The sequence below is a fragment of the Cetorhinus maximus genome, chromosome 17 (genome assembly GCF_964194155.1).
Source record: "Cetorhinus maximus chromosome 17, sCetMax3.hap1.1, whole genome shotgun sequence".
In the NCBI taxonomy this organism is placed as follows: Eukaryota; Metazoa; Chordata; class Chondrichthyes; order Lamniformes; family Cetorhinidae; genus Cetorhinus; species Cetorhinus maximus.
The window spans coordinates 20,419,318-20,563,496 of record NC_135895.1 but is presented as its reverse complement, the minus strand read 5'-3'; the positions used below and the strand labels follow the sequence as shown (position 1 = coordinate 20,563,496).

The following is a 144,179-nucleotide window of genomic DNA, read 5'->3' as shown; positions in this document are numbered from 1 at the left end:
CTGTCAATGTCCTCAATTGGCCATTGACAGGTCGGTGGGCCTACAGCTGATTTTGCTGTGCCCCCACCTTCTTAAAAATTTAAATGGGCGGGATGACGTCAGGGGTTCCGCCCAACGTCATCCCGCGTCATTTTATGTGTTGGCAAAATCCAGCCTATAGTGTATAAATTGTTGCTTTCATTGGTATTCTTGTGAAGTGTCCTGAATAGTGCAACACGAAAAGCTTTGACATGTCTCTTTTTTCAGCAACACTCAAATGACAATTCAGGAAATCATTAGTTATAACTGCAGCTTCATTCAACTATTTGAAAGTCATTCATCAAAATGTTTAATTTCCCCCGGTCAGCAATTGCTTATTGAGTAAAATTTGTGCTATTCATCAGCTCTTATCAAATCCCTTCTTGATTAACTTAAAGCTTAAACATGTCAACAGCGTGAATAATTTGTGAAGCTGCAAATTTCCACAAACTCCAGCATTGCTGAAAAACGAGCCCTGCTGTTAAAGCTTTTCGCTTTGCACCCATCAGGACAGGCACAAGGGGAAAAATATTCCCCCCCTTTGGGGGGGGGTGGGGGAGAGGGCTGGAGTGGGCGCGGGTGGGCGTGCCTCCGATCGGCACCCCCGATCGCAGGCGCGCCGCCATTTTACGTGGGCGGGCCAATTAAGGCCCACCCTGCGTGACGTCCGCCAGGAAGAGCTATGCACTCCATGTGCGGGCGGGGGGCAGGATTCCCTCAGCTGGGAGTGCGCTCTTTCACGCAAACGTGCGGAAGAGCGCACAGATCTCCCTGAGGCTAAGTGCTGCCTCAGGGAGATCAGCTCCGATTTAAAACTTTCATTAAACATGTTTGAACATTTTCCCTGCCATGTCCCCTCATGTGACACTGTCACATGAGTTGGGACATGTCCATAAGTTTTATTGAAACCTTTCTTAAAGATTTAAACACCCTCATGAAACCTTATCCTGCCCGTGGATGAGGTTTCATGTTTTTTCCGAAGCTCGCCAGGGCTCTCGGCCTGCCCGCCAACCTTAAGGTTGCTCGGGCAGTTCCATTAACGACCTTAGTTACTTTTTCAATGGCCTCAATAGGCCGTTGACAAGTCAGCGGGCGCACAGCTGACTCGGCTGCGCCCCCGCCGACCTGAAAATGAAAATGACACGGGGTGACACCAGGAGTTCCACCCGATTTCATCCCGCGTCATTTTACGTGTCGGCGAGCATGCCCTGTCCCCGCTCACTGACGGGAAGATCCTGCCCAAGAATACCAAACATCACGGGGGAACAACAATTTACATTGCATGAGAAAAAGGGTGTTGATTGGCTGGCATCTCAACTCTGATTGGCCGAGATGTTGCCATGGCAAATGTACCAGGGAGTTATTGTCCCCCGTGCTTTTCTTTATTTGAAAAAAAGGCATAGGGGATAATAGTTCCCTGGTGCATTTGCCATGGCAGCATCTCAACCAATCAGAGCTGACATGCCAGCCAATCACCACCTATTTTCTCATGCAGTATAAATTGTTGTTCCCTTTGAAATTTGGCATTCTTGCATCTGTCCTGATGGGTGCAAGATGAAAAGCTTCAACAGTATGTCTCTTTTTTTCAACAATACTCAAGTTCTGTACAACCAAGTGACTATTTTTACAAACTCCGTTCGCTTCAATGCCTGCTCAATTTAGTTCTGATTTGAAAAATATTTGTGACCCTAAACTCTGAAACTCCCCCACCTAAACCTCTCTGTCTGTGTTTCCTCCTTTAAGACACCCCGTAAAACTGATCTCTTTGAGCTCATCTGCCCTAATACCTCCTGATGTGTATCAGTGTTAAATTTTGCTAAATAACAATCCTGTGAAGCACCGTGGGACATTTTATGATGTTAGAGATGGTACATAAATGCAAAGCATCATTGTCATTGTGAGTATTGATGACATCTTCAGAGGGATTGATTTAGAGGGGATATGCTTGAACTGAACCAATTTCAGAAGCCCAAGCATTAGTTGTGTAACCACAGAGATAGTTGTGTAACTATATCACTTCAAAAGCGTTTTAACTACCTGGCTACCACCTCCAACCCTTTTAAAAAATTTATTTGTTATGGGGTGGCTAGGCCAGCATTTATTGCCCACCCCTAATTGCATTTAAGAGTCAACCACATTGCTGTGGGTCTGGAGTCACATGTAGGCCAGACCAGGTAAGGGCTGCAGATTTTCTTCCTTAAAGGATATTAGTGAACCAGATGAGTTTTTATGACAATTGCTCCATGTTCATCATCAGACTTTTAACTTGAGATTTTTATTGGATTCAAATTTTGCCATCTGCTGTGGGATTTGAACGTGGGCCCCTAGGGGACTTCTCTGGGTCTCTGGAATACTAGTCCAGCCACAATACCACTGTACCACCACCTCCCCTTGTAAGATGTTGAACCAAACCATTCACAGCCTAGGTATAATATTTGACCCTGGGTTTCTGACTACACATCCATTCCATCTAGTTCCTGTCTAGTTCCACCTCCATAACATCACCTGACTCTGCCTCTGTCTCAGCTCATCTGTTGCTGAAACCCTCATTCTGCCTGTGTTACCTCCAGGCTTCATCATTCCAATGCTTTCCTGCCCAGCATCCCAACTTCCACCCTTCATTAACTTGAACTCATTCAAAACACTGCTGCCCGTATACTAAATCGCATTAAGTCCTGTTCACCCATCGATTTAAAACTCTCATCCTTGTTTTCAAATCCCCCCATAGCCCCAGCCTCCCTATCTTTGTAATCTCCTACAACCCTGCAACATTCTGAGATACCTGTTCTCCACCAATTCTGGCCTACTGCACAGCCCTGATTTTAATTGTTCCAACATTGGCGGCTATGCCTTCAGCTGTCTGGGCCCTAAGATCTGATATTCCCTCTCTAAACCTCCCTGCCTCTACCGCTCTCCCCTCCTTAAAATCTATCTCTTTGGCCATATTTTGGCCAAAGACCTAGTTATAAGGACTTGGTGTCAAATTTTGTTTGATTATGTTTCTGTGTAACGTCTTTGGATGTTTTACTACATTGAAGGTGCTATATAAATGTAAGTTGTTGTTGCGATGCTTTGTAGGCTCCTACAACCTGCATTGCAAACATAACAACCCTCATATCCTACAGCATGACAACAAAATTCATGCTATGTTGCAAGCATCCATTTCTCTTAATGCTTAGCTTGTTTCATGGCTGCATCATAAATGCTATACAAATAATTGGTAAGAATTCTTTCATATTGTTGACAGAAAGAATCTAGCTAACACACAGATTAGCGTCAGTAGTTTGTCTTAAACCAGAATTTTTTAAAAATTCATTCAAGGGATGTGGGCTTCGCTGGCTGGGCCAGCATTTATTGCCCATCCTTAATTGCCCTTGAGAAGGGTGAGCCGTCTTCTTGAACCACTGCAGTCTGTGTGGTGTAGGTACACTCACAGTGCTGTTAGGTAGGGAATTCCAGGATTTTGACCCAGTGACAGTGAAGGAACGGTGATATATTTCCAGATCAGGATGGTGAGTGACTTGGAGGGGGACTTCCAGGTGGTGATGTTCCCATGTGTCTGCTACCCTTGTCCTTCTAGATGGTAATGGTCACGGGTTAGGAAGGTGCTGCTAAGGAGCCTTGGTGAGTTTCTGCAGTGCATCTTGTAGATGGTACACACTGCTGCCTCTGTGCATCAGTGGTGGAGTGAGTGAATATTTGTGGATGGGGTGCCAATCAAGCGGGTTGCTTTGCCCTATGGTATCAAGCTTCTTGAGTATTGTAGGAGCTGCAATCATCCAGGCAAGTGAGGAGTATTCCATCACACTCCTGACTTGTGTCTTGTAGATGGTGGACAGGCTCTGGTTAGTCAGGAGGTGAGTTTCTCGCTGCAGGATTCCTAGCCTCTGACCTGCTCTTGCAACCACAGTAATTATATGGCTAGTCCAGTTCAGTTTCAGGTCAATGGTAATCCCCAGGATGTTAATAGCGGGCGATTCAGTGGTGGTAATACCATTAATGTCCAGGGGCGATGGTTAGATTCTCTCTTGTTGGGGATGGCCATTGTCTGGCACTTGTGTGGTACAAATATTTCTTGCCACGTGTCAGCCTAAGCCTGAATATTGTCCGGGTCTTGCTGCATTGGGACATGGACTGCTTCAGTATCTGAGTCGTCGCGAATGGTGCTGAACATTGTGCAATCATCAGCGAACATCCCCACTTCTAACCTTATGATGGAAAGAAGGTCATTGTTGAAGCAGCTGAAGATGGTTGGGCTTAGGACACTACCCTGAGGAACTCCTGCAGTGATGTCCTGCAAACGAGATGATTGACCTCCAACAACCACAATCATCTTCCTTTGGGCTAGGTATGACTCAAACCAGCGGAGAGTGTTCCCTCTTATTCCCGTTGACTCTAGTTTTGCTAGGGCTCCTTGATGCCAGACTCAGTCTATTGTGGCTTTGATGTCAAGGGCAGTCACTCTCATCTCAACTCGGGAGTTGATGTTTTGTCCATGTTTGAACCAAGGCTGTAATGAGTTCAGGAGCTGAGTGGCCCTGGCAGAACCCAAACTGGGTGTCAGTGAGCAGCTTATTATTAAGCAAGTGCTGTTTGATAGCACCGTTGATGATCTCTTCCATCACTTTACTGATGATCGAGAGTAGACTGATGGGGTGGTAACTGTCTAGGTTCGATTTGTCCTGCTTTTTGTGTACAGGACATACATGGGTAATTTTCCACATTGCCAGGTAGATGCCAGTGTTATAGTGGTACAAGAACAACATGGCTAGGGGCGCAACAAGTCTTCAGTACTATTGCCGGAATATTGTCAGGGCCCAGAGCTTTTGCAGTATCCACTGCCTTCTGCCGTTTCTTGATATCATGTGGAGTGAATTGAATTGACTGAAGACTGGCATCTGTGATGCTGGGGACCTCTGGAGGAGACCGAGATGGAACATCCACTCGGCATTTCTGGCTGAAGATTGTTGCAAATGCTTCAGCATTATCTTTTGCACTGCTGTGCTGGGCTCTCCCATCATAGAAGATGCAGACACTTGTGGAGCCTCCTCCTCCAGTGAGTTGTTTAATTGTCCACCACCATTCGCGGCTGGATGTGGCAGGACTGCAGAGCTTAGACCTGATTTGTTGGATATGGAATTGCTTAGCTCTGTCTATCACTTGCTGCTTATGCTGTTTAGCATGCAAGTAGTCCTGTTTTGTAGCTTCACCAGGTTGACACCTCATATTTAGGTTTGCCCGGTGCTGCTCCGGCAATGCCCTCCTGCGCTCTTCATTGAACCAGGGTTGATCCCCTGGCTTGATGGTAATGGTAGAGTGGAGGGCATGCCGGGCCATGAGGCTACAGATTGTGGTTAAGTACAATTCTGCTGCTTCTGATTACCCACAGCGCTTCATGGTTGGCACGTCTTAAGTTGCCATACCTGTTTGAAATCTAATTCTATTTAGCACGGTGGTAGTGCCACACAACTTTATCCTCTCTAGGATCCCACCACCCTTTGTCAAATTACACTGGTTCCACACACTCTAGCAAGTTAATTGCGCCTCACAATGTTAGGTTGTTAGACACAGCTTTGAACGGACTAAAATTCAATCCTTTGTTGTCTAAAAGATCCCTCAAAGATGTCAAATTACTAGTCAGCAGCTTGGTAAATGAGACCCGCTTCCTGGGAAGGGGGTGTTGCCAACTCAGCTTTAACATGCAGCAGAACTCTTGATCCATACTCTAGTCTTCTTCCTGATGTTCTTTCTTCCCCCCAGCTTATGGAAGACCACCTGCAGCCTCCCCTTGGCCAGCTGCCATTGGCAAAATACAATTTCAAAAAGAAATAAGAGCCGTTTCAACTTTGTATTTGCTGTGTGGCCATATGCTGGCTTTGTTTATTTTTAATGGAGCTTGGGTATTTAGTAAAAGTCCCCAACCACAAGCCTAGGGCAATGAATGCCTGCCCGGAATTCACTGCAAAGCCAGCAGAGGAGACAAAGAAAATTTTTGTCTGTTTGTCCTCCGGCAAAAAGAAACAGTAAAACATCTGAGGCAATGAATTTGGGGCTGAATGTATCGTGTTGTGAGTCAAAGCTCAAAGCAGTGGGCTCATTCATTGTCTGCCATTTGATGTCTCAGTCATTCTCAGAAAATTACACAATCTGGGGAGGGCAGGAGGACTGATATGTTTGAACCAACACCAAGAATTTATTCAATCAGCATCCAAAATGATAAAAATCAACTCTTCAATCGTCAAAACATCATACCTGCGCCTTTTCAGAGCCGGCCAAGAAATGATTGTCAATACTCCCACATGAACATACAATTTAGGAGCAAGAGTAGGCCATTTTGCTCCTTGATGCTGCTCTGCTACATGATTGTGGCCTCAACTCGACTTTCCTGTCTACCCCCATACCCTTTGGCTCCCTTGCCAACCAAGAATCTACCCAACTCGTCTTTAAAATATTCAATGACCCGGCCTTCACTGCTCTCTGCGGAAGAGAATTCCAGAGACTCATGACCTTCTGAGAGGAAAAAAATTCTCCTCATCTCCATTTTAAATGGGAGAGCCTTTATTTTTAAAGTGTCCTCTAGTTCTAGTCTTTCCTATAAAGGGAAACACCCTCTCAGCATCCACTCTGTCAAGCCTCCTCAGTATCTTGTAAGTTTCAGTAAGATCACCTCTCATTCTTCTAAACTCCAATAGATACTAGCCCAACCTGCCCAACATTTCCTAATAAGATAACACCGCACCCCCCATCCCAGCTATCAGTCAAGTGAACCTTCTTTGAACTGCTTCCAATGCAATTGTATCCTTTCTTAAATAAGGAGACCAAAACTGTACATGGCTCTCCAGAGTAGTGGGTCATAACAAGTCTGGATTCAGACCCTTATTCGAGGCAACAATGAATAGATGAGAAGAAATATACTAGTGAACGCAGTAACCCTGTTATTGATCACTGAGTGTATTAGCAATGCAACAGAGTTCTCACCCAAGCCTTTTGAGTTTGCCTTTGTGTGGGAGCGGATGCTGTCGGTTAGTCACTCCATTGTCGTCCCGTCTTTCCATGTCTCAGGTGACGTTGTTGGAGTTCCTGGACACTGGGGTGATCCAGGGCAAACACATATGCAGTACGTATCTGCAGCATGAGGAGCTTCGGCTCAGGGTAACAGTGATCATAATATGGTTATAGAAACATGGGCCAGGATTTTCAGCTCGGCGTGTGGACACAGGCCCAACATGCCCGAACGTGAAATAGCGTGCGGTGACATCGGGCGAGCACCACAATGTCATCGCGCATCCATGCGATATTTCGGTCAGCAGGCACACCCGGGAGCCAGCAGCGCACCCGCCAACAATTAAGGCCCTTAAGCAGCTAATTAAGCAGAATTTTTCACTGCCTGTCCAACCTTACAGTTGGCAGGCAGGCGAATAGGACAGGCGGTCTTTGCATTATTTGAAAAACCTCATCCATGGGCGGGATGAGGTTTCCAACAGTGAATAAAAAAAACCAAAATACATTTTTTGAACTCGTTTTTCACATGTCCCTCTTCATGTGACTGAGTCACATGCGGGGACATGTTCATATTATTTGTGAAATCTTCATTTTCCATTTTCGAAACTCTTCAGCTCCCCGAGGCAGCTCTGTACCTTCAGGGAGCTTTCAGTGAGCGCACCCTCATGCACGCGCAAACTTCAGCGCTCACCCTCCTCCCGCCCCCCACCCTGGCAGTGCGGGGGCTCTCAGTGTGCGTTTCACGCTAGCTGGCCACTAAGTTGCCAGCCAGTGTGAAATCGCGGTCGAGGCCCAATCGCAGGCAACAGATCGTTTCGGCTGCACCCGCCCAATGAGGGGAATATCCTGCCCATAGAAAATAGGAGCAGGAGTAGGACATTTGGCCCTTCAAGCTTGCTCCACCATTCAACATGACCATGGCTGATCCCCTATCTCAACGCCATACTCTCGCTCTCTGCCCATGCCCTTTGACGTCTTTAGTTTCTTGAAATCTATCTATTTCCTTCTTAAATATATTCAGTGACTTGGCCTTCATAGCCTTCTGTGGTAGAGAATTCTACAGGTTCACCATACTCGGAGTGAAGAAATTTCTCCTCGTCTCAGTCCGGAATGGCCTACCCCGCATCCTCAGACTGTGACCCCTTGTTTTAGACCCTCCAGCCAGTGGAAACATCATCCTGCATCCAGTCTGTCCATCCCTCTCAAAATTTTATACATTGCAATGAGATCCCCTCTCATTCTTCTAAATTCCAGTGAATACAGGCCTAGTCGACCCAATCTCTCTCATACAACAATCCTGCCACCCTAAGAATCAGTCTGGTGAACCTTCGCTGCGCTCCCTCTATGGCAAATGTATCCTTTCTTAGGTAAGGAGACCAAAACTGCACACATGGATCCAGGTGTGGTCTCACCAAGCTGCAGTAAGAGATCCTTGCTCCTATACTCAAGTCCTCTCGCAATGAAGGCCAACATACCATTTGCCTTCTTAACTGCTTGCTGCACCCACATGCTTGCTTTCAGTGATTGGTGTACAAGGGCACCCAGGTCCCTTTGTACATCAACATTTCTCAATCTATCACCATTTGAATAATACTTTGCCATTCTGCTTTTTCTACCGAAGTAGATAACTTCACACTTATCCATGTTATATTGCATCTGCCATTTATTTGCTCAATCCTCAACAGGTCTAAATTGCCTTGAAGCCTCTTAACACCCTCCTCACCGCTCATATTTCCACCTAGTTTTGTGTTGTCAAACTTGGAGATATTACATTTGGTTCCTTCATGTAAATCATTGATATATATTGTGAATAGCCGGGGTCTAAGCACTGATCCTTGCGGTACCCCACTAGTCACCATCTGCCACTCTGAAAAAGACCCATTTATTCCTACTCTCTGTTTTCTGTCTGCTAACCAATTCTCAATCCATGTCAATATATTACCCCCAATCCCATGTGCTTTAATTTTGCACATGAACCTCTTATGTGGGACTTTATTAAAAGCCTTTTGAAAACCCAAATACACCACATCCACTGGTTCTACCTTATCTATTCTACTAGTTATGTCCTCAAAAAACTCCAGCAAGTTTGTTAAACATGATTTCCCTTTCATAAATCCATGTTGACTTTGTCTGATCCCGTTGATATTTTCTAAGTATCCTGTTATCACATCCTTTATAATAGACTCTAGCATTTTCCCTACTGCTGACATTAGGCTAACCGATTTGTAATTCCCTGTTTTCTCCCCCCTTCCTTTTTTAAATAGTGGGGTTACATTTGCCACCCTCCAGTCTGCTGGGACTGTTCCAGAATCTACAGAATTTTGGAAGATGACAACCAACGCATCCACTATTTCCATGGCCACCTGCCTTTAGTACCCTGGGATGTAGATTATCAGGCCCTGGGGATTTATCAACTTTCAAACCCATTAATTTCTCCAGCACTACTTTTTAACTAATGCGAATTTCCTTCAGTTTCTCCTTCTCACTAGATGCTTGGTTCCCTAGCATTTAGAACCATAGAACCATAGAAAAGTTACAGCACAGAAGGAGGCCATTCAGCCCATCTTGTCCATGTCAGCCCGAGGACACCCAGGTGCCCTTTCTATTCCTACCTTCCTGCACCCGGCCCATAGCCCTGCAGCTTACAGCATTTAAGGTGCAGATCCAGGTACTTTTTAAAAGAGTTTAGAGTTTCTGCCTTTACCACCAACTTGGGAAGTTATTTGTGTCTTCTTCCATGAAGACAGAACTAAAGTAGTTGTTTAATTGTTCTGCCATTTCATTGTTCCCCGTCATAAATTCTCCCCTTTTGGATTGTAAGGGACATATGCCTTCACTAAATGTTTTCTTTTTACATATTATAGAAACTTTTACAGACCGCTTATATGTTCCTTGCAAATTTACTCTCATATTCTATTTTTCCCCTCTTAATCAATGAATTTCACATTGAGTTTGAGGGAAAGAGGAGTGGAGCTAAGGCAAGTGTTTTAAATAAGGGCAATTTTTGAGGGCATGAAGAGCTGATTAAATGAACTGGGAAATTAGGTTAAGGGATAGGTCAGTAGAGACGTGACAGACATTTAAGGAGATATTTCAGAATACTCAGAAAAGATACATTCCGGTGAGAAAGGAAGACTCCAAGGGAAGGACACAGCATTTTTGGCTATCTAAAGAAGTTAAGGACAGTATCAAATTTAAAGAAAAAGCAGATTATGCTGCAAAGATGAGGGCAGGTCAGAAGATTGGAGAGAATGTAAAGAACAGCAAAGAATGACTGAAAGATTAATAAGGAGGGAGAAATTAGAGTACGACAGAAAGCTAGCTAGAAATATAAAAACAGATAGTAAGAGGTTCGACAGGTATTTAAAAAGGAAAAGTGTAAGTGAAGTGATTGTTGGCCCTCTAGAGAGTGAGAGCAGAATCATCCCAGATTTGCACTAAGTGTGGTAGCGGGCAGGTAAAACATCGTTTCATTCCAAACCCGCCGCATTACTTATGCATTCCCAGGAAACACGCTGTTTCCATGGTGGACAGGTTTTCATTCACCCGCCACGCCATCACCTCGCCGCTCCATCACACCACTTTGAAAGGACAGCCACGCTCAGTGCTTCCAGCCCAGGACTGCAGCAAAGAAGACACGGCCCTGAAAGGCAAGAACGCCCCAGAGCACCGTTTGGATACCATGGAGGCCCACTGTGATGTCCTTTCCCCTCGATCTGGCCGCAGGAGGGGCAGCTACATTACCACTCCGGCTTGGCAGGTGATGGCAGTAGTCAGTGCCAATGCTGCATAAAACAGTTGGCCCTCCAATGTAATTAGAGGATGAATGATCTCACCCATGCAGCTAGTGTATGGCAACCATCTCATCACTCTAATCTCATACATTCGAGCCCATCACACATTCACTGGCATCTCACTCACTCAAGGGACATCACCACCCATTCTCACACACACACTGTCACATGTCCATCTGGCCTCATCTCCTCTGGAGACTGCCTCCTCAGCCCTCACCATCTTGAGGCCACTTGAACAGATCAACATGTGCCCCCACACTCACCCTGGGACACTCTCCTTCCCCAGTACAGCTCTCGTCCTGCAGCCTCTTCCCTTGCCTGAGGCCACTTCTCCCCCTTCCCCAAGCAAGACCGTGCCCTGCAGCCATTGAAAGGCCACCCACATATGGCTGGACTGGTAGGTAGAGGCCTACCCGTGAGCACCTCTAAAAGTGACGTGGTGCTGTCTGTGAAGCCTGGCGCTGAGGACTGTGAGTGCTGACTGAAGCAAGGTAGGCAAACAAACCTTGAATTCCTGAGTGAAGTGCAGCTCTCCAAGTGCACGTCTTATACATGCTGTTGTGAAACTCATCGGCGTGTTTTCCCACTGACAAGGGCAGACGATCCAGCGTGGTGGTGGGGGTGCTGGGGGCCATGAGTCCAGCGGGCTGGCTTTATAATGATATGCTGATGTACTACAATGAGGTTCCTGACCCCCGATGGCGGGGAACGCAACCCGCTATTGATGGGCTGAGCGGATGATCACAAACTGATTTCACGCCATCGTGAAACTGATTTTTAACCTTTTCACAATACTGTCCGCTCACGTCACCGAGCACGCCCGATGCCGGCAGTCACCGAAAATCCCGGCCTGGGAATGGGGAATTAATAATGGTAGATAAATTGAACAGGTATTTTGTGTCTGCCTTCACTGTAGAGGATATAATAACATACGAGAAAGAATTGTGAATCAGGAGGTGAAAGGGAGGGAGGAACTCAAAACAATTACAATCACCAGGGAAAGAGTACTGAAATAAATAGCAGAACCATAAGCTGACAAGTCCCCCGGTCCTGATGGATTTCACCCTAGAGTCTTTAAAGAAGCAGCTGCTGAGATAGTAGATGCATTGGTTTTAATTTTCCAAAATTCCCTAGATTCTAGAAAGTTCCCACTGGATTGGAAAATGGCAAATGTGACTCCTCTATTCAAGAAAGGAAGGAGATTGAAAGCAGGAAACTGCAAACAAGTTAGCTTAACACCTGCTATAATGTTGTAAATGGCTTCCACCATTTCCTTATTTCCCATTATTAGTTCCCCATTCTCATTCTCTAGAGGGTGAACACTCTCTTAATTAGTCTTTTCCTTTCTAAATACTTACAGAAATTCTTACCATTTGTTTTTAAATTTCTAGCTACCTTTCCTTCATACCTAATTTCTCCTTCCTTTTTTTTAGTCATTCTTTGCTGGTTTTTAAATTCTGACCCACTTTCGGACCAATCTTCCCAGAATTGTACACTTTTTATTTCAATTTGATATTATCTTTAACTCCCTTAGTTAGCCACAGTTGGTGCAACCTTCTCCTAAAGTCTTTCTTTCTCACTGGAATGTAGCATTGCTGAGTGCTATGAAATATCCCCTAAATGTCTGCCACTGCAGCTCTACTGTCATAACTTGTAACCTAATTTACCAGTTCACTTTAGCCAGCCCTTTCTCTTCATACCCTTGCAATTGCCTTTATTTAAGTTTAAAACACTAGTCTTGGACTCACTTTTCTCACCCTCAAACTGAATGCAAAATTCAATCATGTTGTTTTTGCAGGGAACTAAGGTTCCTTCACTATGAGGTCTTTAATTAATCCTGTCTCATTACCAATAATGTATTACCAGGATAGCCTGCTCTGTGGTTGGCTCTAGAACTTGGTGCTCAAAAGCTTGCCCTGAAAACGCTCCATGAACTCATCTTCCAGGCTACCTTTGCCAATCTGATACTGATTAAAATCACCCTTTCTTACAAGCCCCCATTATTTCCTCCTGTATACTCCATCCTACAGTGTAGATACAATTACGTGGCCTATAAACTAGCCCCACAAGTGATTTCTAACCTTTGCTATTTCTTATTTCTACCAAAACTGATTCTATGGGCTCCACCCACCGCCGGGATCGTCCGGTTCCACTGAAAGTCAATGGACTTTTGGCTGAGCCACCGATTCTCCCACGGTGGGTCCCATCACAAAGGGGCCGGAAAATCCTGGCCTATGTCCTGATCTTTAGAACAAAGGTCATTTCTCACTAATGTGCTAATGTCATCCTTAACTAACAGAGTTGCCCACCACCTTCTCCTAGCTTCCTGCCCTTTGAAAGGTCAAGTCCCCATGAATATGCAGATCCCAGCCTTGGTCACCTTGCACCCATGTTTCTGTAATGGCTATCACGGCATACATATTTTTATTTTTATTTGTGCCGACAATTCATCCAATTTGTTATGAATTCAGATACAGAGTGTAGTATTCGGATACAGAGCCTTTAATTCTGTCTTTTTACTTTTCTTTTGCAAACTCTTAACTTATCTGCAGGCCCACTCTTATGTTTGTACTCTTTGTCCATTCCTGTCAAGCTCTGATTATCATTACCCTTATTGAGACCTCGCTCTATTGCCTTGCCTTTTCCCTTTTCCCTCACATGATCCCTCCCCCCACATTATTTAATTTAAAGCCGTCTCTACCACCTTATTTATCGAACTCGCCAGAACACTGGTCCCAGCACAGTTCAGGTGAAGGCCATCCCAACAATACAGCTCCCACTTACCCCAGTACTGATGCCAGTGCCCCACAAGTCAAATCTCATTCTTCCTACACAACACAAATTAACTCTTTAATGCCTTCACAACTAAAGATTAATTTCCCTTGGCATGTACTGACAGAATTGGCTATATACTTGGAAAGGAAATATTTACAGGGCAATGGGGAAAGACCAGGACAGTGGGCTAATTGAATAGCTGTTTCAATGATCCAGAATGGGCACAATGGGTTGAATGGCCTCCATCTGTGCTGTATGATCCTGTGATCACAGTATCACTCCCTGATTTGCATACATGTATTTCGCCAGGACTATTCATGCAAGTTGATGCAGCAGCAGCGATTTTGAACTGCCAAATTTATGCGAATTGGTTTGATTATTGTCTCTCTGCAATTAGACTTGTGAGCTCCAAGAGTCAAGTTGTTGCAAGTTTTGCGGGGAGTTGTGCCAGTAATTATCCCTCAGCCCTCCTGTTATCTAAATCAAATAATGTGCCTTTTGTACACACCCATGTGAACATTCCTAATTGCTCAGTGGGCAGACTGATCAACGCTTCAGTAGATAGGGACCAGGCATAAACTTGTTAAACTGCATTATAACAAGTGGAAGTACAGAGGAACAGCTATAGAAAATGTCATTTAATTCAACTTAACCTTGGTCCTATTCATAACCAAGTAAAGTAATAAGTCATACCATCCTTGTCCCAGATCACAGGCTTTTGGATTCCTACCAGACATCCCATATTGTCTATGCAAGGTGAGGAGCACCATGTGTGATTAGACCACTGGAAGCCTGAAATGAGATAACAAACTACCAGATCAAAATTACAGTGTTCAAGGTCATTATGGATAACAGTTTCAATGGTTACTTCATTAACGCACCTATAGCTTCCTTGGCCCAGTGTCCCCAGCATTTCTCTGTGTTAAAATAACCTTCCTGAGGCTGCAACTTTGTGAATTTCCTGGAACCCTATGTTTGAATCCCTCCAATCAGGAAATGGCTCATATCAAAGTCACAGTTGGCATCCTATGTGAATGTGACAAAGGTAAACTATCCCTCCACATCCTTTTCAGCCTGTCTGCAGCCTTTGGCCCAGGCGACCACACTATCCTCCTCCCAAGCTTCTCCATTGGCACCCAGTTTGGTGAGACTGTGCTCACCTGATTCCATTCTTATCTACCTAATTGTACCAGAGTATCACTTGCAATGGCTTCTCTTCCTGCTCCTGCATTGTTGCCTCTGGTGTCCCACAGTGATCTATCCTTGGTCCCCTCATATTTCCCATATACATGCCAGCCCTTGATAACATCATCCAAAAGCACAATGTTAGTTTTCATATGCATGCTGACGGCACCCAGCTCTACCTCACCACCATCTCTGCCAACTCCTCCACTGTTGCTAAATTATCAGACTGCTTATCTGACAGCCAATACTGGATGATCAGGAATTTCCTCCAATTAAACATTGGGACGATTGAAGTCAGTCTTTTTGGTCCTTGCTCCAAACTCCAATCTCTAGTTATTAACTCCATCCCTCTGCCTCGCAATAGTCTAAGATTAAACCAATCTGTTCATAAATAGTCATATATGACTCCTAAATGAGTAACCGACCACAGATTCACACCATTACTAAGGCCACACATTTCCACCTATGCCATCTCACCCAACTTCACTCCTGTCCCAGCTCATTTGTTGCTGAAACCCTCATTCATGCTTTTCTTAGGTATATATTTGACTATTCCAACACATCTCTGACTGGTCTCCCAGATTCTACCCTCTGTGCACATGAGATCATCCAAAACTCTGCTGGTTGTGTATTAACTCCCAGCAAATCCTATTACTCACTGAAATTTTGCTCCAAGCAAATCTTGATTTTAAAATTCTCATCCTTGGTTTCAAATCCTTCTATGGCCTTGCTCCTCCCTATCTCTATAATCTCCAGCCTTACAACCCCCTGAGATATCTGTATTCCACTAATTCTGGCCTCTTGAGCATCCCCAATTTTAATTGTTCCACCATTGGTTATCACCCCTTCAGTTGCCTAAGCCCAAGCCCTGAATTCCCTCCCTACATCTCTCCACCTCACTAACTCAGTTCCTTCCTTTAAGACACTTCATAATACCTACCTCTTCAACCAAGCTTTAGATCATCTGATACACTATCTCCTTTTAGAACCATAGAAAAGTTACAACACAGGAGGCCATTCAGCCCATCTTGTCCATGCTAACCTGAGGACACCCAGGTACCCTTTCTAATCCCACCTTCCTGCACCCGGCCCATAGCCCTGCAGCTTACAGCACTTAAGGTGCAGCTCCAGGTACTTTTCAAAAGAGTTTAGAGTTTCTGCCTCTACCACCAACTTGGGCAGCGAATTCCAGACACACACTACCCTCTACATAAAAAAAATTCTTCCTTATGTCCCCCCTACACCTTCTGCCACTTATCTTGAATCTATGTCCCCTGGTTCTAGAATTCTCCATCAAGGGAAACAATTTTATCCTGTCCACTCTATCTATTCCCCTCATAATTTTGTACACATCAATCAAGTCACCTCTCAGCCTTCTTTGTTCTAAGGAAAATAACCCCAACCTATCCAATCTCTCCTCGTAGCTACATTTTTCTAACCCTGGCAACATTCTTGTAAACCTCCTCTGCACTCTCTCCAGACTATTACGTCCTTCCTGTAATGTGGTGACCAGAACTGCACACAATACTCCAGTTGTGGCCTCACCAGTGTTTTATACAATACTTTTATATTCTGTGCCACTGCCAATGAAGGAGAGCATTCCATATGCCTTCTTTACAACCTTGTCTACTTGAACTGCTGCCTTCAGGGACCTGTGTACTTAGACGCCAAGATCTCTCACTTCACTTCACTTCACTCTCGCTTTGTGGTTTGTTGTCACATATTGTCTTTTAATGCCCCTGTGAAGCACCTTGGGATGGTTTATTATATTAAATATCAGTTTCTATTGTTCATGTTGTTGAATTAACTCTTAAAAGTGCCAAACCTGTGCTCCTATCTGGAACTTGCTGTGGTTTAAAACAAACTACCCCCTAAATCAAACAGCCATTAATCCCTAATCCTTACAGTACCACAATGGAGCCTTCTTAATGAAATGAAGGCATATGGTGCTAAAGGTAACCAGAGAGTCATAGAATAATACAGCACAGAAGTAGGCCATTCAGCCCATCAAAACTGTGACAGCTTTTTCAAAGACTGATCTAGTTAGACCCCTCCCCAGCCCTTTCTCCATATCCCTGTGATTTTTACCACCATCAAATTTTTATCCAATTCGCTTTTGAAAAGTGCTATTGAAACTGTATCCACCATCTTATCAGGCCATGCATTTCAAATCTGTAACACTCGTTGTGTAAAGAAGATATTTCCTCATTTCACCTCTGATTCTTTGCAATGTGGCACCTTGGCTAGAAAGTTGGCTAAAGCACAGAAAATAGAGAGTCACAATTAATTGGTGTTTCTCATACTGGAGGGATGTAACCCGTAACATTCCCGGGCATCCAGTCTGGGACCAGTGACTCAACATATGTTGATCCTAACTCCAGGCTACCCTCTGCAGTATGTGCAGTGCCAGCATTTGAGCGGGCGGCTGCCAGGGCCAGATTAAGTGATAGTGTTTCAACATCCGCTCTTGTTTGTGTCCTTCGTTGTGAGGCTGCACTGGCTGTCCAAGTGACGTCTCCTGGGTGTCTGAAAGCAGAAATGCAAAAGGGGAGGTTTGTGGGCGAGAAAAGGATGGAAATCAAGAGGTACATGGTCACGCCATTTGCAGCTTGTACTTTATACCAAATTGTGGGATGAGGGGTTTCAGGCAGTGCACAAGGTGGGAACATACCATCATCCTGCTTGACTCAGCGACACCGGTCGCAAGGGCTTCAGTCACTGCCAGGCCAATAATTCAGAGCATCGGCAGAGTTTTTTTGTGGCACTGCAGCCAGGACCTCTGGGCCAGACTCCTTGCATTGACCTCTATGGCTATGTGCTCCATCACAGTGATTGCTTGAAGGGCCTCCTGGCCCTGTTATGACACGGCAGATGATGTGTGCCAGGCAGATCAAACCCACGAGGGAAACCTGATGGCACTATCACAATGGTTTTGCAATTTGTATTTATTTTGAGATGCGTGCACTGAATTCAGAAGTACTGAGTCCACCAAGGCTTTTAGAGATTTTTTTAAAAACTGAATTAAAATATTTATTAACAAAAGAAAAGATTTCAAGCACATACATAAGACTGCAACTTACTACTATAATAACTCCTAAAATTCCTAATTAACCTGACTCTCAGTTACAACCCCCTTTAAGACAATGGTCCAAAAGTAGATTTTTTGATTTTAAACAGATCTAGCAAATTAACCCAATATCCTGGACAGTGGAATTCAAAATGGTTTTCTCCAGCTTCAAGTTCTGTCGACAGCAGGCTTATTCACAAATGCCGGATGCTTTGTTAAGGCTATTTCACACACTTCTATTAGATCTCACAACGCCTTCTCCTGGCACTTGGCCTCATTCTCCTTTACATATGTTTCTCCCTTTTTAATATGTAAATTCTATTGTTTCCATATGTCTTTGGAACTTTACCTTTCTCATAATATAAATCTTTTCATGTTGCCAATATTCTCATTAACACCTTTGAAATTCAAACCTCCCTTCATCTATCTAAAAATGCAAATTCCTGTCACACCTCACATGCTAAGACCCATGGTCTTTAAACCATGTTTACCTACTTAGCATTTTAAAGACACTTCTACACCTTACTTATTTTGATAACTTCAATGTGCAGTCTGCTTGGCTACAAAATGTAATTAAATCACACACACAGACAGACCTAACTATTTACCCTCATAAACCTACTTTACAATAAACCAGAAAAATATTGTGAAAATTATTATAGTTCTGTGACAGCCCTCTATGGAAACATGACATCCATTCTCCTTTCCACCCTTTGGGGTAAGGCCTAAGGTGCTACATCAGAGAACTTGGGAGTCCTCACACTCTCTCTCTCCTACCTCTCCATTGGTATTCTTTATTCCTTGTGAGAAACATTTCCTGAGACAGTTCCAAAAACTTCTGCAGCCGGAACATCCCCTCCCACTACGAGGTGCAGGCTGGTTTTAAGAAGTATAGGCTGATGTTAACTCATGCTAGTCTCGCATGCGCCAGGGTCCCCTGCTGCCTGCATCAATTCAACTGGGCACCGTGCAATTGCACAACATGTTCTCCACACCCACAATCTGACCCTATCAAACTTTTAGCCTCAGGAACCTTGTTCAAACATAGTTAAAAGGAGATCTGATAAAGTTGTTCAGGTTTATGACAGGATTCGTCAAGGCTAATAATAATAAAAGCCATTTATACTGGCTAGTGAGTCAAAAGCTAAGGGGTAGCAATTTAAGGTGGTCAAAAAGAACAAAGTTTGAGGTTAGGAGGGGTTCAGTTCTACACACAAGATCGGAAATGGTGTTGAAGTATCTCAAAGGAAAATGGATAACTATTTCAAGAAGGGGTATGGTGGAAAGGACAGGACAATTCACAGAATCACATAATCTTTACAGTGCAGAAGGAGGCCATTCAGCCCATCGAGTCTGCACTGACTCACTGAAAGAGCAATATACCTAATCCCACTCCCCTGCCTTATCACTGTAACTTTGCACATTATCTCTTTTCAGATAGCAATCCAACTTCCTTTTCAATACCTCGATTGAACCTGCCTCCACCTTCATTTTGGGAAGTTCGTTCCAGACCCCAGCCACCCTCTGGGTGAAGAAATGTTTCCTCACATCACTTCTATTCCTTTTGCCCATTATTTTGACTCTGTGCCCTCTAGTTCTTGATGTATTCTTGAGAGGGAACCGTTTCTCACTATTTACCCTGTCCATACCGCTCAGGATCCTCTCGGCCTTTTTTTTTTCCAAGGAAAACAGTCCCAACCTCTCCAATCTATTCCCATTGCTACAGTTTATCCCTGGAATCATTCTTGTGAATCTCCTCTGAAATCTCTCCAATGCCTTCACATCCTCCCTCAGGTATGGTGCCCAGAACTGAACGCAGAAGTCCAGATGAGGCCTAAATAATGTCTTATAGAAGTTTAACAAGACCTCCTTACTCTTATACTCAATGCCCCTATTAATAAAACCTAGGATGCCATATGCTTTTTTGACTGCTCTCTCAACATGCTCTGCCACCTTCAATGACGCATTTATATACACGCTGAGGTTCCTTTGTTCCTGCACCAAATATATATCAAGAAGAGCAAAGGTCCCAATATTGACCCCTGGGGAGCTCCACTACAGACCTTCCTTCAATCTGAAAAACAACTATTTATCACTTATCTCTGTTTCCTGTCACTCAGCCAATTTCTTATCCAAGTGCCTACTTTCCTTTTTATTCCATGAGCTAGAATTTTGCCTACAAGTCTGTTGTGTGGCACTGCATCAAATGCCTTTTGAAAATCCATATACACCACATCAACAGCATTGCCTTATGAACCTTCTCTGTTGCCTCCTCAAAAAAAAAACTCCGGCAAGTTAGTCAAACATGATTTTCCCTTAATGAATCCCTGCTGGCTTCCTTTAATTATCCTGCACCTGGCTAAGTGACTATTGATTTTGTCCCGAACTATAGCTTCCAGAAGTTTCCCTACCACCGAAGTCAAACTGACTGGTCTGTTGTTGTAAATGAGTAGCTCTCTCAGAGGCCCAACACATGCAAAGTGAGATAAGTGGTTTTCTGCAGACTTGCAACATTATATGATTCTATGAACAAATTAATTATACATATATGTGTGTGTGTGTTCGTAATGCAATTAAGCCCACAAATTTGGTATAATAAAATAAATGACTTAGGAGTATCAATCTTGCTTTCTCCCTGGTACATTAAAGAAAAATAAAACTGGAAGAGAAACTTCTAAAACGTTCTTGCATTAATGAAAGACTCTCTGTGATTCAAATCACCACTAACGTCTCTAGTAACTTGTTCACCTTTCCGGTAAACAAACTGATCATGTCATTTTCCACAAATATGGTGTTACACTGCATTACATAGAAGTACATGGAATTTATAGCACAGAAACATTCCGCATAAGTCTATGCTATTGTTTCTGCCCCATATAAGCCTCCTCCTAACCTCTCTTCATCTAGTCTGTCAGCATATCCTTCAATAATATTCCTTTCTCCCTCATGTACTTCTAGCTTTCCCTTTAATGCATCTATGCTACTTACCTCAACTACTCACCCCACTTGCAGGAAGAAAGTTTCTCTTGAATTCCTTATTGGGTTTATTAGTGACTCTATTATGTAATAACTCACAGTTTTTGGACTTGCCCATAGTGGAGCCATCTCCATGTCTACCTTATCAAACCCCTTCAAAATTTTAAAGACCTGTTCTAAATTACCCGTCAGCCTTCTCGTCTCTAGAAAAGAATCCCAGCCTGTTCAGCCTTTCCTGATAATCGTTGTCTTTCGGTTCTAGTATCACCTTTTGCAACTTCCCCGGTGCCTATATATCTTTTTTGCAATTTGGACACCAGAACTGTGCATAGGACTCGGGGGTGGGGTTGGGGGGGGGGGGGGATTTTTATGAGGGGATGGATTACCACACCACCCACACCTCCCCCCAAAATCGTAAAGTCGATCAGCACCTAACCAACTTTAATAATAATATGCTGGAGGAGGCCTTAATTTCTTGAGAGTGGGACTTCTGCCCTCAGGGACAGAAAATCCCACCCTCAGGAGCTGCCGGTCAATCAGATTGGCTGGCAGCTCTGTAGTCCCAGCAGCGCCAGAAGAGAGTAGTGGCCACTGCTAGGACTGCAAGCAGTCCCCAGGAAGGAAGAAGATCTCTCCTGGACTCGAAGGTAAGTCTGGGCATTTTAGTCAGGCAGGGATTAGAGACCCCAGTGGGGGGGCAGGGTGGGGAGTTGGGTGGGGGTGTCAGGTTTCAGATGCCGCAAGGAGGCAAAAAGGACAGGTACCATCCTGGGGGTGGGGTGGGGGGGGGGTGGGGGGATGGCGGTGGGGCACCCAAAAGGAGGTATCCCCCTTCCTTCCCAACAGCAGCCTGCACTGTCAAAGCTGCTGGGCTGTTCACCATCCCCCCACCTTCCCCTGTGGCAGGGTCAGATTGAGGCCCTTAAGTAGCAGTGCCTAATAGGCCTAAGGTTGGACGGCCTGCCTGGCGCCTTACCTGCCCCCACATAATACGGAGGACAGCCTGGGAGTGGGTAGAAACTTTATTTTACGTGCCCCCCACTTTCAAACACACCAGCACGTGGCTGTAAAATACACCCCCAAGCGAGGTCTAATCAAAGCTTTTTGCAGCTTTACCAGAACCCCTCTTATGACATTGGAAATGTCCTTCTGATACAATCTCAGGGAGCAGCGCCTGACTTTAAACATCTACCCATTCTCATTCCTCCTCAGTTATTGTTACACTATGACCTTTGTCAGTGAGTGAGAAGTGAAGTTGACTAAGGTGAGAGATGTGAGATTGCACCTTATGGTAGACACACATTATTTATGTGTTACAAAACTGCTACTTGTCTTGAGGTTCCTAGAAGTTCAAAATATACATGCTTTTTAAAACAGACACTGGAACTTACATCAAGTGTATTTTACATATCCTTCCATGTGTGTGGCGGAATGATACAATGTTGGTTTGGTACACTGACTGTAGTATTGTAGTGAGTGATGTTTGAATTGCAGATTTTCGTGTTTACATACGCATGACAATACGGTTGCTAAATCATTTTGGAACAACATAATGTTTATATTATGTTTATGTTTACTCTAAGTTTTGTTTCAGGAACAATAGCCATTTGGCAAAATCGGGTGTTATGAATTGCAATAGGCATCAGGCGTCAGAAAAATACAGGACAATTTGCTACTTTTTAAGAAAAAGCCAGGATGGAGTCCTGAAGGAGATAGCTGAAGAGATAGTGGAGGCGTTAGTGGTGATCTTTCAGGAATCACTCGAGTCAGGGAGGGTCCCAGAGGACTGGAAAATCACTAATGTAATCCCCCTGTTTAAGAAGGGAGTGAGGCAAAAGACGGGAAATTTCAGGCCGATTAGTCTGACCTCGGTCGTTGGTAAGATTTTAGAGTCCATTATTAAGGATGAGATTTCAGAATACTTGGAAGTGCATGGTAAAATCGGGCAAAGTCAGCACGGTTTCATCAAGGGGAGGTCATGCCTGACAAATCTGTTAGAATTCTTTGAGGAGGTAACGAGTAGGTTAGACAAAGGAGAGCCAATGGATGTTATCTACTTGGACTTCCAGAAGGCCTTTGACAAGGTGCCGCACAGGAGGCTGCTCAGTAAGATAAGAGCCCATGGTGTTAGAGGCAAGGTACTAGCATGGATAGAAGATTGGCTGTCTGGCAGGAGGCAGAGAGTGGGGGTAAGGGGATCCTTCTCAGGATGGCGGCTGGTGACTAGTGGAGTTCAGCAGGGTTCAGCGTTGGGACCACAACTTTTCACTTTATACATTAATGATCTAGATGAAGGAACTGAGGGCATTCTGGCTAAGTTTGCAGATGATACAAAGATAGGTGGAGAGACAGGTAGTATTGAGGAGGCGGGGAAGCTGCAGAAGGATTTGGACAGGTTAGGAGAATGGGCAAAGAAGTGGCAGATGGAATACAACGTGGAGAAGTGTGAGGTCATGCACTTTGGTAGGAAGAATAGAGGCATAGACTATTTTCTAAATGGGGAGAGAATTCAGAAATCTGGAGTGCAAAGGGACTTGGGAGTCCTAGTCCAGGATTCTCTTAAGGTTAACTTGCAGGTTGAGTCGGTAGTTAGGAAGGCAAATGCAATGTTGGCATTTATTTCGAGAGGACTAGAATACAAAAGCAGGGATGTGCTGCTGAGGCTTTATAAGGTTCTGGTCAGACCACATTTAAAATATTGTGAGCAATTTTGGGCCCCGTATCTCAGGAAGGATGTGCTGGCCCTGGAGAGGGTCCAGAGGAGGTTCACGAGAACGATCCCAGGAATGAAAGGCTTAACATATGAGGATCATTTGAGGACTCTGGGTCTATACTCGATGGAGTTTAGAAGGATAAGGGGGGATTTGGTTGAAACTTACAGAATACTGAAAGGCCTGGATAGAGTGGACGTGGGCAAGATGTTTCCATTAGTAGGAGAGACTAGGACCCGAGGGTACAGCCTCAGAGTAAAGGGAAGACCTTTTAGAACAGAGATGAGGAGAAACTTCTTTAGCCAGAGAGTGGTGAATCTATGGAATTCATTGCCACAGAAGGCTGTGGAGGCCGGGTCATTGAGTGTATTTAAGCCCGAGATAGTTAGGTTCTTGATTGGTAAGGGGATCAAAGGTTACGGGGCGAAGGCGGGAGAATGGGGTTGAGAAACTTATCAGCCATGATTGAATGGCAGAGCAGACGCGATGGGCCGAATGGCCTAATTTCTGCTCCTATGTCTTATGGTCTTATGGAAAGGGCGTAAATAGGGGACTGCACAGAAACAGGCCATTCTGCCCAAACAGTCCATGCTGGCATTTATAATCCACTCGGGCCTCTTTCTATCGTTCATCATCTAAACACAAGAACACAAGAATTGGGAGCAGGAGTAGGCCACTCGGCATTGCAAGCCTGCTGCACCATTTGGCAAGATCACCACTGATCTCACTGTTGTCTCAACTCTACTTTCCTGTCTTCCCCCTAAAACCTTTGACTCCCTTGTCAGTCAAGAATCAATCTAACTCAGCCTTAAAAATATTCAATGACCCAGCCTCCACAGCTCTCTGGGGAAAAGAATTCCACAGACTAACGACCCTCTGAGAGAAAAAGAATTCTATTCATCTCCATCTTAAATGGAAGACCCCGTATTTCTAAACTGTGTCCCCTAGTTCTAGTCTCTCCCATAAGGGGAAACACTCTCTCAGCATCCACTCTGTGAAGGCCCCTCAGGAACTTACATGTTTCAATAAGATCACCTCTCATTCTTCTAAACTCCAATAGATACAGGCCCAATCTGTCCAACATTTCCTCATAAGATAACCCCTTCATTCCAGGAATAAGTTGAGTGAATCTTCTCTGATTGTCTTGTTTCAAGTGCAATTGTATCCTTTCTTAAGTAAGGAGACCAAAGCTGTACAGACTACTCCATATGTGGTATCACTAAGACCTTGTTCCTGCAGCAACACTTTGCTATTTTTATACTCAATTCCCCTTGTAATGAAGGCCAACATTCCATTTATTTTCCTAATCACTTCCTAATCTATCGTTGGAACCCTTTATTTCCTTCTCCCTCATTTGTTTGTCTAGTTTTCTGTTAAATGCGTCTATAATATTTGCTTCAACCTGTGACAGTGAGTACCACACTCTCAGTACACTTTGGGCAGAATTTTCTGTTTGACGTATAGGGCCCTCCCCCCGCACATCAGCGGATAAAATGACACGCGGTGACATCGGGCAAGTGTCCCGACATCACCACGCGCCATTGTGATATTTCGCTGGGCGGGCGCGCGATGAAGTTCGGCACGCGCCCGCCATTAATTAACAGGCTAGTTAAGGCCCTTAATTCGTCAATCGACGGCGATTTTCAAGCGCCCGTGCGATTTTTGGGTCGGTGCACAGGCGCAACGGGCAGGCGGGTAAGAACCTCATCCACGGGCGGGAGAAGAGGGTTCAGTGGGGTCATGAATCTGGTCTGTGAAGTATTTATTGCAGAAAGTTTTCTAAACTTGCCTGTGTGATCTGCAGCAGTTCAGAATGAATTCCAGCAGCTTTCTGTGTACTTTGAACCTTCAGTTCAGCACTCTGCAGTCAGGAATCTTTATCGGGCCTGCAGCTTTCCAGAGGCCTCCCCTTAGCCTGGGTATGGGTTCTGACATGTCCACTGGAGGCAGCTCCTCTGAGGAGGAAGGGAGGGCTAAAATAAGGAGGAGGCCAGGAGTGCACATTCAGCCTCCAGGGGAGCCACCTTTGGGAGGGCCAGGCACATGCACAAGGGGCGCAGGGCCAAGAGGGAGTCCAAGGTGGAAGGGGCCACAGAAGACGTCACTATCCTGCTGCCAGGGTATACAGGCGGAGAAGCAGCTACCTCAATGTGACTGAGGTGCAGTGTCAAAGGAGGCTCCAACTCTCAGGGAGACAGTCAACAATATCTGTCAGATGATTGGCCCTGAGATCTCTCCTAATTGTGTGGGTGGACACCCCATGCCAGTGGCTCTGAAGGTCACAGCTGCCCTCAACTTTTATGCCTCTGGCACCTTACAGGGCTTGGTAGGTGATCTTTGTGGTGTCTCCCAATCAGCTGTACTCACTTGTGTCAAGCAGGTTACAGACGCTCTGTTCAGGTGTGCATTACCCTTCATCCACTTCCGCTGGGACCAGGCAAGCCAGACACAGCAAGCCAGAGGCTTCGCGGCCATTGCTGGCTTCCCCCGCATCCAGGGTGCAATAGACTGTACACATGTGGCCATCAAGGTGCCAGCAGGTGAGCTCGGTGCCTTTGCCAACAGGAAGGGCTTCCACTCCATGAACGTGCAGGTAGTGTGTGATCACAGGATGTTGATTCTACAAGTCTGTGCAAAGTACCCAGGCAGCTCCCACGATGCCTACATCCTCAGACACTCCCAGGTGCCGGGGCTCTTCATTGCTCTAGCTCGGCTGGATGGCTGGCTGCTGGGTGACAAAGGCTATCCTCTCAGTATCCCGCCGGTAGATGAGGTTTCATATTTTCTTCACTTGTCACCGGGGCTCCTGGCCTGCCCGCCAACCTTAAGGTTGGACGGGCAGGTCCTTTAATTGGTTAAATGATGAGGCCATTGACAGGTCGGTGGGCCCGCAGCTGATTTTGCTGCACCCTCGCCTTCCTGAAAATTTAAATGGGGCGGGATGACGTCTGGGGTTCCGCCCAACATCATCCCAAGTCATTTTACGTGTCGGCGAGCGGGCCCCGCCCCCTGCTCACCGTTGGCAAAATTCTGCCCAAGGTGTTTAAGAAGGTAAATGCCATACTTGCTTTTATTAGCTGAGGAATAGAATATAGGAGCAGAGAGGTAATATTGTAAGTGCAGAAAATGCTGCCTAGGCCACAGCTATAGTTCTGTGTGCAGTTGTGAAATGCACTTCATGGGAGGGATGTGAGTGGGGTGGAGAGAGTGCAGAGGTCATTGACCAGGACGTTGGCTGGGCTGGAGAGTTTGAGTTATGAGGAGGCATAGCATTGACTGGGTTTTTTTCCCTGGAGCAGAGGAGATTGAGGGATGACATGATTGAGGTTTTTAAAATTATGAGGGGCCTCGATAGGGTCAACAGAAAGGAACTTTTCCCCTTGGCGGAGGGATGAGTAACCTAGTGCCTTAGATTTAAGGTAAGAAGCATGTGGTTGACAGGTGATGTGATGAGCAACTTTTGCACACACAGGGTGTTGGGAATGTGGGACGCACTGGCTGAAAGGGTGGTGGACGCAGAAACCCTCCTAACATGTAATAAGTATTTGGATGTGCAGTTGCAATGCCATGGCATACAAGCCCATGGGCATAGTGCTGGGAAATGGGATTAGGAGACTTAGGAAGGTGTTTGATCTACGCATCCTCGAAGGGCTGAAGGGCCTTTTTCTCTGATCCACACTTCTGACTCTATCAGTCTGTGACCGAGCAATGTTGCAACAATAACAAATTAAACAATCATCAGTGCTATGGATGTTGGGAGGACATTGCGGATCTCACTGTTGGCCTCAAATACCTGGCCGTTCCACCCCAGCCTCACCGACACCAGTTGACCTGGGCTCATGGCACCCCTCAAGCTCCAGGGCCTCCTGCTCGAAGCAGCTTAACATCATGAGGTGAGCCTGGCCGCCTCCAGTCCTCGAACGCTCCGATGCATTATAAGCATTCTTCTAAAAAACAGAGAACACTATTCACTGCGGCAATTTGCACATGGACTCTGCAAGCACACGCCGCACCCCAACCACAGTAGCCCATATCAGGCCTCCACTGACTCCTCTCCCCGCTACTGCTGACCATTCACACAAAGATAGTACACCTGCTCCCAACCCCCGCCCCCAAAGGCCACCTTGGTCACATTCTGTGTACATCACTTTAGGAACCACATGGTCTTTGCTCCCATAGCAACTACATGCAGCGTCGAGGGCAGCATATGACTTTTGGCCATGCCACCTTGAGGCTCCCCTTCCACAATCTCATCACCGTGAATAGGACAAGTGCTGGAGTTCTGAGTATGCTCCGAGCTGCATCTCCTGCAGGTTGCCCCCAGACTAGCCATGTGCGACTAAGAGCAACACATGGTGCGGGGGAGAACACAACTCCTCAGGAACCACTCAGGCTGATGTAAGCATGGGCACTATCTGCTTGCCCACCCAGCGAATGAGAAATGTCCAACATGATTCAATGCAGTCACGACAGTAAGACTTGGGGTGTCGGGGGGCCTCAAAAGCTAACGCAACCTGCTGGGTTAAATGCCCAATGCCAACATGGTACTCACCCTTCCAGAGCGCAACAAATCGTTGAAGTGCTTACGGCACTGGATCCAGGTGCGTCGCACCACATCGCGGGAGCTCACTACCTCCGCCACCTCCTCCCAGGCACGTTTGGTCATGTGGGTGGGGGCCTCCTCCTCCCATCCTGGGGGACCAGGACCTCCCGCCATCCTGCCACCTCCTCGAGGAGGGCAGCAAGGCAGTCATCAGAAAAGCGAGGGGTCCATTGCCCCCCCACCCCCCACCCCCGCCACCGCTGGCCTACCCTGCAGCCTGCCCTGCTCCTGTGGCAGACCCTGCAGCCTGCCCTGCTCCTCTGGCCTTCCCTCCAGTGTGCCCTGCTCAGCCGACCCCCTGCGGTGTGACCTGGAAGTGGCCATTGTGAGCAGCCTGCAGGAGGCTGCCAGGTCTTCCTGTAAACAGACTGCCGAGACGCTATTGGACCCGGTGGTCTGTGCATGTCCACCGCAGCCTGCACACTCCCACTTATCCATAGGAGCCGGCAAATACGCTGGGTGGGCCTTAATTGGCCTGCCTGTGCAAAATGGCGGCGCGGGCCTGATCACGAACGCCGATCGGGTTCGCACCCGCCCACAGTCGCTCCAGCTCCGCCCGCCCGACAGGCAGAAAATTCTGCCCTATAAGTAATGAAGTTTCTTCTGAGTTCTTCCTTGGATTTCTTGATGATTATCTTATATTGATGGCTTCTATTTATACATTCTTCCCCACAAAGGGAAATATTGGGCTGGATTTAATGGGGGAATCATAGATCCATTGCGCCCCCCCCCACCAGCTAAAATATCAGGGAGGTAGCCCACCCAAGATCTTGATGGCGGCACCGCAGCCATTTAACTTGGGGAGCAGAATTAGTGGGTGGAGGCAGCACTTGCATCTTCCTCTCTGGAGGAATACTGCCTTAGAGAGTTGCCGGCTGTAGTAATTATGGTTTTATTTAGTGTGAAATGCCTCTTTAAGAATAATACTTATTAAGGAAGATCACATGGCCTGTAGTAATCAATAGGAAAATAGCACGGGATACTTCAGAGTCAGTGTAGAGATAAAGTTGGAGTTGAAAGCACATGTGTAGTTCCTGCTGAGTATATTGTGAATAAACGTAATGTTTCCACCCAAGAAGTGTCTGCATATCAACTCTATTACTAGTAGTACAACTCGGCCACCCTACAACAAACTGGCAACGAGGATAAAACAGGATTGAACAGAAGAAATCAAGTTAGAAAGAAATTGGCACTGTACCTCACCCAGTGATTGTAAGTAGCAAGCTCTGTTGGAATTGAAGAAACTATCCTTCTCAAAATGCCACAATTTGGGAGAATTTATCCTTTTGAACTGGCCAAAGATGACTGGTCTCAATACATAGAATGCCTCACATTCTTCTTTCAAGCGAGTGAGATTACAGGGGAGGAGAAGAGGTGAGTGATCCTCTTGAGTACTTGTGGGAGGAAAACCTACGATTTGATTCAAAGTTCAATGGCACCCAGTGCCCCAGATTTGAAAAAATTCAATGAATTAGTGGACCTCAGTCACAGTGCAGAGGCTTAGGCTTAATTCGCCAAATAGAGCCGCGGGTGAAACAATTGCATGCTATGTGGCAAATTTGAATCAGCTAACAGAACATTGTGAGTGCGGAACGACTCGGAACGACATGCTCGGAGATCATTTCGTGTGTGGTGTGAAAGAAGACTCTATTCAGAAAAGATTATTGTCTGAAGTGAATCTGGATTTCAAGGAGGCGCTAGAGATAACACTGGCCATGGAAAGCGCAGTAAGAGACTCAAAAGCAATACAGGGTGTGCAAAATGGCGCCGTCCTCCACATTGGGTGGGAAACCTCAAGCAGAAGAGGTGTGAAAAAGCAAGACTCTGCTGAGAAGCAGGAAACAGCCTCCGCTAGCTGAAGAATAAAGAAAAAGAACTTAGCAGCGAATAATTTTAATAGAGGTGGAAACAGGCAGTCTTTTAGCGATTGCCAGTTTTAAAAAATCGAATGCTACTATAGTCACAGAAATGGATATATAATGAGGCAGCGCAAGGAAAGATTCAAGCAGGCTTGTAAACAGAAGAAGAAGCCCAAAGAAATCTACAATGTACAAGAGGCGAAAGCAAAATATTCAGACATTTACTGGTTGTTTAACCTGAAAGCTGGAAAGACAGAACCAATATTTGCCACAGTGAAAATAAACGGCAAACCTGTTGGACTGGAAGTGGACATGGGAGCTTCCACTGCAGTAATTGGGGAACTATGATATGTGAATAATGGTGAACATCAATTAAGTTTCAAAGAAACAGCTGCCAAGCTAAAAACATATACAGGTGAAGCCATTCAAGTAAAAGGCATAAGCATTATGTCCATTATGGAAGTCAATCAAAACAGCTACCCTTGATGGTGGTAGCAGGTGAAGGGCTAAGCCTCCTGGGGTGAAATTGGTTAAAGGAGATTAAGTTAGAATGGGCTGAAATTTTCCAGTTGACAGCAAGTGGGCTACCAGAGTTACTTAGAAAGTACGCCACCATTTTAAGGACGAACTGGGAAAAATCCAGGGCCTGCAGGCCAAGATTCATGTGGACCCGGAAGCAACCCCTCGCTCCATGAAGACGAGACCGGTGCCACATGCCCTACGAGAATAAGTCAACATTGAACTGGACATACTGGAGAAACTGGACGTTATACAACCTGTTCAGTTCTCAGAATGGGCAGCACCCATAGTCCCCATCCTTAAATCCAATCAAAGCATCTGAATTTGTGCAGACTACAAACTGATGGTTAATAAAGTAGCCAAACTGGATAGGCCCCGCATTCCAAAAATTGAAGACTTGTATGCCAAGCTGGCGGGAGGGACAACGTACACAAAGCTTGACATGAGTCATGCTTATTAACAACAAGAGTTGAATAATGCCTCCCGGGAATGTGTCACAATTAATTACCACAAAGTGTTGTACCAATATACACAATTGCCTTTTGGTGTCTCCTCCCCTTGTGCCATCTTTCAGAGAATAATGGGAAACTTGGTGCAGGGACTGCCCCAGGCTGTAGTCTATTTAGACGATGTATTGGTGACAGGATTCGCTGAAAAAGAGCATTTGGCAAACTTAGAAGAAGTCTTAAAATGTTTCCTGCCAGCTGGAGTGTGTTTATAAAAAGAAAGGTGCACATTCCAAGCATGGGAGGTAATTTATTTGGGTTACTGGGTAGATTCACAGAGTCTCCGCCCAGTTGAGGAGAAAATGAGAGTCATAAGAGAGAGGCACCTGTGCCAAAGAACACCCCAGAACTCAAATTATTCCGAGGAATAATCAACTATTCTGGGAAGTACTTACCCAATTTGTCAACAGTGCTCGCCCCCTGCATTCTCTACTCAAAAAGAACCAAAGTTGGTCTTGGGAGGCATTCCAGAAAGAAGCTTTAATAAAGGTGAAGCAAATCTTGCATTCGTCCAATCTTTTAGTGCATTATGACCAGATGAAGGAATTGGTGCTGACATGTGACGCATCTCCCTACAGAGTAGGAGCGGTGCTCTCTCATCGGATGGACGACAGCACGGAACAGCCAATAGGTTATGTATCAAGAACGCTCACCACAGTGGAAAAGGGATACTTGCAGATAGAAAAAAAAAGCGTGTCCATCATCTTTGATGTCAAGAAATTTCACCAGTACATACACAGCCGCTAGTTACAATTGTTGCAGACAACAAACCATTTCTAGGATTGTTTGGTGAGGACAAGGCTGTACCACCCAAAGCCTTAGCAAGAATGCAACAATTGGCCTTAATTCTGGCAGCAAACGAATACATAGGCCTGACAATCAAATTGCAAATGCCGATGCCCTTAGCCATTTGCCTTTACAAGAAAATGATGAGCATGTCCCAGTTCCACAGGGACTTGTTTTACTGTTAAATTTCTTAGATTCCTCGCCAGTATGTGCTCAACAGATCAGGGACTAGACAAGTCGGGACTCAGTCCTATCTCGAGGACGAGAACAAATGCTACATGGTTGGTCACAGGAGCCCGTATCTGATGAAATAAAACAGTACTTCAATCGAAGACATGAAATAACCAGCCAGGATGGCATCTTATTGTGGGGAGCATGAGTGATAGTTCATCCAAATGGAAGGGAGCCACTTTTAATTGAACTACACAGCACTCATCCAGGAATTTCTTGAATGAAGACCATAGCACGCGGCTATCTCTGGTGCCCAGGGATGAATGGTAAAATAGAGTTTAGTGAAGCACTGTGTGCAATCTCAGCAACTACAAAAGTTGCCAGTGACAGCTCCATTACACTCATGGGAGTGACCGGGTAGACCCTGGGTGCAGTTACACATTGATTACGTTGGACCTTTCCTGGGAACAGTGTTTCTGCTCATTGTCGATGCCATTCAAAATAGTTGGACATATATGAGGTGAAGTCACCAACATTGGGTGCTACAGTTGACAAACTACGTCAGAGTTTTGCCATTCATGGACTACCGGAGTAGTTGTTTCCGATAACAGCACAACATTTACCAGTACTGAGATTCAACAGTATATCAGCTTCAACAGTACCACTCATGTGATAACTGCACTGTACCACCCTTCCCCAAACGGACTGGCCAAATAGTGGTTCAAGGTAGGCATGAAAAAGCTAACTGGCGATTCCTTGGCAACCAATCGCACTTTCATTTTCATTACAGGACTACCCCTCACACAACAACAGGTGTCATACCTGCAGAGTTATTGTTGAAATGCCATCTTAGGATGAGATTGATCTTAATAGTGCCAAATTTGGAGGGGAAGGTGGAAAGGAGTCAGGGAAGTCAGAAAACTAGTCACAACTGGTACAGTCGCAAGAGCAAATTTACCATGGGAGAGCCGGTATACGTGAAAAAGTTCGGGGAAGGATCAAAGTAGGTACTGGGTGAAATGAATGCGATGACTGGACCTCTATCTTACCACATAGAGGTGGAAGGCTGGATCATCTGTAAACATGTGGACCATTTAAGGAAGAGAGAGACAAATCACCAAGATTTGGTTCCACCAGTGACCATGACCAGGTCTGTGTTTCCTGTTGAGGATACTCAACCCAGGACGCACATGTCTAATGTTCCTGTAAGAGGATTCAGCTGAGGATACAGAACTGCAAGTGTCCACTGAAGCACCTGATGTTCAGGCGACTCTGGAAAAGGAGGATTTTTATCCTGACAAAGAATCTGAAGTTGTGGAGCTGTGACATTCCATGTGTACCAGGAAATATCTGAAAGACTGAACTTGTAAATTCCTTACCCAGTGTAAATATTATGTTGTCTCGAAAAATATGTACTTGCAAATATAATATGTACAGCTGAGTTAAATGGGGAGGAATGTAGTAATTATGGTTTTATTTAGTGGGTAATGTACCTTTAAGCCCCACCTGGGCCTGTCAACCTGGCTCCGGTGACTCCAGACCCCAGACTTACTTGAGTTTTCGATGTGATGGGACTGCCTGTATTCCCACCAGTGGCCACCACTCCCGGTGGCACTGCTGGGACTACAGAGCTTGATACTTGATAAGGAAGATCACATGTTCTGTAGTAATCAATAGGAGAGTAGTGCAGGCTACCTCAGCAGTCAGTGTAGAGATAGATTTGGAGTTGAAAGCACATGTTTAATTGCTGCTGAATGTATTGTAAATAAACTTATTAGGTTGAATTTTCCCCCCGTTGACGGGGAAGTTGATGGGCGGGCATGCGTGGGCACGCTTCCAATCCGTGCCCCCGATCGGAGGCGCAGCACCATTTTACATGGGCGGGCCAATTAAGGCCCGCCCAGCGTAATGTCCGCACGGGGAGGATTCCTAAAATCGAGAGTGCATGAAAGAGCGCATTCATCTCCCTGTGGCGAAGTGCAGCCTCAGGGAGATCGGTTCTAAATGTGAAAAAGTTCAAAATAGAAAAATAAAATTTCCCTAACATTTCCCCTCATGTGACAGTAAAATCCAGCCTATTGTTTCCACCTAAGAAGAGTCTGCACATCAAATCTATCATTAGTAGTACAACTTGGCCACCCTGAAACACCGATCACTTGGGTGGTCGGCAGCTCTGTAGTCCCAACAGTGCCACCGGGAGTGGTGGCCACGGGTGGGAATACAGGCAGTCCCATCACATCGAAAACTCAAGTAAGTCTGGGGTCTGGAGTCACCGGAGCCAGGTTGACAGGCCCAGGTGGGGCTGATGGTGAAAGGGGTTGGGGCGGGTTCAAGAGGGCAGAGGGGGGTTTAAGTGAGGGGTTGACCTTGGAGGGGAGTATGCCTCCAATGGGCCCAGAGGGCCTGCGAATGAGGACCACCACCCTTGCCCAACACCAGCCCGCACAGCTAAAGCTACTGGGCTTCCCGGATGCTGGGATAATACCTGCAGTGGCGGGATGGGATCCTTATATGGCCATTAATTGGCCAGTTAAGGGCGTCAATAGACCACGCTTGGCAGCCCACTCGACGGCTCCCCTGTCCTCCATTTAATTGAGGTGGAGGAAGGGATGGGCAGGTGGGAGGCAGGCACAGCGCCCGTTGGATTTTATGTGCCCACCCACCTTCAAACCCAGTGATGCAAGACTGCATAAACCAGTCAATTCTGTCTGTATCCACTCTATCAAAACCTTTCCAAATTTTAAACACCTCTATTAGGTCAACCCCCCACCCCCCACCCCAGCCTTTTTTCAAGAGAAAAGATACCCAGCCTGTCAATCCTTTCCTAATATACATACCAGCAGATTTCTGGAACGCTTTGTGTAAATCTTTTCTGTACCCGCACGACTGTCCCTATATCCTTTTTGTTATTAAACTAACATATTTTTCATTATGTTATTGTGGTTTATTGTAAAGTAGGTTTATGGGTGTGTGTGTGGATGGTTGTCTATGTAGCTGATTTGATTGAATTAGAGTCAGATAGACTGCAAACTTGAAATTATCAAAAGAAGTTAGGGGTAAAAGGCATTTGAAATGCTAATGGGTAAACATGGATGAGGGCTTAGCATGTCGGGCGTGAAGGAAGTTTGCATTTTTAAAAAAGCGAAGGGGTTGTTTGGGTTTCAAAAGGATGAGAGGATGTTTACAACTAACAAGATAAGCAAAACCAAGCAGTGTGTTTATTTTTCCCAAAGGTACTGACCATCTTGGCAACATGAAAGATTTTTATATTTAGGGAAAAGTACATTTCCAAAGACATATAGAACAATGGAATTTACAGATTAAAGAGAGAGAAATATATATAAATAGAATGGGAGGCTATGTTGTGAGGCCATGTAAGATCCAAAGGGACCATGTAAAATTGCTTTGGGGAAACCTCCAGCCACTTTAGCAGAAGTCTGCAGTGTCTGGTAAGCAAAGATGGAGGAAAGCCTTTGGAATTCCACTGTTGAGTGGGTGCTGTGGTAAACTTGCTGGCTTGCTATTTAAAGTTAAAATCTATTTTGGATTGTTGCCTTAAAGGAGGTGTATAGTTGGGAGTCAGGTTAATTAGGAATTATGGGATTTGCTTTAGTATTAAGTAACTGTAATCTTATGTATGTGCTTGAAATTTCTTTTTGTTTATAAATGTTTTAATTTAATTTTTTAAATCTCTAAACGTGTTAATGGACTCATTACTTCTGAATTCAGTGCACAAATCTTCTCATAATAAATACAAATTGCAAAACCGTTGTAATAGCCTGACCAAGTTTCCCTTGTGGATTTGGTCTGCCTGGCATATGCCACCTGCCAGGCCTGTAGTTCGCTATTTTCCCTCTCCCTCCTTTCTTGAATGGGGGTGTTACATTTGCCAATCTGTTGGGACCATTCCAGAACCTAGGAAATTTGGAAAATCATAACCAGTGCATCAGTTATCTCTGCAGCTACCTCTTTTAGAACACAAAGATGTAAGCCATTGGATTTCGTAGTACAGAACTTGAGTATTGCTGAAAAAAGAGACATGTCTAAACTTTTCATCTTGCACTCATCAGGACACTTTGCAAGAATACCTATATAAAGGGAAAATAACAATTTGTACTGTATGTGCTGATTAGTTGGCAAGTGGCATTGCCATGGAGAATGCACCACTGATGATGACTGACAATTAACAGCCAAGCATTGTTTGAAATTTAAACCAGGCAGCTTGACCCTGATTTGTCAAGGCATTGCCCTGAGGAATGAGTCAGCGAATGGCTGTCACTTATTTTGTTTAGCTGAAACAGGCACAATGTATCTACATGTTCTCTCTGTCTGCAAAGAACAGGTTCCTGTGTATTAATACATGTAGTTTCCAGTACAGGCAAATGCGCCACATTGTGAGCCCGACTGACAACCTTAAATTGATTTTCAGTGTAATTCTTAGCACATTGAGGATTATTTAGCAAATGCCATCCAATCATGGAATCACATCTAATGTTGGACACTATGTTTTGAGTTTTGCAAGCACGAGCTGGCTGGGTACGGTCTATGCCCTGCTCATTTAAATTTCAAATAATACTTGGCAGTTAACTGTTAGTCACCATCAGTGGAGCATTCGCCATGGCAACGCCACTTGCCAACTAAACAGCACTCTCTTCACTTACAGTATAAATTGTTGTTTCCCCTTTAATTTGGTATTCTTGCAAGTGTCCTGATACGTGCAAGATGAAAAACTTAAACATGTCTCTTACTTCAGCAATCCTGGGGATTTGTTAGATTTTAGTCTCTTGATTTTCTCCAGTAATTTTCCTTGCTGATAATTATTACCTTATTGCTCAACTCTTATTAGGTCACCTCTATTTCTGGTATGTAACTTGCATCCTCCATGTAACATCCTCCACTGTGATGAAAGACACAAAATATTTGTTCAATGCCTCTGTTATTTCTTTATTCCTCATGATAATTTCTTCTGTCTCTGAACCAATGTTTACTTAGCTACCCTCTCCCTTTTCATATGTTTGCAAAAGCTCTTACAATCTGTTTTTATATTCCTGGCTAGTTTGCTCTCATATTCTATTTTTTACCTTTTTATCCGCTTTTTGGTCACCCTTTGCTGGTTTCAAAAAACACTCCCAAACCTCGGACTTACTACTATTCTTTGTAACATTATAAGCCTCTTCTTTTTATCTAATACTATCTCTATCCTCCTTGGTAAGCATTGAATGGACCTTCCTCACTGAGTTTTTATTTTTCAGTGGAATGTATTTTTGTTGAACTTTTTGAATGATTTCTTTAAATGTTTCCCACTATATATTTATCACCATACATTTTAGTCTATCTACCCAATCAACCTTAGCCAGCTCTTCCCTCATACCTTTGTAAATGACTTTAAGATTCTCGTTTGTGATTGGACTATGTCATTTTCAAACTTAATATGCAATTCAATGATATTATGATCACTATTTCCCAGTAGACCTATTAACCCTGCCTCATTGCACAATACTAGATCTAAAATAGCATTTTACCTAATTGGTTCCACATCATTTTGCTCCAGGAAAGCATTCTAAAAGCTCATCTTCAAGACCACCTTTGCCAATTTGATTGGGCCAGTCTATGTGAAGGTTAAAGTCCCATAAATACGACATTGCCTTTGTTGCAAGCTCCAATAATATCTCATTTAATGCCCTGTCCAGAGTAATAACTATTGGCGGGAGCCTATAAACACTCGCACCAGAATTTTCTGACCCTTGCTATTCCCAATCTCTACCCACACTGATTCTACTTCTTGATTTTCTGAGCCAAGATCCTTTCTCACTAAAGTCCTTATGTCATCCTTTATTATCAGGGCTACCCCTCCTCCTTTTCCAATCTACCTATCTTTTTGAAGATCCTGGAGTATTTATTTCCCAACCTTGGTCAACTTGTAACCATGTCTCTACAATGGTGATTAGATCTAAACATCTCTATTTGTTACACTAGCCACCTTTTCACTGCCACCTTCTAATAAGCAAGGGAGGGAAAGATTATCGGGGGTAGGCGGGAATGTGGAGTTGGGGTTGCAATCAGATTAGCCATGATTTTATTGAATGGCAGAGCAGGTTTGATGGGACAGCTGACTTACTTCTGCTCCTAATTTGCATGTTCATACATATGTTCATAAAGGGCAATTAGGGATGGGCAATGAATGCTGGCCTAGACAGCGATGCCTGCACCACGTGAAAAAATAAAAAAAACTAGTTCATCTATCTTAGTGTGGATGCTCTGCACATACAGATAGAATGGCTTCAATTTTTTTTTTTCTATTATTCCCTGCATGGTCCTGACTATCTGATACAATATTACTGTTAAACTCTCTGTCACTTCCTGTCCCACTCACTCAGCTTGCCTTTATCCACATCAGTATACTTTTCTATTGCCTCAACTTGTATCTTTTGATTTCTAACTCTCCCTTCACCCGAACCTTCTAAACCTTTGTTAGTTTAAAGCCATTTTTCCCTATTCTGACCATGTTGCTGGTGCACTCTTATGTTTCTACACTCTCTCCCTTTTTTCCACACTCTTGTATCGCTACCCTGTACTATTGCTTTGTCCTTTCTCTTTAACTTTCCAAATCTCCCCTCACATGAACCCTCCCCACTATTTAGTTTAAAGTCCTCTCTATAACCCTAGTTAGACAACTCGCTATAACTGGTCCCAGAGTGTTTCAGGTGCAGGCTTTCCCAATGGTATAACAGCCTCTTTCCCCAGTACTGGTGACAGTGTTCCAAGAAACAAAACCTATTTCTCCCACAACAATCTTTCAACTAGTCAACTCTCTGATCTTATTTATTCTATGCCAATTTGCTCGCGGCTCAGATAGCATTCCAGGGATTATTACCTTTGTGGCTCTGCTTTATAAATTAGCCCCTAGTTGCTCATGCTACCTCAGCAGAACCTCTTTCTTAGTCCTACCTATGTCATTGGTACTTATGTGGACAACAACAACTGGATCCTCCTTTCCCACTCCAAATGTGCCTCCACCCCTGAGGTGATGTCATGAACCCTGGCATCAGGCAGGCGGCACAGCCTTCATGCTCTTGGCTGCAGAGAACAGTACCTATCCCCCTAACTATACTGTCCCCCACTACAACTACATTCCATTTTACTGCCCCCACTTGAATGTCTCTCTGCAGCATGGTGCCATGGTCAGTTTGCTCACAAACCCTGCGATCCCTGCTCTTGTCTACACAAGATACAAGAACCTCAAACTTGTTAGATAAGTGCAGGGCCTGAGGCCCCTCCACTGCCACCTTCTAGGTCTCCATACCTGCTTCATTCGAAGTTTGCTGAGTGGAGACACTGCAGATGTGGTCGCCGTGGATCACACTGGTGTCCACCCATCCCACGTGCTACAGCCGCAACACATCACCTGCCCTGCCATCTTTACTGTGTTTTATTTGAGATTTCAAGTTTAGAAATTTCACTCAACTGTTACCTGTAGTTATATGAAGTAGTTTAATTAGTTAAGCTATAAATTGAATACTATACTTATATTTCACCAGTACACATTTAACCTACTTCTCTGTTTAGAGGGACAAAATCTTAAAACGCTCGAATCACCCACCTGCTCATCTTATTAATCTCTTTGAACACACACCAGCTACAGGAAGCTGAAAAAAAGACTATAAAAAGCAGCACCTCCTTCCCTCTCTGCACCGAATTCCCATAGCATTGAATTCCAAAATTAGCACTCCTTCCTCATTGCACTCCATCCTTGTCATCTCCCCTCTATGATCCCATTCTGGAGTCGAACATGAAACAACCCCCTTCTGACTCAGCGTGGGAATGCTAGCAACTGAGCCACAACTGACACAAATATAACTGCAGTCTAAAAGCCAAAGGCCAAAGGACTCCTTTGATAGCCCCCTCTATGTCAGATAATTGCTACTAAATTTCACAAACCTCCTTTACCAACAATAAAGCTGCTTGAGATTACACAGCAGATACTTACTAACGTATGCAGTAAATGTTATTGTAACGATACCACCAAGTAAACTTCAAATGCTAAGAGGATGAAGAAATCTCATGTCCTGACCCAATGCTTCGATGTTGAAGATCCCATTGCACTATTCAAAGTAGAGAAATGTGCCAGTGTCTGAGTGACCTTCCTTCCTCAACAAACACCAACCTAAACAAATTAACCAAGAAAAAAGTAAAATACTGCGGATGCTGGAAATCTGAAACAAAAACAAAAATAGTTGGGAAAACTCAGCAGGTCTGACAGCATCTGCGGAGAGGAATACAGTTAACGTTTCGAGTCCGTATGACTCTTCAACAGAACTAAAGAAAAATAGAAATGAGGTGAAATATAAGCTGTTTGAGGGGTTGGAACAGGTAGAGCTGGATAGAGGCCCAGTGATAGGTGGAGGCAAAGAAGAGATTGCCAAAGATGTCATAGACAAAAGGACAAAGGGGTGTTGACGATGGTGATATTAGCTAAGGATGTGCTAATGTTGTTAAGGGTAGAAAGCAGGATGAGCAAGTTACAGATGGCCCTAGTGGGGGTGGGGTAGGGGGAAGGGATCGAAATGGGCTAAAAGGTGGAGATAAAACAATGGATGGAAATAAATTTTAAAATAATAATAGAAATAGGTGGGAAAAGAAAAATATATTTAAAAAATATATAAATTATTGGGAAAAAGGGGGATCAGAAAGGAGGTGGGGGATGGAGGAGAGAGTTCATGATCTGAAGTTGTTGAATTCAATATTAAGTCTGGAAGGCTGTAAAGTGCCTAATCGGAAGATGAGGTGCTGTTCCTCCAGTTTGCGTTGAGCTTCACTGGAACATTGCAGCAGGACATGTGGGCATGAGAGCAGGGTGGTGTGTTGAAATGGCAAGCGACAGGGAGGTCTGGGTCATGCTTGCAGACAGACCGAAGGTGTTCCGCAAAGCGGTCACCCAGTCTGCGTTTGGTCTCTCCAATGTAGAGGAGGCTGCATTGGGAGCAGCGCATACAGTAGACTAAATTGAGGGAAGTGCAAGTGAAATGCTGCTTCACTTGAAAGTAGTGTTTGGGCCCTTGGACGGTGAGGAGAGGGGAAGTAAAGGGGCAGGTGTTGCTGTTCTTGTCGCATCCTAAGACCCACACTCAGTGCCATGCGCCGCCATATGAGCACATTCAACCTCTCCCTCCAGCAGCACCGACTCACCCTATCTCTAAGCTGTCCTTGCCCCCAGTTCCATTTTATTCATCGTCTCATCCAACGCCTTAACAAGAAACTTTGTCTCTTTCTTTCAGGTGCAAAGGAACACAAGATCCAACAACTCATCTACACAACTAGGGCCATCTGTAACTTGCTTCATCCTGCTTTCTACCCTTAATGTCACTATTAGCACATCCTTTATCACCACTGTCGACACGCCTTTGTCCTTTTGTCTATGACATCTTTGGCAATCTCTTCTTTGCCTCCACCTATCACTGGCCCCCTATCCGACTCTACCTGTCCCACCCCCTCAAACAGCTTATATTTGACCTCATTTCTATTTTTCTTTAGTTCTGATGAAGAGTCATACGGAATCAAAACGGTAACTGTCTTCCTCTCCGCAGATGCTGTCAGACCTGCTGAGTTTTTCCAGCTATTTTTGTTTTTGTTAAACAAATTAACTGGCAATTTATCTCATTGTTGTTTGTGGAACCTGGCTGTTTGCAGAATAGCTGCCGCATTTGCCCATTACAAAGGTCAAGGAACTTTGTGATATTACTGAATATTATTATTCAGTATTATTATTATTCTTTGGTGATGAAGCAATTTTAGGCAGAGTAGCTCACCTTTTAAGAACTCCGAACAATATCATCTTATAAGATTTTAGTTGGGAAGGAAGTTTTTTTTAAATTGTACTTTATTTGGCTTTTTGAGTAAAATTGCTTGGATTGGTGAATCAGGGGCCAAGATTTTTAGGATGGTGGCGTTTCCCTTCCCTTCCTGCCATCCGAGGAGTTGGCAGTGAAAGCGTCGTCGCCAATACTGCCTGCCCCACAGCCGTTTAACACACCGAAGAGCATTAATTGGCTAGAGATGGGACTTGGGCCTCTCAATCAGGATGAAGTCCCGCCTCAGAGGGCGACCAGCAAATCTGAGTGACCAGCTCTCTCCGGTCCTAGCAGTACCAGAAGCTGCAGTGGACAGGACTGGGACTGCAAGCAGTCCCCAGTACTTTAAATCCTGGGGCAGAATTTTGCCCTTGGCGGGCGGAGTCGGGCAGGAAGCCGATCACCGCCCCCGATCGGCACCGTGCCGTGATTTCACACTGGCGGGCCAATTCAGGCACAGCCAGCATGGAACATGAGTGGCAGCACTCTGCGCTACCTGTGCGGGCAGGGGGAAGAGGGCAAGTGAGCGCTACATAATCTCCCTGAGGCACGGAGCTGCCTCAGGGAGATGAAGCGCTGTTTAAAAAAAAAAGAAAAGAAAAATATCATAAAACATGTCCCCTCATGTGACTCTGTCACATGAGCAGGGACATGTTTTTAATTCAAGTGTAAAAGTTTTATTTGCTTTTTTTATTTGCTTTAGGAAACCTCATCCTGCCCATGGACGAGGTTTCCTAAAAAGTGCAAAGGCTGCATAAGCTTGAATTGAAGCCCGCACGCCGAGCTTAATCTTCTGCCCCTGGAACCTAAGACGAGGTAAGTATGTGGATCTCAGGGCAGGGAGCGGAGATGAGGTCCAGTAGGGGGGAGGTCCAGTAGGGGGGAGGTTTGAGCAGAGGGAGAGTGTGGGTGTTGATGGAGGGGGCAGAGGGCGAGGAGGCACCCTTAGGAGCCAGACCTTCTGGGAGTGCGCCCAATGTTAACAGGAGGCCATTGATAGAAACACCTCAGCCTCTTTATTGCCTGAGGACTGAGTAGGGTCACTTTCGGGCTTCCCCCCTGCCTCTGAACTCCTCCCACCAGCCTCAAAATTGAGGGTTGGAATCAGCCCTTAAATGGTCAATAATTGGTCACTTAAGGTCCTCAATTAGGTAAGGGTTGGTGTGCGGACTTAGGCCTGGCCCTTCCCAACATAAAACTGCAGAGGGGTGTGGGCAAGCAGGAGCCTGGTGGGAAGCCCATCCAAAGAATTTTATAGTCCCACCCATCTTGCCAGCATAACCGTCAGCAGAGGCACATACAATTCTGTCCAGTTATTTATGATCCACTGAAATAGTCACTAAAATTCCCAATGTTTGGTCATCAACCAATGAGTAATAGTGTGTCAGGTTACTACGTTTTGGTAATGTTGCAATTTTTTTCTTACTAATGGGTTTTGAGAATTATTCTGCAAACAAAAGTATTAGTTTCTCTTATAAGGAATTATGATCTCGATTTTGATGCACATGAAATATTGCAGCTTTTGACTAGAGCTGTAAATGCAAAGCGGCTGAAAATCTGCAGCCCTCCCTCCCAGCTCAGTGCTGGAGGTGTGTGGAGATGGGAGGAGGCTGCACGTTCATCTGGGACCTTATCAGACAGCGTGAAGACAGAGCCTTATCCAAGCATGGCTACTGACACAGGAGCAGATTGACACTGGGGCTGGGGACAGATATTTTTCCATCTTTCAACCTTATGATAAGCCCGTCACCAGTGAAATATTTCCACTTTCTACATGTTTACGATTGAATTGCTTCTTCCTGTAATAAAACAACATTGCATAACCAGCTATTTCATCACTACTATCACTGAAATGGCTAGGAGGATGTGAATCTAAAAAAAAAAGAACTGTTGGAAATTATTAGACTGACAATTGCTGTGTGTAACAATTAATGTACCAACACTCAACACAGTCAAATGGCATATCTTAATTCACTGTTTTAATGAAGAACTTACTCCAGTGAATTTAAATGACATCCATTCAAATAGAGAAGGTAATATAATGGGAGCATGTTAACATAAGGAACATAAAAAACATAAGAAATGGAAGCAGAAACAGAACATACAGTCCCTCGAGCCAGCTCTGCCTTTCAATACGATTATGGCCATCCATTGGCCTTAACTCCACTTTCCCACCTAATCACCATAATCCTTTGATTGCCTGAGACCAAAAATCTTCCTATCTCAACCTTAAATGTACTCTGTAAAGCATCCACAACTCTCTGGTGTAAACGATTCCACAGATTCACAATCATCCAAGTGAAGAAATTTCTCCTCATCTCAGTCCTAAATGATAGGCCTCTTTTCTTGAGAGTAGCTGTGCCTCGTGTTCTAGATTCCCCAGCCAGTGGAAATGATCTCCCAGCGTCTACTCTGTCAAAAACAAAAATACCTGGAAAAACTCAGCAGGTCTGTCAGCATCTCCGGAGAGGAAAACAGTTGGCCCCCTATCCATCTCTACCTGTCCCACCCCCCCTCTACCAGCTTATATTTCACCTCATTTCTCTATTTCCTTAGTTCTGATGAAGAGTCATACGGACTCGAAACGTCAACTGTGTTCCTCTCCGCAGATGCTGTCAGACCCGCTGAGTTTTTCCAGGTATTTTTGTTTTTGTTTCTACTCCGTCAAGCTCCTTCAGAATCTTGCATCTTTCAATTCATTCTCATTCTTCTAAACTCCGGAGAGCATAGGCCCAATTTACTCAGCCTGTCATCACAGGACAACCCTCTGGAACCAATCTAGTGGACCTTCGCTGCACTGCCTTCAGTGCAAGTATATCCTTGGCCAGGATTTTCAGGTTGGCAAATGGGGGGCAGGGCCTGCTCGCCAACGTGTAAATTGATGCGTGGTGACGCCGGGCGCGCATCCCGACGTCAGTGCGCGTCATTCAGATCTTCAGTTCGGCGGGCACGCACCAGAGTCGGCTGCGCACCCGCCGAACTTTCAAAGGCCTATTAAGGCCATTTAAATATCAATTAAAGGAATTAACGGAGCTGCCTGTCCAACCTTAAGGTTGACGGGGCAGGTGAAGAGCCCAGGCGGCCTTCGCATATTTCATGAAACCTCATCCATGGGCGGTATGAGCTTTCATGAAGCGTTTATAAGTTGAATGAAAGTTTTTATTAAAGTCCATTGACATGTCCCAGCTCATGTGACAGTGTCATGGGACATGTCTTAAAAAATTTTTTTTTCTTTATTAAAATTGTTGAAAATCAAACAGAGCTGCCTCAGGGAGATTTCTGCGCTCTTAATTGGCCCACCCACGTAAAATGGTGACACCCAGCTAATCACGGGTGGCGATTGGCTGCACGCCCACCCAGGCCCCCTCCCATCCAACTCCCCCGATGGGAAGAAAATTCTCCCCCTTCTTTAGATATGGAGATCAAACATGTGCATCGTACTCCAGGTGTGTAAGAGGACATAAGAAATAGGAACAGGGATAGGCCACTTGGCCCCTCGAGCATGCTCCATCATTCAATGAGATCATGGCTGATCCGATTGCGGCCTTAACTCCAATTTCCTGCCTGCCCCCCAGAGCCTTTGACTCCCTTTAGATCAAGAATCTGTTACTCCTTGAACAGTCATCCTTTGCTTCAGGGACATAAATGTCAGACATTTAGTGCAAACCTGCTTCCACTGAGATCTAGGATAGCTCTCACATCAAACTCTGTACACACCGCAAGGGCTCACAACGCTGGCTTCAAAGTGCCAACAGCATAAATCTGCAGCCTCACTAGCACCAAACTCTTAATGAGAATGAAACTCGACTTCCTCTTTTGACGCAGCCATTAACGCCGCTGTCTGGTCGCCTTGCCTACTCCACTGGCCCCTCGCACGGCTCAAGATGACTAGTTGGGCAGTCAGCCCAGTTCTGGGAATCTGCCCTGTATCCAGTTGCCAGGAAGATGTACAAATCCGATAAGGGTTGGCACACTGCCATTTCTTGACGTTGTTGTAGATAAATGTACCTGTCCAGAAAGAAAAACTGAGGGTGGTGGTGAACAGTGTGATACTGTCTTTTGTTTATGCCCAAAGAACAGTATGTCCTTGTGAAATTGTAATAACTAATGCTCAGAACACTAATCCCAGAGCAGATAGGTACTTGACTTGTTCATGAAAATCTACCTTATTGCGCTTGGCAGCTCTGAATTTAGTGGCATGGGCTATTTAGGGCCAAGGGACTGATGCCATATTATGCTAACAGATTTTCATTATGGTGAAAGTACGATGAAGGAAAGATTGTTAGAGAATTAAATTTGGAAAATGGCCCTAATTTAAAAAAGCAACCTTTGTTGCTGGGCTCTTGTCTGTAAAGGAAGAAGTAGAACTTCCTTTGGGCTATTTATTAGTTACTTTGTGAAACCTTGGTGACAGCTATTAATTTATGCTCGCCCACTTAAGGCTTCTGTGTTTGAAGGTTTGAGCATTCTAAAGGTGGGGCGATGAAACCTTATAAATAAATCTTCTTGCAGAAATGCAAGTCGACCTAAAAACAAATTAGCAGTATATCAGTTGTCTGCCGTTGAAACCAAATTACACAAATTATGTTTATCATCTTACATCAACCAGCATTTCTGAAAATGGGTCACACACAAAAGAGAACATTGTTGTCTTCAGCAATTATTTACGTCATGAAAGATTCAGGTAAAATGAGACTACAATCCTGAAGCATTTATAATAAAAGCAGAAAATACTGGAAATACTCAACATGCCTGGCAGAATCTGTGGAGAGAGAAAAACAGAGTTAGCATTTTGCTTTTGTAAACATTTGTTTAGCTGCAGCTTAGGTTCAGAAGGAGCATGCAGTGCAGAAGGAGACACTTTGGCTCATCTTGTCTGCGCTGGCTCATTGAAGTAACCATCCAATTAGTCCCACTCTACCATCATGGGCCGTCTTTTCAAGTGTTTACCATTTTCCTTTTGAAAATTACTATTAAATCTGCTTCCACCACCTTTTCATGCAGTGCGTTCCGGACCCCAACAACTTGCCACACACGCCAAAATACTCTGCCCGATTCTGAAGGGTAATTAGGGATGGGCAATAAATGTTGGCCTAGCCAGTGATGCCCACACCTCATGAAATAATACATTTTTAAAAAAAATTCCTTCCTGGATTTTTTGCCAATTATCTTAAATCCCCTTTTCTGCCTTATCAAAACCCTTCATAATTTCTAAATCTTTAGTAAATCTCCCCTGAACCTTATCTGCTGTATGGAGGACAATCCAGCCCCTCTAGTCCCTTAAGCAAAGCAACTTATCCCTGATACTAACCTGGTAAATCTCCATTGCATACTCTCCCAAGGCCTTGACATCCTTCCTAAGGTGTGCAGTGGCGTAGTGCTTTTGTCACTAGACTGGTAATCCAGAGACCTAGGGTAATGCTCTGGGGACCTGACGGCAGATGGTGAAATTTGAATTCAATAAACATCTGGAATTTTAAAAGTCTAATGATGACCATGAAACCATTGCCGATTGTTGTAAAAACCCATCTGGCTCACTAATGTCCTCTAGGGAAGGAAATCTGTCGTCTTACCTGGTCTGGCCTACATGTGACTGCAGACCCACAGCAATGTGGTTGACTCTTAAATGCCCTCTGAACAAGGACAATTAGAGATGGGCGATAAATTCTGGCCCCAGCAAGGCCCACATCCGATGAACGAATAAAAAAAAACTGCACCTAAGTACTCTAGCTGAGTGCTAGCCAGTGACTTCTTTTACTTTTACACTCTAGACCTCTATTAATAAAGCCAAGGATTCTGTATGCTTTTTAAGTCTTCATAACTTGTCCTGCCGCCTTTAATGATTTTATGGAAAGTGTATTACAGTAACAATGCAATGGTATCCTATATATTAAATATGTTAAATTTCAATAATATATGCAATAAACAAACAAAATTAATATAAGGATCATTATAGCAAGTTAAATAAATTAAGGCAACACAAAAGCAAAATATTGTGGATGCTGGAATCCTGAAATAAAATGGGAAGGTCTAGAATCACTCAGCAGGTCTGGCAGCATTGGTGCAGAGAGAAACACAGTTACCACTTCAAGGTGATGATCTGAAATAAGATGTTAGATATTATCCTGTAAACACCAAGGCCAGTGCAATATTTTTTGCTCATACATATAAAGCATGCTGATCGGAGATACGTTGTGTCTGTGTGATCAGTGGGTTCGACAGTTTCACTGACAGACCTCCATACCTCAGCTATTTTTAATTCACTGAAGAAACGAGCTATATTCACTGCTGGATCCTGTCTTATGTGAGCCAAGATCCTAGATGTGAATCAATCCATTATGTTATATAGTGATCTATTCTATTTATATGCACAGATGGCTCAATGATTTGATGCCTGGACTCTGTTGAGAGAAGTGAAACTATGTATGAATATATTTGAAGATGCGTGAGACAATTTTCCTCTAAAGCAACAGGCCTGGCATAACTCCACTTGATGTGGGAAGCAAATTCCACAGGGGATGCTTTCATTCACCACTGGAAGTTTTTGAGGGTAATTTTCTTTAGATATGGAATACATATGCCCTTATTCGGGTGCATTCTAATGGTATGCAAATGATAGGAAGACTACACTCAATGGATCCTAATAATACTGGGAGCACCCTCCCTTAACACTTGAGGGTTGTGGAGGGGGGGGGATGGTTAGGCCAAGCAGTCAATCAAAGTTACCGCTTTGCTTCACCTTTAGTCTGGGAATTTCCACCTCCTGATTCCTGTTGAACTAAACCCCCCTTCCATTCTTGGCTGTTTAAGTGTTGCAAATATTGTTAACTATGCTGAGCAGCAATATTGCATGGTCTTGCCTTCTGGCACGATAATTGAAATCAATGATAAAGTAGGAAGAATTTGATTTTTTTGTATTGATTCTTGGGATGTGGGTGTCGCTGGCTGGGCCAGCATTTATTGCCCATCCCTATTTGCCTTCGAGAAGGTGGTAGTGAGCTGCCTTCTTCAACTGCTGCAGTCCATGTGGTGTAGGTACACCCACAGTGCTGTTAGGGAGGGAGTTCCAGGGTTTTGACCCAGCGACAGTGAAGGAATGGCGATATATTTCCAAGTTAGGATGGTAAGTGGCTTGGAGGGGAACTTCCAGGAAACGGTATTCCTGTGGATCTGCTCCCCTTGTTCTTCTAGATGGTACTGGTCATGGGTTTGGAAGGTGCTGTCTAAGGAGGCTTGGTGAGTTCCTGCAGTGCATCTTATAGATGATACACACTGCTGCCCTGTATGTCAGTGGTGGAGGGAGTGAGTGTTTGTGGAAGGGGTGCCAAGCAAGCAAACTGCTTTGTCCTGGGTGCTGTGTAGCTCCTTGAGTGCTGTTAAAGCTGCACTCATCCAGGCAAGGGGAGAGTATTCCATCACACTCCTGAATTGTGCCTTGTGGATGGTGGACAGGCTTTGGGGAATCAGGAGGTGAGCCACTCGCCATGGGATTCCTAGCCTCCGACAAGCTCTTGTAACCACAGTATTTATATGGCTAGTCCAGTTCAGTTTCTGGTCAATGGTAACCCCCAGGATGTTGAGAGCACATGTTGGCTGGAGCATTGACCTACTGATGAAGCAAAATAGTCACTGAATTGACAGACCCAAGAGAGAACATACTTACGGTGCATTTTGGAAAAATAAATCATTATTGGTCTGATGATTGTTTATGCAGATGCTCTGCTGTTAGATCAGTCAGTCGCTGAGGGATATTTGTTTCTGGTTTCGTTTCTAATCTGTCCTGAGTTAAATGATCTCAGCTGTGTAAATAGTGAAGACACTTATAATAAACCTTGGAGTTCCAGGATTAAGTAACAGTGGGCCGATTTTGCTGGAGGCAGCAGGGGCCCCACTCATGGGGCCCAATGTGTGCATGGGGTGGTGGGGTGCTGTGAAACCATTTCGGCCACATTTTGACAGTGGCAGCGACTGAGCAATGCTCAAGAAGGAGGTCTCTTCTGCCAGAACCTGCTGGGAGGCAGGATTCACCTGGCAGTGACCCCATATGATGGCGAGACCACACCCACCCACCCCACACCGCACCTCCACGTTGCCACAAGGAAAGTTTCTGGAATAGGCCTTGATGATAAACTGTTTTTGCAATCTGTGAGTAAACACACAGCTAGCGTGGAATAAAAATAAGAAAGATTAAGTAATAACAAGCCATTGTTTTCATATGATGATAGATGAGCTAGAAATATTTCTATTGAGGTTGAGCTGAAGGCAAAATATATCCAGCGCAAACAATGGAAAATGCAAGTTGTGACAATAAAAGTAGATGATAAATAAAAATGCACAAGCTAATATTTCAAACACAAGTCATTATTTAATGTGGTGTCTGGATCAGAAAGATGATAATGTTTTAGTTGTACATAAAAGTTTTTTTTGAAAGTACTAACTGACTAACAGAATTTAATGAGTCAGTTTTATAATTCCCATTATTGCAGTGGTTCATTTTTCCATAATATCATTCATAATCTTCTTTACGTCATTCCTTTAAAAACAGTTTATTTCAAGACTAACTTCTATGTATTCTGGTAATGTGCCTTTTTTTAAGTAAACCCACAAGTTCTGTTTCTTTCTTAGAATGAGAATGTGTTGCAGCGTGGGTAATGGAGCAAGGAGGCAGCAAAGACATAATGCCCTGTGCTGTAAATATCGATAAATTTCTAAAGGAAACATAGGCATGTCCTTGAGTCATGGAAACTTTTATATATATTTTCAATTTTAAATCAATCTTTACCACCTGACACCAATAGAAATCTAAAAGGAGCAGCCACTGAAATGCTGATGGCATCGTTTAAGCTGTTTAATGCTACTCACATCAAGGATAGAGTTTGTTCGTCTGGGATAACATGAGTGTTGCAGACTGGCACATTCCAAAGTCCAGGACTACGTGCTGAGGGACGCACTAAAACTTGGGGCAGCCGCCGCAAAGGCGCAATGGGGAAGGGTCGCTGCCTAAGACCTTTCTGTCACAGTGCACCGAGGGACTGGGAACTGTTTAAATCCCCTCGGGCTGTACAGCTCAAAATGAATGTCTGCAAATGATTGTAATATTCATTTATTGTATTGATGCATTTCGTGATACACGTTGTAAAAGTTGAACCTGATTGTATTTTTGTGATGGTGATTTTGAAATGGTTTGAAATGTTGTTGAAGATATTTTGTGAACAAAGTATATTTTTGCAAAAAAAAAAAATAACATGTTCTTGTACATTGTGAATTGTCAAAGTATTTACTGGTTTGAAGTGACCCGGGTGCCAGTGCCCACAGAATGTGGTAGCTGATCCAGAATTCTGCAGACATCACATAGTACATTTATATGAATGCAAAATATTTCACTCCGCCACAAAGGTGTCACTAGTGGTTGCACATTGTATTTCAAAAATGATTAACCTAAAGGGTGGTAAAAGTTCATTTTGAGGAACAGGTAACTAGGCAAGAATTTTTGCTGTTGTCATGGCAATGAAGGAGAAACGCCAAATTGCGTCTGGAAATATTGGACTTTTAAAAATAAAACCTGAGTTTTTAAAATGCACACAAGCTACTGGCTGGGATGCTGCAGGGTGACTCCCTAAGAGGTAATGGAACCCCATCCTGTTGCCAGACAAGGTACTTCTAAGGACATCCAGAAACTAATTGCTCCCTCTGGTAGAGACAATGGGACATAATGGGAGGTGAATATCATCTCATCAAGAAATCCTGTGAGCAACGCCTAGACAGATTTGTGAAATTGTTTCCCACTTGGAATATGCAAAGAAGGGATTAACAGTGAGCTGAAAAGATGCCCTGGCGTCTGTCTGTCGGTGGGTGTTCTGTGAGAGAACAGGTGCTGGAAGTTTGACTCTGAAGTAACAGCCACACACAGTACCCCTGCAAATCGCCATTTTGCCAGTATCCCGATCTCTCTCCCTCTCTACCGAATTCAACACTACTGGAACCTTGAAAACGACTATTCACCTGCCAGAGTCAACTCTACTGGGACTTTGAATCCAACTATTTGTCTACTGGAATCAATTCTACTGGAATCTCGAATCACCACAGCCGCAACACTCAATCACCTATCCCCCATAAGTCAAGGACTGTTCCGTATACCCTTTTATAAATATATATATCATATATATATATTCACTTACTTGAAGCTAAATTCTTACTTTTAACCTGTATGAATGCATATGCAAGTGTTTTATCCTTTCTTGCCTTTAGTAGTTAATAAACTTACTCTTACCTTTAACTCAAGAAAGTCTGATCAAATTGGCTCCTTCAAAACCAGAATGGTTGGGTCTGGGAAAAAGGTATCCGCAAAAGGGATCCTTTTTAGATTAAATCTTGTTGCGACCAACAAGGTAGGGGTGTGGGGCAAGGCTGAATAAAGACATAAAGACAGGGAAGCAGTCTATCCCTCCTCAGCTGTCGCAGAGCAATTTGGGGGGCGTCCCAGGCGGGCGGTGACAAATTGAGGGGTCTCGTCTGGATCAACAACTTCGGAGAGCCTCACTTGGGGGTGGGTCGTAACACTGTCTTCAAAACTCATGAGGAAATAATTACACTGTTGCTGTCTAATTAATAAAATGTGTAAATGTTTAGCAGAAGGAATGGGCTAAATGAGTCAAGGGGTATTTTTCATGCCACATTCTTTCCGATACTCTTATGTTGAAAACTTATCTCATAAATTTATATTTTATGTTTCACTATCTGAACAAACTGAAACTCCGAAACTACCTTGAATTGGGGTTTAGTGAGGGCAAATGACAGTTGTATTCTCAAAATAAACAAAATGTTGAAATTAAACAAACAAACGATCTCACTCCCATGATGGTTGCTTTTAATCTCTGTTATGAGATTGATTTCCGGGGCCAATTTGCACTTCCATTGCCAGGAAATAGTGCAATAGCTTTGCAAATAATACTAATTTTCTTCAGCTACCCATTTCCCTCTGTATCCTAAGTGTGGATGTTTATTGTGCCTTGCTCAGCAGGATGAATGGCTGAGCTGGGATTTAAATCCAACCTAGTCCGGCACCAAGACCAGCTGAGCTACCTGAACTGCATGGGCAATGAAGAACTAGGGATCAAACCTGGTTTGACCAGAGGATTTATACACCTTTTAAAAAGCTGCATGCGCTCAAGGTAACTGGGCAGCATAGTTCAGGACAGTCTAAAGAACTGGATTCACACAATCTAATGGAATTGAAACAAGAATGTGAATTGAGGATAAATTAAACAAGAGATGGTCAGATTAGCTGGTGTTTTTATTCTCAGATAGACTAGGCAATGAGTGAATGGCATAATAAAGGCAGAAAGTGGGGGAAATGGATAGGTCAGCCAGATGAACAAAGGAAGAGCACAGGAACAATAGGATCAGGAGTAGGCCATTTAACCAAAGAGCCATTGACCATATCCACAATTCAATTAGATAAGGGATGAAAGCAAAATACTGCGGATGCTGGAAATCTGAAACAAAAACAAAAATAGCTGGAAAAACTCAGCAGGTCTGACAGCATCTGCAGAGAGGAACACAGTCAACGTTTTGAGTCCGTATGACTCTTCATCAGGGATAATTTGTATTTCAACTCCTTTTACCATTGTTCCCTTTTTTACCCTTCTATGTAAACACATTCCAACCAGAACAATTGATCAAGATTCTAAACTGCGAAAATCCGTCAATCCCAGTCTTAATTTTAATGGACTCAGCAGCTTCAGCCTTTTGGGAAGACAGTATCAGATTTCTTCCACCTTGGGTTGCCAACATTGCAATTATAGATCAATCTCCCGGAAAATGCTGTGAGCAGAATGGCAGAAAAAAAAGTCCTAGAGGCATTAAAAAAAATGCTTGTTTTTAAATTTGATTATCAGTTATAAAAATATTGGAGAGTTGGAGGATTGGAGGGAGGTGGTCATGTGATGAAATATTCAGGAATATTTCAAAACAGGATTAGAAACCTGAGCACTATCATTTGTGTGAACAATTGCTTCCTTATCTCCCTCTTAAATGACCCAGCTCTAATTTTAAGACCATGCTTCCTTGTATTGGATTCCCTCACCATATTGCACGGGCCTGACCAAAGCTATGCACCACTGAAACACAACTTTGCTTTTGTATTCCAATCCCTTTGAGTCGGACATGCCACTAGCCTTTTTTATTACTGTTTCGATCTGTACACTGGCTTTTCGCGGTTTGTCACGAAGCAAACACCAGCCCCACAGCTCTTAAGTCCTTCACCATTAAGCTCACCATTCTCAGATCCAAAATGAAAGAGCTCATATTTCCCCACATTGAGTGCATTCTGCCACAGTTTTGCTCACGTACTTACCCTATGTCTTTTTGTAATTTCCTGCTTCCAGTTACACAACTAAGAGCCATCTGAAAACTTGAATGCACATCACATGCTACCCTCAATTCCAAATGCTTTGCTAATAATTTCTTGTGCAGAATCTTATCACATGATGGTGGGTTCTACCCAAAACACTGACCTATTTTTCTTTTGCAGATGCTGACTGTAGCCCTTCACTGCTGCTATTTTCTGTTGTTTTCTCAGGTTTCAAGCATTTGTGTTTCTGCATATTACCACATATTATCTCAACATTGCTTTTTCAGCTCTATAATGGCAGTCTTAATCTAGAAGCCAACATCTCTAATGCAGCAATAGACCCCACATTATACCAGCTGTTGAATGCAATTTGCCCATTTTAGGGAGAGGACAGTGCGAAGTATCAATAATAAAAATAGGAAGTGCTGGAAACACTCAGCAGGTCATGTAGCATCCTTGCAGAGAGAAAAACAGAGCTAATATTTCAAGTCACTGACCTTCCAGCAGAAAACATCCGTGCTGTTCCCTCAGTCTTTGCTATCTCTCTTTTTCTTCCTCTTAAGAAAGCTCGATGAACATTGCAATGGTTGAAAAGTATGGGGGAAGAACATGAGAAAAACCTGAAGGCAGTCGTTTGGGAAAACTAATCCTGCATTTTAAAGTGTACAAAAAGTGGAAGTCTTGGGGAGAGCAGTCTGCCTCAGTAAAACTCTTTCATCACATCCAGTGTAGGAACTGGTGTAAGCACAACCAGATCCGCTCAAAATAAACGCTTCAGATGCTATAACTGGTAACTTTGAGATTGATGTTAATGCAATTGGATAATGGTCATTGCTTTATAACCCATGTAAGCTCAGCGCATGTTCTATGTGGATGCTTTCATGATCTTCTAATTTTATTCCTTGCCCTTCATTCAGCAGCAGTCATCACAGGAATTGCTCTATTCCCACAAATACGGGAGAATACTGGTTTTCTTAGATAGTGTTGAAAAATTTCAGCTGTTTCACCAGTTTGGCTTTCAAAAATATTATAAGGAATTATTACTAAGTGTACTGCTTCCTGAGTCATAACTTTGTGGCATTGACTGCCAGCAAGTCCCTCTGTATACATAACTAGACCATGTGCAAAGAAAAAGTGATCACAGTAGGAAGAGTTCATGTGTACTGAGAGAAATATGTTGCAGAACAATAATGGCTTTGTAAGATCTTTAAATGCAGTGACAGATAAGCAATGCAAAAACTTCGGAAGCATTTGGAGACTGCGCAGCTGCATTATAAATAATTTAAAGGAACGACCAAAAATTGTTGGAGACATTCGCACCATCTCTGGCCAACTTATCACCGCAGAGGCTGTCAGTTTTCTTCTTGTAAACTACCAGAGATTTTCTTCATCATGATTCATATATTACTGCATACACCCTCAAGTACCTACCACTGGAATTCTGCACAGTCATGCTGCTTCACTTCCTGGCTCCTGTTCCACTTGTCTTAATCATCTGACTTCACTTATTCCTTGTCTTGATGTCTGGCTGCTTTACACCTTTGTCATTCTGGGAGTGTGAGCTTAATTCTCTGTCTGGTTGTTTCTGCTCCATGGGTCATCTGCGGCTCACATCTGGTTTCTCAAGGAAGGGTGAAGTATCGAAGGGCCGGGGAGGTGGGGCGGTGATGTGTGAGGAGAGGACACTCATTGTGAAACTAGTTGAGGTAGATTTTCTCCTTCACTGCCTGGACTGTGATCTGGTGGATTGGATTTTCCATCATTCCTAGGACCAACCTGCCTCTCATTCCATTAAAATGAATTCAACAAAAATGCTGGAAATACATGGCAGATCAGTCAGGGTCTGTGGACAGAACAGATAAGTTAATATTTATGGGTGTAAGCCATCTTCAGAACACGACATTCCATGTTCTATTGGGCAGCTCTTTTTTTATATTTTAGGTTGGTTCCCCTGGCTGGGAAATCTAGCACACCGTGGCACATTCTCGGGGTAAGGGGTCGATCGTTTAGGACTGAGGTGAAGAGAAATTTCTTCACTCAGACAGTTGTGAATCTTTAGAATTCCCTACCCCAGAGGGTTGTGGACATTCATCGTTGAGTATATTTAAGATAGATTTTTGGTCTCTCTGGGAATCATAGGATATGGGGAGCAGGCAGAAAAGTGAAGTTGAGACAGAAGATCAGCCATGGTCATATTGAATGGCGGAGCAGGCTCAAGGGACCGAATGGCCTACTCCTGCTCCTATTTTATATTCTTATTTTCTTTGTACACAGACAGCTATAAATGTAGTTAAAAATTGTCATGTTTGAAAGTCAGTTTGCCTCAGTGGTAGCACTGTTTCCTTTCGAGTCAGAAGTGTGTGAGTTCAAACAGCACCCCAGAATTTAAGCGTATTATCTCGCCTGGCACTTCAGCCCAACTGAGGGAGTACTGCATTGTCAGAGGTGTCTTCTACTGGATGAGCTGTTAAACCAAGGCCTTACCTGCCTGCTCAGGTGGACATAAACGATTCCATAGCACTATTCAAGAAAAAGACCAACTTCTTTCGAGTACAATCACAGTTCTTGGTTTTCCAGGAGTGGGACATGAACCCACAACCCTCTGATTCAAAGGCGAGGGTGCTATGAACTGAGCCACAGCTGACACCTCCAAGAAAAAGACCAACATTCATCCTTTGAACAACACCACTGAACCAGATTAACTGGTTAGTCATCTCATTACTGTTTGTCAGCTCCAGCTGTCCATTAATTAGTGGTGTATTAACCTATATACCAATATTAACTCAACTTCAAAAATATCTCATTGACTCAGCAACAGTTTAGGATATCCTGAGGATATGAAAGACACTAAATAATTGCAAGTGCGTTCTTTCTTTCACATGACAATGTAGTTTTGTAAAGGGTGGAGCAACACCACCACTATATAAAATAAGCACTTTTTAAAATCCTAATTCAGGACTATACAATCTAGTGGGCGGAATCATCCCTAATTTGCACTAAGTGCACACCTGGCAGGTGTCCTGCTTACACTATCTCCATCTGTATTCATGCAAGACAAGCTGGCACACAACAAGAGAGAGAGGTCACAGACTGGTGGAGGAGTGCCTGCCATCAAGGTCCTCACAGGCTTTGAGAATAGAGTCATCCAGTTGGCCAGCGAGGATCTGGACCGTTCCTGTGCTGACGGTGAGGTTTGCGGTGCTCAACCAAGTGAGGATCCAGCAGTGCAACAGACAACCATGCTGTGAGTGAGTTCCCCTGTTCCGCAGTCCCCTGCCATGCACTAATTATCTCTCCTTGTTTTCGCAGGCAATCAGGGAAGCAGCCGAGGAGGTCCACGACCCAGGTCCTCGACTTAAGCCCCAAAGGCACTTTGGAAGAAGAATCTGATGACACCCTAATTGAAGACCTGTCACAGCGATCAACCACTCCCTCCACCAGCACAGGGACCCACACATTTCGGTGGGTCCTAGTGCTAGAGTAGCCTCGGGGTCACAATCTAGTGAGCACATCATACTATCTGACCCACAGCTTGCAGAAGCACGGACTTCCTAGGTTTCCGGCACTCGGAGGACTGCTGGAGGCCAGAAATCTGCTGAGTTCAGGTCAGATGAGGAGCTTCTGGACTCAGTCACACCTCAGTTGCTGGAGCTGCAAAGGCAAGCTCGGGAACATCAGGAAGCGATGTATGTTGCACTCCTCAGATTGCAAGGCACGATAGAGGAGTCCATCGCTTTCAGTCTGAGGTGATAGTGCCGGCATGGCAATGCACCAAAGTCAACAGTGTCAACACGAGAGGGGTGCGGGGCAGTTCGATCTCACTCCAGCTGCCCCTTCTTCTCAAGGAGTCAGCCAGGGGCCCTTGGGCACCCATAGGGAGGAGGATCAGCAGGTGCACACCCCAGGGCCATCCACCAAGTTGACTCTGGGAGTGTCTGGCCCATCCGAATCCCCTCTTCCTGTGATCTCAGCAGTGCCAGCTCCACCGGCCAAGGAGGGTGCCACTGCCATACAGCAGGACCCCAAAAGCAGGCCAGGGCCTTCCTGGTCTCAGCCTTCCAGAGAACGTCCACCAAGCTCATCACAGACAGGGCGCCGCAGTCAGCAGGCCGCCCCTACCTCTGCTGTGGATGTCCAGGGAAGCACCAAGATATAGCGGCAGGGTTAGGAAGGTTAAGAAGATGTAGTTACACAGCCGGGGCACGGGTGTTAATCACTTGTACATACTGTTCACTATTGTAAATAAACTCCCAAGTATGTCTCCCTGCCTATGGCTCCTTGTTATGATGAGCAGTGTTACTGTCACTCAGGTTTGAAACCTTGGTTCCTGCACAAGATAAAGGCAGGTGTCTCAGTCCAGGGCCACTTCCCTGTGCAATGTGTAACCTTCAGAACAAAGTGATGGTCCAGCTTCACACTCACTGGACACATCAGTGTTGACTGCACCTCAATGGTGCTCGTCATTGCTGTCAGAATGTCGTGGGCAGGCATCACAGAATTAGGTCATTCTCTCTGTGTGCTCTCAGCACCTTTGAGGTGGGGCTGACCCCCATCTCTTCAGCAACTGTGACCAGGACGGTGTGCTCCTGAAGGGGACAGGTGCTGAAGGCTAACAAAGGATCAAGTGCACTTCATGGCGGCGTCTCTATGGTATGACCCTGGTCACAAAGCGCAAGCGAGCTGCCCTCGACCAGACTTTCACAGAGGCTATGTGAAGATCTATGGAGTGTCCTCACTGCGTGTCATTATTATCTTCCTGGAATCCAGTGGTTTTTAGGGCCTCCACTGCATCCCCATGACATGAAGCTGAGCACTGAGGGTATGTGCGCTGCTGTCAGCCACACAGGAGTCAAACGTTCACAGATGCAAGGTGAAGATGTCAGGACTGTCCTCACTACATCTCGCCATCAACCACGATGAATCTTGCAAGCTATGAGGGTCCCCCAAGCGCGGATGCCTCATCTGGCCAGTGCGATGGCCTCATCGCCGGCATCCTCGCCTTTGAGGACCTCAGAACCGTCATCCCCTTCGACATCCTCCTCATTGGAGGAGATGTGCAGCTCTTCCATCTCCTCCTCAGCCTTCACCCCATTGCAGTGCCAGGTTGAGTAACGCGCAGCATGCTACGATCATGCACGGCAGCATCTAGAGACTGTATTGCTGGCTCCACCTGACCCATTGAGGCACTGGAACCTCATTTCAAAATGCCTATCATTTGCTCCATTGAAGTCCAGGTTGCACCATGAGCCTCGTAATAGTGTCGCTCTGCTGCAGTCTGAGGCCGCCGCACGGGCATCATCAGCCACGTCGTCTATGGGTAACCATTGTCCCAGAGGAGCCAACCCTGCAGCCTCTCTGGACCCTGGAAGATGTCAGAGATCGGAGACCTGCTGAGGATGTAGGAGGCATGAATGCTTCCTGAGAATCATAGGCAGACCTGTAGGATGTGTTTGTGGTGGTTGCAGACCAGCTGAACATTCAGTGAATGGAAACCTGGCAATCGTGCCATCCTGCCCAGATGATCCAGCATGGAGGGGAATGATTCCAGCGAGCAGGGCTTATGATGAGATGCTAAAGCATTGAAATTAAGTTCCCCATGTGCGGCGGCTTGAAACACAGGCCGCCATTGATGGGTGGAGTGGATGATCACACTCTGGTTTCACAACGGCCAAAAGTCAATTTTTGGCCTTCTCGCCATATTGTCCACTCACACCCACCCTAAGGCCCGACACCACTGGAGCATCCAGAGGAAGGCCAGACATGTCCCCTTTTTTTTTTACAGCACTAGCTGCTGTAAGGTAAGTTTAAATGTCCAGTGTGAATGTTAATGAATGAGTGAATGGGTAGTGTGGGCAAGCTAAGTGGTTAAGTGGGTAGGGAGGCATGTGAGTGAGGTAGTAGGTGGGTGAGCGGGTGGATGGGTGAGTGGGTAGGTGGGTGAGTGGGGAGATAGGTGAGTGGGTAGATAGGTGAGTGGGTAGGTGGGTGAGTGGGTAGGTGGGTGAGTGGGGAGACAGGTGAGTGGGTAGACAGGTAAGTGGGTAGACAGGTAAGTGGGTAGACAGGTAAGTGGGTAGACAGGTGAGTGGGTAGATGGGTGAGTGGGTATGTGAGTGAATGGGTTGATAGGTAAGTGGGTAGGTGAGTGAGTGGATAGTTGGGTGAGTGGGTAGATAGGTGAGCGGGTAGATGGGTGAGTGGGTAGATGGGTGAGTGGGTAGATGGGTGAGTGGGCAGGTGAGTGAGTGGGTAGATAGGTGAGCAGGTAGGTGAGTGAGTGGGTAGTTGGTTGAGCAGGTAGATGGGTGAGCGGGTAGATGGGTGAGCGGGTAGATGGGTGAGCGGGTAGGTGAGTGAGTGAGTAGGTGGGTGAGTGGGTAGGTGGGTGAGTGGGTAGGTGGGTGAGTGGGGAAATAGGTGAGTGGGTAGACGGGTGAGTGGGTAGACGGGTGAGTGGGTAGACAGGTAAGTGGGTAGATGGGTGAGTGGGTAGGTGAGTGAATGGGTAGATAGGTAAGTGGGTAGGTGAGTGAGTGGGTAGTTGGATGAGTGGGTAGATAGTTGAGCGGGTAGATGGGTGAGCGGGTAGATGGGTGAGCGGGTAGATGGGTGAGCAGGTAGGTGGGTGAGTAGGTAGGTGGGTGAGTGAGTAGGTGGGTGAGTGGGTAGATGGGTGAGTGGGTAGGTGGGTGAGTGGGTAGATGGGTGAGTGGGTAGGTGGGTGAGTGGGTAGATGGGTGAGTGGGTAGGTGCGTGAGTGGGTAGATGGATGAGTGGGTAGGTGCGTGAGTGAGTAGGTGGGTGAGTGGGTAGTTGGGTGAGTGGGTAGGTGGGTGAGTGGGTAGATGGATGAGTGGGTAGATGGGTGAGTGGGTAGCTGGGTGAGTAGGTAGGTGGGTGAGTGAGTAGGTGGGTGAGTGGGTAGATGGGTGAGTGAGTAGGTGGGTGAGTGGGTAGATGGGTGAGCGGGTAGGTGGGTGAGTGAGTAGGTGGGTGAATGGGTAGGTGGGTGAATGGGTAGACGGGTGAGTGGGTAGACGGGTGAGTGGGTAGACAGGTGAGCGGGTAGGTGGATGAGTGAGTAGACGGGTGAGTGGGTAGACGGGTGAGTGGGTAGACGGGTGAGCAGGTAGGTGGATGAGTGAGTAGGTGGGTGAGTGGGTAGATGGGTGAGTGGGTAGACGGGTGAGTGGGTAGACGGGTGAGTGGGTAGACGGGTGAGTGGGTAGACAGGTGAGCAGGTAGGTGGATGAGTGAGTAGGTGGGTGAGTGGGTAGATGGGTGAGTGGGTAGATGGGTGAGTGGGTAGACAGGTGAGCGGGTAGGTGGATGAGTAAGTAGGTGGGTGAATGGGTAGGTGGGTGAATGGGTAGCTGGGTCGTGGCCAGGTCGAGAGGGGAGGTAGTCAGGTCTGGTTGGGGCATAATTAGGAGGTCCAGGAGGATAGTTGGGTTGTCAAGAGGGTAATTGAGCTGGGTTGAGGTAATCAGGTTGTGTGTGTGAATAATTGGGGAGTCAGTTCTGTAGTTACCCAGGAGTTAGACGAGGATTTTTCTGTCTCTCATTTCCTGGGTAACTATCCAGTTAAGTACTGCGGAACTGTCCAAAGTCTCTGACTCTAGCTCAGAGAGTCCCAGGTAGCAGGGAAATTATCCATAGGAAGTTCAAACTTCCCGGGGAATTCCCACGGAGGTCAGCAAGTCCAGACTTTCGCGGGGTCCCAATGCACATCTTGGGTCATATATCTGATCTCCAACAATCCGGAGACAGGAAGATCTGGGCCATTGTTACCCAAAGGTTTTGAGAAATATAGGGCAAAGGTGGGTATCTGGAGTTAGGTTGCAGATCGGCCATGATTGGATTGAATGCAGGAGCAGGTTCAAGGTCTAAAGAGCCTCCACCAAATCCTATGTTCCTACATTCAGAAGTCTCAGTTATTATATCATAAAAATTTACATTTATCCAACAAAGGATGATCACCAGGGACCTGCTGCAAGCAACCAGGAAGAAATATTGTGTGTTTTTTCTTCACTTTCCTTGAAAATGACAGTTCATTAGTTATAAAAATGGGAAGATGGAAAAACAGGGATATTTGACTAACCGCCAATACTATCCAATCTGATAACAAAGAGTCTGTTTGAATTCTGATTGGTGTAGGAAGACGGTGCCCTAGGTGATTGCACATGTTGTCTGAGGCGTCTGGTGACAACATAGTTTAATTGAAGCCTCCTGGAATACGCCAATGATGAAGCTGTATTCCACCCATCCATACGAGGAGATTGAGATTGAGATACAAACTGCAGCACAGATACTCAGAAATTTATCCCAAATCTAAAGTCTGCCTATCTGTCGAGCATCCTGTGCATCATAGTGAGGATCCAACGGAGGGAGAAAGGATGGAATTTGGACCCCCTGAGCTGGCACCATGTAGATGTGTGCCCTCTCAGGAGAATGTAAATGACCCTGTGACATTAGTTGAAGAAGAGCAAGGAGTTCTCCTGATGCCCTATGATCAACATTCAGCGCTCACCCATCTACCCACTCACCCATCTACCCGCTCACCTATCTACCCACTCACCCAACTACCCACTCACTCACCTACCCACTTACCTATCTACCCATTCACTCACCTACCCACTCACCCATCTACCCACTCACCTGTCTACCAACATTCATTTTTCAATCAACAACACTGGAAACAGATGATCTGGTTATAAATCTCCTTCCAGCTGACTATATCACCCTCCACCTCCAAATACATTCTCAAAATCTATTGCCCCAATTGCACATTTAGTCACTTCCCCTAACTGTCTTTCTAACTCCTGTTCAATGCCCATTCCTGTTTCATGAAGCACCTCGGGGCATTTCCTTAAAGGTGCATTATGAACGTTGTTAAAGTCACCAAGAATTAATATTTAACATAATTCTATGTATTTAATTTAATACGCAAGCTATTGCATATATAATACTTAAACTATTAGGGTTAGATCTCTATTGTCCTTGGATACAATGAGAAGACAATCGGGGGAACATTTTCCCTGTTTCTGAAAGTTTCCAGTTTATATACAATATAAGTATTGCACTTCCACCCATAAGTAAATCGGTATTTTCTTGTAAGGTTAAATCATTTGGCCAGGCAGGTAGATATTTGAAATAGTAACACAGTGGAAACTAGGAAATTAGGTGCAATACACAAAGGATCGTTTCGTTTGCCCTTTGTTTTCATTTTATTGATTATATGTAGAGATTTAAAGTAATGGTTAACAGCTCAGACACTTCTCTGGAATGTTATTTTAGTCAGCCTGAGCTGTATTAACGCTTCTGCCTGCTGGTGATATTTCTTTTCTGGCACGAATGTCCAATGTCGCAATCACTCTGCTTTAGGAAGAAAAAAATTGAAGGCCAGAAAATGAGCAACCACATTCCTGGCCACAAAAGCAATGCCCACCCCAGCAACGTTGCCAGGGCAAGAGAAAAAGAGAAGAAAGATATCAACTGTGCGTGCGCTCATAGAAAGAAAACTCACACATTTCAGCAGTGAGAGTTGAAGTGCACCTAATATTCCTTTCAGCGTGCGCCCGATGTGCCTACGCGTAAAATGACGCGAGATGATGTCGGGCGTGCGTCCCGACGTCATCGCGCATCATTCCGATATTTCATTAAGGCCATTAAAAAAGCAATTAAAGTTGTTAACAACGCTGCCTATCCAATCTTAAGGTTGGCGGGCAGGCGAAGAGCCCAAGCGGCCTTCGCATTTTTCAGGAAAGCTCATCCGCGGGAGGGACGAGGTTTCCTGAAGCTTGTACAAAATAAATAGGTAATTTTTCTTGACTTCACAAACATGTCCTAGCTCATGAGGGGACGCGTTTAACCAAATTGTTTACTTTATTTATTTAATAGTTTTGTCACCCATTCAATCTCTATGCCTCAGTGAGATTGCACGCGGAAGAGCGCAGGCCCCGACTCTCCCTCCTCTCCCCGCCTGCACAGGTAGTGCTGAGTACTACCGGCCGGGCATTACGCTGGGCTCCTCCCCCCGCCTGCACAGGTAGTGCTGAGCACTACCGGCCGGGCATTACGCTGGGCTCCTCCCCCCGCCTGCACAGGTAGTGCTGAGTACTACCGGCCGGGCATTACGCTGGGCGGGCCTTAATTGGGAGCCCGTGTAAAATGGCGGTACGCCACCGAACGCGGACGGCAATCGGCTCTGCGCCCAGCCCGTCCGACATAGGTAAGATTCTACCCTTAGAAATTTATGTTCTCTAAAACTGTAACATTTGCTGTGAAATATAGGGGAGTCCAAAACAACAAATATAGGAGAGAATTTTCTCCCCATCAGCGGGGGAGGGGGGTTGGACGGGAGCGGGCGCATAGTCAATCGCCATCCGCAATCGGCTGCGCGCTGCCATTTTACGTGGGGGCCAATTAAGGCCCGCCCAGCGTGACGTGCACCCGGAAGCGCTGTGCGCTCCCTGTGTGGGCGGGGGGGAGTAGGCTGAGTCGGGGCCTTAAGTCAAGATCAAGATGCAGAGGGGGAGCAACAGCAAGACATTCCATCAGAGTGAGAAGTTGAAACTAACCATTCTTAACTGGTACTAATTATTCAAGAGTGCGTCAGCAAGTGCAGCAAAGGAAGGATTAAAATAGATAGACCTGAACATTAGATCAGGAATACACTGAAAAGTAAACTGCTTTTAAACCACAGATTAATACCAATATGTCTCTTGGATCAACCTTATTATCATGCTCCGATACACACAGTAATTGCTGCCTTCTTTCACTCACTCTTTCACTTACAGAAAGTACCTTTCATCAGTTTGAACACTAGTTCAACTATGTCCACCCTCAAAACTTATCCAGGTAATTACAGTGAAACTGGGCCTTAAAAGAAAACCTACATGTATTTCACTGGGAATAACTTTTTAAGATTTGCATTTCACTTTCTTTGCTGTTATTTCCTTACACAGGAATAAAAGGCAACGTGCATTTCACTTTGCGTGGCATACTTGCACAGATTTTCCGTGGTTGGTTTACTCAGAATGATGAGCTGTAATATTGTGGCTCAAGTTCAATAAAGTGGGTGAAACTCATTAATAGCCGCCAGATACATTACTTCAAGACACGTCTCAGTCTGAACTATGTGCAACTCCACATTATTGCAGAAGGAAAGTCCCCCGCCGTCAGTGCTTCATATTTGCAAACTTCGAAATTCTGACACAAGCGTCATTTCAATTTTTTTTCGTGTGTGACTCATTCCTGCTGATCAAGGTGAGAGAGATGCTGAACACAAGGGGATACAGCATTTTCTGTTCTGTAAGCACTGGCACCACGCGTTCCTCAGGTCATTTTACCAATGGTTAAGGTCTCATGTGCCTCAGCCGCAGACTCAGAAGGGTATACCCTCTCCCTGCATTACTGTGGGGCGGGGGGGGGTGGTGGAGAAACTCAACCTGTCTCCAAGTGAAAAGTAGCCCGCCTGTCTGGCATATTTCAGGTCATGACCCCTTGTGCCTGATCTGTCCTTCCAGTGAACCAATTGCGATATTGGAAAAGGGTGCCTTTGAGGTGTCCAGGGCGCCCCTGGGAAACAGCCATTTGATTCTTTGCCATTTGTAGGAGCTCACTGCAGATAAATGCAGTGAAATATCATCACTTCTCGCCTGTCTCCATATTATTATGAAGCTTTTTCAGGTGGCAGTGTTGCCCAGGGCCTATTGGAAACTCAAGCAGCATACAAAATAGCCAGACATCCATGAGGACTGATCTCCACCCAAATTATATGCTCCATTGCCTTGTTTGCAATCATTTCCAGGGCATAATAGAGGCGAAGATCAGCAGCAACAGATCGAAGATGATAGTTGCTTTAATGGAATGTAAATAAATCCAATGTTGGGCAACAGTCTGCACTTATAAAACAGTGAACTACAGTATGTGGGGTCCAATGCCCTGAAGCCATTGAGTTGTTTGAGCATTCACTGCCCATCATGCAGTGCATGGACCTGTAGTCGAGGCAACCAGGAATAACAGAGGAAGTGTCAGCTGCTTTTATATGGCAGATCAGGTCTTGGGAGAGTAAGCCAATTGTATGGTTGGCCCGCTAATGCATTTGCAATAAGCAACTGGTCTTTATACAAGCAAGTGTAATTTGGGGTCTGTCATTCCCACATGTGCACTGGTCATGACACTTTGATCTGTGCGCAATGTGACGTCACCATCCAGGCACACAGCATGCCAACCACCATTTTTATTTTGGCTGTTGGCTATTCAAACCATTAACTGTTTCCCTATGACAGGGATAGGCATTCCTAATTCTCGATTGTACCGCTTGCACTACTTAGCCTATTCTGCCACCACCACCTTTATCTTGGTCAGTGCTGTTAAGGCCATCTTGCATTACCCACAAATCCGGCCAAAGGCTTTAGATATGACATTGATATGTTTTTTCTCTGACTAACCAACTAACTCACCTCCGCCCCAAGCCCCGTCCCAAGTTGAAATTAAAATAAATTAAGCAAAAGAAGTTTTATATATACGGTAATAAAGTTAAAGCAATTTGCTATTGATTATCTTATCTCTAGTTCCAAGTCTGCCTTGTTTTCACACCAGCTGTTCTAACACAATATGGTGATTGTTTAGTCCATTATAATGAGTTTTCAGTCAGGCATTATTCCTGGCTTGTAATCTGAAGATAATTAGGCTTGTTTTCTTAGAAATTCTTGCCATATTGTTTTTTAAAACATTGCGGGGAATTTTCGTCTGATTTCAGTAACCGATAAAATCAAAGACGCAGTGAAATTTCATACAAAATCGACTTCTCTACAAGCCGCCCAGTAATAAGTTGCATATATCTGATGGTCAAGTAAACATATTGGGCAGGGGTAAGAAAACATTATCTACAACTGAAAAGGGAAAAGCACAATAGAAAAGACTCACAGTGAACGTTTCATTTTAATATCCTTTTCTTTCACTCGCTATGTTGGTGATCTTCGGTCAGGGTAGCATTGAGAGGGTTGATGCACCATTCGCCCACCACTGGACCCTGGGTCCACATCTAGCCAAGGCTGATGCATTGGAAAACCTGGGCTTAGTAAACTTGGCTATCAGGCGTTTCAGATAGTCAGTACTTAACAGACACCACTATCGTACAATGATGCCCAACAGCCCAGTCTATGGGCTGACTTTTTGAGCCCAATGAGGGCAGGAATGAAGGCGGACACCATAAATACTGGTGCCAGCCGGCATGCCATTTTCAACACATGATTCCCAGCACCTTAGTCGAGATGGGTTCAGGGCCGGCAGGGCCACCTGCACCTACAAGCCTCATTAAGAGCCTTGTTAACTACACTTAAAGGAGGCCGAGTTAGATTTTTCAGGCAGCCTTCTGTTTTCAGACTTGATGGGGAACTGTTTAGCTGCCTGGAGGCAGGCACCCAGCATCCGGCCAGGGAGGCCGGGACTCCAGGCAGGCCTACAGGCCGTCTCTGCAGACCTGGGTGTGGGGGCAGCCAAAAGCTGCCCTGTAGAGGGATTTCCTCCAACTCATAGTAGTGGCCACATTGGAAGGCCTCTGACTGGCCCTCCAGTTTCAAGAGCTCGTCTGCTGGCCTTAGTCAGACATGGAAGCTGTCATGTCAATTAAACTGGTGCCTCTGTGAACATCCCAAAGAGTGATTGTCGTCCCCCCCACCCCCCACCGCGCCACCCCACCCCAAGGACGGGTTCAGGACCCAGAAACAGTCCTGACTCGTGTTTCCCACCCTTAGATGAAAAATTGAGCCTTTTATTTTGTGCTAAAATACACTTTTCCCCTCCCAAGGCAAACTACAGGATTGTTATTCGGCCAAACATTTCTTGGTGCTGCTCTCACTCTTCTCGATAACTTCACCGGATGTGCAGCAGAATCTCAAACTGCTCCCAGGAAATTTCAGGCCAGTGCCTCTTTAATGACAGGGTAAACAGACTATGAAGGTCTTGTGGCACAGGGAGTAGCTTCCCTGCCTTTGAGCCAGAACCTCTAGGTTCAATTCCCACTCCAGAACTTGATAGCCAAGGAAGGTACGTCCATAACATGGCCAAACAGGATCAACTTATGAATCCATCCAACGTATGCCAATACGTGATAACGGTGGGAAAGATTTGATCAGCCATGTGATGGAAAGAAAATCTGAGCTAGCCTCTACCACCACAGCAAGCCACTCACCATCCTGACTTGGAACTATATTGCTGTCCCTTCTGGGTCAAGATCTGGGAACTCCCTCCTTAACAGCACTGTGGGTGTACCTACACCACATGGACTGCAGCGGTTCAAAAAGGCAACTCAACCACCACCTTCTCAAGGGCAAGTAGGGATAGGCAATAAATGCTGGCCTAGCCAGCGACACCCACATCCCATGAATGAAAAAAAAAAGACTCCTTAGGGTCCAGTTGGCCGGATGGCTGGTGTGCATCAGATTGGTGCCAACAGCACAGGGTTTGATCCTCATTCATTCTGGGATGGATTCAGGACCTGCCTCCTTTCCCTGCCTGTGGCGGAGATCATGGTGTTGTGGGTCAGATCTGCCTTTGGGCAGAGAACTCAAGAAGACAGACAGTGGTCTGTGTAAACCACTTGCTATCAGGAATCACATGGCAACTCCCATTGGTTGCTAATGATCATATTCAGAAGACTAGCTAAATTGGAAAACTAATGTGTGTATTTTTTTAATTGTTCCAGTAAGAATATTTCCCAGAGTATTGAGTTACACTAACATTAGCTTAGAACATTTAACCTTCACCTCTTTGTGTACAAATTGTTTAACTGAGAAGATAATGGCCTTCATGACTTATTACTGATGACTCTATTTTGCTTTTATTTAAATTACTCCTTCTGTAAGCAGTCACTGCATTTATACAACAATATAAGTGGTACGTCATTTTCCTTCCGATGAGCATCAACAATTGATAAGTACCAGACAATTTATTCTGTACGCACTGCTGCTGCATCAGGATGTGTTTCACATTGACCTGGAATACTTTAGAACTTTTTGGCACAGCTATGGTATCAAAGTGGCATTGGGCTGATCCTTTTCTTCCCAAGGATGGTGAGTGTGCTCTCTGATTCCTGATTGATATGTCTTTCAAAATTGCATCACCCATCAGATGCTGATACAATGTGGGGCCAAGACCTGGAAAGCCTCCCAATATTACTGAAAAAAGAGACATATCAAAGCTTTTCGTCTTGCACTCATCAAGACACGTTGCAAGAACACCAATATAAGGGGAAAATAACAATTTATACTGTATGTGAAGAGAGTGCTGATTAGTTGGCAAGTGGACTCTGACTGGTAGAGACATTGCCATAGAGAATGTACCAGTGATGGTGACTGACAGTTAACTGCCGAGCATTCTTTGAAATTTAAACCAGGCAGCTTGATTGGTCAAGGCATTGCCCTGAGGAATGAATCAGCGAATGGCTGTCATTTATTTAGTTTAGCTGAAACAGGCACAATGTGTGTACAGTACTTTCTGTCTGCAAAGGACAGGGCCCCGTGTATTAATATATGTAGCTTCCAGTACACACAAATGCGCCACATTGTGAGCCTGACTGACGATCTTAAATTGGTTGTCAGTGTAATCCTTAGCACACTGAGGATTATTTAGCAAATGTTGTCCAATCACATCTAATGTTATAGAGTCAAAGAGACACTGTGTTTTAAGTTTTGCAAGCACGGGCTGGTTGGGTACGGTCTGTACTTTGCCTATTGCAAACAATGGCTGGGACATGCTGACAGTCTGCCAGACTTTGGAATGTACAGCGTACGCACAATACTACCAAATGACTATCTCCTGATATTGGGGTCCTGACCCCAAATCAAAAATTCAGCCCAACATTTCAGGTCAATAACCTTTCATCAGAATATAAAAGTTCTGTGTTGATTCAGTATAATCTCATGTAAACTTTCTATTACAGGTGCTGGTTGAGGTTTAATAGAGAGTTGGCAAAGTGGTGTCTCTTGTTATTTTTGTTTACCTACGCAGGTTAGAGGTTCTGTAACCGAAGAAACTGTGAAGTGGATTCTAGTTTTTGTTTTGGCTTATGGAATTTATACTTCTGCTTAAGTTTTACCGGCTGTAAACTTGCTCATAGTTTAGAATCTAATTCATACGGTCTTATATAGAGTATTTCTTCTTCTGTTACATGAAGGTTAGGAGAACACAAATGGGCCCATGTCACCTACAGCAACCTAAGGTCATTGGGCTTTAGACCAGGCAACACTATATGATCATATATTATGTATGCAAAGTCACAATCATAATTGGAAATAGTAATCTGGTGCTTTACACGAGAGAAATATCGGAGTGAAATTTAAAACCATAACATCAGGATAACGTGAGATCGTGGATTTTAACATCACCATGTGTGCTCTGCCAGCAGGCAGGTCCTTAGCTCATGGTACTTTTTTCATGTCTCCCTTCTCTCTACCCTGTGCCAGCCTTTTCATTGCCAGTAACTTCCTTCAATTTTCAATTATGTACAGGCAGCCTATATTTCTCTCGTAGTTACATGATAAAAAAGAGTTTTATATTTGAAACGTCATGATTTTAAATGGGATCCAATTTTCTAAGGTTGATGAATATTCAGAAAACATAAACCTTGAAATAACAGAAATTAAATAATGCACATTGAAGCTATGTGCTCTATAGTTTGAGGTAGAGGGGCAGAGTATCCACTTTGGGCGCAATCTGCAATCCAGGCATTAATTGCGTTAATTTTCTGAAGTGAAGTTATGGTTCAAGTTTCTGCCCAAACCAATGCAACGAAAAATGGGTTTATCATAAACAATAAGCATTTTCAATCAGAGTACCTAATCCACCACTTATGAGTAACCCAATTTTAATGTTTTTACATTCATTTGTAGAATGTGGGCTTCACGGGTCAAGACCAATCCTAATTGCCCTAACTGGCTAGGCCATTTCAAAGGGCAGTTCAGGGTCAACCAACATTGCTGTGGATTTGGAGACCAAAACCAGGTAAGGATGGCAGATTTCCTTCCCAAAGGACATTAATAAGCCAGATGGACTTTTACAGCAATCTGGTAGTTACATGGTTACCATTTCTAGCTTTATTTTCGATTCCAAATTTATTTATGAACTAAAATTTAAATTCCCAAGTTGCTGTGTGGAGATTTAAACTCATGCCTCTGAGTCATTAGTCTAAGCATCTGGTGTTCCAGTAACATAACCACTGTGCTATCATTCTCTCATTGGCTAAAAATTACTTTAAAAACTACGCAGAATCACATACTCGTTTCATTGGTGCACAGTAGTAAATTTTAGTAAGCGAAACTTTTTTTAATATTAGAAAGCGTTTAAAAGTTTTTAAAATCATTCAGAAGGTTTGAAGGTTAAAAAGCCCATAAGGGGGGATTTTCTCCCTGTTGGGGGGGGGGGTTGGACGGGAGCGGGCGCGGGCGTGCATGTTGTCGACCGCCGCCCGCGATCGGCTGCGCGCCGCCATTTTACGTGGGTGGGCCAATTAAGGCCCACCCAGCGTGACGCGCACCCGGAAGCGCTGAGCGCTCCCTGTGCGGGACGGGGGTGGGGGAGTAGGCTGAATCGAGGCCTCCACTCTTCGGCGTACATGAGCTCAGCGCTGCCTCAGGGAGATCAGTTTGATTTTTTAAAATTTTCATAATAAAGAGAAAAAAAAATTTTTCAGACATGTTCCCTCATGTGACAGTGTCACATGAGCTGGGACATGCCAATGAATTTTTATTATAAATTTTTATTAAACTTTAAAAACCTTCATGAAGCCTCATCCCGCGTGGATGAGGGTTAATGATAAATATGAAGGCCACCTGGGCTCTTCGTCTGCCCGCCAACCTTAAGGTTGGACGGGCAGCTCAGTTAATCACTATTTAAATGGCCTTAATAGGCCTTTGACAGTTCGGCAGGTGCACAGCCGACTCCGGTGCGCACCCGCCGAACTCAAGATCTGAATGACACATGGTGATGTTGGGACACACGCCCGATGTCACCGGGCATCATTTTGCATGTCAGCGAGTGGGCCCCGTACCCACTTGCCGACCCAAAGATTCTGCCCATAGAGCTCTTGCCCTAAAAGAAAAACTTAATTTTAAAGAGCCTCTTCAAAGGTTTGCAAATCTGGTGTAATTAATCGGGACTTGCCATGGTGGGTAATTCATCTGGGGGACGTGGCCAATTTTGGGAACAGGCTCGAGGGGCTAAATGGCCTACTCCTGTCCTTCTCCTCTTTTTTCTTCTTTTTCATAAATTATGCACCTCACACCCTGAAATTGGTAAATGTTGCATCCATTTTTCACCCAAAAAATAGTTGAAGAATTGGCAGAATAAAAAGTCAAAATGGGAGATTATTTAACTCAATATGTCTGCTTGATCCAGAGTCCATGGGTGATTATTCTGTTATAAACTTCCCTCTCACATTACATGTTGACCCCTTTCTTTATTACTCTTAAGTTCCATCCCCAATCTCCTCTGAAAGAAACATCAAGCACTGAAGTTAAATATCTATTTGACCCTCACTCTCCTCAACAGATATCAGTTCAGCTCCTCATTAGAAGTGCCAACTGATCCTGAATCAATTACCTTGGAAACAGTTCCACGTGGCTATTATCCTGCGGGGAAAAATGCTTTTTCTCTCCTTTAAGCTAGATTGAGAATTGCGAAATTTGTGTCCTCTGGTCCAATACTATTTATCCAAATTAAATAGCTTCTCTACATCAACCTTATTTATGCCTTTCATTATTTTGAAGCCCTGAATCGAATATTCTATGTTTTTTTACAGCAAAACTAAATGTAGTTACGTGATTGTTCTGAGCAGCGCTCATTGGGGTTGTGGAGTGACCCTCATAACCATTATGAAATTGCTCCATTTGGAAAAAATTGCAGTCACCTATTCATTTGTGATCTAAATGCAAGTTGCTTTTTTATAATTGTTTCATGGGATGTGGGCGTCGCAGGCAAGACCAGCACTTGTTGCACGTCCCTAATTGAGCCCTTGAACTGAGTGGCTTGCCATTGTCGAGGGCAGTTAAGAGTCAATCCACATTGCTGTGGGTCAGGAGTCACATAAGGACAGCAGATTTCCTTCCCTAAAGGACATTAGCGCACCTGATGGGTTTTTATGACAATAGTTTCATGCTCCCCATCACTGAGACTAGCTTTACATTCCAGATTTATTAACTGAATTCAAATTGCACCAGCTGCCATGGCAGGATTTAAGCCCATGTTCCCAGAGCATTAACCTGGGTCTCTGGATTACTAGTCCAGCGACATTACCACTACACCACTGTTGCCCCTTAAACTAACTGGGTAAGTCCTGAACTGAACTTGTGGAGGACAAAAAAAACATATTTGCAGCCAACGGGCCCTTCATTCCCTTTCCTCCAATGGAATTTACCTTCAACCTGGTTTCTTAGAATAGATTTTCATCCTGAGTGGTAATGCCAGCAGAACTGCCACTGTTGTGAACTTTGAACCCACCCGTGACCACCAACAACTCCACCCCCCCGCCCCCTCCCTGCCTCACCTTTAACCCTGGTGAATTTTCCTGGGACAACAATGTAAATGCTGTTGACTGGTCATCCAATGGGATTTCCAACTGTTCTTGGGAGTTTGCCACTGATTGGGAGCAATTGACTGTAACTGCACTTACCTTGCCGGCCACTTAAGAAGTGAACCTGTCGCTAGGCAACACAATGGCATTCCTAATGCCAAGCATGGCTAAGGAATTAAAGAAAGAACATAGGTCAGAGGTCATAATTCCTTCATTAACACTGGATTTGAACAAATCCACACACACACTGGTTATATTTGGCATGAACACTTTGTAGGAAAATCACAGCAATTGTGAGGGTCAGTGATCGAGCCAGTAATAACTATCAGTAAAGGAGAGATGAATCTAATTCCTCATCTCATCATCCTCGGGTGGTGTTCGGAAATCAATAGAAGTTTAAGGCTGTACAGGCAATTTTTTGATAATTATGATTACAATAGGCAACATTATGCATAACTTACATAATGTACACACGCAAATTCTGTAACCACAAATACTGTTTTCAGCTGGTGCATCGAACATGCCACAGGAAGAAAAGCTGGATCTAGCTGCTCCCTGGTCATTTAGGAGATTTTGCATTTTTAGATTCTCTCTTACTCACTCACACACTACATACATGCACACACACACACGCACGCACACACTCACACGCACACACACGCACACGCGCACGCACACACTCACACGCACAACACACACACATACAATTTTAAAGGATGGCTGTTGATGAGGAAAGTGGAGTCATAAAATACAATGTAATTGAAAAATGCAGTCAATCTGCAGGAGATACCAACCAGTCTACACAAAATATCAACACCAGAGAGATGACATTTTTTTTTTGCAAATATATAATTTATTCATAAAATACCTGAAAGGACATTACAAAACATTTCAATATGGCCATCACAAAAAGTGCAATGAAGTTCAAGTTTTCCACATAGATCATGTCGCACCCATTCAATACATTCAAGGAACATTACAGACATTTCAAAATGGTCACAACAGACAGACAGACAGTGCAATGGTATTTAAGTTGTCTACATAGATCACCCTGAGGTGTTTCAATACAATTGTGATACATGTAATATTCACATCACCCACTGACAATGGGTTGAAAATGCCCAGGCTCATTTCTTACAGGCCTTTAACAGCCCCAACAGATACAGGACACTGGCATCACATTAATGTGAGCTGGATTTCATCCAAGCTCCCCAAGTACAAAGGCCAGCATGTTAAACTCTGCTATTGAGTATAGTAAGGAGGAAAGTAAAAACATATAATTGTAACAATTATATTTTCACACTCCTTTTTACACTTGGTATTTCTGTTCCATAGAATACAACTGCTCAATACTGAGGTTAAGAGTTTAATATTGTAGAAACTTCTCAACAGACACATATTTTGGAGTATAGTGAATACTATTAAGTAGGCGAATAAAAGCTTGCTATTGTGCCAAAGCACTGGGGCAATATAACAGTAAATTGTGGAGAGCTTTCTTCAATAAATGGAATGATCAAATTTGCATTTCCTTTTGAGAGAGCGCAAGAGGAGTTCCATCTCATCCTTCCACTGAAAACTGAAAAACAAACCAGCCATTCTGAAAGGGCAACTTCTGGCAAATACGGCCCTTTATACAAATTTTCTATTAACTTGCATTCTTTGCATGTTCCAATTACACAATTTAAGTCTGTACGTCTGGAACATTTCCTTAGATACAGGCTTGCTGTTATGAAGCAAGAACATTGCCAAGTACTCTGACCAGGTCAGTGGATTTTGCATCATCAACAACAAAAACAACAATTTGCTTTTATATAGCACCTTTAAAGTAATAAATCATCCCAAAAAGTGTTTTACAGGACCGTCATGGAACAAAATTTGACACCAAGCACATAAGGAGATATTAGGCCAAATCACCAAACGCTTAGTCAAAGGGAGGAAAGAGAGGAAGAGAGGTGGAGAAACATCCCAGGAGGAAAAAACAGTTCGGACCAATACTCATATTTCCCAGTGTTACTGGTGTTCTATTTTAAGGAATACAAGACCAGTTTGGACCAGCACTCCTATTTCCCAGTTTTTAACTGTTTCTACCTTCCGGGATGAGCCAGGATTTTCTGGTCCCATTGTGGTGGCACCCGCCAAAGGAGATTTGGCAGCCCAGCCAAAAGTCTATTCACTTTCGGCAGGACTGGAGGGTCCTGGTGGCGGGTGGGGGAGGAAAATCCCGCCCCTGGAGACGGATTTCGGGATCTTAGGACCTAGGCTGTTAGAAGGCATGGTTGCCAATGTCAGCGCGATTAAAACTGGGAATACTCGAGAGGCCTGAATTGGCAGAGCCAGAGACCTATGGGGGGTTGTAGAATTAGATTGGGTTCATAGCTGAATCCATCTACTGCAAAACGTCGATGACTCCAAATAAAGTCAAATATTTCCCAAATGACGTGACTTTAATTCACTTTGTGCACCTTGGACAAAGATTACATAACTACATGGGATAATTGAGAATATGCCCAATGTTATTAAGGCTGCTGTAATTAGGGATTGCAATTTAAGCAAGATTCTGATGAAGCTGCATATCAACACACTAATCACTTCTCCACATCACTAACTCAGTTACTTAACCCTCAAGGTACTGCCGGTGTTGAGAATGCATATGGTAACATGTGATAATTGCTGAAAGAAAGGAGACGTGTCGAAGCTTTTCATCTTGCACTCATCAGGACACTTCTCAAGAATACCAGTATAAGGAGAAAACAACAATTTATACTGTATGTGAAGAGAATCGCTTCATCCATCCATCCATTTTTGCACCGCTTGTCCTGGCAAGGGTTGCGGTGGCAATAAGCTGAGCAGGGCTGACCAGACATCCCTTTCCTCAGCCACAGACTCAAGCTTCCCCTGGGGGATTCCCAGGCCAGGCAAGAGATGTAACCCCTCCAGCATGTCCTGGGTCGGCCCTTGAGGTCTCCGTCCAGTGGGCCGTGCCCGGTACAGCTCCAGCGGGAGCCTACCAGGGGGTATCCTTAACAGAAGACCAAACCGCCTCAACTGCCCCCTCTCAACCTGGAGGAGCAGTGGCTGTACTCCAAGATTCTCCCAGATTGCTGAACTCCCCACCCTGTCCCGGAGAGTATGCCCAGCAACCCTGCAGACAAACCTCATTTCCACCACTTGTACCCGCAATCTTATCCTTTCGGTCATTACCCACAGTTCATGACCATAAGTGGGGATGGGGACGTTGATCGGCCAGTAAACTGAGAGCATCGTCCTTAAACTCAACTCCCACTTCACCACGGGCCGGTAGAGTGTCCACAGAACTGCAGCCGCCGGACTGATCCACTGGTCAATCTCACGCTCCCCCCTGCCATCACTCGCAAACAAGATCCCAAGACACTTGAACTCCTCCACTAAGGGAAGCTGTTCCCCCCCCCCCTCACCTGGAGAGAGGAACCCGCTGTTTTCTGGGAGGGAACCATGACCTCAGATTTGGAGGTGGTGATCCTCACCCCAGCCGCATCACACTCGGCAGCGAGACATTTGAGTGTGCACTGGAGATTGCAGTCGGATGAGGCAAGAAACATAACATCGTCCGCAAACAGCAGAGATGCCACCCTGAAGCCCCCAAACTGGATACTCTCCGTACCTCGGCTGCGCTTTGATATCCTGTCCCTGAAAATCACAAATCAATTCTCTTCACGTACAGTATAAATTGCTGTTTTCCCCTTATATTGGTATTCTTGCAGTGTTCTGTTGAGTTCAGGATGAAAAGCTTCAGCATCTCTCTTTTTTCAGCAATACTCAAGTTCTGTACTATCAAATGGTTATATGCAGTAATTGTTATTTTATGATTGTTCAGATTTGTTCAAATCAAGTTACACAAATCCTGTGTGTGTGGCTTATCGGGTGTTTTATATAACTAATTGATGTTAGAGGCACTGCATTGAATGATCTAAGATGATTGTGGTAATCCAAACTGGACTTAGCACTTAACCATATTGCTTAAATGGATTCCAGAATATAACAGAAATGATTTTCTCTATGCAGACATGACATAATGTGAAGACAGAATATTCCAGAAACTTCCAGAGTTCACATGTTTCAGAATCCCGCCGTTTTCTGCAGTAAATCATTCTATACACTATTCATTCACTCTTGATCAACCTCTGAAAGAACCACATTTGATAAACAGAATCACAGAATGGTTACAGCACAGAAGGAGGCCATTTGGCCTGTCATGTCTGTGCTAGTTCTCCAAAGGAGAAGATTACCTGGTGTCACTCCTGGCCCTCTCCCCGTAGCCCTGCACATTCTTCCTTTTCAGATAATAATCCAATTCTTTCTTCAATCCTCGGTTGAACTTGCCTCCACCTCATTCATAGGCAGTGCATTCCAGATCCCAACCGCTCGCTGCGCGCTAAAGTGCTAGGTTTTCTACACAATTTAGTTTTAAACGGTGTGGTGAATAATATACCCCTCACTCCACAACAAGTGGAAAATATCAATTATTACACTGCATAGGACACCATGATGGAGGTGGGGGGGAGACAGTGGCATAGTGGTAATGTCATTGGACTAGTAATCCAGAGGCCCAGGCTAATGCTCTGAGACATGGGTTCAAATCCCACCATGGGATGGTGGAATTTGAATTCAATTAATCAATCTGGAATTGAAAGCTAGCCTCAGTAATGATAACAATGAAACTATCATCAATTGTTGTAAAAATCCATCTGGTTTTCTAATTCCCTTCAGGGAAGTAAATCTGCCATCCTTACACAGTCTGGCCTACGTGTGACTTCAAATACACATCAATGTGGTTGACTCTTAACTGCCCTCTGAAATGGCCTAGCAAGCCACTCAGCTCAAGGTCAGTTAGGGATGAGCAACAAACGCTAGCAGTGATGCCCATATCCCATGAAAGAATGAAGAAAAAAAATAAGATCACTGAAATAACCTCCTGTGTTTCATGGATTAGTCTCCAGGATCACAGAACATGATAGGAACACAAACCACATTCAAACCAGGTCCTGTTAAGCTGAATCAAACAACTCCTGCTTTGCTCTTTCACGAAAATTACAACACTGGTTGCCTGACTCTTTCTGGATTCTTCATATAACAGGGCCAGGTGTTCTTACTGCATCTTAGCAGCTCAGTGAAGCCATTGTGTGTCTGCTCACCAACCTTTGGCCTCCAGAAGTATTTAGATGAGCACTTGAAACACCATAGCACACAGGGTTACAGGCCAAGTGCTGGAAAATGAGATTAGAATAGATAGGTGCTTGATGGCTGGCACGGACATGATGGGCCGAAGGGCCTGTTTCTGTGCTGTGTAACTCTATGGGCAGAATTTTCTGCCTACTGGGTGGGCGGGCCCGACCCAATCTCCGGCAGGCAGGGAGCCGATCCCGATCCCCACCAGAGAAGCAGGCCCCGCCGCCATTTTAGGTGGGTGGGCCAATTAAGGCCTGCCCAATGTGATGCCCGGCGGGAAGCGCTATGCGCTTCCTGTGCGGGCGGGGGGGATTCCCCAAATTCGAGTGTGCACTCTTTTGCGCATGTGCACATCTCCCTGAGGCTAAGTGCTGCCTCAGGGAGATCGCTGAAAGTTGGTCAAACATTAAAAATAGAAAAATAAAAAAATCCTTAACATGTCCCCCTCATGTGACAATATCACATGAGATGGGACATGTTAATAAATTTCACTAAAACTTTATTAAAGTTTTTTTAAACCCTACAGGAAACCTCATCCTGCCGCTGGATGAGGTTTCATGTTTTTTCTATTGCCCGCCGGGGCTCCTGGCCTGCCCGCCAACCTTAAGGATGGATGGGCAGGTCCTTTAATTGTTTGAATGATCCTGTCAATGGCCTCAATTGGCCCTTGACAGGTCGGCGGGCCCGCAGTTGATTTGGCTGCGCCCCCGCCTTCCTGAAAATTTAAATGGGGCGGGATGACGTCGTGGGTTCCCCCCAACGTCATCCTGCGTCATTTTGCACGTCGGCGAGCGGGCCCCACCCCCTGCTCACCGATGGCAAAATCCAGCCCTATGACTCTATGTCAACCAGACAGGAGTCACGAGCAAATGCCAGACACTCTAATCTCACAGCCTTTAGCTTCACCAACAGTTATGGCTGTGCCTTCAAATTCTGCACGATCTTCCCAATCTCCCATTGTAACTTTGCTGGTAACCCTGGAGCACTGTGAACATCTGCTTTAAGTCAGTAACACCGTTCAGAGTTTGCACCCGCCTCTGCCAGAGAAAACTAGCCCAAATTCCAGGCCATTGTCGTCACAGAGCAAAACTTTCAAACCGGCTCCATGACTATTTTGTTTTAATATGGTTGTGCTTTGTCCCAGCTTTTAACTTTGATACCCATTTCAGTTGATTTTTCAAGGTCCTTTGGAGAGAGTTGAGGAGCCACTTCCAGAGTTAATGCAATGACCTTATAATCACAAAAGATAGAGCAATATAGTGAAAGTCTCCAGTAGGACATTAGGCAGAGAGCTCAAAACCTCAGATTGAATTCTTACAGGCTCACTTTTCAGCTTTTCTGGGTTACAGCCGGGCTGCTGGACGTTGTATTTGGCAGTCAATAACTCCACTTACCTGGGCCTTGGCATGTGGTCTATATGGTTCTCCGCCATTGCTTTTTCAGGATGGCTGGGAAGTCAGCTGGCGCGATTTAAAGGGGGACCGGTAGCGAAAATAGCTCGGACCCCATTTATGAATCAGCAGGTGAGTTTCGAACTCACACTGCATCTCACCTGCTAAAAACTGGGCCAGAGTTAAAATCAGCATTAAAATGTCAAACGTGGCAGTGGCAATTGGAAATTTACTGATTATGTCTTTTCTTAACGTTTTAAAATGGAAAATGGTTATATTGTTACTAATACTACCCTTTTCTGATCCCTTGATAAATATATGCTGGTAAATTATTGCAAACAGATAATTAAAGGGGGCCCAATGTTTCTGAGGTGCTGTAAACCTGTACCCACCATTTGAACCAATCGCTAAGATGGAAGTAACGTGTCAATATAGCAGCTTTCAAACCTGCGTAAAGCTGCTCTTATACTTGTCCTCTTTTGATTCAGCTGGGGAACCTGGTGTCTGTTAACTGCTCCTAATGTTTACACTGTTAAATCTGGTCACCATTCAGCAGCACAGATTTTGAAGGACTGATTTTCCCCAATGCATGCAGTCAGCATGGATCTTGCAGACGGGGACCATATATCAGCTGATCTCAGTTAGCAAACCTCCGTGCTGGGAGCAGGTCAGCCCAGCAAAGTCACAGGTTTTGAATCAGATTCAAAACAACGTTAATATTAAAGTACCTTCAAAGCTAGTTACAGTAAAGAATTTATCAAAAGAAAGAACTTGCATATACATAATAGGTTTTCTGACCCCAGGAATTCCCAAATTGTTTTATAGCCAATGAATTACCTTTGAAATGCAGTCACGGTTGTAATGTAGGAAATGCAACAGACAACATGTGTGCATCAAGCTCCCATAAACAGCAATGATTTAATGAGTGGATAACATGTTTATTAATAATATATAATGGCCAGGGCATGCCCCTGCTCTTCAAATGGTATCACAGAATCACACAGTGCAGAAGAGGCCCTTCGGCCCATCGAGTCTGCACCGACACATGAGAAACATCTGACCTACCTACCTAATCCTATTTACCAGCACTTGGCCCATAGCCTTGAATGTTATGACGTGCCAAGTGCTCATCCAGGTACTTTTTAAAGGATGTGAGGCAACCCGCCTCCACCACCCTCCCAGGCAGTGCATTCCAGACCGTCACCACCCTCTGGGTAAAAACGTTTTTCCTCACATCCCCCCTAAACCTCCTGCCCCTCACCTTGAACTTATGCCCCCTTGTGACTGACCCTTCAACTAAGGGAAACAGCTGCTCCCTATCCACCTTGTCCATACCCCTCATAATCTTGTACACCTCGATCAGGTCGCCCCTCAGTCTTCTCTGTTCCAACAAAAACAACCCAAGTCGATCCAACCTCTCTTCATAACATAAATGTTTCATCCCAGGCAACATCCTGGTGAATCTCCTCTGCACCCTCTCCAGTGCAATCACATCCTTCCTACAATGTGGTGACCAGAACTGCACACAGTACTCCAGCTGTGGCCTCACTAAGGTTCTATACAACTCCAACATGACCTCCCTACTTATGTAACCTATGCCTCGATTGATAAAGGCAAGTGTCCCAAGTGCCTTTTTCACCACCCCACTAACGTGCCCCTCCGCCTTCAGAGACCTATGGACACACACGCCAAGATCCCTTTATTCCTCAGAACTTCCTAGTGCCATGCCATTCATTGAATACTTCCTTGTCAAATTACTCCTTCCAAAGTGTATCACCTCATACTTTTCAGGGTCAAATTCCACCTGCCACTTATCTGCCCGTTTGACCATCCCGTCTATATCTTCCTGTAGCCCAAGACACTCAACCTCACTGTTAACCACCTGGCCAATCTTTGTGTCATCCACAAACTTACTAATCCTACCCCCCACATAGTCATCTATGTCGTTTATATAAATGACAAATAATAGGGGACCCAGCACAGATCCCTGTGGTACGCCATTGGACACTGGCTTCCAGTCACTAAAGCATCCTTCTGTCATCACCCTCTGCCTCCTACAACTAAGCCAATTTTGAATCCACCTTATCAAATTACCCTGTATCCCATGTGCATTTGCCTTCTTTATAAGTCTCCCATGTGGGATCTTGTCAAAGGCTTTGCTGAAATCCGTATAAACTACATCAACTGCACTACCCTCATCTGCGCACCTGGTCACCTCCTCAAAAAATTCAATCAAATTTGTTAGGTGTGACCTCCCTCTGACAAAGCCATGCTGACTATCCCTGATCAAACCTTGCCTCTCCAAGTGGAGATAGATACTCTCCTTAAGAACTTTCTCCAACTTTCCCTACCACTGATGTGAGACTCACTGGCCTGTAGTTCCCTGGCTTATCTCTCCAACCCTTCTTAAATAGCGGAACCACATTAGCTGTTCTCCAGTCCTCTGGCACCTCCCCCGTGGCCAGAGAGGAATTAAAAATTCGGGTCAGAGCCCCTGCGATCTCCTCCCTTGCCTCCCTCAGCAGTCTGGGACACAAATCATCCGGTCCTGGAGATTTGTCCACTTTTAAGCCTGCCAACACCTCCAATACCTTGTCACTCCCTATATCAATTTGCTTAAGAACCTTACAGTCTCTCTTCCCGAGTTCGATACCTTCATCTTCATTCTCTTGGGTGAAGACAGATGTGAAGTATTCATTCAACACTCTACCGATGTCCTCTGGCTCCACCCATAGACTGCCCCCTTGGTCCCTTATGGGCCCTACTCTTTCCCTGGTTATCCTCTTCCCATTGATATGCTTATAGAATATCTTGGGATTTTCCCTACTTTTACCAGCCAGAGCTTTCTCAAATCCCCTCTTTGCTCTCCTAATTGCTTTCTTAAGCTCCACCCTGCACTTTCAATACTCCACTAATGCCTCTGCTGATTTGCTTCCCTTGTACCTGCTAAAACCCTCTCTTTTCCTTCTCATTGTAACCTGAATATCTCTGGTCATCCATGGTTCTCTGGGCTTGTTACTGCTTCCTATCACCCTAGAGGGAACATGTTGAGCCTGTACCCTCCCCATTTCCTTTTTGAACACCCCCCACTGCTCCTCTGTAGATTTCCCCACAAGTAGCTGTTCCCAGTCTACCTTGGCCAGATCCTGCCTTATTTGACTAAAATCCACTCTCCCCCAATCCAAAAAAATTTTTTGCAACTTGTCCATTTCTTTGTCCATAACAAACTTAAACTGTACCATGTTGTGGTCACTATCGCTAAAATGCTCAGCCACCTGTCCGGCTTCATTCCCCAGAATTAGGTCCAGCACTGCGCCGTCCCTTATTAGACACTCTACATATTGACCTAAAAAGTTCTCCTGTACACATTTCAAGAAATCCACTCCATCCAAGCCCTTAACACTATGTCTATCCCAATTAATGTTGGGTAAGTTGAAATCACCTAATATAATTACCCTATTGTTATTGTTTTTACACACCTCCGCAAAATTGTGCACATATTTGTTCCTCAATTTCCTGCTGACTATCGCTGGATCAGGTGGGTTTAACATCTGATCTGAATTAAACAATGCACTGAGGTATCAGCCTGGATTATGTGCTCAAGTCCCCAGAGTGGGACTCAAACCCACAACTCTCTGACTCAGATATGAGAGTGCTAACACTGTGCCAAGCATGACTTACAGGAGGCTTCAAGACAAGAGCTGCTGGATATGTGCAGAAATCTGCCAGCAGCTGAAAAGGGAAAAGACAGGTTAACTCTCCCTTTATTTGAAGGGAATCTCACAGACAGCCTTTGGCCAAAGCAGTAAGGTATCGCTCTTCTCACTTCAGGTGCTATGGGCCTCCTCCATATTTCCAGACTTTTCTGCTGTTATTTCTGAATTTGTCTTTTTTTTTTGTTTTCTTCTTATCTCTGAACGCAAGGGTTTTATCTCACTTATATGTTAACACAGCACTTTCTGATAACTTTGCTCAGCACATCACCAGAGAAATTAAATTAACCCAGAAAGTTTTATTTAGCAGCTGACCAGAACCACTGTAAACAGGATGGTACTGAACAACAGGGCAGTGTAAAGCTCGCCAATTAAGTATTTTAGTCAAATTACATACTCAATGCAGGGAGTTAGGAATACAAATGTTTTTCATATTAACCCATTGTAAAAGGCCACCTCTTTCAGACCACAGTGTACCATTTAAAGGACAGTCAGATTTTAGCACTAATATTGGTTAATCAAATTGCACTTGGGAATGCTGAAGATTTAGAGGTACGAAATTTCAGTGCCATTTTTCTTCCATTGGCTTTAATGTTTTTCAGCCCCATTTCACAGAATCACAGAATCACACAGTGCAGAAGAGGCCCTTCGGCCCATCGAGTCTGCACCGACACATGAGAAACACCTGACCTACCTTGTGACTGACCCTTCAACTAAGAGGAACAGCTGCTCCCCATCCACCCTGTCCATGCCCCTCATAATCTTGTACACCTCGATCAGGTCACCCCTCAGTCTTCTCTGTTCCAACGAAAACAACTCAAGTCTACCCAACCTCTCTTCCTAACTTAAATGTTTCATCCCAGGCAACATCCTGGTGAATCTCCTCTCCACCCCCTCCAGTGCAATCACATCCTTCCTATAATGTGGCGACCAGAACTGCACACAGTACTCCAGCTGTGGCCTCACCAAGGTTCCATACAACTCCAACATGGCCTCCCTACTATTGTAATCTATGCCTCGATTGATAAAGGCAAGTGTCCCATATGCCTTTCTCACCACCCCACTAACATGCCCCTCCGCCTTCAGAGATCTATGGACACACAATCCAAGGTCCCTTTGCTCCTCAGAACTTCCTAGTGTCATGCCGTTCATTGAATACTTCCTTGTCAAATTACTCCTTCCAAAGTGTATCGCCTCACGCTTTTCAGGGTTAAATTCCATCTGCCACTTATTTGCCCATTTGACCATCCTGTCTATATCTTCCTGTAGCCCAAGACACTCAATCTCACTGTTAACCACCCGTTCTTCAGCTGATCTGTGGGGGTGGCTGGGGTGGGGGGAGGTGGGGCGTATGGAACAGTGGGAGAGGTGCTGGAACTCAAAAAACACCTTCAGTTTAATTTTCATGCCAATTGTCTCCACTCATCTCCTGAAGCTATGAAATTACTTGCTGAGATATGTTTTTATAGACACCAAAACCCTTCATCAAAGATAACATTTATTTACACATGTGCCTCGAGGCTGACAAGTAAGGGATTGCTGGAAAGGGGCCCGGAGCTGGAATCTTGGAACATTTCCCACTCCCTTAATCCAGATACACTGTGATTAGGTTTAGGTGCCTGACACTCCAGCGAAGACAAGGCAATGGCTGGAGATCAAATTTGGGGCCTTCTTGACCAGGATGACTCAGTTCCAAACTGGACAGTGCCCTTGGGGACGTTGCGGAAGTCTCGAATTAAAATTTTTAATGCAGCTTGAAAGACACACAATAAAAAAAATTGACTTGCAGTCAGGACATAATGCAAGGCACCTGACCTGCAAGGCTTGTGAAAGTTGTCACCTGCTGCCATTAACCTTCAGTTAGTAGGTAGAACAGTGCAGGCTGTCTGCTTCCCCCGCTCCTCCCCCACCCCCCCACCCCCACCAGCGCTTACATAACTGACCCATCACTTTTATCTGCTCAGAGGAGACCTTCATTCTAGAACAAGCCTGCTTTGTCAAAAAAGAAAAAATGGGTTACGCTGTGGACAGACTAGCAGCAGTTCAACAGCTTGTCAAACAGAATAGCCTTGGTGCAGCAGTAAATGATTCCATTTCACTGGCAGATACAGCGGAACAGATAACAGACGCAGTGGAAATCATGTTAAAATCTAATGCTCTTGGCCCTCATCAGCTTTGGAACATGAGCCCATTCTATCTGGGTGCATGGTCCATCACTGCTGGCGCAGTAAATATCACCAGTGAAGTGCTGGACCCTTACCAAAGATTCTGGGCCCAATCCCTAGTTTGTGCTGAGTTAGCTGACCTCAGCAATGTGATGGTGAAGGCACAACTGTCTTCAAATCTAATATCACCAAGCTAAGAAGGGGAAAATCAGTCCTTAGAAATCTGCACTGTTGCATGGTAACCAGATTGAATAGCATTAACACCAGGAGCCAGTTTACTGCAGACACCTGGTTCCCCCAAATCAGGATTCAAAGAAGATCAGTATAGAAATAGCTTTCAAGCAGGTTTAAGCTTGTTTAATCCTGACCACCATTCGGCAACCCCTGCTGGCTGTGTGGGCCTCAGGTGAGGATCCAATGCCCCCTAAGGTGGAAAAATGGACAGAGACTTACGAGATATTTCTAATTCTATGCTCAGGCAGACTGAGTATTGGACAATCAGATGGTTCTAAACAGACACCTAAAAAGGGAAGCGATTTTCCTGCATCCATTTACACGGAAAGACTTGCATTCCACCTGCCTGGTTTTCCAACATGTACTGCCTAGAGGATCCATCTCCTGTATTCAGTCCCTGGAAAACCTCCTCTCCATGGTCCCGGCTAACGCTGATAGGATAGTCACTTGGCCAATGTACCAGAGGGCTGACAGCATCTCTGCAAATTGTGCCCCAGTGTAAGTCACTGCACTAAGGAGAGGGGAGAAGTTTTTTTAAACAGAGCACAACTGCCTCAGATCAACAGGTGACCTGATTGTAACAAACAAACAAACAATCACGTGAACAATTTATCAAACTGCCAAGCACAGGGTCCATCAACAACATTGGGTCAGTACGATTATATAAAACACCCTCAAGTTTTATTTTAAAGTAGAGTTGAATATCAGTTGTTAGACAGGGTTACTGGAGCACATTAGACCATGAGAAATGTTGAACTCCCTTGTTGATGCTCCAGCATGCATTCCTTAGATTACCGAGTGCTCCAAGCAATCACCACAATTTGTGTGACATATTGTGCCTATTAGAGCTTCCTGTAGCTGCACACTGTTCTGTCAGCATGGACCTCTTACTTCAGGGTAGGGTTCTAGCCCCAGAGTTCTGACAGTCCAGCCCTTGAAAGGAAGGTGTTGTAGGGGTGGCCGAGTTGTTACTATTAATAGGGCTGAACTGCAGACGCTCCTTAAGTGGAAACATTAAGTTTATTTACAACATACTCAGCAGCAACTACACATGTGTTTTCATATCCAACTCTATCTCTACACTGTCTGCTGAGGTAACCCCGTGCTACTCTCCTATTGGTTACTACAGATAATGGGCAGAATTTTTTCCCCAGTCAGGGGTGAAGTTGAAGAGCGGACTCGCAGAGGTGCGCCTCTGATCAGCGCCCCCAATCCTGGCCAATGCGATCTTTCCTAACAAACATTGTTCTTAAAAAGGTACATTACACACTAAATAAAATCATAATTACTACATTCCTCCCCCTTTAGCTCAGCTATACATATTAAATTTACAAGTACATATTTTTCAAGCCAACAAGGGTCCCTGAAGAAGGGTCACACGGACTCGAAACGTTAACTCTGTTTCACTCTCCACAGATGCTGCTAGACTTGCTGAGCTTTTCCAGCATTTTCTGTTTTTGGAACAAAATATTTACACAGGGTGAGGAATTTACAGATTCAGTCTTTCAGCTATTCCCTGGTACGTGTGGAATGTCACAGCTTCACAACTTCAGATTCTTGGTCAGGAACCTCCTTTTCTGGAGTTTCCTGAACATCAGGTGCTTCGGTGGGCACTTGCAGTTCTGTACCCTCAACTCTTCATCAAGAGCATCAGACATGTTTGTCCTGGGTTGAGTATCCTCAACACAGACCTGGCTGTGATCACCGGTGGAACCAAATCTTGGTGATTTGTCTCTTCCTTCCTTAAATGGTCCACATGTTTCTGAATGATTCGGCCTTCCACCTCCACATGGTAAGATAGAGGTCCAGTCACCGCACTTAATTCACCCGGTAACCACTTTGGTCCTTCCCCTAAGTTTTTCAGGTATACCGGCTCTCCTATGGTAAATTTCCTCTCGCGATTATGCCAGTCGTATCTAGTTTTCTGGTTTCCCTGATTCCTTTCCCCCTTCCCTCCTAAATTCAGCATTATTAAGCTCAATCTCAGCCTGAGACGGTGTTTCAACAATAACTCCACAGGTGTGGCACCTGTTGTTGTATGAAGGATAGTCCTGTAATGAAAAAGGTGTGCCAGCTTGGTTGCTAAGGACTCGCCAGTTATCTTTATCATGCCTGTCTTGAATGTTTGAATTATTCTTTAGGCCAGTCACTTTGAGGAAGGGTGGTACGGTGCAGTTTTTACATGAGTGATACTGTTGAGACTGACAAACTGTTGAAACTCAGCACTCGTAAATGCCATGCCGTTATCAGAAATGACTACTTCTGGTAGTCCATGAATGGCAAAACTTTGACGTAATTTCTCAATTGTAGCGGTCAATGATGGTGACTTCACCTCATATATGTCCAAACATATTGAATGGGCAGAAACATTGACTATGTTGGACCTTTTGTGGGAACAATGTGTAACCGCACCCAGGGTCTATCTGGCCACTCCCAAGGGTGTAACTTTTGCAGTTGCTGACATTGCACACAATGCTTCACTAAACTCTCTATTTCGCCATCAATCCCAGGCCATATATGCTATGATCTTCATTCCGGCAATTCCTGGATGTGTGCTGTGTAGTTCAATTAAAAGTGGCTCCCTTCCATTTGGACAAACTATCGCTATTGCTCCACACAATAAGATGCCACCCTGGCTGGTTATTTCATGTCTTCTGTTGAAGTACAGTTTCATTTCGTCAGATACGGGCACCTGTGATCAACCATGTAGCACTTGTTCTCATACGTGAGATAAGACTGGATCCCGACTTGTCCAGTCTCTGATCTGTCAAGCACATACCGGTGAGGAATCTAAGAAATTTAACAGTAAAACAAGTTCCTATGGAACTGGGACATGCTCATCATTTTCTTGTGAGGGCAAACGGCTAAGGGCATCAGCATTTGCAATTTGATTGCCAGGCATATGTAAGAAAGTATATTCGTATGCTGCCAGAATTAAGGCCCATTGTTGCATTCTTGCTGAGGCTATGGTTGGGGTATAGCCTTGTCCTCACTAAACAATCCTAGCAATGGTTTGTGGTCTGAAATGATTCTAGAGTGGCGACCATGTACACACGGGTGAAATTTCTTGACACCAAAGATGATGGACAGGACTTGTTTTTCTATCTGCGATGACCTCTTTTCCACTGTGGTGAGCGTTCTTGATACATAACCAATTGGCCGTTCCATGCCATTGTCCATTCGTTGAGAGAGCACTGCTCCCACTCCATAGGGAGGTGAATCACATGTCAGTACTAATTCTTTCATCTGGTCAGTGCACTATAGATTGGACAAGTGCAACAATTGCTTCACCTTTATGAAAGCTTCTTTCTGGGGCGCCTCCCAAGACCAACGTTGGTTCTTTTTGAGTAGAGAATGCAGGGGGTCCAACACTGTAGACAAATTGGTTAAGAACCGCCCATAACAGTTAATCGTTCCTAGGAATGATTTGAGCTCTGAGGCGTTCTTCGGCACAAGTGCCTCTCTTATGGCTCTCACTTTCTCCTCAACTGGGTGGTGGCCCTGTGAATCTACCCAGTGACCCAAATAGATTACCTCCCTCGCTTGGAACATGCACTTTTTTTTTTAAATGCACTCCAGTTTGTAAGAAACATTTTAAGACTTCTAAGTTTGCCAAAAGCTCTTTTTCAGTTAATCCTGTCACCAATGCATCATCTAAATAGACTACAGCCTGGGGCAGTCCCTACATCAAGCTTTCCATTTCTCTCTGAAAGATGGCGCAAGCTGAGGAGACACCGAGAGGCAATTGTGTATATTGGTACAACACTTTGTGGGTATTAATTGTGACAAATTCCCAGGAGGCATTATCCAACTCTCGCTGTTGATAAGCATGACTCATGTCAAGTATCGTGTAGGTAGTACCTCTTGCCAGCTCGGCATACAGGTCTTTGATTTTTGGAATGGGGTGCCTGTCTAGCTTAGCTATTTTGTTAACTGTCAATGTGTAGTCTTCGCAAATTTGGACGCTTTGGTCGGGTTTAAGGATGGGGACTATGGGTGCTGCCCATTCTGAGAACTGAACAGGTTGTATAACGCCCTGTCTCTCCACTATGTCCAGTTCAGTGTCGACTTGCTCTTGTAGTGCAAATGGTACCAGTCTTACCTTCATGAAGTGAGGAGTTGCTTCTGGATCCACATGAATTTTTGCCTGCAGCCCCTGGATTTTCCCAAGTTCGTCCTTGGAGACGGTGGCGTACTTTTGAAGTAACTCTGGTAGCCCACTTGCTTTCGCCTGGAAAACCTCAGCCCATTCTAACTTAATTTCCGTCAACCAGTTTCACCCCAGGAAGCTGGGCCCTTTCACCTGATACCACCATCAAGGGTAGCTTTGCCGATTGGCTTCCATAATGGACGGTCACTCTTCTTATGCCTTTTACTTGAATGTCTTCACCTGTATATGTTTTAGCTTGGCAGCTATTTCTTCTAAACTTAATTGATGTTCACCATTATTCACATATCTGAAGATATGTTCCCCAATTACTGCAGTGGAAGCTCCCATGTCCACTTCCAGCCCAACTGGTTTGCCATTTATTTTCACCACGACAAATATTGGTTCTGTCTTTCCAATTTTCAGATTAAACAACGAGTAAATGTCTGAATTCGTTGTTTCAGGCTCTTCTTGTAGATTTCTTTGGGCTTCTTCTTTTGTTTACAAGCCTGCTTGAATCTTTCCTTGCATTGTTTCATCATATGTCCATTCCTGTGACAATAGAGCATTCGATTTTTTTGAACTGCCAATCGCTAAAAGGCTGCTTGTTTCCACCTCTATTAAAATTACTCTTTGATTTCACTGCTGAGTTATTTTACTTTATTCTTTGGCTAGCGGGGTCTGTTTCCCGTGCTATGATCCCAGCTGAAGTTACCCCTGGACAAGTCGGATCTCAGGGTGGAACCCAGCTTGATAAAAGTTAGGATCGATTTGTTTGTTTAGATACATGGCGAATGGCTATTGAACAAAGTCACAGGAGTCAGCTGATGAACTTTTAACAAAAAAAGACATTTATTCAACAAGAAAAGATGAACTATATTACAATACTCCTTCACCCCCAACTAAACCTTTACAAATATATACAGATTTGTAAGGATAACACAAGTTACAAAAGCTGTCTTATACTTTAATGCTCACAGTAAATACACAGTCCATGTCTATAGCACCCTGTGGTCAGACACACCACACTCTGAAACCAAGTGACAGATGTCACCTCAACCAGATGTTATGAACCTCTCCTCAACTACCCCCTCCCCACCGTCGCTTGACACACCGTGAGCCAACCAGTCTCGCTGCACTCTGTCTTTCACACTAGGGTTTCCAATCTCCACTTTCCAAGAACTGGCCTTGGAATCTTCTCCCAAACCAGCGCTTTCTCTCAAATTCCTTCACCTCCAGGTTTCGAACTCTCCGTCCGATGCTCCTCTTCCCTAGGTCACCACAAGCATTCAAGCTGTCTTCCACGCACTCACACCCACGGGTGCAGCCATTAACAGTACACCACTGTTTCACATGCCCATAGCAAAGAGTTACAGACCTTCAGCAATCTCTTTGGACTTCTTGCCTCTTGCTAACTGTTCTCGCTTTAAATCTACTTTCTGCAGCTTTGTCACTTTAAATCTGAAGCTTGGAGCCTTTCTTTCTGCCCCTCACTCTTAATTTCACTTAACAGGACCTTTTCCAGGTTCCTGTCCTTCCTTTGATTGGAAGGTCTGCTTGGGACTTTCTCCTCTTCCACTCCTCTGGATTTTGGGGGTTTTTCTTAGTTCGAGTCTAGCTATCTGTCCCCTTTGCTCCAGTCTCTCCTGGCAGCAACTTTCAAAAAAACCAACTGAACTCCACAGCTTCCAAATCAAAACTGCTGTTTCTCTTCTTCTATGTGCATGTCTGAGGGAGGGACCTGCCTCTCTGGACCCCCTATTGCTAGGCAACAGTCATAAATTCTTCTACCCTTGTTTGTATAACTTAGCTGCAACAGTCATAAAAACCTCATTGGAAATGCAAGCACCCTTTTAAAGTGAAACTAAAACTCTGTTTGATCTTTCTTAACACAGAGACATGGAAATACAAATTAAACTTAAACTTTAAAGCTAAACTCATTCTTAACACATACAAATACCAATATAACTTACCGAAATCATCTCTATTTCTTAACACCCGCTTCTCGGCAGAGTCTTGCATCTTCGTGCCCTTTTTGGCTCGGATTTCCCACCCAATGTAGAGGATGGTGTCATTTTGCATGCCTGTATGGCCATTGAATCCCTTGCTGCTCTATCCATTGCCAGTGCTATCTCTAGCACCTTCTTGAATCCAAATTCAAATTCGGACAATAATCTTTTCTGAATAGTGTCCTCATTCACGCCACACACTAAACGATCTCTGAGCATGTCATTTAGAGACGTCCCAAACTCACAATGTTCCATTAGCTGCTTCAAATTTGCCAAGTAGCATGCAATTGTCTCACCCAGGGATCTATTTTGCAAATTAAACCTGAACCTTTGCATCGTGACTGAAGGCTTTGGTTAATAATGACCCTTCACAAGGTCCACCAATTCATCAAAATTTTTCAATCTGGGGCGCTGAGTACCATCAAACTTCAAATCAAGCTGTAGGTTTTACTCCCACAAGTGCTTAAGAGGATTGCTCACCTCTTCTCTTCCCCTGTAATCTCGTTCACTTGAAAAAAAGACATGAGGTGTTCTATTAGTTGAGCCAATCATCTGTGGCTGGTTAAAAATGATCAACTCTCCAAAATTGTAACATTTTAAGAGAGGATAGCTTCTTCAATTCTAACGGAGCTTGCTACTTACAATCACTGGGTGAGGTACAGTGTCAATTTCTTTTTAACTTGATTTCTTTTGCTTAATCCTGTTTTATCCTCATCGCCAGTTTGTTATGGGGGTGGCTGAGTTGCTACTATTGATAAGAGTTGAACTGCAGACATTCTTAAGTGCAAATATTAAGTTTATTTACAATATACTCAGCAGTAACTACACGTGTGCTTTCAACTCCAATTCTGTTCCTACTGAGGTAGCCCGTGCTACTCTCCTATTGGTTACTACAGATCATGTGATCTTTCCTAACCAGCATTATCCTTAAAGATACATTACACGCTAAATAAAACCATAATGACTACAGAAGGGTAACTCAGTCTTGTTCAAACATACATTGCTTATATGGTTTGTTGTTTGAATTCAGTGGCTCTGGAGATTGTTTTTAGCACTAGCTTCATTGCTGAATAATTCCTAAATCAGAATAGCTGAGCCTGTCAGCAGCAGCAATTTGAGATATGCACAGATTAATGAGATGTCACATTTTTAATCTGTACGTGGAGAAATGTTGATATTAAGTTGCATAACAAATTCATGCCACAAAAGACGTTCGGGAGATGTGAATTAAAGCCAGTCAAAGAACCTCTTGAGAATGGTGTTTCTTGTGCATCATATCATGTTGAGATAACAAGGTCCATTAACACATTCCTGAGAAGAAATTGGGTGTTATTTTGGAATAGCTTCATACATATGAACCCAGAGAGGATTTGATGCCAATGAAACAAATCGATAAAGCTTTTAAGTTAAAGTTGATTGACAGTTGTTATCCTCAATTAACTAGGTAAGAAGTGCTCTCTTTCTTGAATGGGCACAAACAATAAACTTGCTCAAAAATTTAAAGGAGACTTAACAAATTAAAGTTATAATTTAGTTCAGTGTCGATGAAGCACTTTAGTTCCCCCCACGAGGCCCAATTGTTGAAGGGTACCCATTACTAACTGTTTTATGTAAATTGCTAATTAGGATGACCTTGCCATTGTCAATAAAGGTTAACAAGTACCCCCCCTTTTAAAGCAGCACAAACATTAAACTGTAGTTTCTAAGTACATTAAAGAAAACTTAACAAATTAAATCACAATGTAGTTGGCCATGTTGATCATGTACTTCAGTGCCCCTAGTTCCACTAGTGCGAGAAGCCTCAACGGGCAGACGCATGCTCTCTCTCCAGGTATGCACACAGTCATGGAAGATAGGTTGTAGTGGGGACAAGCGATGCCTTGAAAACAACTGTTAGGATGGGTTGCATTGTCAGCTCAAAATGGCAAAGCCCTTTAGCATGATCTATGGGAACAATCTTAGTTCAAGGACTGGATTCTCCTCTTCAAGGTGAAGGAATTGCAGGACACAACCTCTGTCCACCCACTAAAGCTTTGCTTTGAAGATGCGTGGTGGGTTCCCAAAAGAAATTCCTGCCACCAAGGGGGAAGACTGTCAGCTAGTGCCTGTCACAAAATCAATGGGACGACTATCAGATGGGCTCTCCATTGAGCGGCTGATCCACTTTGCCAGATTACTACCCATGCAGTGAGGGCAGAATTTACCCTTATATATAATAGTCCCTGCGGCTCCATGGTACACACATGAAATTGAAGGAAATTCTGAAAGGGCAGGTAACATTTGGAAAGAGAAAGACACAGGTTACAGTTTCCTGACAAGGCCATTCATCAACACCTAAGAGTTCACTTGCTTTTTCTGATATATGACAAAAGTCAAGCCTAAAATTACTGCTAGGGATATCAATGTACAGATGTCTGATGCAATTGTGTATTCCTCTCCACTACTTGAACAGATGTATTATCTTACTTAAGCAGGCTAAGAAGCCATTTGAATAGAGGACAGACCAATATTGCACAAGCGAGTTCAGAAATATCTCAAACAGGAGTTTCTTAGCTAAAAGTATCAGAAAACATATGTAAAGATTTTTTTAAATGCTGTTTGCATCAAGATAAAGGCCACTGGCGCTCAGCAATGGAACAGTACACTTATTTTCACCTAGTCCGAGAACAAACTCTTCCTAGAGAGTATAATTGAATCTTAATTCAAAGATCCTTATTTTGAAGGATCTCTTCCTTCGAATTAAAGATTGCAAAAACAGCTTGCATTGTGTTTTATTTTAAATTACTTAATTTGAAATATCCAATGCTGTAATTTCAATTTTTCCTGAGCATGGAATAGCTCCAAATGAACAAGATTAGACTGTGGTTAGAGGGTAGACATCATTCCACACTATCTCAAAGTAAGGTCTATCACAAGAGGAAAAAGCCACTTCACAAATCGATGTGGGAGGTGTGAAACCACTCACCACACTTATATCAAACAGAATGAAACAGCTGATACAAGTAATGCAGTAAACTTTCACCACATTTAATACTGCATATATAATATTACAGAGAAATCTATTGCACTCTTTTGAATTACTGCACTGCTAACACATTAATGACTGGATGCTCTTATTTATTCTCTCTTCCTCTTGGGACATGTTCTGGTGTCAATGAATTGCCATTGTGTTTCCTCTATGCTCCCTCGCAGCTGTCCTCATGGTTCCTCTAAATAATATTACTCAATCTTTTTATTTTGTGGTTAAGTGTGTATAGGGACCTGAACTGAAGTGCCTGAGATAATTGCTCACGGAAATCTGAGAAACACTAAGTAACGTGGTGATTACATTCTATAGAGCATTTAATGCCGAGTTCAATTAGCCCTGAATGAGACAGTATTATATTACAATTATATTGCTTTCATATATGGGACTCAGATGAAGCAAATGAAGGACTAAGGTCTGAACTGTACCCATTCAGTTCTGAGGAAAAATATTTAAAAGTCACCTAAAGTTGGCACTAATGAGCTCATTGTATTGGGAATGGCCACAAATAGAGAGATATTGAATTGGTTTATATTCAGGAGGCTATAGTGAGGTTGTTTTGTCAGGGCACAAAAGCAGAATACCGTGGGTGCTGGAAACCTGAAATGAATACAGAAAATGCTGGAAATACTCAGCCAGTCTGGCAGCATCTGTAGAGGTAGAAACAGAGTTAACGTCTTAAGATTGATGACCTTCTGTCTGACTAGAAAATGTTAAGAGATGTAACAGGTTTTAAACAACTACAGAGGCAGGGAAAGTGATGGAGGAGCAGATGTACTCCTCCAGGCCCCACAAGGAAATCCTCAGTCTCCCCTGCCCTGGGGATTTGTGTTAAATCTTCTCTGGTAAATAGATTTGAAAATTTATCATTTAGTGCTTCTGCTTTACTCTTTGAATCATATATCTCTCAATTCTATTTTGATATCTGAAATGCCCACCTTTTTCTGATTTTCTTAGAAACTCTTAGGATTCTCCTTGGGGCAGAATTTTCTGCCTATCGAGCGGGCAGAGCAGGAGCGGGCCCAATCCAGCGGGCCAATTAAGGCCCGCCCAGCGTGAATCGTGGCTCCCGAGGCCAGCGGGAGTGGGCGGGCGGCGGCGGAACTGCAATGACCACCGGGTCCATTGGCAACCCGGCGGCCTGGTTTAAAAAGTTGCTGCAGCCTTTCCGAGGCTGTGAATCACGGCCAGTGGAAGGGCTCCCCAGAGCGCGGCTGGTGAGCAGGCCAGGCAGGAGGGTAGAGCAGGGGGGCCACTCTGCCCCTCATTTTTCGGATGACTGCCTTGCTGCCCTCCTCGAGGAGGTGGCAGCTTGGCGGGAGGTCCTGGTACCTCAGGACGGGAGGAGGAGGCCCTGCACATGATGAAACGTGCCTGGGCAGAGGTGGTGAGCTCCCACGACGTGGTGCGGCGCACCTGGATCCAGTGTCGCGAGCGCTTCAATGACCTGTTGTGCTCAGGAACGGTGAGCACCGTGTTGGCATTGGTCACTTAACCCAGCAGGTCGGCTTTCCCCCCTGGTACCCCCCGCCACCCCCCAAGTCTGAGTGTAGTGCCTGCATTGAATCATTGACGGCATGTGTCCTTCGCTGGGTGGGCCAGCAGATATTGCCCATGCTGAGGTCATCCTGAGAGGGTGGTGAAGAGATGGGTTCTGCCCCTGCAGTATGTGGCACACTGAGACCCACATTACTGTTTTGGGGGCAACCTGGAGGAGCTACACCTAGGCGCAGTGCTGGAACTCCAGGACATGTCCAAGTCAGGGTGATGACATGCTGGGAGAGGAGCTACAAGGTGGCGTTGGCACCGATCGATCTGCTCTCCTCTGCCCTTCACGTGCTTGCGCCTCCTTGCTATGGAAGGGTAGACCGTGTGGTGCTTAATGTGATGTAGGCAGCACTTGGCCAAGGCGGGGGGGTGCGGTGCGGGGAACAGGCCTAGCAGCTTTGTGTGAGTGTTCAGCAGCAGTGGGGTGAGGAGACACTGGAGCCCTGCAATGTCCCACTCTGGTTGGGATGGGCCGTCCGCAAAGAGAGTCCAGGTACAAGTAGCACTAGTCAATGTTCTTCCCTCCTTTTCAGGAGAAGAATGCACATAATGCCACCGAGCAGGTGAGGACTGGCGGAAGCCCAGCACAGTTGGCGATTCTCAGCCGTTTCAAGCAGGAGGCCCTAGATTTGGAGAGGCACCATGCGCCCAGGTCCACCGGTGACAGTGAGGCTGGGGTGCCACGGGCAGGTATGTAGGTCACCATTGTTCTCCCAACAGCCATGGCAGTGTTGAATGTTCAGTGTTTGAAGTTTGTAACATGGCTTGACTATTGCTTATGGAAGGATGAGTGCATAATGATCCAGGGAACAGGGATACACATTGACATTGTCTCCACATTAACTGATCCAATGTCCTTGTTCTTCCTTTCAGCATCATTGGAGCAGGGCCAGGAGGAGGAGCAGCAGAGGCCCCCTCTCACACCTGAGGGCCCTGAAGTCTCACCAGCATCACACCATCTCTGCCAGGCAGGCACCAGTGTAGATACTAGCACCTCGGTGGGAATTAGAACATCGGCTAGTGTCCGGGTCACAGTGGTGAGGGCACTTCACAGTCGCTGGAGGAGCTGGAAAGATAGAGTGCCCATGGTGCCAGCAGTCGGAAGACTGCAGGGGACCAGGCACATGTTCAGTTGGTACCTGATGATGTGCCTCTGGAGTTGTCCGCAATGCAGCAGGTGCAGAAAATGCGGCCGGGTGTGCGGGAGCATCTAGTGGAGATACACGTCGGTGCAACAGCTACCTGTCATCTCTGCGGGCTCCTCTCAGGGTGCTCCGGATGAGGGCACCAGCTCCTCTGCCCCTCTGCCAGTGACCATTGCATCCAGTGAGGCTGTAACAACTGGAGAGATGCCAGCTGTGGAACTGGCAGCTCCCTCCCAGGCAGGGCCAGCACAGGCTCCACGGGCCAGAGGACGACCACCAAGGTCACCAAGGCCAACAGGACAGCAGAGTCAGCAGGCTGTCTCAGATACCACTCCCAACAATGGGGCAGCACCCAGACATAGCACCCGGAAATGTAAACATAAGACACCTTAGGCACACCACAGGTTTATCACTGGTGCTTTTGTGTTAGCCCACAATGAGGTCTTTATGAGTTGGTGTGATTTTTAACACCAGTGTCATTTTGTTTCATTAAGTTTCTTTGGTTGCAATATTAAATTCAGACATGTCACCATGGCTGAGGGTGCCTCTTTCTTCTGCAGGTGGATGGTTTCCAAAAATGTTACGAGTGTTTTGCGGCACATTCAGCTTTAGTAACAAGGACCTTAGTTAGTGTTCCTAACCTGGCAGATTTTGCACTTAGGTATCGAGTATGGAGCCTACAGCCCAGGCTTTTCCTGGAGGTCCATCTGTGGTGTGCTAACTGAAGGTTCATTGGATTAAAGCACTCCCGGCCTCCTCCCCATTTTAGCCCTCCTTCCTCCTCAGAGGAGGTGCCTCCAGTGGAGTTCAGCTCCCATTCTCAGGCTAAGGGAAGGTTTCCTGAAACCTGCAGGCCCAAAAAAGATTCCTCACTGCAGAGTGCTGACCTGAAGGTTGGGAGTCTAGACCAAGCAGCTGTTATGCCTTTTGAAGTATTGCTGATCACACAGGCAAATATCAGTAACTTTGAAAAGTCAATACTTGAGAGAGCACACTCACGACCCCAGTGAGCCCTCTTATCCCGCCCGTGGATGAGGTTAATACAAATGTGTCCTACCCGCCTGTCCATTGCACCTGTGTGCCAACCCGAAGATTGCACAGGTGCCGAAAAACTGCCGTCAATTGGTGCCTCAAGGGCTTTAAGTGGCTGGTTGATTAATGGCGGGCGCACATCGGAGATCAACGCGTGCCCGCCCAACCAAATATCACGATGGCGTGCGGTGACGTTGGGACGCTCGCCCGACATCACCAAGTGTCATTTAATGCCTGGGAATGCAGGGCCCGCCCCCACATGCCAACGGCAAAATTCTGCCCTTGATTGAGGTTGTAGGGCACTTTGAATCATAGGGCGGATTTTCTGGTCTTGCCCACTGCAGGGCCAGAAATTCCCGTCCAAAGTCAATGGACCATTTGCTGGTCCACCGAATTTTTCTTCCCGCCCACGATGATTCCCATGGTGGGCAGGACCGGAAAATCTTGCCAATAACCTATCCTCGCTTAGCTGAGAGCTTTCTTTACTTTCCTCTGGTAGAGTTTTTAATTTCTTCCAATCATCCTCATCCCCGGACTTCTTAGCCTTGTTGCATAGGCACTGTTTCTTTCTGCATAACCTATGGTATTCTCTACAGAACCATGGGAGGTTTCTTCTATTCGATGAAAATTTGGATGGTACATATTTGACCTTGGTTCCTGTCAAGATATTTTGCAGTTTGTCCTATTTTTCTTGCACCGACAATGAGATTAAGTTAGTAAAGTAACAATTACTAAAATTCTGAAGACATTTTCTCATTCCTTTCTTGCCTGCTCTTTTCCTAATGAAGACTTTCCTCTTGGCCTTTTCTTCATGTTTACGTAAGAGATGCAGGTCAGATATGATGACTGAGTGATCATTAATCCCTGGTTCTAAAGAGATCCATGTGTACAAACCTGTATTGTTGATGATCAAGAGGTCCAGCAAGTTATTTCCCCTGCTGGTTCTTTAACCAGTTGTTACATTCCGCTAATCAACAAACACATCTAAGAGATCTTTCATAGTATTTCCACAAGCGTAGCAATTTGGAATAGTATCTCCTGCATTCCTCCTATTATGACGTTAGCATATGGAGTCTGAGTTTGGATCCTTTTCAATGTTTTGTTGAGCTCCTCAGCTTTATCTTTATCATCATGTTTTGGTTTATAGACTAATCCTATGCTAACTGTACATCTCCCTTTTTTTTCTAGTTGATTACATAATATTTCAATACTCACACTACCACTGAGGTCTTTCTTCTCTGCCATGACAAGTTCAGTCCAAATATTCAAACCCAATCAAGTTCTCACTCAACATTCCCATTTGCAGAGTTGATTTATTAAGAACATGAGAAGTAGGAGCTGGAGAAGGCCATTCGGCCCCTCGAGCCTGCTCCATCATTCAACAAGATCGTGTCCTGATCTTCTACCTCACTCCACCTTCCCGCATATCCATTAATTCCCTTAAGTATTTAAAAAGTTATTGATCTTGGTCTTGAATATACTCAATGATTGCGAATCCATTGCTCTTTAGAGTAGTAAACTCCAAAGCTTTGCCACACTTTGAAAGAAGAAATTTCTCCTCATCTCAGTCCCAAGTGATGGCTCTTTATACTGATACTGTGACCCTGTGTTCTGGCTTCCCCAGCCAGAGGAAATATTTTCTCAACATCTGCCCTGTCAAGCACCTGAAGAATTTCATATATTTCAATTGGGCCACCTCCCATTCTTCTGAACTCCAGGGGATATAGGCCTAATCTGCCCAATCTGTCCTCATAGGTGAATCCCCTCAGCTCAGGAACCAGCCTAGTGAACCTCTGTCGCAGTCTCTCTAGGGCGAGTATTATGTTCTTCCTTAAGTAAGGAGACTAAAACTGCCGCAGTACTTCACAGGTGTAGCCTCACCAATGCCCCGTATAATTGTAGTAAGATTTCTTTATTCCAATTCCTTTTTGCTAACAGCTAACATACCTTCCTAATTGTGTGCTGTATCTGCATGTTAACTTCCTGTGATTCGTATATAAGTTCACCCAGGTCCCTATGAAAACAAACGTTCCTCACCTCTCAACTTTCAAAGAATATACTGCTGTTCTTATTTTTCCTACCAAAGGGACCTGGATAAGGACACCGGAAGGACATCCATAAGTCACTGAAAGCTAACATACAGGAGCAACAGGGAATTAGGAAGGCTAATGGAATATTAGCCTTTATCGCGAGAGGATTTGAGTACAGGAGTAATGAAGTCTTGCTTCAATTATATAGAAGCTTGGTTAGACAGCACCTAGAGTACTGTGTGCAGTTTTGGTCCCCTTACCTCAGAAAGGATATTATTGCCATAGAGGGAGTGCAACGAAGGCTCACCAGACTTGCTCCGGGGATGGCAGGACTGTCTTATGAAGAGAGATTGGGGAAACTGGGCCTGTATTCCCTAGAGTTTCAAAGAAACTTACAAAATACTTAAATGAATAGACAGGGTAGATGTAGATAAGATGTTTCCCCTGGTTGGGCAGTCTAGAACCAGGGGATACAATTTCAAAGCCGCTTAGGACTGAGGGGTGGAGAAATTTCTTTACTCAGAGGTTTGTGAATCTTTGGCATTCTCTACACTGAAGGGCTGTGAAGCTCAGTCATTGAGCATATTTAAGATAGAGATTGATAGATTTCTGATTAACAATAACGTAAAGGGTTATAGGGACAGTATTCAATGTGAAGTGTTCGATCAGTCATGATCGTATTGAATGGTGGAGAAGGCTTGACGGGTTGAATGGCCTTCTTCTGTTCCTATGTTCCTATACTCCTATGCCAGCCCTATGCCAACTCATGCCCCACCCCATGCTACCTCCATGCCAACTAATGGCCCCTCATACCCCCCACATGCCACCACCATATCCACTCATCCAGTACCCACCATGGGCGGACCTCAAGAGCCATGCGGAGATGAAAAATAAACTCCTAACAATCTAATACAGCTTTCATTCATACACACTTGATAGTGAAAAACCTCCCATTCATGAAATCCATTCAAAGCTTTTAAATATCCTTAAGTGGTTAATTTGTCATAACAACAAACATGCTTCTATTTGATTGCCACATCAAAGACAGCTAATCCTTTGATAGCCTCTTTAAACTGTCAATCAAACTTTGAACTCAGAAACCCCTAAGTTAATACAGCATTTGAAACTCAGACAAGCATTCATAGTTACATAATAATAGCCCTTGTGAATTGTCAACAAAGGGCTCTATTGAAAATGTGGAACAGGTGGTCCTATTATTTTCTAAACTGCACAAGATGGTTGGACAATCAAAGGAGTCCAACAGATGGTGTTTTTTTTAAACTCTTACTTACAGCTTAAACCTGTTTTTTTCTCCCAAGTTTAAAGACCAGGGGTTTAAAAAACTTCAGATCACACTTAAACAGATCATATCTGCCCTTTAAGAGTGTTTATGTCTACTCCATCAATTCATGACTCTCACACTGTGGGATATAGCCCTTGGAACATCCAATTTGGGGCCTGTTTAAGCTCAACACTGAATTTAAATAGCCCAACTGTGTTTGGGTTTCCCACCTGTGTAAATCACATCTCACCCCCTTCCCCCGCCAGCATCAATTGGATTTATTGGAAAAGGGGGCAGGGCTTCCACATCTGGATCCAGTCTGCCATATTTAAAGATCCGTGGAGTCTTTCCATCTCTGTGGAAATCCGGCCCATAGATGCAGGCTGATTGTAGCGCTCCTACTGCTGAATTTCAAATAAGTTAACTCAGCACAGACCCAGGGATCAAACCTGTGAACTTCTGGTGTGCTGCACTGAGTGTTGACTTTAGCCACTCAGTAATTTGCCAGGTTTTAAAGGGTGAACAAAAGGAAAATGTTTGCTTCTTGAGCAGACCGTTGCACGTACAAGGATTGCTTGTGAGTGGCACGGTTATAACAGTTATAGTGAAGAGTTAACAAACCAGTGTATTGAACACGTCCTGATATTCACTAATACAAAAGCTAAAATACCTCAGATGCTGGAAATCTGAAATAAAAACAGAAAATGCTGGAAATACTCAACAGATCAGGCAGCATCTGTGAAAAGAAACAGAGTTAACGTATCAGGTCGATGATGACCCTTCATCAGAACTTTTCAAACAGAAGAAGGGAAATAGAAAGCGGTAGAAGAGATAAAGGGAAATCCCATTGGAGAGAAGGGCAGGATGAAGGGTTATCATCAAACTGAAACGTCTCTCCACTGATGCTGCCAGACCTGCTGAGCATTTCCAGTTTTGATTTCTGGATTTTGATGTTGGCATCATGTTAGGGAGGTGATCTGCCATCCAAAATGTTTCCTGAACATATGTAACTGATAGTCACTCTGCTAAGTTTTTCCAAATGACAGGAAGTTAATTGAGAGGTTTTTCTTTGGTGTGCAGGCTCTTGACTCTGCTCTGTTTCAAACAGAGGCATTGGGAATGCTTTGCCTTTTAATTGTGGTGTTATAAAGAAACAACAGGGAATGTCCAATGAAGCCAAAACGCCAAGGTTGCCTCACTAGTACCAAGGCAAAGAAAATGGCAAAAGATGGCAGGGGGAAAACTATAACAGGGACAAATGAAAAATATAAGGTGACCAAGTGCATATCGAGTTACATTAAACCTACAGCACAGAAGCCACTACGGTTTACATACAGAAGTCAACACTTAGACTGTCTCAAGTTAAAGTTAATCTGAACTTCGGATAGCTATGGTGATCTTCAGAAGTTGTCAGGGCAAACATCTAGGTATTAAAGAGGGAAAGGATATTTTACAGGAGAAGTAATAAAATAATTAATTGACTTAAAGCATGATTTGCAAAAATCAGATATGGGAGGGAGGTCCCAAGTAAAGTGGGATGTTTTACTACACTAAAGGCGCTATTTTAAATGTATTTACATGCAAGTTGTTGTTTTGAGGCTGAATCCAGCAGGTTAACCTTTTGAGTTGCTGCTGCGTATGCTAGACCTGTGACCTTATCAAAGCTAAAGAAATTCATTCAAATATCTTTCAATGTCTCAAAAATAAGGATAAGATACTGATGCATTTTTCTTTAGCATTACAAAAACATATTCACAAGTCAAAGGAACTGAGGGAATACTAAAGGTTTTGCAAAATTAAACCTGAAACGCCAAGGAAGGTCTGTCAATAATGGTAACAGATGAGAAATCAGTTAAAGAAAAAAAATGGATTTAACAGCAGAGAAGCAATTTGAGTAGAACTTGGCAGCAGCCAGAGCCATAGGACGAAACAGCATGAGATGAACAGGAAGACTGTGCACTGTTTTGCAAGTCAAGGCAGTTAAAGAGAATCGCAATATAACAAGCCTGGGCAACCTCTGTATCCCGTGAGGAAATATCAAGGATTGTTGAAATGGAGGTACATGAATGCACAAGTCATTTTGTAGGGGTAATAACTGGCTGTTTCGTAACCAAACCTACAAAACAGGCTACTGCTACAGATGTTGTGTTATACCGAAATGCTTTGCAGCCCACTAGGAGTGATTAGTAATCTGGGAAAACGTGGGTGAATGCATGGAATCCTGTATTCACTATGTGGTTGAACATGATATTGTAATAAGGGTAAGGATTAAATATAGCAGGGCAGATGTGGAAGTTATTATTTGGGGTTGTGAAAATAATTCTAGTGAGATTAAACAGGGAACAGAACCAAAAAATAAAAACTCAGAATGAAATGGAATTCTTAAAGATTATTTGTAAAGGATAGTGGAAAGTGAATTCCCAATAAGGAAAGTGAATGGCATGGAAGACTGGGACACTATTGTTGAGTAAGGAGGTCAAAAGTAATTTAAAGGTCCCTTTTAAAAGCTAACTGACTCTAAAAAGTTGTGAAGACCAAGTGTAATATAAATCTTTAATAAAGGTTTCTAATACAAATACTAGAGGGGGTAAGAGGGTAGTATGAAAATTAATTGTTCATTGGAGCAATTGTGAGCTAAGTAAATATTTTAGCTGTTTGAGAAGTGGATGAAATACTAAAACAACTAGATAGATCCTTTAAGTGAACTTGGAGAAAAGAAGGCTAAGACTGGATAGAGGTATTCAACATCCTGAGGGGTATGGACATGGTAAATAGTGAGAAACTGTTCCCACTCAAGAGAACATCAGGAACTAGAGGGCACAGATTCGAAATAATGGGCAAAAGGAGTAAATGCAATGTGAGGAAATTTTTTTTCACCCAAAGGGTGATTAAAGTCTGGAACGAACATCCTGAAAGGGTGGTGGAGGCAGGTTCGATCGAGGTATTCAAAAGGGAGCTGGATTGCTATCTGAAAAGAAAGAATGTTTAAGGTTATGGGGATAAGGCAGGGGAGTGGGTTTAGGCAGATTGCTCTTTCAGCGAGCCAGTACAGAATTGATGGGCTGATGGCCTCCTTCTGCACTGTAAAGATTCTGTGATTCTGTGAAGTGAAATGGGGGTTAGCAATATTATGGAGGACTTGGGAGCAGCAGACATATTAAAGCAATTATTCACATCAGTCATGACAAATAAAACAAGGGTAAAATACAGACCTAGTCTATCTGGTTTGAGAATCTGTGACTACAACAGTTCAGTAATCTATCATGAAAAAATCCAATGCAGTATTCAGGCACCCGGATCAGACAGAATACACCCTGTAATAATTAGGAAAATGACTGAGGAAATGAGAAGGCTCTGGTTAACATGACTCTGGCTAGTGGACTTTGGCCGGATAGCATTTTCCCATCTAAAGTACATATCACAGCATCAGTGCAGAGACTGCTCTTGAGAATGGAAGAAGTCTCAGCAGTTGTTTTCCAGGTCTGTACTTCCGTTTTGGAAACTCAGGCATACCCTGTATATGGTTACTGACTATTTAAAGCAATAGTTGTCAAATCCTATGCAGTGTGAGCCTTGGTTTATGATGTGTACCCGCAGTGGGCAAGGCTTCCCACATGCACTGCAAAAGCAGAATATGGCCTGCTAATATTATTCAGCATCTGTACTGTTCATGACCATTTTATGGATACTATCAGCATAACATTGCAGATGTCATGAGGAATATCCAGCCTGCTTTTATAAACAATATGACATGCCAACATAAAATTATTTGAGGCGCTACTTAAAATTAACCATCAGCGGGTCAGTAGGACCACAGAAATCCAGCTATTTTCTTTAAGGGCTTACACTGAAAAGTTCCTAGTATGCTTTTTGCTTTTACTTTATTCCTAGGTAATATAGCTTAATATCCCATATTTTTTCCTTGGCTTCCCACCCTCCAACATCCACTTCAGAAAATTAATCAGCAATTAGTTGAAAACACTTTTTGAAGGCCTGGTGTAAAGTTTGACATTGTTCAGTTTTAAGCACCAAAGAAGCAAGTGCTATTGTAGTAATTATAGTTCTGATAAACATAGGACTGTAGCTTTAAGGATAATCCTGTGTTGTAAAATCACATGATCTGTGTAAACCAATCAGTTAGCAGCATGGGGAACCTCCAGGAGAGAGTTCTTCTTTCGTTATGGAGCTTGATGCACACGTGTAGCTGCTGCTGCTGTCTTGTAAATAAAGTTCAATGTTTCCATCAAGAAAATTTGCCTGGAAAAATCAACTGGATAACAGCTATCAAAAAGTGTTAACTGTGCATTAGACCCAGGGGACCCAATTGGACTCATTGGCTGCACATCAAGATAAAAATGGTAAGACTTGCATTTATATAGGATCTTTCATGACCACAGAACACCTTTTACAGCCAATGTAATACAGTCACCGTGGTAACATAGGAAACATGGCAGCAAATTTATGTAGAGCAAGTTCCCACAAAGAACAATGTGATAATGACCAGATAATCTGTTTTTATGATGTTGTTTGAGGGATAAATATTGGTAAGGACAGCAGAGATAGCTCCCCTGCCTTGCTTCAGAATAGTGCCACCGAATCTTTTATGTCCACCTGAGAAAGCAGGTAGGGCCTTGGTTTAATGTCTCATCAAAAAGAGAGGGCTCCTGGCAGTATAGCACCCCTTCAGTACTATACTGGCATGCTCAAATCCTGGAATGGGACTGAACACCCAGCCTTCTGAATCAAAAGCAAGAGTGCTACTATTGAGTCACAATTGACACTTATAGGCGAGGGTTAATGAGTTCCAATTAGTTCCAATTTACCTGTTGTTGCAGTTGGAATGCCATTTTTATCATTTAATTAGTTTCTTATTGGGGCCTGGAGGTTCTTTTCCTGATGTTAAGCTGTTGAACTGTGATCGTCACCACTCAGCTCTGATTTGGTGGTTTAAATTCCTGAACTGTTAGTATCACAATGCTGCTGAAGTGATGCTTCCCCTCATACCTAAAAACCAAACTGCTTGTACAAAGAATTCCCCTGTTAATGATTCTAAGGAACAACTTCCTAAAATTCACCCACTACACCATGCTGCCTCCCCAGGGCATTTCTAAACTGTTTTCAGCTTTATGGGAATAAAAATAAAATTATTCTTATAATGTGTAAGAACTTATTTTCAAACTTTATTGCATAATGAGAGCCTTGGTTCTTAAATGGAAGTAGGTTGAATCTGAGTTTCGCTTAATTTGCTGGAACAGACAATGAAAAGCATCTGTGTTAGATTATACATGATGGTTCTCTATCAGACAGTAATAGGAGAGTGTGGGATGACCTATATATATCAGCATTTCCGTAGAGACAAATGAATTTGTCAAAGTTGCTTCAAAAGACTGCAAAACAATTCTAAGGTGAACTGCACCAGTTTTAGAATGTTTTCATGTCCATTTAGTGGTAAATCATGCAATAGTTATGGATGAGAAAGGCTTCTCCATCCAAAAAATACCTACAGTCCTCCTTTAGCATGCAACTATTTCTTAGCTGAGTCCAGGCCTGTGACCTTCACTGCCCTACCTGAAAATCCAGTAAATAGTGTTCATCATTCTTTGTATGTAGAGGAACTTCATGATATTGACTGATGACTTCATGACCATAACACCATTGCTGGTTGTCGTAAAAAATGTCCTTTAGGGAAGGAAATCTGCTGTCTCGTCTGGTCTAGCCTACATGTGACTTCAGACCCATAGAAATGTGGTTGACTCTTAGATGTCCTCTGAACAAGGACAGTTAGGGATGGACAATAAATGCTGGCCCAGCCAGCGACACCCGCATCCCATGAATGAATTTAAAAAATTTAGTCCTAATCTTGCCGTTCACTACCTTGAACCCATGCCCTTTGTGATGTTGACAGTTTACTTCGAAATAATATTCCGCATTTCTATGCCATTTAGTATTTCACATATCTCTAGCAGAGACCCTCCTTTCAAAGTTGAATAATCAATGCACCTGAAGCCTTTACTGATAACTCTGTCCTGTGAATCAGTCTCATGGTCCTTCTCTGCACTGCCTCAAGGGCATAAGCATTTCCCTTGTGCTTGTGGACAAACTGGACACAGCACTTAAGATGTGGTCTACCCAGAGAACTATATAGTTGAAGTATAACTGATCAGCAGTCTACTATTTTGGCTGTATGTCTCATATAATTCGGTATAATTCTACTGGCTTTGTTAATTGCTGCCCTATTGGAATAGATGTGTTAATCACCAAATGCATGTGCATTTGTATGTATGCATATGTATGGGAGCAGGAAGTAGCAGTGGGATATGGATGGATTAGGTGAGGGAGACAGGACAGTGGCAGGTAAAGTTCAATGTGAGGAGTTCATCTACTTTGGATTCAGGGATGATAAGTCAGAATATTTTCCTAACAGCGAGAAACTGGGTATTTCGGAGGAAGAAAATGTTTTGGGTGTCCAGGTACACAAATCACCAGAAGTTAGTGTGAGGTAAAACTGTGGTCAAAAAAGGCTACCATAATAAATATTTCTTACCTCAGTGGGGCTGGTATGCACAGGGAAGAAAGTGATGTTTCAGTTACACAGAATGTTGGTCAGACCTCATCTAGAATATTGCGTTCACTTTTAATCACTTCACCTCAAGAAGGATATACTGCCTTGTGCATCATACATCCACCAGAATGATACCAGGGCCTAAAGGGTTAATTGTGAGGACAGATTGAATAGACTAGCCTTATAATCCCTGGAGTTTAACTGCTTGCTGGTAATTTAATTGCATTGTTTAAAATGATGAAGGCATCAGTGATTAGATACAGAGAAACTATTTCCTTTGATTAAGGAGTCCAGAACAAGGAGCCACCATCTTAAAATTAGGGTTCAGCCATTCAAGGGTGACATAAAGACTTTTTCACAAAGAATGGGGAGTGAAAATCAGCAAGTTTCTCCCCCAAAACGCTAAATCAAATGACACTTTTAAGACTGAGATGGACATATTTTTATTGGCGGGTGGATAGATTTGAGATATATATCAACTGTGTTCCTGATCTAACCAAGATTCTGTGCAAATGAAGCATCAGTTCCTCATTTTGAATTCCAATCTCATTGAGATAAAGACCAACATTTTGTTTAGACTTTTTTTTGTACCTTTGCACTAGATTTTAATGACTGGTGTACATAGACCCCCAATTCCCTTTGTTCCGCCAAAGATGCTCGCCATTAATAAGTGGAATTAGTTGCAATATTTTAGCTCTCCGTGCTGCAGCAGTAGCTTTGTAAACTGGGCTGGACTCTGCTGAACTATGGCATGGCGGGGCCTGCTGCAGGACTGGACAATCCCAGCGGTGGAAAATCTGATCTTGGGCGGAATTTTACATTCTGGCTGTAGTCAATAGCTTGCTGCATTTTACAGCCTGCCCTGACAATTCTGGCCTGCGACTTAAGTTTCAAGGTACTGGTAGCCCTCACTTTATTTTCTTTGTTCATGAGATGTGGGCATCACTACCCAGGCCAGCATTCATTACCCATCCTGGGTTGCCCTAATTCAGAGGGCACTTAAGAGTCAACCACATTGCTGTGGGTCTGGAGTCACATGCAGATTTTCTTCCCTAAAGGGCATTAGTGAACCAGATGGTTTTTTTAAACAATCGACAATGTCATCATTAGACTTTTTAATTCCTGATTTTTACTGTATTCAAATTCTACCATCTACTGTGGTGGGATTCAAACCTGTGTCCCCAGAGCATGGGTCTCTGGGTTAGTAGTCCAGCGACAACACTACTACACCATTGCCTCCCCCCTTGGGAACATATCAATATTTGCTGAGGTTCCCTGAAACAGAAAACTGCTAAAAGCTTTATGCTACATATTTAGACTGGTTACTTTTGGAAATCACAGCACATTCAGGAAGCCTTACAGCCATTGTTAGTATTTCATGTATACACATTTCTGGCCAGATTTCTGGCCATCTCCAACCATTTTATCGTTGAGATATTGTACCACAAAAATTGTGTAACTGCTTTACTCACTGCGGGGTAAGAATTCCTATGGCTTTTTTGACAATGTTTTTGTGAAGGTTCCACCATTTGTAAGGCAATTGAAAATTGCAAAATTATTCTAAAAGATAAATTTAAGGTTTTGACAGAAATACTGAACTGAAGAAACCTTTACAAACACACTTACAATCTCACCACAGTTACAATTATCTAAAGTCTAACATTTTAAATTCTGGACAAACTCTTGTAATCAAAGAGGGAAGACTATAAGAAAACTATTTGGTCTTGATTTTCATCTTGTCAACATTCCTTCTCATAGTCCCACTAAAAATGTGTTGAAACATTATCTACAGCAATAGCCTGGCACTACAATATTTTATTATTAAATGACATTTTTAAAATTCTGACCTTTTCCTAGTCGATGAGTTTAGTATACCCAGTCAGCAAAGTTTCTCCATTCATTATTTTACCCTGTTCTTTGAAATAGAAGGAAAATCACTGTTACTGACATTCCCAATTAAGCTGCAAGATGTTGAAAGAACAGTTGAACTGAAAGTGGCTTCCTTCACTAATAAAGCAATTTTTTATGTTGTTTCTCTTTTAACAGTAATTGTCCCTTACCAAGATCAAGCTTTGCCAATAAACAATGACAGTCGCCCCACTGTGTTAAAAGAGGTAACTACAACTTGAGTGTAGGCAAAGCAAACCAGAGGAATATCCAATGGACCTTATAGAAATGACGATAATTCCAACATAGTTAATCCATGCTCAGTTCCATCTCTGATGTAAGATTAAATTAACAAATAGGCCAGGAGAGGTTGTATATTGTGAATGTTGGGGAATTTGTTCACTATTTGTGATCAAAATCCATGCATGTGTACCTGTATTTTACATACTATTTGTACCTGAATCTGTCCTTCCAAGACTTGAAAACTGTTCCAATATTTGGGGGGGGACGGGGACGGGGGAAACTCCTGCCATCTTCAGGATTGTAAAAACCAAGCATCCTCAAACCAATCTCCTCAACATCACTATGATAAAAACAAAAAGCTAAAAGCTACTGCGGATGCTGGAAATCCAAAACAAAATAAAAACAGAATTACCTGGAAAAACTCAGCAAGTCTGGCAGCATCGGCGGAGAAGAAATCAGTCAACGTTTCGAGCCCTCATGGCCCTTCAGCAGAACCTGTTCTGCTGAAGGGCCATGAGGGCTCGAAACGTTGACTGATTTCTTCTCCGCCGATGCTGCCAGACTTGCTGAGTTTTTCCAGGTAATTCTGTTTTTATTTTGTCCTCAACATCACTGTTTGATTCGGCAGGTCTTTTTCTCTGTGCTTCCACTTTGGTGGTGCCCCACTCAACAGACCTTTCCTTTCACCTATTATGAAATGGATGCACTCCTTAGGGATTCAAATATATAAATCATTAAAAGTGGGAGAACAACATAAAGTTAGGAAAAAAGTGCATGTGGTCCTTGATTTTATAAATAAGGACAAAAATAATTAAGAATAAAAGCAAAGGACTAATGTCAAATCATTGTGTCTCAGCTGTGCTCAAATCAATGTCCTGTTTGGGGCCCCCTATTTTAGGGAGAATGTCAAGATACTGCAGAGGGTACTGAAGGGGTACTCAACTGCAGGGGAGCAGGCTCAAGGGGCTGAATGGCCTACTTCTGCTCCTATTTCCTATGTGCAAGAGGTGAGAATGTTTAGTTATGAGGAGAGACTAAAAAGACCATAGATAATAAAAACCGGAAATGCTGGAAATATTGCGTAGGTCAGGCAGCATCTGTGGAGGCAGAAACAGAGTTAACATTTCAGGTCTGTGACCTTTCATCACTGAGTTTTTATTATAAAGTTCATCGACCTGCAACTCTGTTTCTGTCCCCACAGATGCTGCCCGACCTGCTGAGCATTTCCAGCATTTTCTGTTCTTATTTCATATTTCCAGCATCTGCAATATTCTGCTTTTGGGTTAGAGAGTTAGGGTAGGTCTTTTGACAGGCAAATTGGGAAGAAGGCCTGGTAGAGGTATCCAGAATAATGAGGTGGCTTGGATAACGTGTACAGATAAGAATTGTTTCTAGGATGAAGAGTTGGTGACTAGAGGGAATAAATTTAAGATCGTCACCAAAATACAGAAGAAAAAAGTTGGGAGAATTTTTTTATTGAGGTCTGGATTGCCCAGTCAGAAACAGTGGCAGAGGCAAAATCCATAATAGTTTTCAATAAGGAAGTAGATTCTCACATTACACCAGTGACTACACTTCATATGTACTTCAGTGTCTGTAAAGCACTTTGGGGTGCCCGGGCATTGTGAAAGGTGTTATATAAATGCAGTATTTAAAATAATTAGAAAAGATTGTGCGAAAGAGTAAGAGGAGCGAGACTAAATGTCTACCACAGTCAACACCAGCAAAATAGACTGAATGACGTCCTTGGATTTGATATAACATGTTCATGAAGAAATGAGCACTTTTAATGTTTTCCACAGAGCCACTTCTGTTTTCTCCTAAATGTGACCTTCCTTTTAATCTCCCCAGCTACCACAGCTTGATGTCAAACCCCTCTGCTTTTAAGTGATCTAAATGGACTTATTGTTTAGTTGTTAAGGAATGCTCAGGTGCGTCTGACTGTAGAGAGAGCGCCTGCCTAATTTGGGAGGGGCGATTGGAGTCATTTCCTCGATTGGGTATTGGGTGGGAGAGAGGGAGGGAGGGGACATGCCTCTGCTTTTCTGAACACTGGCCTTTTATTCGCAGGGTCGGTGGCCCTGAGAAGAAAAGGAGTCGGGCTGCCGGCGTGAAAGTATTCGCTCTGAACCTCGGAGAATCGAGACCAGGAGGAAGAGTCGCTACTAGGGACTGTCGGATAACGAGGGGGGAATCGGGACTACATCTACTTCATTTTAACAGCGCCCTTTCTGTACCTCACTCTAACCATGGGCTCTGGTGCTAACGCTGCCATCACTTTGGGATTTACCATCGTTTGTCTTCATTGTGGGCTAGCTTCAGGTAAACTGGTCAATTACTCCGGGAATTGGTTTGCTGGGATCTCTCCTTATTGCAGACATTGTTTAATCGCAACATTTTATCAGCACAGTTTCAAACAGTTAAAATCAAAGCACTGATAGAGCAATGAAACGATTTGCGGCAGTATAATTCAACTCTAATTCATAATCACCTGCAGCAAAATCCGACTTTCCGTTTTTAATAACTAGATGGCATCGGGCTTTAATCTGTAACCTGGTCACCTTTTCCCGCGATTGCAGATCCTTGTGTGAATTACTTGGGAGAGCAAGTAACAAAGTCTCTCTCTCTCTCTCTCTCTCTCTCTGTCAGCTCCGCTCCCATTGCCACGGAAGGTACGGACCTAATATGGCCAAACAGATTGATTGCTGACCTGTAAATCCTAACCAACATGCCAATGCGAGCGGGAGAGCCTCCCTGCTTTGCTGTGGCGCCCCTCAAACTGTGGAAACAGACATAACCTTCAGCTTCGTCTGCTCCATGTGCCCCGGGAAAGTTCTCGTTCTAAATCACTTTGTTAGAAAATAACACAGTCAGCCATAGATTACATTCCGATATCTGTGGCGTTACACTCGATTAGTTGTGTTAAGAGTTATACCGCATCTATATAACATACTGATGTGTTTTCTGTGTTAACGGTAGACCCGTTGGGCAATAGAATAGTTATACAAATTGGCACAAAGGTATGGTATGTGCCTAATGTTCAAGTTACCTGTAGCAGTGCGAATCTGTCAAATTGATGGGTTCGACATAAAGCACCGGTTTATCTGAAAACTCTCAAGTATCTCTGATTTTTTTTTAATTCATATACGCCAACATCGTAAAGTTAAATGGTTAACTCCTACGTGGGATGTGATGTGAAAACTTAGTGGTTTGCAAAAGGGGTGAATGGTGACTAGTTGAATGAAAACTCAAGTCTATTTTTTTTAAAAAAAAACAATCTTCAGATACCTCGCTGCGACCTGTTACTAACGTCAAGTGGACATCGTTCAATTTCCGCACGACACTACAATGGGAGTCGACTTCGAAAGACTCGGTGTACTCGGTGAGAATCCGTGGGTGAGTAAGTCATTGGAGTACCTTCTGTAGGAAGCGCGGCCGGGGTCTGAGCAGCAGTGTGCCCAGACAGCACTCAAACAAAGGTGCTTTGAGAACGATCATCATGTTGGTAAAGCCACTGGGGCCCGTGTGTTTGTGGCAAGCGAGCTGTTCCACCACCACCACCACCCCCACCCCCCAAAAAAAGGATTCGAAGGGAAACATAATTTGGGGCATTGTAACGGGCCTTCCCGCAGATTTTTGCACTGGCAATCAGGACAGTCCTGCACAAATCCCGAGTAAACTCTTGAATGCTGTGCTGTGAATTGATAGTGAGGGGGGGGGAAGCTGATGCCTGGAATGGGTTTGAGGGCAGTCAAAGTGCAAAGGGGCTTAAAGAGGAAAATCAATGTTCGATTGGAATTTAGCATTCCACAAACCTGGCTTAGCTAGTTGTTTAGCAATCAATGAAGTCCCTCATAAAATTTCCAAACTGTCATCATGTGGATAACCCCTGTCTGCAATAAGCTATTACACTCATAAGAGCTGGAGGAGCTGGTCTGGTTCTTCAAACCTATTCCAGTGACAAACAGGATGTTGTGATGTAGGAGTGACAGACAGAGGTTGTGTGCAATTCGTAATTGTGCGTCGTGGGGCTGGACTTTCTGTTTAAAAGAAAAACCACGTTATTAAAGTGGGCAACAGCTTCTGATGAGCACACAAGCTCGATTAAACATGGAAATCAGGAAGTTCAGCCCCACATTGCCTAACTTAGCGGAAGCTTGCTTTGTAACACCAGTATCTCACTGAGACCTGGCATTGGAATAGTGTGAAGGTCCAATACATAAATGAGGGATACCCGCTGAATTTACCAGAAAAGGTTAGGGCTTGTGCATTCCAGTGTAAGTAATTTTTTTAACTGTGAAATAAATCTTAATTATTGCCAAACAACCTTGCTGGCACTGAAAATTAACTTCAAGTGTGGATTCTCATTTGGATTTTATTTTATTATTGGAGAGATTTAAAGTAAGCAATTCTTTAAATTCGTTCTTGGGACATGAGCGTCACGGGCATGCCCAACATTTATTGCCCATCCCTAATTGCTCTTGCGAAGAGGTGGTGAGCTTTCTTTTTTTTTTATCCCCCTCTTCCTGTACCTGATTTGACATTGAATTCCATATCCTAACCTACACTTCCTGGTTTGTTCTTTGCTCTGCTCATTCAGACTGATTTGGTTGAGGAGATAAGAGTTGTTTGCCCTGATCAGATGGGTCCCAGATGCTCTGTAGGAGGTGCTGTGCTGTTTGGTTGAAGGTAATTTCCAGTGCAAAAGCTCTCAAAACCTATGTGCATGTGAGGACTGGTGCCATTGATCAGAAAATCTAGCCCCATATGTTACTTGAGTTCCAATCACTTTTTTTTAATATAGCGTAAAGAAACAAATCTACTATTGTACTCAGAACCAGAATGCTAAATTCTTAATATAACTGGTACACCAGTATAATCAGCATTAGATAAAATACAGAGAAATCCTATGATGCAGTAATTGGAAATACTTAGAATATAATCTTTTACAGGTTTTACATTAGCCTTTATTTTGGCCTCCACATTTGTGAATTGGTGTTCCAGTTACATGGCTATCTTTCTCCCAATGATGGGGACACTAAATTACTTGAGGTAATTTTGCAGTAGCACTGGATCATGTGAATGCTGAGCTTACCCAGTATTACCATAAACTTCACTAATCTGCCCTAAGCATCTCCCATATAAGGTAGCTTCTTGGTGACAATTATTGGCAGCTGCCCCATATTCTTATTGCTGCTGGTCTGGAAAGGCTGATTCTACATCTTTGAGCAGGCTTAAGAGACCAGCTGTGATTGGATTTCTGTGTGCAGCATAAGTGTCAATGGTTCTGTAATATGTGTCTGAAGGTATCTCACACTCAGTGCTTCAGAAGCTTAGGTCATTAGGTGTATCTTAATTCATCCACCCAGAAAGACACTACTGTTTTCTGTTCCATGTGTTTCAGCAAATAATTGTCTCTTAAAGAATGCCCAAATATCTTTGCCTCCACAACTTAATCTTGAAGTCTGCATTAGTTGTTTTTTGTATGAAGAAGAGCTTTCTGCTATCAATCTTTAAATTTACCTTTTTACTGGTTTGAATCTGTGTTGCCTCCCCCAACTCTCTCAAAAATTTTTGTTCTCTTGGTTGGAATTTTATTCCTCCCAGTGATAGGTGGAGGTCTTTCCTCCTAGCTCAGACCTGTGACAGTGCTCACCAGCTATTGGTTCTTCTCTGCATTGTAGTTCAATGCTTGAATGTTTCCCTTGTTTCTTGGCAGCCAGAATTGGACACAGTACTCAAATGTAGTTGAACTAGAGCATTATGCAACTTGATCATGACTCTGCTGGTTTGATAATGTCGTTCAACATTGCATTGGCTTGTTGATTGTTACTTTCCATTGGTTGGACATGTTGAGCATCAAGTCTGTTAAGAATCCTAGACCTATTTTAACCTCAAATTTAGCTATTTCAACATGACTAATGCTGCATTTTATTACTTGCCATGTGCAGATAACTGGAGATCAATGCTTAAATTCTGGATCTTTGTTTTGTATTGTTGAACTGTCTCCCTTGTCCCAACACCAGAATGACAAACACGCTAAATGACTTGAGATTAATTTGCATAAGCACTGAATCATGTGGATGCTGAGCTCATTTGGTTACTGTAACAGCTTCACTAATCTCCCCCGAGCATTTCCATATATGGTGCTTCTTTCGGTCTGTGCCATAGGCAAGAGGCCCCAATGTTCTTATTGCTGCTGGCACACTATAATGTCATGGAGTCGGACTCTGTATTGTGTCCAGGACATGACTTTTACTGGATCTGAACTGTGGAAAATGTTAGCTTTCTGCACAGTGCTGGTTCTCCTTCATGGGTTGGAGATACAATGGTGCTCAGCATCAATATAAGGATACATATAGTGAGGAGAAGCAGCAGCGAGCAACTATTAAATAGAGCAGGAACTAGCTCTAATGGTTTGAGGTAACAATGGGCAACAGCTGATACCGGACAAACAAAGAAAAACTTAAAAGGGACATCATGGACCAGGGTGAAGAGTAGTAGGGCCTGAGGAATTAGAGCTGAATGTTTAATTATCTTAAGGTAATTACTTTTAGGAAACAAACAGAGCTAAGAGGCTAAATAGCCTGAGTAGATGAAAGCAGAAAAAAAATACATGAAGTTGTGGCCAATATTCAAGGGATTAAATAAGTATCAGCAGTTCCTAAATCAATAATTGCTAATTTCAATTCAAGCGAACCTGTTGGCTAATTAATACTAGACCGCAAGTGATTCTGTGGTTTCTAGAAATAAATTACAACTAATTAACAGATAAGTAAAGATTAGAGGTGACAGCGCAAGCAATGCGTCATGATTGTCATGTGTGGGAGTTTGCACCACTTGTGTAAGAAATATCTCCGTCTTGACTCACTCCCGCTCAGTGGCTTTAAGTTGGTGTGCACATTCGAGACACCGTTCAGAGGAAAGCACAGGGTCGAGAAGGAGAGAGAGCGACTGTCAGTCAGCGGGGGAGGGGAAACAGAGAGGACATGGAGGAGGAGGTCCCACAGATGCTGGACTTGTCCAGTATGCTTACTAACTGAGGATAAGAATGAAGACTGCAGAGAGAATGGCATTCTAGCCAATGTGGTGATGTGGAGCAGGAAATTGTTCAGGGAAAGGAGCAGAATAGCAAAGTTGTAGTCATAGGGAAATTGATGATTTCAGACTAGATCAAGTCCTCTGCAGTTGCTACAGAGAGTCTAGTCTATGTGGATGGATTGCCTTGCTGGCGCAATGGTAAAGGATATCTCGGACCAACTGGAGAGGAACTAGGAAAGAGAGAGGAATCATCCAGTCAGGAAAGGAACTAAAGGAATATCAGAAATTAGGAACTGAATTTTTTTTAAAAAATGGCCTGTGGTAACTTCAGGATTACTACGTGAGTCATGTGCTAGTTTACATGAGGATAAACAGACCAGCAAGGTGAATGCATGGGCTGGAAGTCTGTTGTGAGAAGGAGACTTGTACTGGGACAAGAAGGAGCTGTACCCCTCCTAATGGAAAGGATAAATAGAGATGTGGATCGGACTTTAACCTAGTAATAAAGGGGCCAGGGTGGGCGGGAGGTGGTGATCTAGTGAAAATAACATGACTGAAGATAAAATAAATAAGCGATGAGAGTAAAGGTCAGACTAAGATAACGAATAAAGGTAATATATGTCCTTCAACTGTGTCTGGTCCCCAACCTTGAGCATAAGATGATTGATTGATTTCTAACAATGTAACAGTAAATTAAATTGCTCATACGGCAGTGTACACAACAATCAAAACAAACATAATTTGTAACAAGGAACCGGATGTAGTGGGGATAACAAACATTGTTTAAGAAAGAGCGGGATTGTTTGTTAAATATTGCTGCGCTTAACTCATTTAGAAAATAGGGAAGGCAGATGAGGTGGGATAGCTGTACTAATCAGAGATGACAAAGTGACCAATAGGAAAAAAGGACATAACTATTGTTAGGAACGAAACAGAACCCATACGAATTGAGACAAAGGATAAGAACTTATCAACCCTCGTTAGGGGTCCTCCACAGACCACCCAATAATGAAGGGAGGCGGTTAGCCAATCTATGAAACCAGTAAAAGACAAAGAATAATAATGAATTATTCCAGGGCATGGAGAGGTAGGGAAAGGGGAAACTGGAATGGAGTTGTTACATTGTGCTCAGGACTCCATAATACTTAAGAAACCTAACGAGAGGAATCGCTGATAGAGTTGGCAGTGGGAGATGAATCCGAATACTGTTTTGAGGAGTATGTGTATTGGAATTCTTGATAAGTGTTTATAATATGATGACGCTTAACATAATTTGAAAAGACATCAGTAAGAAAAACATCAAAGTAATAGATTGGGGAGCAAAAAGCTAATTTGGAGAGAATAGAACTAAGTGAGGTAAACAGCAGAAAAATGGTTACAGACAAAGATCAATAGAGTTCAGGAGAAATATATTCCTCAATCAAGAATATTGAAACACCATGGATAAATAGAGATGAGGGTAAGATTGAAGCTTCAAAAAGTCTATACTAAGTGACAACCCTTATTGAATTATTTGGAGCAATAACTGAATGTTAATGCTGTGGATGTAATTTTTTTTGGATTTTCAAAAGACCTTCAATAAAGTAGCATATGATCAACTTGGGGCTAATGTCAGAGCATGTGGAGTCTGGGGACAAGTGGCAAGCTGACTACAAAACTAAAAGCAGAGTAAGGGTTAGGGGTAGCTATTCAAAAGGTGCTACACAGGGATCAGTGATATATGTCCTCTGCTGTTCACAATTTAATGATTTGGACTCAGGAATCAGAAGTGCAATTTAAAAATTCAAGAACAACAAATTGAGAGGTGTAATTAATACAATGGAAAAGCACAACAAAATACAGAAAACCTTGCAGAGTAGATGTGAAATTGGAAAATGAATTTTGGTATACATAAGTGTGAGATGGTGCATTTTGGTAGGAGGAACAAGAAGGCCATATACTGTTGTTGATAATAGTCAGAATGGGGTAGAGGAGCAAAGAGATCTAGGGGTACAGGTACACAGATCACAAAGTGGCAACTCAGGTAGCAATTCAAGCACGGAGTTCATTTCTAGAAGGATAGAATTGCAAAGCAGAGAAATTATTTTAAACTTATATAGAATTTTGATTACACCATAGTTCTGGCTTCTAAATTTACAAAAAAGATATAGATATTGCAGAACCTGTTTTTTTTTAAATTGCAAGTTGACACCGGACTGAAAGGATAAATTCATCAGGAAAGGATGAGCAGGCTGGGTCTCGTTTTTCTAGACTGTAAAAGAAAAGGCTAAAGGGCAACCTGATAGGGGTCTTTAAAGTAACGAAAGGGTTTGATAGAGTAGACAGTAAGAAATCTTAAACCTTAAGTTCTAGTCAGAAACATATAAGATAACAACATGAATAAAATAGGAAATTTGGGAGTGATTAGAATGTGTAAATTTGCTATCACAAGGAGTAGTTGAGGACAATATCCTTAATGCGTTTTAATCACTTGATAAGCACAAGGGAGAAATTAATAGAATTGATGGGGTTAGATGAAGAATGGGGAAGAAGCTCAGGGCGCATCGATGTCAGCATAGACCAGTTGAGCTGAATAAACAGGGGTTTCTGTGCTGTAGACTATGTATTACAAACAGTTTGTTCATTTAATCCTGTAAAGGAGATTGATTTGGCTATTCTTAATTCTTGCATACTCCATTGTTATTAAGATCATTTATGATAAAAATGTACAGCTTTCCAAGTGCATTTCTTCTAAAAAGATCCACAGTAATTTGTAACTACTTTCTAAATTTCAATATTTCAGCTATTCCGAATCTATTCAGTGGTTCCTCAGCAGAAGTTCCAAATCCCCCTCCCAGAATTTATGGATCAATTGATTGTGATAATTCTATCCAAATATGTGTAACATTTGACTGATGGATCAAAAGCTGATTGAATAGGCACCGTAATTACATAGTGAAGCCTGAAGGATCACTATCAAACAAATGAACCCTTCCCCTCCATCCAGACAGCTCTTCTTCCCCTCCTTCTTTCCCCATGATAGATTTATGTTTTCATTTGAGGTCAGAGGTGTATGTGCAGTCAGCCTCCGCCTAACTTATGGGGTTGGAAGTAGTTGAAAAATGGGAGCTGCAAAACAGATTAATTTTAATTTAAATTCTACCCTCCTGTTAGCATTGAGACATGGTGGTGTAGGGTTCCAGAGGAGCCAGTAGCTCTCTGGTACCTTCTCCAAATAGTCTTTCTTTCTTTCTTGCACATTGGCTGCACGATTGGATACAAACACGACTGAAGAGGGAAGAGATTAATCCAGGATTGGCTTAATAGCCTGTAAATTGATTGCAGGTTCATCAATAGTTAGATTTGTTAAAGGGAAAACACCATCTTCAAAGCCTGTTTCAAAAATGATTTCAGCAGACATTAGTTTCAGAACTGTTTATTGAAATAAAGCTACATATCCCATATACCTTATCCATCAACTGCTCTTAGCCACTCAGAAGTGCTGCTCTCATAAGTTCACAATCAAATGCTTAATGCGCTTGTCTACATTCCATGTGGTTATTTTTATTCGTGTATGAAATTGTTTAATACAATTGGGCTGATACCTGTGCAACAGGACAGACAAGCATGTAAGTGCCTGGGCATGAACTTTGTCTGCCAGCAGTTTTGTGACATTCACTAACTGCTGAGCATGGAAGTGAATCAAAATGATTTTTCTGTCATTTATGTTGAATTGTGGAACTAACAGTGAGTTGGGACAGAGGGGCAATCAATTTTCTGCATAAGTTTGCATAAATTTGTCTAAGGTATCTTTTACATAAAGTTTTGAAAATAAATAGGAGAATATGCTACTGCGGTTAATGCTGTTATTGCAGTAGTAAATTAAGCAGGAACAGAAACAAAAATAAAAACAAAATATTGCAGAAGCTGGAATAAAACCAAAAGTGCTGGAAATTCTCAGGTCTGGCAGCATCTGTGGAGAGAAAAACCAAGTCAATGTTTTGAGTCAAATATGACTCTTCTGCTAGAATGGTTTTTTAAAAACAACTTCTTAATATTCATGTTTTTAAATTTTCATACACTATCATTGTCCGTGCAGTTGCAGCAGTGCTGACTATAATGCAAACTTGTGGAAATAAACTAATATATCAAATGTGATAGTTCACCTTAAGCATTTCAACTCCAGTATTGTACACGTGTGTTTATCGTCTTTAAGACTTTTAGGATGGTATTACCAGCTTTCTAAGTGTTTCAATAATAGTGAAAGATTTTCTTCCGTGCTGTGTAACTGAATCTTAAAGCCTTAGGCTTCCTTTTTACTGATAGCATAAAAGAGGAAATCTTGGCCTAGTATGTTAAAAAGAAATATAAAGATACATAGAAAACTTTCTATCATTATTAGGCTTGACTGTTCATGGTACCAATGACGAGGCCCTTCAGTGAAAAGCTGGGGTTTTTCTCCTTAGCTGAGGTGGCTATGGCTGGTTTGATAGAGGAGTTCAAAGTTTAAAAAGGGTCTTAATAGAGTAGATAAGAAACAGGTCAGTGAACAGAGAACACAGACTTTGGGTAATTGGCAAAAAAAAAACCAAGAGCGAGATGAATATTTTACTTCAGCGAGTTAAGGTCTGTAATGCACTGCCTGCTGATTTGTTGAAGCAAATTCAGCTGTAACTTCCAAAAGTTCATTGAGTCTCTTATCAATAGTCACACAAACGTTTCCTTTTTAAGTAGAGAGCTGGCACAGGCACAATGGGCCGAATGACCACCACCTGTGCTCAGTCTAAAAATTGACAGTAGAAATAGAGTAAAATCAATTCCTGCTTCAGTATTTTCACTTCACGTGATTTTATGAAAGGTAACACTGGAGAACTAAGTTGGAAAGTTTGATGCTTCTTGCACAGCATAGTTAATCCTCGGGACTTCAGGACTAACACATGGCAAAGTTACAATACAGGTGCCTGCATATGCAGAATAACTAGTTTTTCTATTTTATACAGTTCAGTGGCAAATGTTGCCATGGGCATAATTTCATGCGTGGTGCTGTGGGAATGTTTAAAAAGCAGTTCATTTTACTCCCTGCTTCTGATAATCAGGTTATAGCTGAAATATTACCAAACAGTCTGACATGAATAGTAGAAACCTCTCGGACTTGCATCTCTGACCTGAGCAAAACTGGTAGCAAAGCGAAAGCATTATTTTCTGAAAGCCTCAGCAGGAACCCTGGTGAAGTGAAGCTAATTGGGGCACTGCTATCTATTGTCTAAACTCTGGAGGTGCATCAACCTTTTTTCTAATCGGTCTCGACCAAACCAGTGGTGTTGGAAGTAACTGAAAAATGGGAGCTGCAAAACAGATTAATTTTAATTTAAATTCTACCCTTCCTCTCCTAGTAACGTTGAGACATGGGGCGGGAAGTTTGCGGCTGGGGTGGGGTAGTAAAGTGCAGCGAGCTGTTCAAATGTCCATTGACAGCGGTGAGACTAGAAACAAAAACAGAATTACCTGGAAAAACTCAGCAGGTCTGGCAGCATCAGCGGAGAAGAAAAGAGTTGACGTTTCGAGTCCTCATGACCCTTCACCGTTTTATCCCTGTGAGACTAGAAAAACCTGCCTGCGGGTGGGGCCATAAAATTTCGCCCATCATGGTATAGGATTGCACAGGAAGCAGTAGCTCTCTGGCCTTTTATTGTGAGCTGAGAAAGGTGTTGGCAGTTTAACTGGCTGAATTAAGACGTGTCCTAAAAGTTCTCGTAGGTGTATTTTGTCAAGTTGGTTTGTGGAATAATGATCAGGTGTAAGGCACTCTGACAAATTTTCTTCCTTTTTTTTCAGTTCCCGGCCCTCTTTTTCCCTCCCAACCTGCAGGTGCAGAGCCCAATTGTAGCACCTTTCCCATTGTGTGTCTGAGGTGAATCACCTTGCCTTGTACATGACAGCCTAGAAAAATAGTCAAAAGCTGTCCATTCTATTAACAGCTGACAAATCCGATTGCCTTGAATAGCATCCTATAACTGTGCCACTGTTTTATGGTGACTGAATAAGTTAAACCCCAGTTTATGTGGGATTCATAGATTCTCATCAGTGTTTTTGAGTTCAAATTTTGCAATTCGGTCCCTCTTTGTGAAAACTGAACTAAAGACCAGGGTATGGTCAATTATTTAACTGTTCTAATGACTTACAAAATAATTTTCTGTGGTTACTAAGTGGAAGCTTCGCGTTCTGCGTTCCCCCTCCCCCGCAATCGATAAACTCCGTGAATTAAAGTCTTTATGGGGCTTGGGTTTACCAGTTTCCAGCTGGGTGAGGAGGTGGAATGGAAAGCGAGTGGTCCGCTCGCTCCTGTCCTCGCTGTCTCAGCACTGTAAATTGGGCAGCCAATTAGTGGCCGCCGAGTGGAAAGGCAGCCAATTAGCAGTGCAAAGGGGTGGGGCGGGTGAGGGGCCGGGCTCCATGCCTGACCGAGCGTCTAGATCAGGAGGGAGAGGGCTTATGCTGCGAACAGGTCGCGGCTACAAATTTAAAGGCGCCCTGCCCTCTAGGTCTCCCCTTGTTTCTTGTGGCAGGCTCGAAAAGGTGAGTAAACGAAGTCTTAAAAACATGCAGACGCTGCCACCTTCACCAGCAGACGCGGCTGCCACGCGCAGTCAGGGCCCTGTTGGAAGGCCTTTTCTTCCACCCTTGTGCTGTCCCCTCATGCCTGGCAGTAAGCACACTCGAGCTTTTTCCTGTCCGCCTGAGAAATGGAGTGGGCAACGAGCAATGGCATACAGTAGCTGGTCGATGGGTTATTTTAAAAATAGCGGGCAGGCTTCTGGTTTCTGTGCTCACTTGCCTTCTCTAATGTCAGAGGCTGGTAAGATCATGTCGGATTGCCAGCCTGATGTCATGAGTATTTTACGTGTGCATTTTTTTTTTGCGTGGGGAGAGGGGGAGGGGTCCACCCGATTTTTGCAGCTGTAAATTCCAGCCCCTTATTAAATGCAGAAATAAGTGGTTTACCTCATAAACGACACACTTGTCAGAATTAAGCATGTTATCGGATCGCCAAACAACAATGGCACATAAAGCAGGTGGGCAAATTTCTCGGGGTTAATCATATTCTTTGATTTAGTCGACACATTGTGTATTGAAGAAGGATTTCAGTTAAACCCAGGACCAGTTTCTTGGACTTATCATTAAATTTCAGTCTGTGGCTTGTGGTTTATATGTAAATGTTTCTTTTGAAGAAATATTTAACTTTAGAATTCTGATGGTCCATTCCTTTGGTGCCACAGGGAGAGTTCTCCCACATCAGAGACGTGAATTTCAGCTGGTGGTGCAATTTTCTTTAGCCCCTTTTGCTAAGACAAAGTGTACTGCCAAATGCTTCTGCCACAGCCAGTGCGGCCTTCCACAGCATATGTTGAAAACCTTCAAAAGGAGCTTTATCCTACACTTGCACAGCCCTACTGGCTGTTGTGGCACCAGTATGTCTAATTTGGACCCTGCAGGTACAGACAATGAACTTTTTGTGTGTTACTCTGCAAAGAGCAAGCATTGAGTTGCAAGGTGGGTCCTGCACTAGTGTTACTTAAAGGGACAGGCAACCAACTTGCAGGCAAATTGATTTTGAAGAACTTTGTTCTATTGGTCTCATTAATTCCCTTGTGGGTCTAGCCCTCGTTTGATCTCCACTGGTTCCACTTAATTTGAACAGGTTTACTGCCCTGGCCTATTCCAACTTTTGGTGTTGTATTTGACTCTGTGGTGAGCTTCTGACCACGTTTAGGGGTACAGTAGTGTAGTCATCATGTTACAGGATTAATTAGATGGAGATATGAGTTCTAATGCCACCACGGCAGCTGGGGTGTTTCCACTCCAATAAAACCTGGAATAATAAACTAGCCTCAGTAATAATCATGAAACTACACATCTGGTTCACTAATGTTCTTCAGGGGATGGAATCTGCTGTCCTTACCCAGTCTGGTCTACATTTGACTGCAAACCCACATAAGTTGATTCTAAACACCCCTTTGCAATGGCCTGGTAAGCCATTCAGTCATATTCAGAAAGGCAGCTCACCACCTTCTCAAGGAAAATTGGAGATGAATGATGAAGGCTGGTTTTGCCAGTAATGCCCACATGAAAAAATGGAGGGGAGAAACGGGCTGTTTTGCTTCATTAATGGTGCTATATAAATGCAAAGTCTTGCTGTCAAGTTCTTCCGTCTGACCTGGCATAATGTGCAGAAAGTGGTATTGTAAAATCAATATGAGGAAGTGGGGGGTTGAGAGGCCCTTGGAGTACAGAACCAAGGCTGGGAGACTGTGATGGGGGAGAAACTCACTCATATTTCCTGGGGGGCATGGGGAAGCTATGGTGCGAACTTTTATTCCCAGTTTGTTGGCTTATTTGGAAGGTGACGTAAAGGCCCAAAGGCCTTATTAGAATTTTGTTGGAAAACTTATACCATTCTTTTCATTCACTTTCTTTTTAAAATGTTGGGGTACATTTATGCTGCTTAATGTTTTCTTTTTTCCCTGTGGGTCAGTTGCTCTTATTCAATACATTTCTAATTCATTTAAAAAAGAGGCTTTGTAGATTTTATTTGCATGAAGTGAGAGACTTGATATTTTTGTTTCATTCGCAGTTCTGCTGGTACAAATGTTCATGTAAACTATTGATGATTAAAATACAACTATGATGTTTTGTATAACACACAGTATTATGATATTTAAAAATATGGGCCCCAACGTGCCCTTTCCCTGCTCCAGTCTGGAGTTACAAGGACCCTGAGCTGCCCTGGCTGTGCCTGGGTTTATGCGGCTTGGGTCCTGATATTCCCAGTTTATAGAACCTGGGAAGGAAAGCCAGCTGCTGCTGTAATCTGAATGGCCACTGGCTCTAGTACATAATGTCCAATTGCTGCCCCCACCAAAAAAATAAGCAGGTGAAAGATCTCTAACCCTGAAGATCCAGCAGCTCCCTGTGATGGTGATCAAAGCGATGGCGTGGGAGGTGGAGGGGAGCCTGCATGGGGGAGGAGAAGAGGGAACATACTAAGACTTTTTAGGCTGCCTTTATTTTGCTGCCTGCCCTTTTTGAACACTAAACCCTGAAGGGATACCTGACCCAACAACTTCCAGCAGCTTCTTTGAGCACCCCACCAGCATTCCCAGAGGAAGGATTTTTTTTTTTTGAGAGTCATTAGTCTGTGGAGTTCTCTTCCCCAGAAAGAAGGCTGGATCATTGAATCTATTCCAGGCCGAGGGAGTCGAGGGTTATTGGGGGCAGACAGGAAATTGGAGTTGAGATCCTAATCGGATCAGCCATGAATGTATCGAATGGTGGAGCAGGCTCCAAGAGCCGAATAGCTAACTCCTGCTCCCATGTTCCTGTGTCCTATGTAAGGTGAGTTGGGTTGTGCTGTCAGGCTCCTATCCTCGCACTATCCCGCTTCCACCTCGGTCCCATGCCATAATGATGCCTATACCCATCCAGGACAACATAAAGTTGCAGAATCATAGTCTCCAGTCCTGTGCCTGGCAACTGAGTGCCTGTCTGCTTCAATGGAGGAGGCTGGGGCTAGGAGCCGGATGGCACGATCTGAGTCATCCTTTTTCTGATAATGTTGATAGCGTGTGTGGTCAAAGGAGCTGCCGGGAGCTGTTGTGCCAGGTACACCCTTCAGAGTACAGCCTTTTGAAACGAGTGCAGGCAGCAAAGCCAAAGGGTGGCTAGGGCGGGGTGGGGAAATCTCTTGTGCACTCTCCCTTCTTCCCAGAACTGAATGCTTCTCCGCTTCAGTGGAGAAGAACAATGGGGTCACTGCCAGTTGTTATGGTTGTCCTGCCATTTCCCTTGTTTACTGCTGTGAAGGAAGATGTGGCGAAAGGACACTTGAATGGGGTTTATACTAAACCTAGAAAGAAGCTTATCGAGCACATTGACAGGCTGTGTGCAAAGTCTGTTTTGGTTCTACAATCACCAAAGTGATGTCAATGGCAACTTATTTCGCCCAAGTAAATGAGATATTTTCTCAGAATGATGAGCTGCTGGCTTGTAAGTTTGTATTAAAAGGCACGTAGCTTCAAAATAACACTGATTTATTTATTTTTTTAAATGCAGCATCCAAACTGACTGGAAGAGAAAACCTGAATGTACCCGGATCAAAACTACAAGCTGTGACCTGACCAGCCTGATGCAGAATGTAACAGACACGTATGTTGCTGAGGTGTCAACTCACAGCGCAACACGCAGAGATGAAATCGAGGAGCCGCCTTCTGTCGTATCTCATTCAATCCAGCTCTTAAATCGAAGTGAGTGTCACCAATGTGGATCAGGGGAGATCTTGTATCATGAAAGTTTGCGACAGCAGTTAGTATAACTTGCATTTGTGTAGTGCTTTGAAGGTGGTAAAATGTTCCAGGGAGCTTCACAGGAGTGTTTTCAGACAAAACTTAGCTGAGCCAGGTGAAGAGAAATTAGAGTGGACTAACAGGTTGGGCAAGGTCTTTAAGGTAGCTTTCAAGGAGGACTGTAAAGGGGAAGAGAGGGTTAGAGAGTTCACGAGGTGTGGGGAGGGAATTCTGGAGCGTAAGGCAAGGCCTGGCTACCAGTGATTTGGTGAGGGGTGGGGGATAGATTAAAATCAGGGATGCGCAAGAGATGTCCCGGGGAGTTGTAGGGCTTGAGAGAGGTTAGAGATGGGGAGGAATGAGGCCATGGAGGGATTTGAAAAGGGTATGGATTTTAAAATCAAGACTTTGACAGGCCAGGAGCCAATGTAGATCGGCGAGCACAGGGGCGATGGATAAATGGCATATGATTTGAGATTGAATATGGGCAGTAGAGCTTTGGATGAACTGTTGGAAGGTGGGATAGCAGCGAGGAGAGCATTGGAATAGTCTTACCGTTAACTTTGACATGTCATCCCTCCTCCTCTCCTCTCCTTATCACAGAAACAGAATTTTGCTGGAAGTGATCAGCAGGTCTGTCACTAGCTGTAAAGAGAAAAGGGAATTTTTATGATGAAGGGATAAACCGGAAATGTCTATTCGCTTCACAGATGCCAACAGACCCACTATTTTTTTTTTTTCGCTCCTGTACTTGCCTGTTCTGACTTACCCACAGGAGATCTGCTAGTTTGACTGTAAAAGGATATATTACCTAAAACCATGTAATGGAATGAACCAAGTTTAAGAGTCAGGGAATGGAACCCCAAGAAGAGAGGGGGAAAGGAGGGAACTATTACAAAACATATTCAAAGTGATCCCCACGTTCCTACTCATTGGCCCAGAATTTGCAGTTGTAATGATGGTGAAGCTGTCCGTGTTCTGTTATGATTGTGTACAGCCAACAGCAACTTCTGGCACTGCAAAAATGCAGTTAAACGTGAAAATCCAGAAGTTTGTCAGTGATGCCCGGCTCTTCCACGGGGTTTTCTGCTGCAATCTTCGCAGATGCAATCAACAGGGGCCCAGATTTCCGTCCCCGGGTCAGCTTCACCAAGTCAGGTGATTTCCTGGCTCAGCAAACCCAACCATTAAAGATGGCCGCCCCCAGGCGGGATGTTCGTTTGGCGGGGTGCGGGCTGAAACAGGAGCCGGAGCGGGCGACCCTGGAACGAGTGCGGAGGCTGTCAGATGCGGAGGCGGGCTGGGTGCAAGGCCTGCCTCTGTGCCCTGGCACTGTTTAAATAAATAAAAATTAATAATAAAACAAAGAACATCCCTCACCACTCTCAACCCATCACCCACCTACACGTTTCCTATGCTCCATTCATGCGAACTCATGCCTCCCATGTCCATACCCCTATGCCAACTTACTACCAATGCTCCTCACTCACCACCTTTTGCCCTTGGCCTCTCCATGCCAACTCATCTAGTATCCTTTGACAGTTCCTTGACAGATTTGGCACTTGGGTAGCTTTGATAGGTTTGACAGTTCAATGATTCTAGTTTGTAAGAAGTGCATAATGTTCATTTTTAATGATCACTAAGGGTGCCTTACCTCTCCCAAGGGTGTCCTTGGGCCCTCTCCAAAGGGGTCTATTCAGACGCATCCAAGTTCAGACCTCACCTTACCTGTTCTAATGTGCATCCTCCGGATTCCACATTACTGGCCTTTCAAAATCCCACTAGTGGAGGCAGCTGATGATTTAAATGGCCAACTGCCTCTGTGAATCACGTACTTGCGAATCCCGGCTCAACTCCAGTCCTGCCCTCATGAAGATGGGAATTTGAGTTCAGGGGTGGGACTTAGCATTTTCGTCATGATGGGGAGACTCTCCACTGTGGTGAAAATCCATATCAGAATCAGCGATTTGACATGAATGTCAACTTTTTACATGCCCTTCTTCCTGTAAAAACCATTGAAAAAGTTGAGCCTTGCTGAAAGAGCTACAACTCAGTATGTTGTTAAAAACTAAGTCATAATTACTTCTGAAGAACGTCACTGTCCCTCAAAATCTAATTTTATAAGGGTGGAGTGTCATTCTTCAATGATAAAAATTGCATGGTGTCATTCTTCAATGATAAAAATTGCATGATTTTTAAAATTTTGTTTTTGTGTGAATTTATCGTATTATAGCCACTACCTTAAATCTCATGTTTATGCTATAATTTTTTATTCTGCTTTTTGTAAACTGATTAAGAACTGAATTATAATCCATTCTTCCTGCTTTGCTGTCTGTGAGAATCCTTCAACCTGGTTGCTTTGCCTGCTTGATGACATCACGGTTACGGGATTCAACCGATTCCCTTTAGCTGGCACCGGATTCAAATTCGTGTCAGAACAGGCAAAATTGCTCAAGAGCCTGTTAAGTCTTTGTGGGTAGCTTCCTTTTGAGGTTAGCAGCGAGTGCTGCCCTTTTGTTGCTGGCTCTGTAATCCAGGCCAACAAAGTTGAGTTAAACTTGTATTCTCTTCCAAAGATACGACGTTATATCATGGAACAGCATAAAAGCAATAAAAGAATAAACTTGGTAGGAATGATTTGCTTGAGTTTAACATGGTGACGTTTTGTTGCATTCTAGCTATCATTGGAGGAGCAAAGTTTAAACTTTTTGAAAAGAATAAAACTCAAGTTCGAGTGCTCATAGAAGATACAGTTACCAGCATCAAGTTTTCAAATAACACTCCAAAAACACTGCATGATATCTTTGGAGCTAGCCTCAAGTACAAAGTGACTTCCTGGAAAGACGGCACAAGTGGCAAGGTTTACTCAATCATTATGCTAAATTTGTGTTTTCTATTTGAAATGTATTGCTGTCAGAAACAAGGTTATTTTAAAAATTGTTGTTGTTACAGAAAACTATAACCATAAATAACTCAACAACACTAATCAAGGTCGATGAGGGATTCAGTTACTGCTTCTCTATTCAAATCTGGATTTCATCACCATCTAAGCATGGCTCAAAAAGTCAACACACTTGCACAAATGTTCAAAACACAGGTATGTCCTCTTTTTTAAAAATTTGAAACCGTGTATGCTTTATGTTGCAGCCATGAATCTGTGAGGAAGCCAATAGTGATAGTTAACTCGTCCAGAGAATTTGCTTCAGTTTGTTTTAAGGAAAAAAAGTTGAAACAATCTTTGTTCCAAGGGGTCCTCGGAACCTTGTATCATCCATTCTCTTTAGCCCCTCAAAAGGAACGCACAAGAGTAATACAAGGTGGGGAAAACCCCTCCGTGGATCTGCTGAACAGGCAGGATGCAAAAGAGATTGCCAGTGTGGGCCCCTGGGTTGAGGGGCTACAGTTATGCAGAGATTAGTGAAACTGGTTCCTTCACTCGTCGCCTGGCTCAAAACCCTGGAACTCCCTCCTTAACAGCACTGTGGGTGTACCTACGCCAGGATGGCAGCGGTTCAAGAAGGCAGCTCACCACCAGCTTAAGGGCAAATAGGGATGGGCAATAAAAATGCTGGCCTAGCCAGCAGCGCCCACATCCCGTGAAAGATTTAAAAAAAAACTGGTGTTTTTGTCTTTGAAGCATAGAAGGATAAGCAGGAATTTGATAGAGGTGTTTAAAATAGTGAACAGATTTGATGAGAGTAAACAAGGGGAAACTTTTCCCACTGACTGAAGGGTCTGTAACCAGAGTGCTCCAACTTAGTGATTGGCAAAGGTATTTGGAGGGACATGAGGAAATCGTTTTTTTCACACAGCAGTGAAGTGTTGTGAACTGTCTAACAAGAGTGATGGAAGCAGATTTAGTAATATTCAAAAAGAGCAGTGGATAAATTTTCAAGGGTGGGGGGATAAAACTAGAGGTTGGGATTAGTTGGATAGCTCCACCAAAGAGGTAGTATAAGCACACAAAAAACAGAAAATGCTGGAAAAACTCAGCAGGTCGAGTAGCATCTGTGGAGAGAGAAACAGTTAACATTTCGAGTCTGTGTGACCGTTCTTCATGGACTCTCAATGTTAACTTTGTTTCTCTCTCCACAGATGCTGCTAGACCTGAGTTTTTTCCTGCATTTTCTGTTTTTGTTTCAGATTTCCAGCATCTGCAGTATTTTGCTTTTATCTTGCAGTGGCATAAGCACAATGGGCTGAATGGCCCACCTGTATGAATAGGGATCTCACTTACCAGTCTCATAGATTTTATAGGGGTACAGATTGACACATCTGCCACGTACAGGCCCAAAACCAAAAATCTTTCTCAGTTCTATTGATGATTAATTATGATTAACACTGGCATAAACTCATAATCCCCTGAAGTGTTAATAGGTTAGTAGTGCTGTGCATATTGGGAGATTAATGTGTTTAAACGGATATAACCTTACTCTCCACAACAGATTATTCGTCCCCAAATTAAGTACCAGATTAATTTTCTCAATTAGCAGTTTACTAAATGTCAGTCATTGAGATTTCCTCTTGTGAACAGCAGTTTAATAATAAATCCTTCTTGTTATTAATTTAAAAACACAACCCCAACGTAGAAGGAGACATTCAGTCCCTCATACCTATGCTATCTCTTTGTTAAAGCTAGCCAATTAATGTCAATGGCCTACTCTTTCCCCATAACCCTGCACTTTTTGCCCCTTCAAGCATTTGTCTAATTCATTTTTAAATGTTACTATTGACTGTGCTCCTCTTCAGGCAGTGCATTGCAGTTCACAACTCACTCTGTTTTATTCCCTCATGTTGTTTCTGATTCTTTCACCAAGGACTTTCTAAATCTATGAGCTTTGGTCACCAACTCGTCAGCTACTGAAAATGGTTTCTTCTTATTTATTCAGTCAAACTCAGTCAAACCCAATCATCATCTTGAACATCTCTATCAAATCTCCTCTTAACCTTCTCTGCCTCAGGGAGAAGAAACCAAACTTCTCTGGTCTCTCCACATAACCGAATTCCTTCATAATCTCTTAATTCACCCATGATTTGATTTTTGACTTTGTCATTGAATGCCCAACAGGAGAGCAATCATCACACTTGGCCAGTTCTTTTACTATTACAGATTCGTTTCAGCATCTCTCTCTGTTACAGAAGGTGACGATAAAACTCTAAACGTCCTTGGTATGGATATCTGCCCACTGCTTTAGCTAGATATGAGATTTATTTAATGGGCTTAATTTCCTCTGCCAAAGTATTTGAGGGATTTCCATAAGGTTCATCTGCTGCTGTAACATTGACAAAGATTCTTGAAGAGCCACTCCATTATAAGGCTTTGCTCATTCTTTAATTGGTTCTTGCAACCTGGGCATTGCTGATGTGACCAGCTTTTATTGCCCATCCCTAAACGCCCATGAGAAAATGGTGTCTAGCCACCTACTTGAACCACTGCTGTCTCTATATGGCAAAAGCACTCCCACAGTGCTATTTAAATAGGGAGCTCTGGGATTTTGACCTGGTGACGAAGAAGAAACGGTTTTGTATTTCCAAGTCAGGGTGGTGTGCAACTTGGAGGTTGTAGTGTTCCCATGTGTCTGCTGCCTTTGTCCGTCTAGGTAGTAGAGGTCATGGGTTTGGATGGTATTGTCAAAGAGGCCTTGGTAAGTTGTTGCAGTACATGTTATACTGCTGCACTAATGGTAGAGGGAATGAATTTTTGAAGTGGTTGATTGGGTGGTCGTGAAGCTGGCTGCTTTGTCCGGATAGATAACGGGACTCTCTGCCTGGATTGGTGGGTGGTGGAGCCAGAGATGATCAGTGATTTCAAGAGGAAGTTGAATGGACACTTGAGGGTAATAAACTTGCAGCACTACAGGGGATCAAGCAAGGGACTAGGACTGACTGGTTTTCTGTAGAGGGAGCTGGCATGGACTCAATGGTCTGAATAACTTCCTTCCATGCCATTATGCCTCTACGTGATGGAATATTCTCCACTTACCCGGATGAGTGCAGCTCCAACAACACTCCAGAAGCTCAACATCATGCAGGACAAAGCAGCCTGCTTGGCTGGCACCCCATCCACCACCTTCAATATTCATTCCCTCCACCAGCGACGCACAGTGGCAGCAGTGTGTACCATCTACAAGATGCACGGCAGCAATTCAGCAAGGCTCCTTCGACAGCACCTTCCAAATTCTTGACCCCTGCCATCTAGAAAGACAAGGGCAACAGCCATGGGAACACCACCACCTGCAAGTTCCCCTCCAAGCCACACAACATCCTGACTTGGAACTATAATTGCCGTTCCTTCACTGTCACTGGATCAAAACCTAGAACTCCCTAAAAGCACTGTGGGTGTACCTACGCCACATGGACTGCAGTGATTCAAGAAGGTGGCTCGCCACTATCTGACTAGCACTTGGGGATAATCAATAAATGCTGACCTAGCCAGCGACACCCACATCCCATGAACAAATTTTAAATTATTTAAAGGCATACTTGAGTAGCTTCTACAGTTGCCACTTAAATACTCACCAGTAAAATATCAAGAGCCGTGAATGAAATACATGTCATGATTACAACTTTGTTTTTTGGAAGTTTAAATTTATCAGCCAATATGTTGCTTGGAGAGGGGGAAGTGGCAAGGGTGGGGCTGGGAGGGTGGAGGGTGCCCATGACTAGAAACTGATGTTTAGCAGTTGAGCATCAGGTTTCTATTACCGTGTCTTGGAAATGGAGGATAAGGGCCCCACCAGAACAGCAACCAGCAATGCCAATACCTTATTACATCTGGTTAAATTTAAACCTTGACAGCAGGATAACAACACAGAAACAAACTGGAACATGATGGGTCTAGCACTGATTTTCTTCACCCACAAAAGTGGCCACAGCCTGAAATGGCTTGCTGGATGGGCAAAACTACAAGCTACCATGAGGGGGAAAGAGCAAGCTTTTTCGGCAAGATGAATAAATTCCCTTTTGTGGCGCCTGTTAAAACATATGATTCTAACGACAAGGCTCTACTTTTCAGACGAAAACCGGAAGGCAAAGTACAAAGGGTTATTCCGCAGTATCCGAATTAACCCAAAATATCTAGCGAGGTGATTTTGTGTAGCTGTTTAGAAGGGTATCACTGTTCATTGGATTAAGTTTGTAAAACGGGACACTCGTTTACATAATAAAAGCTGCAAGCACAACAGTATCACAAGGGACGAGGGAGATTAATGTTGTTGAAACCCTTGTTAAAACGATTCCAACTTACCACCTGAAATGTTAACCTGCCGGAGCTCTCTTCAGATGCTGATGGACTTGCTGCATATTTCCAGCAGTTTGTGTTATTATTTGATATTCAGTGCTTTTCTCCCAATTGTTTCACTTTTCTCCTTTTTGCCTCCACTTTAGAATATGGCCTCGGCTTCTATTCTTTAATAATAATAGTAGCACTCGTGGTCTTCAGCATCATTGTTGGGGTGACAGTGTGTTTGTGCAGACGCAAGAGTGTTCACAGCAGCGCTGAGACAAACCCTCTGAAGGCGGTTTCTGTGTAATTTGGGAGAAATGTGTTTTGAGCAATCAGCCCTGCCTCCAATGGTGGGTTTGGCTTTCTGTAAAGCCTGTTCGCTGACGATAGGAAGTGAATGATTCCTGAGCACCGATACCTCCATCGTCGTGACTGATCATTCACAAGTGAAAAGAAAAGTTTTTTTTGTTTCTGTGAAACAGTTGGACATATCCATATATCACGCAAGTGAGGAACTTTGTTTTTAATCTGAGGCACTAATTGCAAAAACCCCTCATTGATTGATTGATTGATAATATTTTTTTTTCATGTTGTCGGTTTCTAAGGGTTGTTCTAAATTGCTGTGAAAGCCTGAATGTTATAAATGTATTCTATTTATTTAATGACTAAGTCTTAACTATTCTTTTCATTGTGCACCTTTAAGGAATCTTTTGTATATTGGGTGTTTTTTTTTGTTGATTGTTTATCAAAGGGGAATATATCTTTTTCAATAAATATTTTTAAACTATTTTAATGAAAATAAACTGACGGTACTTACAAATGATGGTGAATGGGAACAAATAAAATGTTATGGATTTATTTTTTAAGTTGTGTATTCTATTATTATTATGTAGAAAGTCTTGCAATGATTTTTCTTGTGATCCATTGAACCACGTGCTATGTTGGGGGGAGGCGGTGACATAGTAGTGTTGTCACTGGACTAGCAAACCAGGGAAGTGCTCTGAGAACCCGGGTTCAAATCCCACCATGGCAGATGATGAAATTTGAATTCCATAAAAAACCTGGGGGAGGATTTTCACATGGGAGGGCCCTGCACACCGAAGCGTAAAAGGATGCATGGTGACATCAGGCGTGCGTCCCAACGTCACCGCGTGTCATTCCATTTGGAAGGCACGTGCCGGAGGTGGCTGCACACCCACTGAATTGTCAAAGGCCTGTGAAGGCCATTGGGAGAGTAATTTAAATAATTGACAGGGCTGCCCGCCCAACCTGTGCGCAAAAGACCTCAGGCCCCGACTCTTTCTCTTTCTCTCTCTCTCTCTCTCTCTCTCTCCTTTCTCTCCACATCCCCCCCCACCCCTGCCCGCACAGGTAGCATTAAGCGCTACCGGGGGGCGCGTCACGCTGGGCGGGCCTTAATAAGCCCGCCCATGTAAAATGGCGGCGCACAGCTGATCGCGGGCAGTGATTGGCTCCACGCCCGCCCACGCCTGCTCCCAACTGGTCCACAAAAAGCAGAATAAATTCAACCCAGCAATTCAACTGTAAAACTCCAAGAAGTATGACTAATGGGAAACAAAGCAGCAGGTTAGCGTGTGGGGGGGTGGATTCAACTTCCATGGAAAATTATGAAGAAAAAACTGAAAATAAAGGAGAGCCCAGGTGAGGCTATTAAAGTCTCCAGAACACAAAATAGGACAGAGTGTTTGGAAAGGGCTAGGAATCTAACTTCAAGCACATCAGATAAAGGGACGACAATGAGAAAGGGAACGGGAAATACAGGACTGAAGGTGTTGTATCTGAATGCACGCATTATACGAAATAAGGTAAATGAGCTTGTGGCGCAGATTGAAATTGGCAGGTATGATGTGGTGGGCATTACGGAGACATGGCTACAAGGGGATCAGGACTGGGAGCTAAATATCCAAGGATATACATCCTATCGAAAAGATAGGCAGATTGGCAGAGGGGGTGGTGTTGCTTTGTTAGTAAGAAATGAAATTAAATCGATAGCAAGAAATGACGTAGGGTCAGATGATGTAGAATCTGTGTGGGTAGAGTTGAGGAACAGCAAAGGTGAAAAAACCATAATGGGAGTTATGTACAGGCCTCCGAACAGTAGTCAGGATGTGAGGCACAAGATACACCAGGAGATAGAAAAGGTGTGTAAGAAAGGCAAGGTTACAGTGATCATGGGGGATTTCAATATGCAGGTAGACTGGGAAAATCAGATTGGTAGTGGATTCCAAGAAAAGGAATTTGTGGAATGTCTATGAGATGGCTTTTTGGAGCAGCTTGTGGTGGAGCCCACTAGGGAACAGGCAATTCTAGATTTAGTGATGTGTAATGAGGCAGATTTGATAAGGGAGCTTAAGGTGAAGGAACCCTTAGGAGGAATTGACCATAATATGATAGAATTTACCCTGCAATTTGAGAGGAAAAAGCTGGAATCAGATGTAACGGTATTACAGTTGAATAAAGGCAACTACAGAGACATGAGGGAGGAGCTGGCCAGAATTGACTGGGAGATGAGCCTAGCAGGAAAGACAGTGGAACAGCAATGGCAGGAGTTTCTGGGAGTAATTTGGGAGACACAGCAAAAATTCATCCCTAGGAAGAAGAAGCGTACTAAAGGGATGATGAGGCAACCATGGCTGACAAGGGAAATCAGGGACAGCATAAAAGCTAAAGAGAAAGCATACAATGCGGCGAAGAGCAGTGGGAAACCAGGGGATTGGGAAGCCTACAAAGACCAACAGAGGACAGCTAAAAAAGAAATAAGGAGGGAGAAGATTAAATATGAGGGTAAACTAGCCAGTAATATAAAAGAAGATTGCAAGAGTTTTTTTAGATATATAAAGGATAAGAGAGAGGCAAAAGTGGACATTGGGCCACTGGAAAATGACGCTGGAGAAGTAGTGGGGAACAAAGAAATGACGGAGGAATTGAATAGGTACTTTGCGTCAGTCTTCACAGTGGAACACATGAGTGACATCCGCAAAGTTCAAAAGAGTCGGGGGGCAGAGGTGAGTATGGTGGCCATTACCAAGGAGACCAACTGAAAGGTCTGAAGGTGGATAAATCACCTGGGCCAGATGGATTACACCCCAGAGTTCTGAAGGAGATAGCTGAAGAGATAGTGGAGGCATTAGTGGTGATCTTTCAGGAATCACTGGAGTCAGGGAGGGTCCCAGAGGACTGGAAAATCGCTAATGTAACCCCTCTGTTTAAGAAGGGAGTGAGGCAAAAGACGGGAAATTACAGGCCGATTAGCCTGACCTCGGTTGTTGGTAAGATTTTAGAGTCCATTATTAAGGATGAGATTTCAGAATACTTGGTGCATGGTAAAATCGGGCAAAGTCAGCATGGTTTCATCAAGGGGAGGTCATGCCTGACAAATCTGTTAGAATTCTTTGAGGAGGTAACGAGTAGGTTAGACAAAGGAGAGCCAATGGATGTTATCTACTTGGACTTCCAGAAGGCCTTTGACAAGGTGCCGCACAGGAGGCTGCTCAGTAAGATAAGAGCACATGGTGTTAGAGGCAAGGTACTAGCAAGGATAGAAGATTGGCTGTCTGGCAGGAGGCAGAGAGTGGGGATAAGGGGGTCCTTCTCAGGATGGTGGCCGGTGACTAGTGGAGTTCCGCAGGGGTCAGTGTTGGGACCACAACTTTTCACTTTATACATTAATGATCTAGATGAAGGAACTGAGGGCATCCTGGCTAAGTTTGCAGATGATACAAAGATAGGTAGAGAGACAGGTAGTATTGAGGAGGCAGGGAGGCTGCAGAAGGATTTGGAGAGGTTAGGAGAATGGGCAAAGAAGTGGCAGATGGAATACAACGTGGAGAAGTGTGAGGTCATGCACTTTGGTAGGAAGAATAGAGGCATAGACTATTTTCTAAATGGGGAGAGAATTCAGAAATCTGGAGTGCAAAGGAACTTGGGAGTCCTAGTCCAGGATTCTCTTAAGGTTAACTTGCAGGTTGAGTCGGTAGTTAGGAAGGCAAATGCAATGTTGGCATTTATTTCGAGAGGACTAGAATATAAAAGCAGGGGTGTGCTGCTGAGGCTTTATAAGGCTCTGGCCAAACCACATTTAGAATATTGTGAGCAATTTTAGGCCCCGTATCTCAGGAAGGATGTTCTGGCCCTGGAGAGGGTCCAGAGGAGGTTCACAAGAATGATCCCAGGAATGAAAGGCTTAACATATGAGAAACGTTTGAGGACTCTGGGTCTATATTCAGTGGAGTTTAGAAGGATGAGGGGGGATCTGATTGAAACTTACAGAATACTGAAAGGCCTGGATAGAGTGGACGTGGGGGAAGATCTCTCCATTAGTAGGAGAGACTAGGACCTGAGGGCACAGCCTCAGAGTAAAGGGAAGACCTTTTAGAACGGAGATGAGGAGAAACTCCTTTAGCCAGGGAGTGGTGAATCTATGGAATTCATTGCTACAGAAGGCTGGGGAGACCAGGTCACTGAGTGTATTTAAGACTAAGATAGATAGGTTCTTGATTGGTAAGGGGATCAAAGGTTACAGGGAGAAGGCGGGAGAATGGGGTTGAGAAACTTATCAGCCATGATTGAATGGCGGAGCAGACTCGATGGGCCGAATGGCCTAATTTCTGCTCCTATGTCTTATGGTCTTATATCAGCTCTCAATCATCAGCAAAGTGATGAAAGGTGTCATTGACAGTGCTATCAACTCAGCACTTGCTCAGCAATAACCTGCTCACTGGGGTTCAGTTCAGGTTTTGCCAGTGACAGTTGGCTCCTGACTTTGTTACAGTCTTGGTCCAAACATGGACAAAAGAGCTGAACTTGAGGTGAGAGTGACTGGCCTTGACAACAAGGCAGGATTTGACTGACTGGCATCAAGGAGGCCTGGCAAATGGAAAACTCTCCACTGGTTGGAGGCATACCTAGCAAAAAGGAAAATGTTTATGGTAATTGGAGGTCAATCATCTCAGTTCCAGGACATCACTGCAGGAGTTCCTCAGGGTAGTGTCCTTGGCCCAACCATCTTCAGCTGCTCCATCAATGACTTTCCTTCCATCATAAGGTCAGAAGAGGGGATGTCCGCTGATGATTGCGCAATGTTCAGCACCATTCACAACTCCTCAGATACTGAAGCAGTCCATGTCCAAATGCAGCAAGACCTGGACAACGTGGTCTTGATAAGTGGCAAGTAATATTCATACCACACAAGTGTCAAGCAATGACCATCACCAATGACAGAAGTTAACCATCTCCTTTTGACATTCAATGGCATTACCATCACTGAATGCCCCACTATCAACATTCTGGGGGTTACCATTGACCAGAAACTGAACTGGACCAGCCATATAAATACTGTGGCTACAAGAGCAGGTCAGAGCAGGAATCCTGTGACGAGTAACTCACGATTCCCCAAAGACTGTCCGCCATCTACTAAGCACAAGTCAGAAGTATGATGGGATACTCTCCGCTTGCCTGGATGAGTACAGCTCCAACAATACTCAAGAAGCTTGACATCATCCAGGACAAAGCAGCCCGCTTGATTGGCAGCACATTTCGCTTCCTCCACCACCAGAGCACAGTGGCAGCAGTGTGTACCATCTACATGATGCATTGCAGCAACTTGCCAAGCATCAATTGACAGCACTCTACCATCTAGAAGGACAAGTGCACAGACGTATGGGAACACCACCACTTGCAAATTTCCCTCCAAGACATACCCATTTTGATTTGGAACTATATCGCCGTTTCTTCACTGTCGCTGGGTCAAAATCCTGGAACTCCCTTTCTAACAGCACTTTGGATGTACCTACACCACATGGGCTGCAGCAGTTCAAGAAAGGAAACTTGCCACCTCTTGCCCATGGGCAATTAGGGATGGGCAATGAATGCTGGCCTGGTTATCAATGTTCAGATCCCATGAATGAATAAATAAATGTGGTTCCTCTGTGGGAGGAGATAAATTCTGCTCTCCTGTCTGCATATGGTGCTAGAGTTTATTCACAGCCTTCTGCAGACAGATAGAAAAAGGACATGTTAGAATAAAGAATATCAGAAATGTGTTACGTGAACACCTAGACCAACAAATTGTTGTTCCCTTTGAAATTTGGCATTCTTGCATCTGCCCTGATGAGTGAAAGATGAAAAGCTTTGACAGCATGTCTCTCTTCCCAGCAATAATAACGTGATTCTGTGCCATGATGATGATGAATGGCCCAGCGTCTATGAAACGATATTTGTTCACTTCATTTAATTAACCAACTTATAGTGCAAAGGTTTTCCTTTTGAATGCAGGCCACAATATGTCAACACACGATGATTCCCAACTGAGTGGGCAACGTGAATCACAGTCTGGTTTGTCCTTTACCAGGTGGAATTTATTGCACTCAGCAATCTCCTGTTTTAGTCAGAGTAATGTCAGCCCTAAACAAAATGATTTTCTGTGAAAGTCCAACCTTTGACTGCACCACTTGTTTTTTAATTAAATTTTTTAATGAGTTTCATACTCATTGAGGTGAATTATGTTAATGCTGGCGATTAAAACACTGTCTATATCTGCCCCCAATGCCAACATCAAGTACACCCATGGTTAGAATTCAGTCTTGACAAAGTGTAGACCCAACCTCATAAAACAGTCTCTCACAGTGTGACATTTCCCCTCTCCTACACCAACTTTTCTCTATCTGAGGGGGGGAATTGCTAGTTATCATTGTTTTAAAGATCCGGGGATGGTGGAATGGTGACTCATTGCCAGGATATTTTTCAACGTAGGGAAACAGGAGCTAACATGTTGGATCTCGCACAGTCTTCAATGATATTCTTTGTGCTCAAACACTTGTGTGAGAACTGCCATAGCATTAACAGTATCATTGAAATGATTCCTTATCAGATTCTCAATCTGTCAGCACAGCAGATGCAGCTGAATAGGCTGAACGCTTGTATCAGGAATATCCGCTGGCAACTTTGTTTACCCAAACCCTCTTCGTTGTATGTTGGACATTCCTTGTACAATACCCTTTGATAAAGTCTAAGTTGGAAGAGTTATTTACATGTACTCACCTTTTTACCTTAACTTTAATCTACCTTTACATCTCTAATTGCACATTCCTCTCCTAACAAGGCCATTTAGGAGCAGGTAACCATTCAGAAATGATAATGATTCAGCAGCTGGTTTAATGTTCTGCCAACAATAGTTAACACTTTATGGCAGTCAGACAGCTGTTGCTGGCTGCACCCACAGCCAGCTGGGCGGTTCTTTGACCACAGAATCACAGAATTGTTCCAGTGCAGAAGGAGGCCATTCGGCCCATCGTGTCGGCACCAGCTCTCCGAAAGAGAGACTTTACTGTTTGTGAGTTAAACGTCATTGAGGCTGAACACAAAGGAACACCTTGTGGGAAGGGTCGCAAACCGATGATAGAACCTGCCTGAATTTCCTTCCATTGAAATGAATGGTAGGAAAATCCCATGGGATTCTGTAAGTGGTTCTCCCCATATACTGGTTAGGGCCAAAATCTATTCCCCACTGTGTCTCAGATCTGCCATTTTATTCCATTGTTTGTGTTTACTTTCCCTCACACACACTTTAAAATTCAATCAAGAACGACCTATCAGAAAGAAACACCAATGATTTTTAAATGCCATCTGAACCTTGAACCCAGTGCGTTGGCCAACCCAAAAAATTTCCTTTGGAATACAATCCGTAAAGAGTTTCCAGTCTTAAACAAAACAAATTCAAAATCCCACGGACAGATGTGACTGAGTTTGTCCCTCGTTGTCAAATATCTCGGTCCTCATCGAATGACTCTAGCAAGTGCAAAACAGAAAACATTTCTGTAACCAATATTTTATTATACAAGGAGTTTTCTCATATTAGGTGCTGTCAAATTGGTGATCCTGAAATAGGCTACATGCCCTGTAGCCTCTTGGCCAAGTGTATGCTCTCGTGTTCTGTAGTTAACCATGGCAGACAATTATCTTGGCAGCAAAGTCCTGCAGACAACAAACGATAAATGACAGATTATCTGAACAGTCCATTAAATTCCGATAAGTTGAAGATCTTGCTATTTGTTTGCAGAAATAGTGCCAGGCATAACAGTGAATGGCAAACAGTTCCTGCACTCTCTCACACAGAATCCAGACCACTTCAGCCCGCTACTGAGGAAATGCAGCATTGTTGAAGGGTACCTCTCTAACTGAATGAGATGTGACACCAAGGTGTACAAGGT

General features: G+C 43.9%; 1 protein-coding gene and 1 long non-coding RNA gene across 3 annotated transcripts; one reads left to right on the top strand and one right to left on the bottom strand.

Annotated features, from left to right (window-relative positions):
• Positions 1-74,604: 74,604 nt before the first annotated feature.
• On the bottom strand, positions 74,605-114,125 carry LOC144692235 (uncharacterized). 2 transcript variants are annotated; one of them, XR_013579290.1, is made up of 3 exons: positions 114,047-114,125; positions 111,084-111,151; positions 74,605-75,324 (listed from the first exon to the last, which is right to left on the bottom strand). It is a non-coding gene; the product is annotated as an uncharacterized LOC144692235 (long non-coding RNA). The 2 variants fall into 2 exon arrangements; XR_013579289.1 differs by lacking the exon at positions 114,047-114,125 and adding an exon at positions 110,410-110,511 and having other exon boundaries at positions 111,084-111,228.
• On the top strand, positions 113,416-136,813 carry f3a (coagulation factor III, tissue factor a). Its single transcript, XM_078560821.1, has 6 exons — positions 113,416-113,688; positions 114,651-114,762; positions 128,497-128,687; positions 131,405-131,586; positions 131,679-131,823; positions 136,113-136,813. Exons 1-6 carry the CDS (start codon positions 113,616-113,618, stop codon positions 136,256-136,258), a joined length of 849 nt encoding a protein of 282 aa, XP_078416947.1. The 5' UTR covers positions 113,416-113,615; the 3' UTR covers positions 136,259-136,813.
• The last annotated feature ends 7,366 nt before the right edge of the window (positions 136,814-144,179 follow it).

What these genes read in the sequence shown, in the direction of transcription:
- f3a (XM_078560821.1), top strand. Translation starts at nt 113,616, where the DNA reads ATGGGCTCTGGTGCTAACGCTGCCATCACTTTGGGATTTACCATCGTT. An exon ending in TCATTGTGGGCTAGCTTCAG is followed by an intron (nt 113,689 to 114,650) that starts GTAAACTGGTCA and finishes AACAATCTTCAG; the next exon opens with ATACCTCGCTGCGACCTGTT. An exon ending in AAGACGGCACAAGTGGCAAG is followed by an intron (nt 131,587 to 131,678) that starts GTTTACTCAATC and finishes TTGTTGTTACAG; the next exon opens with AAAACTATAACCATAAATAA.